Raw genomic sequence first — 144179 nt, forward strand, 5'->3', positions numbered from 1 at the left:
GCATCTTCCAGAAGACAAGTGTGGCCTTGCCTCCTACACGCTATGATTTCTACCCTGCCCCCGTTCAGAGGAAAAAGATCACAAGGTCAATGAGAGATTCGTACGGACATGTTCCACTCCATACCGAAACACACACCTCTATATGCTCAACAGTTCTTATGCATAGTTACATAAAAATCAGTAAGTGTGGGAACTCTTTGTATGTTAGGGCGTGGAAATGGATTTGTGGCCTACTCTCAAGCTTTGTTTTCTCCTCAGCTAATCACTTTAAATCACTTATGATGACTTACAGTTGAAGTTAAAACAAAAAAAGGCTAATACAGTATAATGTTTACTAGTAACTGTTCATTCCACTTCTTTGTCATGGGAAGGTAACTCATTGCTGGATGAAAACAGATCCTAAAAGAGCAATTATTCATCTCTACAAGGTGCCACCTTGCCCTCATGTTCTCGACATATCGTAACTAAAGGAGACTGGTGATGATTGCTTTATGGCCAGGCTCCAAAAACTCTGCCCTCATGTGAAACGCTTGTAATGTAGCTCTATCTGTATCACTTCAACAGTGTCTATAGAACAAAGAAGCAGCGATCAAAGCTTGTTATACACTAGACGCTCTTGATATACAGGTAAGTTAAAGGTTGGTTGCTGCCCAATTCTTTTTTTCCTTGCTTTGAGGTTTGCACATATATGTATACATACATACATACATACATACATACATTACTGTGAAAAAGTCTTAGGCACCCTATTTTTTTTTGTACAAACTTTGTTATAGATTTGTATTTTATGACTTCTACATTGTTGATTCAGTACAAAAACATTTTAGATTCCAAACATTAGTTTTCCAGAACAAATTTAAATGTTACAGAAAAATGTTTGTATGTCAGTAAAGAAAGCAGCAGATTACATAAGAGACACTTTTCAGACAAAAAAACATAATGAAGGCTGCTGTGTTTTGCTGCAAAAATAAGAAGCAAGTGTGACAAAGTCTCCAGAAGAACTGTAGCTGGATCTGAAGGATGCTCAGTAAAACTTATAGCTAATTTCCTTACAAAACTGCACTAATTTTACCTGAGACTACTATTTTTTTTCTACTATTATTTTTTTTCAAAAGCGAAGGATCGTCACACCAAATATCAATTTGATTGATGGTTCATTTATTACTGTTTACTGCTCTTTATAGAATTTTTCTTTTTTAATGTAGAAACATTTAATTTCAGTATTTTTGAAGGCATCTTTGCTCTACAGCATTTCTTTGCATGTGCCTAAGACTTTTGCACAGTACTGTATATAAAACAAATTGAGTCTTCTAAATAAATTACTTTTGTGAACAAACACACTGGCTACGTTTACATCAATATTCCCATATTAATCAGAATTTGGCAATATTCTAATTAGTATTGAGTCATGTAAACGGCCCAATTCAGATTAAGACAATATTCTGATTCCGCAAATTCCGATAACCACCCATGGAATATCCCTGTTTTAATTGGAAATTTATTGCATGTAAACACCTTATACAGAAAATCCGCTGAAAGGAGATATATGCACATGCTCAGTCTGCAAGGAATTGTGGGTGCTAACAGATGCTTAGCTGTAGGCTAGGTATTTAGGAATGGCAACTCAGGCATACTTATTACAACCATGTATACAGGAATATTGCCTGTACGCATATAAACATCGTATTGACATATTATTAGTGGGTTATTGACGTATTGACATATTATTAGTGGGTTATTGACGTATTGACATATTATTAGTGGGTTATTGATGTATCGTAACATGAACAGCTGAATAACATCATGCAGTATTCATTGGGTCATGGACATAAATGCTTAAAGCATTAGCATTTCGTTTACAGTACTTATTAGTGCTCTGGGTTATTTACCTACCATTTTTCGGGAAGATGCATAAGCCATGACTCTTAATATTTGTAAAGCACACCACAAAAACCAAAGAAAAACTTGGATCATGATGCCACATTTTTGACTGTTGTCACAAATTTCAAGGTCAATAACCCCCTAATAAATGGTCTCTCTGACCATAAATCGGATGAAATTGCAGAGAAGTTTATCTAAGTAGACGGATAAATGCAGGCCAAGGGTGCAGCTGGCATCTGCACTAAAATAGAAAGCAAGGATTGAGGATCTGGTGGAATTCTTGGAAGGTTAGGTGCAGTCTGGAGGTTGTGCAAGTGCTGGATTATATCTTATTTCTGATGAAACTTGGCATGTGCCATTGCAGTGCAGTTAGTAAAGTACTCTCATTTTGCAGCTGTCTTGTCTAGCAATTACTGATACAAGTGTGTTTGGCTAATTATACCTGTATTATACACGGCTGTGATAATTTATATGGTCAGGGAAAAACTGATATCAAAGCAACTCTGGAATTCTGAGCAGTTTGCCTTAAAACTTTTGTTGAAACTTTGTTGGAAAAGTTGCATATTGTGAGTGACACCACACCTAGATAAAGCCTCAGTGCAATCATAACGCTGATTCTAAGACTTTTAATGTGCATACTAAGCAATTATGTGATTCATTAAAGCTTAAAACATTACTGCAAGCTGTTGTCTACTTCAGATCTGTGTCATGGCATGAATTACAATTAACATAAGCTCATAATTGTGAGATGATTTACAAAAGTAAACGTAATATACGAGGGTGAGATGAATGTAAACCTTAAAACCTTGCAACGTAATTCTAATTGAATAGAATTTCTTTCTAAGGGAATCCAGCTACTCGTTAAGTGCTGGAACACTTGCACTGAAGGAAAGGGAGATTACGTGGAAAAATTATACGTTTGTGACACCTATTTGCAATAACCAATGCAAAATAATGTCAAAAGAAAGAGAGAGAGAGAGAGAGAGAGAGAGAGAGAATACTACCATTACTAAATCTCTCATTCATGCTGCCAGATGAAATGCTTTCCTTCACGAGGCTATATGAAGGATGAAACCTCTACATAGCGTTTAACATTTAACTTTGAAAGGAATAAAGAAAGCAGGCATGTTTGCATGTGTTGTGGCCTGTAAAAAAAAAAAAAAAACTCTGACTGACTCTCATGCATGCCACAAATCCTTCCATGTGGGACACTAATGCGGTATCTGTGTCCACTTTTGAAGCATTGATTGCATTACTTAGAGCTTCTGTCTGAGCACCTATTGAATTACAGCACAGGTCCTATGTGACGTGCCTTTTTCTGAAGACCAGATCTTTTTCCATGCAAGAGAGAAGAGGTAGAGACTTCACATTCGTTTGGGAGTGATTGCATGCATGCTTTTGTCTTTGCTTTCTTTCCTCTGAGAAACTGATGAGCCGGGAGTCCTATATTTTAATAGCACGCATGTGGCTTGAATTGCTAAAGCATAGCATCACGAGTAATTCGATTTCCCAGAATGTTGCCGAGAACAGAGCGCTTTCCATCTGTAGCAGGCAAAATTTTTTTTATAAAGGTAGAGAAGCAGCCATGGACCAGGCTATTCTGTTCCTCGTGCTGAAGTTTGTCACTGGTTCTTATGCTTTTATGACTGCATTGCTTTCCACAGAGGTGGAAAATGCTCTTATTCAGAGGAGTCATATTTAAAGAATAGGTTTCCTCCTTGCATACTACATGTGTACTAGTGGCACACACATTCTTTATCTTTAAAGTGTATTTGAAGGGATAGTCTTTTATCTTCCAAGGGTCATCTCTGTTTAATTATGCACATTCTTTAGGAGAAAAAAAAGTCATGTGAAGTTTTAGGTTTTAATGAATCACATAATTGCTTAGTATGCACATTAAAAGTCTTATAAAGTCTTAAAACCAATTCATTTAACATAGTATGCATATGCTCCATTTCAAAGCCACTGTCCACAAATAATGTTGCACAAATCTGGTTTTGCAAATAAAATCTATCTATCTATCTATCTATCTATCTATCTATCTATTTATCTGAAACATTAAATAGTACATCAAAATAGGACACATATAAAAGCATGATTATAAACAATGTCTATGTTTAAAGCTGTATGCTATCATTAAATAGTGTGTCAAAATATAATTAATGGATTATTTTGTGCTTTTTTATTAGAATATATTAGTATAGTAGTGTTATTATATTCAAGGCTGTAATCATAGTAGCAGTATGTTCAGTTATACCTTATATAGCGCAATGGTATGCTGTTCTGACCTGCAATAATATAGCCATAAATTCTTAAACTTTGTCTTGTCTTGGCCTCACATGGACAGCCTAAGGATCAGTGAGATTACTGAGGATGGTACTACTTAATACCATGAAGATAGCTTTGGACTGCAGTTACAAACATTTTTTGGACTGCAGTTACAAACATTTTTGCTACGACGGAGTAGGACTACAATTGCTATGATAGCTTTAGGACTGCAATTTGCCACGAACACAATTCTGCACTCCAGTCTCCATCAGTGAACAGTTGATCACTTCAACAAAATAGACTTCATGCAAAAAATATAATGAATCTCCTGGTTACACAATTGCACTTTTTGATCATGTAGTACACAGTAATAGAAGGGGTCCCTGGAGGACTAGCGGTTAGGCCACAGCATTCTCACTGCTATGGCCCGGGTTCGATTCCTGGCCAGGGAACTGACCTCAGTCACTGGGGTTGCATACAGCAGTGTGCTCTCAGTACCGGTCCCAAGCCCTGATAAAATTGGGGAGGGTTGTGTCAGGAAGGGCATCCAGTGTTTAAAAAAACAAAAACTGTTCCAAAATCAAATACACAGCCCAATGATCTGCTGTAGCAACCCCTAACAGGAGCAACTGAAAGAGAAACAACAACAAGTACACAGTAATAGAAGGGAAATTATTTTTTATATTTATAATCACACTATCTGTTACACCCAGATAAGGATGGGTTTCCTTTTGAGTCTGGTTCCTCTCAAGGTTTCTTCCTCATATCATCTCAGGGAGTTTTTTCCTTGCCACCATCACCTCCGGCTTGCTCATTACGGATTTATAAATGTACAAGTTTAAAATGTATATGCTGAATTTATATATTTCTGTAAAGCTCCTTTGTTAAAAGTGTTATACAGATTGAATTGATTCTACACATTACTACACAGTACATAAAACTTTTTTTTTTTTTTTTTACTAAAAGTGTACTACTATTTGCTGTAGTTTGTTGTTTTAGGTGTAGCCACTGATTAGTGCGGTAATATTTGCATATTACTTTGCCACATTTTGGACACAGCCAGTGATAGAGTGAGAGTGGATGCGCCGCTCTTAGACTCGTTACGGTAGCGCATTTTCCCCCGCTGCCCCCTCCTCACAAAGTTTGAGGCTTTAGTTTGTTCTGGGAGCAGCAGCTCGCAGTCAGGCGGTGCGACTCCTTTCAATGCGCGAGTCCGCAGCTAAGCGCTGATTCCGTGGCGCTTTTTCTTCTTAACTTTTTTTTTTTTTACATTTGAAACCAAACCATGGGCTTCGAGTTGGAGCGGTTCAGCGGCACCGTGGACCCGGACCTGAAGTGCAACCTCTGCCACAAAGTGCTGGAGGAGCCTCTTACGACGCCGTGTGGCCACGTCTTCTGCGCGGCGTGCGTGTTGCCGTGGGTGGCGCAGCAGCGCAGCTGTCCGGCGCAGTGCCGGCGGCGCGTGTCGGCCCAGGAGCTGCACCACGTGCCGCCGCTCAAGAGCCTCGTGCTCAAGCTGGACATCCGCTGCGAGCATCACGCGCGGGGCTGCCGCCAAGTCGTCAAGCTCCAGCAGCTCGCCGAGCACGCAGAGACGTGTGACTTCGCCCCTGCGCGCTGCCGCAACGAGGGCTGCAGCCAGGTGCTCAACCTCAAGGACGTGCACTTGCACATGCGCGACGCCTGCGAGTACCGGCCGGCTGGCGTGTGCGAGCAGGGCTGCGGGCTCGGCCTCACGCACCGAGAGCGCTTTCTGGACGGCCACTGCTGCGTGCGCTCGCTCAAGGCGCACAACAGCGCGCTGCACGCCAAAGTCACCACCCTGGAGAAGGAGTGTAAAAAGCAGGCGATGCGCGCGAGCAAGCGCGAGAAGTCACTGCTGGCGCAGCTCTCAGCCGTGCACAACGAGCTGCAGATGACTGCGCTCCGCTACCAGAAAAAGTTCACCGAGTACAGCGCGCGCATCGACTCCCTCACCAAGAGCTTTGCGCCTCCAGCTAAGGTTGCAACACCATTTCTTTATTATTAGTATTAGTATTAGTAGTACTATTTTGACAGTTTGAAGCCTCACAGGTTCATTTCTGATCCTTTTGGCAGTAGGTAAAGTTCATGAACTGCTTCCACTTGGTGTTTAGGACTGGGTTTGAGCTTGGCTTGGCTTACAGTACAGTAAAGTCACTGCGCATGGTAACGCATGCAGCTGCGCAGCTGTAGGGAAGCTCAGTTTCTGGGTTGGATGGACTGTAATCCGTGTAAAACAGTTTGGTGACGAATGAGTGACCTGTTATAGCACTCTGAGCTAATATTTATATAATACAGCTTTCTCACATAGTTTTTCTTTTCACTCAGTAACAATTAAAAAGCCAAAATGGTAGTCAGGATGATATTCCAGAAAGTGACTTTAGATATTTAACTTGATTTGTTGATATCCCAGAATGCTCCATCCGAACCCGAGATCACAGTGGTCAGTTAGCAGGCTGTAGCAGTTTACCTGCTGAAGCTCACCTGCTCAGTGGCAGTTGTACCTGAACTAAACCAGGGCATTCTTTAGATTCGGGTGTGTATTTAATCCCAGCTCTGACCATGCGTACGCGCTCTCCAAGTGTATCCATCTGTGTCCTGCGGAATTACAGACCACACCCCTTACAAGGCACGCCTGCTATTACAAGTTACGCCCACAACAAATATGGTAAACATCCGTCAGGATTACAGACCACGCCCCTTACAAAGTAAACCCGCTACTACAAGTTACGCCCACAACAAATATATTAAATATCAGTCAGGATTGCAAACCTCGCCCCTTACAAAACGCCCACTATTACAAGTTACGCCCACAACAAATACATTAAACGTCCGTCCGGATTACAGACCACGCCCCTTACAAGCATGCCCACTATTACAAGTAACACCTACAATAGATACGTTAAACATCTTTCAGGACTGCAAACCACGCCCCTTACAAGGCACGCCCACTATTACAAGTTACGCCCACAACAAATATATTAAATATCAGTCAGGATTGCAAACCACGCCCCTTACAAGGCACGTTCACTATTGCAAGTTACGCCCACAACAAATACATTAAACGTCCGTCAGGATTACAGACCACGCCCCTTACAAGGCACGCTCACTATTACAAGTTACGCCTACAACAGATACGTTAAACATCTTTCAGGATTGCAAACCACACCCCTTAAAAACACTCCCCACTATTACACCCACAACAAATAAGGTAATAATAAAACCGATAAGGATAAAACAAAACCAGGGGTTAGGCATGGGAATGTTGTGTAGTGTGATTTCCTTGTAATAGGCGTGGATTGTAGTCTTACAGGACGCAGACAGACCCTTCTCATTCTCTCAGGAGTGCTTTATACAGGGCGTGGTTAAATCATAGCACTGGACTGCTTAGACATTGTATTACCGCTGAAAGTTGTTAGGGTTAAACACAGAGGAGTTTGTGGTTATGTTCAAATTCCATAAAATGCTGACCGAGTCGGCATGTTGATGAATGCAGTATGGTGTAAAACTCCTAGTAAAACACTAAACCTGTACTGATATTTTGTGCCATCAGCTGGGATATAAGTCAGAGAAGGAAACCAGGAATACAGGCGCTACTTGTGCATGTCGTTTCAACCATTTCGGTGGATATTTCGCTGCCATCATTGTGTAGGATTGGGCAGTGTTGGATGTCATAATTTCTCAACGCCACACCTTTATCCAGTACACCACTGCCTGATATCAGTAGCTTAACTGCTTCACTGTTGCACTTACAGCACCATCAGCAAATTAATTGTTATATAAATCCCAACGGTTTCAATTCTGTGAATGTCTGCCTGAGTTACAAAGTGTATTTTATGTCCATTAAATTTATAAAAATGACAAACACAAAAAAAGAAACTAATCAGCACAGTTTAGCGATGACTACATACCATATATGGTTAATTGTGGGCGTGTCTGTTTTTCAATCATCAATAACAAGCATGTACCTGGCAGCTACGGACAATTATGTACTCTCAGCTTACACTTGTGTGTATGTTATGCATAGGCACTATTGTTGAATCCCTATTTTATTGTACTTTTTTTGTACAAACCAATTTAGAACCATTTCTATGCAATGAAGATAAACAAGGGCCCCGATTTTAAGCCTCAGATGTCTAACTAATCCAGAGTCTATCCTGGGAACATTGGGTACAAGGCAAGGATACACCCTTAATGGGATGCCAGTTCATTCCACCATCTAAACTGTTTTTCTTTAGTTGTATGTTAATTGCATGCATTTAGAATCTCTGGCACTGAAAGAGTTTTTTTTTTTTTTCCCCATCCTAAACTGAGCTTACTGTCTGTGTTAAGTTTCTGTGCATGTTCTCCCCATGTCTGTGTGGGTTTCCTCCGGGTTCTCTGGTTTCCTCCTACCTCCCAAAAACATGCCAGTAGGTGGAATGGCTAAAATAAACTCCCGGGATGGGCCCCGGATCCACCGCGATCGCATAAAGGATAAAGTGGTTAATGAAAGTGAGTGAGAATTTCAGGTTTGCCAGTTAAATAAAAACATGAAGTGGGTTCGGAAAATAATCAGCCAATTTAAAATATTCTATTTAAATTGGATTAAATTGACTTTTTTGCCATTGATCGACACACAATAACCCATAATGACAAAATGAAAATAAGTTTTTTTTAGGAATTTATGCAAATTAATTAAACATCAAACATTTAGGCACCTTCAGTTTTTGTGCACTATATTGTGTTACAGATTTATGTTACAATCGATTAAATTGACTTTTTTTCCCCCAACAATCTACACACAATAATCCATAAAGAGAAAGTGACATTTTTTTAGGAATTTGTGCAAATTTATTAAAAATCAAAAAGTCAAACCTTTTGTATAAGTAAGTATTCAGACCTTTGACTAAGCTCTGAGCTCAGTTGCATCCTGTTTGCTTGGATTGCTTGTAGAACTTGATCGGAGTTCACCTGAAGGCAAAACCCAAGACATGAAGTCTAAGGAGCTCTCTGTAGACCTCCATGACTTTCTAAACATTCTAAAACGTTGAGTGTTTCTAGGACCTCAGTTGGCTCCATTGTGAAATAGAAGAAGTTTGGAACCACCAGGACTTTCCCTAGAGCTGGCCGTCCAGCCAAACTCAGTAACTAGAAGGGCCATGGTCAGGGAGGTGACCAAGAACCCAATAGCCACTCTAACAGAGCTTCAGAGGTCCTCCACAGAGATGAGAGAACCTGCAAGAAGGAGAACCATCTTAGAAATACTCTATTATGGCCTTTATGATTGTGTGACTAGACAGAATCTACTTCTGAATAAAAGGTATATGACACTTATAGGACTTCAGGTACTCCTTGGGAAAACCAGGTACTGCTCAACCCTATGGTGAAGCATGGTGGTGGCAGCATAACGCTGTGGTACTTCTCAGAGTCTTCAGGCACTGAGTAATTTAACACCATTTATAATCGTGTTATATTTCAGGAATTTCAAATGTAAAGGAAGTATATTGCAAATGAAAACGTTTCCCCAGCATTAATATGTAGGTACAATTTGATATTGGCCTCTAATTCAAAGCATAATGTTACAATATAGTAAAATTCAATAAGCTACTCTTCTCCACTTAATTAATAAAGAAGGATGACAGAGGATATCCGAGCTCACTCATGACATTGCAGACACTGAAGACAAATGGCCAAGCTCAATCCATGATCACAGATTTGACTCAAAGTTTTATAATATAGATTGTGAAATAAATGTTCAATTCCAAGTCTAGTTTAATTTAAGCAAATAGTACAATTTGGAGGACTCATTGGAAAGAAAGTACTTCTGTGACTTCTGTGATGACCACAGCTTGCTTGAGCTTGAGCCTGAACCTGCCCCACTGCAGGACTAGAGTCAGGGCTGAAATGCTTAGACACATCCACATGACCAGGCTCTAGTGTTTGTGTAGGGCCCGGGGCCACCCTAAAGAGAATTTGATATTAATGTACCATGTATAGTCCTACACAACATATACCCAACGTCCTGGCCATAGAAACGGCAGAGTAATAGATGCAGTCTACAGTAAAAAAAAAAAAATCAAGACAAAAATACTACAAATGTGGAAGGGTCTGCTGTAGCAGGCAGTTTGGTAGTCACTGTGGAAGGATGGTGGTTAGATTTTATCCAGGTAGAAGATGGTGTGTCAGTTGTTTTACAAGCAGCCCACTGGGAGTCCCATCTCAGACCCCTTCAGTTCAACATCTGGCAAAAAGATTAACATTGATTATTATGCCGATGTACCTAAGCTTTATATAAGATAATTATGTATGATAATGGCGTAAGTTAAAGGACACTCACTGGTCTATGACAGTGCCAGCTCCTCTGCTTGTGCCCATTTTAGGAGCCTTAGCCTTCTTGCTGTTGACTACAGAGTGAAACTAAAATAAACCTACCCCTGAAATTAAGCTCCAATTTAAAGAAATGGCATAGCTATAAGCAAAAATATCTGTAGCGTGTTTTTGTCTACTGATACATCTTTTTACTATCACTAAATTAATCTATAGTCTGTTTTGGAAACCATGAAAGATCAAACTATTAAGAATTCAGGCCAAATATTACTATCAAACTACTAAAAAATCTAGTAAACTAGATTCTATCCAACTTTACAACTCGCACATGCACTTACTCGGCATTTCTTTACCACGGCAACTCGAGTAGTTTTTTCCTTGACGTTATATATATATATGAGAAACATCTCCAAAATATAATATATTCATAGTCGTCATATTGAGCACTCCAGTTGTGATGAATACTTTTCTTTTTTATCCAGTGCTCATCATAAATCTGTTTATTAATGCTGCATTTATGAGTGCTTCATTTAGGGTCAGTATACCCTGAACAGATGAAGCCCAGTCATATAAATTCTAATTTTGTCGGTCATGGTTATTGGTTCAAGTTAAACCACGGACATTGGTTGGTTATTAGTCATGTGACCAGTAACTAGATTTGTCATGCTGTGTTCACTCGACAAAGAGGTCAGTTTAAAGTGTAAGGTTTGTTAAACCTTCCTTCTAAAATAACCCGCAGCCTGTTATTTTAAAATGAACCAAATTTTGACACAGCTCTCGATAATAATTGGTGCTCATTTTTTTTTCATTAGATCTATGGATAATTATCCTTTTTTTTTGACAGATGTTGTTTTAGATTTAGCTCCCTATGTGGTGCTCACTTGTCTCTCTTACCTCCTTTACCACATACCTCTTCGCTTACCGTTTTTAGGCAGTATTTCAAAATCAAATGCACTGAGGGGTTGTGGTTTTTTTTTTTTTTTTTAAGTTGACACACTTTGGTGTTCAGTCTCCTGCCTGCTTTGATACAAATTTTTTCTTTATTAACTCTGACAAAGTAGTGTCAGCGGGTGGAGGGGGGATTTCTTCCCCTTGTCTAGCCCTGAGTCATGCCTGTCAGCTACAGTTCGTAGCCTGCTGAGAGGGGGAAGGGTTAGGGGTAGGATTAGGTTTATGAATCTGCAGTCTTCACAAGCACACAAGTTAGTTTCTCTGCTAACCTTCAGTGTATGGAAGTGTATGGGAAGAGACTACATGGTGTCTGTTTTTAAGAGACAGTAAAGTTCTTATGACTTGAAATGGTTTTAGACATGACGAAAGAGCCCTGTGTTTGGGATGTGAATATTCGTTGAAGAGATTTGCTATATCTTGGGCCCAGGTGAATGGAGTAGAGCTATGGTGTGAAAGATTGCTGAATATGGGAAAACCTATGGACTATGGAGTCCTAACTTTCTCACTAGGCTGCGTAGACAAAGCCAGGATTTTCCTTTCCTTACTGTGCTTCAGAAGCGGTAGACTGGAAGTCGAACCTGGATCAATAATGAGCCTCGAACCAGATAAACAGATCAAAGCAGGGTCAATAGAGCATTGTTCTTCGAGTTTGATTAATGAAGTTCCATACACAGTGAAATCCTCTAGAGCTGCGTCCACCAGTTTACTGACAAAACAAGCACCACGTTAGCAGGCAATGATATTTAAGGGGGAAAAAATGACCACTTGAAATAGTAAATGCCTCACTTCCAGTGAATGGACATACAGCATTACGTGATATGAGCAAAGAGGAAGAAACGATTAGTCAGGTGTAGTGGGGTAATGTACTGTCTCGTTGTTGTTCCCACTGAATGCTTCAATCATGACAGCGTGCATAGCTGGAGAAAGCTGTGTGATGATTGGCTGTCATCTCTGATTAAATCCTCCAGGACTATGTAAGATTGGCCACGGAGCGCCATACATTGTTGGTATATGACTATTATTGTTTTTTAATAGACAGTGGAAGCCAGTGATTTTATATGTATTCCATATCAAATCATTGGGTCTGAAACCACCACATACCTTTCATCATGGTAGTCCAATTACTATGTTCTTGTCGTTAAAGAAAATACCATACGCTCTGTACTCATTTTAGCACACTCATGGTTTCCCATGGAATTCTGGGATTTAGGCATCTGTTTTGGCTTGTTGCATTCCAAACAGAGACCCCTGCACTGCCTGCAGACAGCTATAAATGGCTGACACTGTACATACCATTAAAATATGTGCTCTATTTAGACCCAGTAGTCTATGGTGTATAGAACGGACAGCTGACCGCCCACTACCGCCACCTTAACAGACAGAGGGATTAGACACACGTCTGGTTTCCAAATCCCTCTTGTCATCCCTCTTTTGGAAGTGGCTATAGGTTTATTAATAAGCTTAACATATCAGGAAATACCAAAGCTTTTAACCCTGAAAGCTAATGGTCACTTGAGAGGCCTCTTTTTCTAAGACTTTCTTAAGCTCTAAACAATTGTCAGTGTACGGTCCATTGTTTGAGGTTATGCACATATATTGAATTTGTATCATTTGCCTTATTTTCAGGGTGGCGAGAGCAAAAGTGTCACAGTTGTGCTCCACAGAGAGTCTGGATCTTTGGGCTTTAATATCGTTGGAGGACGACCATGTGTGGTACGTATCAAAACACGTTAACATATTGCCAGTACTTCATATTCAAATAGTCATATTTTCATACCCTGTCTTAGGGAATGTCACACAATACCCGTAATTACTTAATTAAACCAGTGACCAATCAAAATGACCAGCTGACCAATCTGATTCTTTAAATGCTGATCTCAGGTAGCAAGCACTAGCACAATGTTCTCAGATTTGTCAGGGTACTTGAAAGCTTGCAACTAACCCTATCCAGATCTCTGCAGTGGCATTGTGGTTCTTTACGAACTAGTAGTTGTGGTATCCGTATCAGCAAGAATAGGTGCTGAAGTTTTTATGAGTTTGTGTGAGGCATGTCCAGAATAGAAGTTTGACGCACTTTGCTGTTCTTAACTGGACCATTACAGCAAATGTTTTTTTTTTCTTCTTTCTACAGGAAACTGTAAACCATATTCAGAACTCAAACAAAATACTGTATATTTGAACTAGATTGTGTGGTGTTGGGGTGTAGTGTTAGAAAAGGTGCCTTGCTTAAGTTATTTTTAAGCCTGGACTTATCTCAGTCTGTGTCTGACGGATCAGTTTTGTGCTCTTGTAGCTTCTTCATCGTTCTAGTTATTGGTTGTCAGGTTCCACTCCATTTGTGTTGAATCGGGAATGAGGAAGAACGTTAAACTCTGCAATGCTATGGTGCTCCAGGGCACCCTTGTTTTTGATGAACCACAGCACTGTTGCGTGCTTGATTTGCTGTAACAGCACTGCTTGGGTGCTGTAGTTCTAGCTGCGAGGATTATATTATTATATAATTATTTAGCATTTTTAGAAGGACGCTCTAGTGTCAGTCAGAGGTAGTTACAGTAAACGTAACTATAAATGGGTAAAAATATGCCATTTGATTATTTAATCGATTAAAAAATTGTAATCTTTGGCATTGTCGTAGTATAAGAGGAACACAGAACACTTCAGTACATGCTTTTATGTCATCACGCCACCCGGTCATTGATTATTTTCCTATACACACACTGTAACTACCTGTGCTTCTACATGCTGCTCACTAAAGCAAAGGCTTTTAAATTAAACATACGTCTTTCTAATATCCGTCTTTAGCCAGCATGAGAAAGAGTATTCTCAAGTAAACAAGTGTCTTGTTGTTGTTGTAACAATGAGAAGGAAAAAGAGAGGAAGTAATCCTTGCAGTAATTAGCTGCAGCATTCACAGCTTGATTTCCTGTGGTTTCTTAAGTATTCCATTAAAAATTACTCAGCAGTGTTGTACGACTTGGCATGCAGCGGGCATGGGTTTGATGTGGTTGTATAAAACTTTTAAAGCCCCAAGCCCATGCTATCAGTTTATAGCTCTGTGCTGGACACTTGAATGGCTGCCTTTATCCTTTTTCATCCATACTGCGTTACTTAGCATGATCTCTGAGGATCACGATACGACTCCAGGCTTGGGAAGTATTTCAAATGTCACTTATTTTCAGTAAGGTAGCTTAGCAAGGCACAACTTTGCAATTTGCTGTAAGCACCTGCAACCAATTGCATGTCATTTTAGTAGCTCGGGAGCCTAGCAGTGAGTGAGTAGAGTAAGTAGTGCTTGTGTGTGTGTGTGTGTGTGTGTGGATTGCTGCCATGATGGTTATCTCTGTTGGACTACATCTTGGCAACATCTGACCTTTATGTCATGTCATGTGAGTTTAAGTTACTGAGCATGGAAACAGTGTTCAGTAGTGCACTGAAGATACACAACCCATCAAACGTTTAAGCAACTTTTTAAGAAATTGTAATCCGTGAGCAGTTTTTGCTGTGGTATGTCAAAGACTTCTCAGTACTGCTCTGCAGAGCCTCTGGTTGGACAGCTTTCTCTCTCAAACCTCTCAGTCCAACACCTTCTGGAGCCAATCAAATGGGTTAAGGCTGGGAGATTGGACAGCTTGTTCCGTTGCAGATAATGTGCCTGCTTCCTCTATAAAATATCTCTACTGCAGCTTTGAGATGTGTTTGGAGTCACATCGAAAGTCAGACCAGATTTTTAAAAAAGGCAAGGGCAAGGTGTCCCCGGATTTTGGATTGACAGTGTATGTATTGTTAAAGATTTTATTTTAACATGCTTAATTTAAATATGCACCAAAAATTGTCACAAACGCTTTTTTTTTCTGTGTATTAGTCTTAATTCCCAACAGTTTTGTAACAGTTTTGTCATTATTGATCCTAGAGTTGAGGAATGTCCCTTAATTACAAATTTTAATGGCCTGATTAAAAGACTGCATCTCAAGAAAGCCAAGTTGCACTCAGTTACAGAATTATTGGCACCCTTTTTATAAATGGCCACTCCTCCAAGCAGAACATGGACCCATTTCTGTTCTTCTTAGGAAGAGCTTCTTTTCAATCCTTCCAAAATGCTTGTTCATTTTGAAGCTTGACAGCTCAAAAAAATCGACTAATCTTCTTTTCTTCTCTCATCGTCCTCCTCACTGTGCAGATGGCAATACATTCATCTGTCTTTCAGAAAAATGATTAATTATAGTTAATTATTGTAGTTAATCAAATCTGTGAGTTTGTATTCATTGATTTATATCCATATATTAGTTGACTTGTTAAGGTCAACAACCATCAGTCTTTTTGTGTTGAAAACTGTAGCTGTAATATGGATGACAGAGATTTTACACATGTCTTACCTCCTGTTTATACCCCAGGAAGCTGTCAATAGGTCACAGCCATTTCTGTTTACTGAGAGCCATTAAAAATCTTCAAATTTCAAGAGATTGTCAGAATGTTGTTACTGGAGTGTAAGTAAGACATGCTCTTGTATAGCACTGATCAAGAACTTCTAATGTGTCTGAGATAGTTACATCGTATTGTTGGATTTTCAGGATAATGAAGACGGGACTTCAAATGAAGGTATCTTTGTATCAAAAATTGTGGAGCATGGACCAGTGGATAAAGAAGGGGGGCTTCAGATTCATGACCGAATCATGGAGGTATGTGTGGTGGCATTACTCAACTATTTGTTTTTTCACTCTTAATATGACAAAATGTGCAATATTGTCAATAATAAACCAGTGCAAAGAGTATGTACAGATTATTTAGCCATTAACAGTTATAGAAAGGAGGTGTATTGTGTTGTTCTATTGCTAATTTCCTAGTAATAGCATAGCTTAAAAATAGATAGTGCATTATTTTCAATTCACATTCAGATCCTCAAGCATAAATTAAGCTGCACTGTGAACATTACACTTTTCCGCATCTTTTGGTTGTGCTGTGTAACTGAGCAGACGTCGTTTACTCACTTGAATGAACCTGAATGCACGCAGCTGTCCGGAAAGCTCCGTCTTACCTTGGAACATAATCTAGGCTGTTTGAACTGGAGGTCATTTTTTACGATGCACAGAAATTGAAGTGTCCAAAAACTTCAAAACGCTGCATGGTTTAAGTGTGTTATTCTGCAGCGAGGGTTGGTGGCCCAGGCCGCTATGATTGTTTAACTAGGTCAATGTAAATATTTTTGCTATACGCAGACACAGCATTGGCTCGAGTGTAAGTTATCTGTAACATCAACGTTTTAGCTGTAGCGTTTACGCTTTCTGACCCCATGCTATGGCGGTACAAGAGACACTTGAAAACTACACACAGAATTGACGTGGCAGGAAAAGCTAATTCGCTGAAGCGGAAAGGGCGTGTGACGTGGAAAGCACGTTTTTGTGGTAGCGGTTACTTTTTTCGTGACATTTTATCTTAATTTTGAGCTGTTCATTTGTGAACCTCGGGTGTGTGAGCCAGTAGAAAACAGAGTAGGTGGGGTAGGTGAGAAAACAATGAAAACAATAAGGCGGAACTGTGGTGTGTTTGTCCAGTAAAATAACAGAGGTGAAATTAGTTTTTAAGTAGCGGTCACGCAGGACTTCTTACTCTTGTTTGGCACACATCTAGGGGAAAAAAGGCCAAACACATTAGCTAGCTAACATCAATTCCAAAATCACATCTGCTAGAGCTTACATCCTATTGATTTGTGCAAATTGACGATATCACGTGAACATTTAGTCTACATGATACATCTGGCTGGATCTCTGTGGGAGAAAGTGAATTGAGCTTTTTTTCTTTTTAAGATGAAATTTTGGATGTATGCTTATGTTCATTTTGTATAAAGCACTTATTCTGTTAGCATGGAGTTAACCCCGTCCACTGACACATGCTAGGGGTTTGAGGTAAATTCTGTTCTTTTTTTTTTTTTTTCCTCTCTATGCCTGCTAGGATTTTTATTAGCAATGTTGGTACATCTGGGTATATTCCACTGCAGCTTTCAGTAGTAGGGCAGTGGTGGTTCAACGGTCAAGGCTCTGGGTTACTGATCAGAAGCTTGGGGATTCAAGCCCCAGCACTTGAAAGCCCAAGCTGCAACTGTTGGGCCCTTGAGCAAGGCTCTTAACCCTCTCTGCTCCAGGGGGCCGTATCATGGCTGACCCTGCACTCTGACCCCAGCTTCTTAACAAGCTGGGATATGCGAAGACAAGAATTTCACTGTGCTGCAATGTATATGTGACAAATAAAGACTTATAATACAGAAGAAAGGATAAAGAGAACTATTTAATTCACATTCAATTTTTTTAATAGATTTCAAAACTGGCGATTGAAAATAATCAAAGCAGGAGTCATAAATTGATTAATTATTATTATTATAGGTTATAAATAGATAGGTGGTATGGATAAATAATAAATATTTTTAAACTAACGCAGAAATAGGCTAGCAAGGTGACTTACATATAACTCTGACAATAGTCCGTTCTTCGTCCTCATCATTCATGAATTAATGGTAAACTTACCTCAGATTCTGAAGAGTTGGTCACGTATCAGTCGAATTGAATCACGTCATAGCAGATTCAGTGCTATCATCAAATATCGAATCGTTGTCTTATGACTCGAAATCGTATCGTAGCAGAGTCAGTGGTATCATCACATATATCATGTAATATGTATTAACGTTGATTTCGAGAGGCCACGCAGAGGAATTAAGTATACACTACTATACATCATATTAAGTAGCATCAGCTGATGCATGTTTATGATCTTGTTGTTTTAAGAGCTTTGTATGATTGTTGGAATGGGTGCCGCAGATGAGTTTAGATCTTCTCAAGTGCGATTAATAATGGACGATAGTCATATGGTTTACTCATTTAAGAATGTCACTAGGTCTAAGGACACATCTAGGTCTTTATTACTTTTCACTTTTAAATTGATCAAGCTTTGATCACACGGAGAAGAGATCAGATCAGGACATCATCTTCAGGTCTCCTGCTTAAATAGGAGTCAAGCATAGTGTTATAAGGTGATGATGTAAAATTGCTGCAGGCATTTGGTTTGTGAGCTTCAGAAAATCGACACGGGTCCAACGCTGTTGCTGTGCTTTGCAGGACTTTTATAGAAGAGATTATAAAACACCCAAATGAGCCCTATAATAGCTAAATAATAATAAACCCTCTATAATAGCTCCTCTCGCTCTCTTTTTTTTTTTTTTTTTTTTTTTTTTTGAAAAGGCACAGTTATACCTTTTGTACGCTGAGGTGTGTCTATGCACTGAATTTGTGAATTATATGGCTTGTGGTCATATGTTAGCCCTCTGTGCGGTACTATACACAATCTCAAATTACTATGCTTTGAGTAATGAATCTTGCTGGAAATGTAATCAAGAGGGAACTAAATCCCTTCTTTATTGTATGTAGTTAAACCAAGAGTCAATGGTCCCATTCTGATCCTCTCCCTTTATAGGAATTAGCTTTTTGAAAACCAGTGCCACCATGATCGTCCAGGTCATACCACTTTTCCTCCTCACTCCATCCATCAAAACTTTTGTTGTCAATTCCTCCAACAGGGCCAGGAGGCTCATTAATTCAGCTCAGACTTTTTTTGGGCTATGTCATACATTGTGTCAGGATTTTGATGGCCTGCATGCTCGAGTTGTGAGTATAAACAAATTGAAGCTTGAGTTGTATTCTCTAGCTTACAGTATTTTCAGTACTTTTTTTTTTAGTCATTATTTTCTCCAGTCTTCAGCGATGACAGGGTGACAAATTAACAAATAATGATGCAATTAGTAGAGATCTCTTTGAATGCCCAGTACCATAAATGAGTCGACTAAATATATTCTTTTTGACTTTGACCATAGATGTAAATTGCTTATTTATTTATCTGGCTGTCTTTTGTGACCTCAAGAATCTGAATCCAGTCATAACAACAGTCTAGTTTTAGAAGTAGGCCGTGAATTACCTTCAAAGCAATGCCTTGTTGTTCTGGCACACTGCATTTCTTGCCTGGATTCAATTTGATTGCCATCACACTTTGATAGACCTCTGATGGTCACACTGATGAAATTGGCTTAATGCCGGTGGTTGATGGAGCGTCACTGCAGGTGTGCCACACCTACAGCAACATATAGTAACGTTACAAATGCCTTTAATTGTCTAAAATGTAGCTGTAGACTGTTAACATTTCCTTAGAACCCAGACACTAAGAAGAAGAAGCCTTTATTTGTTATATACATATATATTACAACACAGCGAAATTCTTTTCTTTGCATATCCCAGCCATGATACAGCGCTCCTGGAGCGGAGAGGGTTAAGGGCCTTGCTCAAGGGCCCAACAGTGGCAATTTGGGCTTTCAAGTGCTAGGGCTCGAACCCCCGAAGTTCTGATCAGTAACCCAGATCGTTATCCATTGAGCCAATAAAATTCGCTATAACGCTCTATGGTTTCCTTCACTTCTACATTTGGTGTATTTCAGTTAGGTATATTTTTGACAAAAAACAAGTATGCCTAAAGTTGCTTCATGAGCAAAAGCAGATCCATGCATCATCGCTAAACAGCTTGCCGCAGGGATCACCTGGTCCTTACAACTGAGCTCAAATGAAACACAGCTGCCTTGCTTTGTACCAAACCAAAACAGCCTCATACTTGCTAACACGTATCTGTGAGAAATCAAGACTATCTCCAGGAAAGGTCTAGAATCAAACATTCATAGTGGTGTTGTGGAGCTAAAGTAAAGCAGACTCAAATGATTTGTTGGATGAATGGGGCCTTGTTTGGTTTAGACATTTTCTCATAAAAATGGTGCTGTCGTTGCTTTTGCCTGCTCTCAAAGCTGAAAATCTTTGTTTAGTCTTATTTATTTGCAGAGTTTCATTGGCGCTATAACCTAATCTAAGCGTTCACGCTTAAAAAGACCATCTGACCTTATGATAAAAGGGATTGTTAATCCTGCATAACAAGACAGAATTGTTGAAACCATTAATTATTGTTTTGGAATTTTCATTGATTGGGCATTAAATAAAAAGAAATGCATCTGAAAAGTTCTGGTGTATTTAGCTTAGCTGTCTGATAAAGCGTTTACTGCAAGACGTCACAGTTTTAGTGTATATCTTGTTTATCTAATGGGGCAAATGTTTCATCTAACCTGCTTATCATTATGCAGCTTCTTAATTAATATTTTGAATATAGTTTAAATATAACTAGCTGTGTTTATGGTAATCTATTACAGTACACCATTGTAGTATCCCCTAATCTTTTAACACAAGTGAAAATTTTATTTGTCTTGTAGCAGAGGCACTGGAGGGGTTATAAATGTCAACTTGTTAAAGCCTGCAAACACCCACGGGTCAGAGGTTAAACTACAACCGTCTTTTAAAAGAACAACCACTGAGACCATTTTCAGCTATTTGTCTGAGAATCCAGGCAAAACACTGGTTGGAAACTATTGCTTTTCTTCTATTAAAATATTTTCACATGCATGTCAGTTAAACACTGTCTTGAGGTTCTTAAAATATCCAATGAATATTGTGTTGACAAAGTAAATTCTGCTGAACGCTCTGACCTCAGTGGCTAAGCTTGCTAGCAGGACCCTTAGCTGCTTATCTCCCTTTGGGGTCGGCGAACAGTGAGATTAACCATAGAGTGGCACTTAACACCCCACACCTACTGGAGTTTTTTTCAGGCTGAGTGGGTGCTAAATGGCGTTAGAGTAGCCTTTTACTGAATAGACTGTATCAGAAATGGGAAGTGAGTGTTGAGAGGCAGGGACCTATTGCTAGCATGTCAATGAGCCTTCTTTTGATGAGAGGGTGTTGGAATACTGTTTGCTTACTGGATTAATGTGAGCTAGTCGTTTGGTAGATGTAGTGAAAGAGCAGAGAGGAAGACATTCTTTCAATACTCACTATGGTATTGAACAACAGAATTATTGGCGACCTCCATATATATATATATATATATACAAATTGGATTAATCATATGCCTAGTGTTTTTCCGAACGTTTTTTAGGCCTTCTGCTTAATTTTAATATTCACATGTTTGTAAAAGTTAATATTCCTTTATGTTCATACATTTCTGCATATATTTGCCTTCTTTGATTCAGAGCAAATGTTTTCAGTAAAATCCAGCGACTGAGATGGCCGTTGATTTTGTTCCTACAACCATTTGTGCTGATGTGTTTATGTCCTTATTAAAAAAAAAAAAATTAAAGGCTTAATGTCCTGGAAGAAGCAATCAGGTACATAGTGAAATTCATCACAGCATCAATGTTCACAAGAGCCTTTGGATCACTTGGTGGCAAAATAGTGCTGAAACCCCAATTTTCTTCACTTTTTAAATATTTTTATCTGCTTATTTAATTTTTTTATATTTTATTTTTCTGTAACCTAACACTTATACCTCAGCGAGACAGTAAACGGTCAAAAGCAACACTAGAGGCTCTGGAGACTGAGGCATTTTGGAGAAAAAAAAAATCCAAGGACTACTGTTATGGGAATAACTTCTGTTAGAGGAAAGACTTGGATGAAGGTGGTTTCTCCAATGTGGTATTTATTTTATGCAATCAGATTTGCCTCTTTTCTTCAGGGTGCTAGTCATTCTGGAATTGGCTTGTATGAATATGCCAATGTTTTGATTTGTTCTATAAGGAGCTTTAAATCATGCTTCATCCACCCAAAGTTGAATGTTCTAATGTTTTTTTAGTTCATATTTCGAAAAGCTGGTATGGTTTAGAACTAACCCAAGTTAACTATTTAGAAAGGGGCCTCATGAAATGTTTTTGAAGTTGTGAAGCCGTTTTGTCCTTTCTGGGAAAAGCATAAAGGTGCATTGGATCTTGTGTAACTCTTCAGCTGCAGGTCAGTGGGGTTAAAGGGTTTTGTTAAACTTCAGTGCACCATTTTCTACTTGTTTTCATTCAACCCTAATCTGTTCTTACGAACATTTATGAGCAGCATTGACATAATTGACATATTTAGATCCGGGGCACCATTTTTAGTTTCCACAGGGACAATAAGTCAGGTCAAACCAGCATGGGGTTGAAACCCTTAACCTTTTTCATTCTCTTTGCAATGCCATTAATACATTGTTAGAGCACATGATGTTTTTAGCTGGACATGTCACAAGGTCCTCTGTGTTCATTTCTGTCCAGAGATGAGGACTAAATCACGAGGGAAAGATCATGTTATCTGTCGGTGTCTCATGGCAAGAAGTGGGCCTTTGTGAATAACTTTATTGGATTTGGCACTGGCAGAATGTGCCCTACTGAGGCAAGGCATGCAGGCAGTTTAATCTAGGAGGAACTAGCATGCCTTGCAAGAGTACCCTATAGGAGTCTCATTCCCAGCTGAGAGGGGCATTCTAGTCCTGCCTGGCTCACCTAACTCAAGATATTAGATCCAGTAGAAATAAAGGGGCCATATTCGGTGTCTGTTGCTGATTATGAGGAAGTAGTGGCATACTGAAACTGAATAGGACAGCTTTGTGTTATTAGGTAGAATGTAGCTGGGAAAAGTGAAGTTCTTCCAAGAAAAATATGAACGAGGAAAATAATGCAGCAAGAAGTTACACTGACACTGATAGTAAGCACGATCGGTTCATTAACACTGAGAGATCATTAGGGCCATGCTTGTTTTGTGAAATATTGTGCCAACTCCATCTAGCCCACCCAGCCCTGCTGACACTGCTAGTATGTAGCCACTCAATCAGGCCTAAACCGACCCTAAATGTGCTCTGAATAGCACTCATTAAGGAAAGACGTCTTTAGCTTTGCTGTATTTATGGGTATCACAGTGCTAATTTACGGCCCTTAAAGGTCTAGGGAGTTATAATAGGCATATGCAATTAAAGCTAATTGTCTTTCCAATCAATCAACCAGGCCTGCCTAAACATAACCGTTACAATAGTCTTGGGTTGCCTGGCCAGCTGCTCTCTCAGTCAGAACCTCTTAACCCCCCACCCTTTCTAACCTACCCTTTCCACCCCACCTTCCATGTAGGGCTGTGCGATATGGCCATACATATCATAGGATGATAGACAACTGTCTATTGATAGATATTTTCGTATATAAATTTCGTAGATCACCAATGTCGCAAAACGGTAGCCAATTAAGTCATTACGGTTGGAGCTAGGAGCTACTAGTGGTGCGCTGTAATAACAACACGCATGCAGGAGTGTGACACAGAGCTAAACTCCCCACAGCACAACAGGCGTCCGCTAAAAGATGAGGAACTTGTACCTGAAAAGGGAGGCACTTCTTTTTGGATTTGTTTGGATTCCTAAAACTTGAAATTGAATAGAGTGTTTTAATATTTACTTTCTATATTCTGTATTCATAGAGTTCCCAATATGACAGTGATGTTTTTCTTGTTCTCATTTGTAATAGTTCTGTTCAGTGTCACTTCCAGATAAAGGAGAAAAGAAAAAGTGCCTTTCACTGGTGTTTAGTTTACAGAATTATCAGAAAGCAGTCATGAGTACATGCAGTTATTTTGTGTAGACAATTTTTTCATCAATTTTAGAGACAACAGAATACATTGTGATGTATATTGTTTAAAATTATGAAATTTCCCATACCCTGCCATAAGATTTTGTCCATATGACTAAGCCCTACTTCCAAGCCCTACTAGGCTCTCTAACCCTACCATCTCCCTAATTAACCAACCTCAATTAAATTCTAATATACTGACTAACAGGCCTTTGGTCAGGGTCATAATAGCCTGTTGCTTCCTTCTGGTTTCCCTCAGTAATGCAGGCCAGGCTTTATGTGTCCATGTCCATGGCCTGGCAGAGTGATATAAAATATGCAATGCAAAACAGAATCAAGGGAAAAATATTGCCCATTGGGTAAAATGGGTATTTTCATTGAATGAGATTCATTGAATGAGATACATTTACACAATACATACAATACAAATACAAAGTCAACATACAGCACTATACGGGAAAAGGGGAAAGTTCTGCTTATTGTTATAGACGGCTTGTTGGGAAGAGGGACTGCAGTTGGGGGGAAAAATACTCGGATGTTTTGTGGTCCTGGTTCTGATGGAGCAGTACTATTTGCCTGAGCGGAGTTTCTGAAATAGATAGTAGATGAATTTTTTCAGCTCACTTCACTGTTACTGATGTCATGTAGCTCCTGAACTGAGAACTGCTGCATTCTTTCATATGCACAAATCACTGTTTTACATTTTTTTACAGTTCCAGTCAATTGTTCTCATGTTCAAACAGCACAGCCTTACACGTATTATGTCTATTAAAATGCATATGTTTATCGCGGTCATCTAGTGCTGGAATGATGGTGGCACTATTACAGTTATTCATGACTGGGTCTTCTGCATCATTTCCAAGTATGGCATGAAAATAGACATGTCATTTACAACCCTGTTCATTTTATCCTGAGGCATGAAGATAGCATTCCTATTTTAAACTTGGATCCCAGTGTTACTTTTTTTTTTTTTTTTCCTTTTCCCAGTCAAGCCAAAGTTACTGCTGTAAACCCTTGTAAATGTTTGTATTGAAATGGCCATACTGTAATTTGAGTAATGTTTGGGCTGTATTTCAATGGTTCTTTCACGATCCAACGTTAAAGTCACTCTGCATGCGAGCGACAGCCCTTGGAGTAACATTTCCTCTCATAAATCACTGACATACGAATCTAAGCATTTCTTTTTCTTCCTCCTAACAAATGGAAAACTGTACTATGTAAAGCTCTGTGTCTACAATCACAGACCTGCTCTGCTGAAAGCAATTTTTTTTTTTTTTTTTTTTTTACATTCACGTTTATGGTTATCTTTGACGAAAACAGCTCTCAGGTTATTAAGTACTTTATCTAATGGGGCTTATGTTTTTTTTATCCAATGTCAGAGCTTGGAGTTGCGTAGGGAAGACTTTATTTATTCAGTCAGTGACCATTGAAAACGATATTTGAGTTTGATCATTACAGTCTTTTTGGATTTATGCCTCATTGATCATACTCTGACACCTCTTAATACCAACAGTCTGCTTTACAAATGCCTTCATCTCGCTTCCGTAGCGTTTCTTTCAACAGCCGGTTAAATAAGCAGTCCTTTACAGTCCAAACAAAGTGGAACCTGCAACTGCTGTGCGCCGTTCTCATGCAGATGTGTGAAAATAGAAAACAATGTTCCTAAGCTAGCTCTGTTTGTCACACAGACTCCCTCTGTGTCCTGCCCCTGACCTCCAGAGAGAGATGTAGTGCCTTTCACATTCACCTTCTCTGTTTGATTCAGGACTTCCTGCATAAACAGGGGAATTTGGTTGCCTGATATAGGCTATAACATCAGTGAGCCTGGAGGCATCTTTGGTTTGGATCAGGATTCAGAAGATTCATTGGAATCGACCATTAATAGAACAGTAGGTAGCATTACAGAAACGTTAACCAAAAAAATCAACCCTGGGCTCTGAAAATGTACTCTGCCTCCAAAACCAGCGACTCTAAAGCACAAACTGTGGTAGAAGAAACTGGCATTTAATGATGCATAAGTCAAGGAAAGTATCTCCCAGGCCTTCTAGAGAGCAACCACTCAACCTCTCGATGCTCTGATCCACAGTCAATGGCATGGTGTCAAACAAATATAGATGTTTTTGCCTGCAGTTAGCTGTTCACGTTCAGTGGCTGCATTTTTTAGGAAAGAGAGTCCCCATGAGCTCTTTGGATGGTTATTCTAAGGGATTTGACTTGAAACCTGTGTCTGAAAGGAACAGAATTGAACACTACATTGAATTCTGAAGTTTTAGGGTTTTAAATGAAGTCTTTTGAAGAAATAATGCTACATGCTGCTTATAGATACTTTCTGGTAACGTGAGAATAGTTTTTGTAAAGATTTGTAAGAGAAGAGAGTTCCCTTTTGAGTCTGGTTCTCTTAAGTGTTTTTTCCTGTCACCTCTAGCTTCCTTATTAGGAAGCTATATACATGCTAATTTCTGTAAATTTGCTTTGTGACTGCGTCTATTGTTAAAAGTGCTATACAAATCAAATTGAATTGAAATTAAAACATGACGTAGCATGCATTGCTTACTTGGATTATATTCTGTATAATTGTATATTGCATATTATGTGCAATTGTAGAAGAAAGTTAAAAGTGGAAACTCTGATCTGAATCTTTTATGAGTGCTGGAATGAGTGCTGTTTAAATCACATGTGCCTGAGATTTTCACTTTTCCATTTCTGTTCTTTTTTTTTATAGTTAATTTATTACAAAGTGTTAAAACCATAACTGCTTTGTTTGACTGTTTGTTCTCTGACTTGGCATCGCTTGTAAGGGATTCCAGATGTAACCACTAACATACAAAATAACAAGAAAATGCCAGCTTAGTATTGTAGCTGCACTTAAGGAGGAGATGTGCGTTTGTTTTCATGCTCAAGTCTTCATGCTCTGAGAGCATACCTGTCTGACTTCACACTGGGACAGAAGACAACCGCCCATTGTGGAGCTCGACTCGTTCAAAGATGGTCGACTTAATCTGTAGAGAGGTGGCGGAAATACAAGGCTGGAGATGAAACAGATCAGTCCAGAGGAGATGGTCGTTTATCTCAGTGGGGTGTGTGTGGAAGGGGTCGGGTACAGCAGGGGTGGCTTTAGTGCAAGTTCTGTCAGACAAGGTAGGTGATGTTAAATAAACCACAGCACATCTGCAGCCAGGCATCAAGTTTCGGACTGTCCTGGCAGCCTGACAAGCGTTCCTTTGTGGACTAGAGGAGACTCTGCTCTCTCTGCACAGCTATCCTCCTCTCTTTGATTTGCAACGGGTAACATTCAATGCATCATTTAGATTTATGTGAGAGATCACGGTTGCTTCTCTGTGATGTGCCTTCATCTAGCCTCATTCTGTCTAGGCAAGTCATCATGGGAGAAGTGAAAGTAATGTGTGAGTGAAAGAATTTCGCTTAACAGATGCCTAAATGATGGTTAGCCTAACATGAAGTCTGTCAAAGCTGTGAGGAGAACACATGTCGAATATCTCAGATAGCAGTGAAATCCTTTTTTATGAAATGAAGGGAGGACAGCGGGACGTGTTCTGGTCCGTAGTTTCTTGTGATTTGCTCAGTAACAGAAACTTGTATCACAATTTGTTATGCTAATATCAAACTATTTTCATATTCAGCAGGAAATTTGATATAAACACTGAGTTTTCTCTCTGGTTTGGCTTGCGTGAGAAGAGAGCTAGAGAGAGAGTGTGCGAAAAGAAATGCTGAACTCAACTGTCCCCTCAACTCCACTGCTATATCAGGGTAACAGCTGCTGTTTTCTGTGTTAAGACATGCTAGCTGCCTAAACGTTTCCCAGGCAGAGTTGCTCTTGCATAAGGTTTCGGGGTTTTTTTGTTTTTTTTTGGTGGTTTCTTGCAGTCCTCTTACAATATCACCACATTCATGGTTGCATCTACTTGGGGAATCTCGCTGATTATGAAAATAAAACAGCTGTTGGGTTCACCGTCACCTTAATTGTGTGTATTTAGCCTCACATTAGGCAGGCTGAAGGATGTACAGTACAGTGTTGAATTTCTTCAGTGGTTGTATAAGTGAGTATAGGCATGCATGGTTGTAAAGCGGAGAGTGTTTACATTGTCCATAAATGCTTAATATATTTAAAAACACTAGTAATGAATTTAATTAAGGATACTGTAAATACCTCAATACCACGTACTGACAGATTATTAGTGTGAAATAACCAGTGTAATAATTTAGCATGTTCTGTCAATCCAGACTCAGTCCAACTTTGTCAAAATTTATTCAAGCAAGTGCATTTTCATTATATTGAAATAAAGATTTTGAAATACTCTAAAATATGGAATATTATAATTGTTCATTTCAAAGTCTTACACTGAACTGTTTGCAATTTTTCATAGAAATTGCTGTGTGTGCGTGTATATATATATATATATATATATATATATATATATATATATATATATATATATATATATATAATGTATGTATGCAGTCTTATTTGTGGGACCATTCTGGTTTTGATTAGTATCTGAAGAATTTGAGGTCTTCTACAGGTTCAACATTGCTAATGTGTGAACATTTGTCAATATCATAACTAAGAACCCAGTCTAGCAAACACGTGTGGATGAACATGCTTTGAGGCCTGTGAAAAATAGACTTTATTTGGCCCCAAGGGATCAATAAGGTCATGTGCATGTTTCAGATCAGTACGATGATCCTGTTTGATGTAGATATGTGGAAGTACATATGTGCCCTCGTTCTGTCTGCCCTTATTCGATTTCACTTCAGTTTCCTGTTTGATTCTCAGAGCGGTTGAAAGCCATGCATGCAATAATATTTTCAAGCATTATCACTTGTGTTAAGCTCAGAAAATGAGAACCACATGTTTGGCTACATTCTGAAGGTATGCATAAGGGGGAAAAAAAAAAAGAGGGCGATGGAGAAATACTAGGTGAAACTCTATTTCTTTCCAAGCTTTTATATTTCCTTTAGCTCCAGGTGGCAGATACGCTGAACAACTAAGGAAGTGTATTTAGCCTTTCAGTCAGGATAGTTTTAATGCAGACATTCTAGGAGAAATCTCTCGTATTGTCTGTTCTTTGTCTTAGAAATCAAAAGAGCTTTCGCAGCTGCATACTTTTGCACAGTCCAAACAATTCGAAATTGTTGTGGTGTGAAGACACAAAAAAAAGCTTCTTTAGACTGTGATCTTGCTGATCAAACAAAAATGTGTTTTGCTGAAGTGCTTGAAAATGGAATTCCCTGTTTCTTGATGTAAGATTAACATTGCCATGTAAGGTCTTGTTGCTTCAGATTTAGTTTGCCCATAACTACTGTGTTGTGGTAGGTCTGTAGCTGGTGTTTGGTTTATTTACATAGCGTAATTTTGCAGACATTTCTGCAGACAACTTCCTTGTCACATGGGTTTATGAGCATAGACATCAAGCCTCTGTTTTAATTTAGCATATCTTAGAATAGCATGTGTACTTTATATTATTTATCCAGTTATTTTATTGCACACTTACGAAAGTCAGTGCTAGAGGCTCATTCATACTTTTACTGACAGCTCTTTCTATCTTTAAGCCCTATTTGGACTGGATTTGTTTTACATGGGGAGGTGGGGTATGCGTTTTTACTGGCGTTTTTGTCCCATCAGTTGACATGCTGGGAAAGATTGCGTCATATCTTGTAGATAGAGCTATGGAGAGACTCCAGGAAGTGTTATTTTCTCTCGTCTGCCCCTGAAATCAAGTGTTGACTGAGTTTATAAAACATGGAATTTTTTTTTTTAAAAAAAGCGTGACGTCGGAAATAAATGCGTTCCAAGGACAGGTATAGTCAGTATATGTTACGGGCATGTAATCTATTAATATTCAAGTACAGCCATGATGCATACAACAAACAGTTGTAATAAAGGGCAAAACGATCAGGTTGTATTAAATATAGTATGCTCTATGTGGCAGACATGATGTGAAGACATTTTCTTCTCTCCCATATCCACTGTGAATTATGCCCCTGCATTATTATTAACGTTATTTTTGAAAAACATGTCCCTTCTGAATAGTACGTAAGTATTTGTGCAGGCATCTGGCAGTAACTCCTCCTCATGGAGTGTGAAAAGCAGTGTTGCATGTTCCAACTGTTACTGTTTTTTTTTTTTTCGTGTGTATGGATGGCCAGGAGCTCAATTTGATCCAGTCAGACAGCTCTTATAAGCATTGTGATTACTCGTCTCTCCAGAAGACCGTAATGAAGCTGAGGGTCATTAAGGGAGCAAGGTTCACCAGTCTATCACGTGAAGTACACTGAGCCTGAGTGCGAAATGGCAGTTTAATTTCACATAGCTTGTAAAAGCTCTCTGATCTTCATGTAATGTAATGGAGAAGGAGCCATTTCCAAATGGAAATCCTATGGCTGATGACATCTTTATGATTTATAGAAATAGTGAAAAATTAGTGTGTATGTACTGTATAGTAATATATTTGGAAATATCGGTATTACGCTTTTGTTTAATTTCATACTGGGATTAATGGGATTAAAGTTTGCATTTTTGGGGAATTTATTTAACAGACCTTTGCAACAGATTGCAAATAGGTACACATTGCATTTCTCTCTCTCTTACACACACACACACACACACATTCATATGGACACCAGTGGGTCTTTCTGAGGCATAAACTTATGGCTAATGAGGCTAAATACTCCCTATCTCTGTCAAGCTGTCTAGGGCTTGAGGGCTGTGGATTTGGGTTTGGTCCTGACTGAGGTTTTAATTTGGGCTAAGTGAAGCCGGAAAAAGGCTTTCCAGTATTTGACTCTGAAATCTGTCATCCTTCACACAGGGGTGAAGCAAAATGCCTCTCACTGACCCACAAATTCACATCTGGATCAAACTTGGCGCTTGATATTTTCCTCACAATTCCTCAAATCCATAACTTAGTCTCACTTCTGTCACTCTGTGGCTACCTCCACTTCTTACATCCCCGAGAGTAGTTTCTGTCAAACATGTAATCCACATGCCCATATATTTTCACAGAATTAGATCACCAAAGCCCAGAAATACCTCTTGTGACTGCAAGTAAGTCCAAACTGTACAACTGCAATTACTGGAAACTTTTCTGCTTTGTGGTCAAACTAGCTCATTCATCAGAGAACAAATTAGATAGAAAGCCACAGACTGGCATGGGGAGTAGCTCTGCTTGTTAAGGAGCAAGGGTGGCGAGGTTTCATTCAGGGCTCACGCTGGACCTAATCTGGCTCTAGCTGTCAGACGGCAAACTAGCGGAGACGTGCACTCTGTGATTTAGATGACATGATTTATGACCTTCAGGGATCCAGACTTCTGACTCCAGCCTTGACCCAGACTTATGCGCAACCAGCGAGGGGCTGAGCATCTTCATTACAGCTTCTTTTTTAAAAAGACATGTCTTTTTTTTTTAACCCCTCTGTTTCAGAGTTTTTCTTGAGTTTTTAGCTTTTGACGTTTCTCTCTCAGGTCCATCTCTCTCCTTTACTCACTCAACCTCCGAATGGTGTTTCTAAGATTAATGAGCTATGACTCCCAAAGGAAAAAAATGCATTCTGTTCTGGTATATACTTCATCTTAGCCTGAAGTCTAAAGGAAAAGGAGCCTGTACTAAATATTAAGTCTGAAGAAATAATTAAAAATTAACTGCAGATCCCTTGATTCTAAGGAATCCTGGTTGTTTAAAGCACATGTCTGTCTAACATAACCTTTCGATTAATTTAAAATGGAATTTAAAATGGCATTATATACGGTAGATTCATGTAACATCATAAGCCAATGTAACTCACCTTAGTTTTTGTTCAACTAGCAAGAATGTGTATATAGTGTATACCTATATATCTCCAATTGGCAATCCACCACCTATAACAGGTGACACTTAAATGTCAATAACTTTTGCATTACTTACTTTTAAGATAGAGCTAGATCACACGTACATTATATTTTACTTACTGATTGGAGCACATGTAAATTATGGAATTATGGTATCATGTTGAGATACGCTGATGCATCATGTAGTCTTCACTTCACTAAATCTAAAAATAGGCCATTGGATTTCATGAGATGAAGTGTTTTAGGTTTACTATGACTCACCCAAAAAATCATAATAGTGTCATGATCTCGATTTGCTTCTCAATGCAATTCGATTCCAGATTAATGTCTATTCTGCAGCAGTTTGCTGTGGCCACTGACCACATAACCTAATAACCTCATGCACGCACCTGAAGTGCGGCGAGTCTACAGAAGTAAAAGGGGAGAAACAACCCTGCAAAGTTGCGAGTGAATTTTAAAATGACCCAAACACCCCTGTGTGGTGAAAAGGAATACATTTATCCTAAACAAGCTTTTCATATTATGTACTGAATATTACATTTTCGGTTACTTCTCCCAATTATGCTTAGAGCATTTTATACTCGTGTAGCTTATGAGTTGCTCTCAGCAGACGAACCGAAACATGGCCAATTTATTTAACCAGTCTTTAATATTGCTGGTTTTCTTTTAACTCTGGGAGGACACACTGCACTCTTGGCACCTTATATAATTAGTTTTATCTTAAATAGAAGTTATTTTTGCTCAGGATTTAGGCTGTTATGGTACAGATATGCCAGTAATTCAGGAAATTCACCATGTAGATGAAATGTTATTCACAAACTTCTACTAGGAAAATGTAGACACCATTCTCTGCTACATTATTGTATCAATTTAAGTAATATATATATATATATATATATATATATATATATATATATATATATATATGCTGTTCCATGCAATATTGGTCAGAGAATCATTACTGAGAATTGTGATCTCATTTCTAAGGCAAAAAAAACACAAAAAAAACATTGCGATTCCTATTTCATCAAGAATTGTGCAGTCTTAAGATGTAATGCATAAAAAGACAAACACAAAACTCATAAGAGGACAGATTGTGTATGGTCTCTGCATAAATTTGAGTTTATTTTATGTAGTTGACGTAAATGTAGCTCACAAACGTTAGGTGACATTGGCCCTGTCTTTCCTCCAACACCACCCCCCCCCCCCCCCAAACCCCCCTCCACCCTCCGACCTCTCCTCTGTGATCAACTGTTTTTGCTGTTTCTCTGAAAGCAAGGTTACATTTGACATTCACGGCTGACTGGTTATCCTCTGACAAAGCTACACAGACCTACGTATAGGAACAGACATGCACAGGTCACCTTGTCGTTTTTATTCTTATTGTGATGAATCAAATCAGCATACAGTAATGCTTTATAAATACTGTATACATTTTACACAGACACAGTTTCTTATATAAGCTTTCACGTTATTATTCTAATTCTTTCGCACTTTCTCGTCACACATACACAAACGCATGCATAGTCACTCGCACACACTCTCTTATAGCTGGCTTGTTAAGAGCTGTAAGTGAAGGGAAAGTGGAAAAGGAGAGAGTAGGGGAGTGAGTTAGAGGGACCCTGGCAAGCCTTAGGCACAATGGCTGCAATGAAGCAGCTAAGAAATGACAACAGCGTGCATCTTTGGGGAGTTTATTAATGAAAGATGGTTGTAACACATTGCACATACACACACACACACACACACACACACTTACTCATATGCTTATCAGTGGGTTTTTCTGAGGCTAGACTTGTGACTAATGAGACAGAATACTCCCCGGCTCTGACAGTGCAAATTAGCCAAGCTGCTTAAAGTCTGTAAGAAATGTAGCTTATGATTTGCCGAGTATATTAAATCTGATTAAGACTATGCCTCTGACTATGAATCATTTGTAGATATAAAGATATAATGATAGTTCGTTGTAGTGAATTCATCAAAAGTAGGACTTATAATGGAAGAATTAATATTGAAAGACTTTTCTCTATAACCCTATACTGCCTGTGATGAAATTGTGTTTTGGTATAGGACTGGGAAATATGATTATAATATTGACCTTGGGATAAATTATGTCACACTACACCTTTCTGAGCTATTGGGTATATTGGAGATAGCTAATTCAATGTTAACATTTTGTACTGAATGTTCAAAATTGTAAAATGTTAAACATTTTACCGAATTTCAGATTCTTTTTTCTCCTTTTCAGTGTTGTAGACATTAGATCAAGTTATATAACTGCAAGTTATATACTGTATGTAACTGTGTATATGACAAATTCAAAATCGTGAATCTTAAAAAAAAATCATTATGCTTTTTAAATGCAACTCTGTGGTTTTGCTGGGAGTTTCTTAGCGAGCTTGTACATCGTAATACATGTCGTGTAACATAGTAATGACTTTGAGTTATGATATGACATTTTTGTCGTATCGCCAACTGCAGTATGGTGTATAAGTGAAGTGAGGGTGTTGTGAGGATCTCGTGTCTCCTTTTTATTTCCCGATGTACAGATTTGCTCAAAGTATACATACCGTATACTCCGTGCTACAAGGGTAACTCGACCTCAGGAGTCTAAAATGAGCGACTTTTAAACATAACTGGCTTCCAGTGTTTTAATGGTGCTTGGGGACTTGGCTACTCTTCTAATGGGTGTGGAAACATGAGTAAATGTGAAGAGGCCATAGAAAGTGTGACGGTTATTGGGAAAGGAAGAGAGACAGAGCTGTGTATATAGAAAAGGTGATGATCACATGGATTTTTTTTTACACATGAATCTCAGAGAAGCAAAACGCATAAGCATATGGCAAGTTGTTAAGTATTGAAGGTGTGGTAATGTATAAAACAAAGGGAGAAATTCATTCATCTTCAGTTAACTGCTTTATCATTGTGAGGGTCATAATGGAACCAGAGTCTATGCTAGAAACACTGGATCCATCACAGGGCACCATACACACGCATTCACACACTCATTCAGGCAACTTAGCATATCCAGTAAACCTACTGACATGATTTTGTGAGGTGAATCTGAACTCCTAATCGAACAGCGAACCCTGGAACCGCAAATCAAAGCTATGCAACGCGCCACCATGCTGCCCGTGAAAGCGAGAAATAGGCAGGCAAATTGCAAATGACTGTTTCTGACGTTTAATCACCGACTGTAAATGCACCGTCAGAGCCTAAACACCCATGACAAAATAAGAGCTAGTTAAGGAGTATTTAATTAACAAATGTAGACCTACAGCCAAAGCCAGTCATTTTAATGCAGATGTCCCTATATATAAAGTCTGAATTGTATTCTGTTCTCTAGACTCAGTTACTTCCGTACTTACTTTTCTACATTTTTCCCCAAGTGGTTATGGGTTTTCCTGTTACTGGCCAGCCTCCTTCTACTGAGCTAATCTAAGCATATCAGGTTCAGTTCTGAACCGCCTGCTCAACGCCACGCTCAGCTGCATGCAGCAGGTTGTGTGGTCCCGTGTTACCTCAATGACAGACGCTAGTCAGCAGCACAATGGACCACCTACAGCCAGGAGAGATGCCTGCTCAGTGCCAGCTAACTCCAGCCAACCTGCTCTATGGTGGAGTGAAAGCCACCATTTTGCAGAGCCTCAGTTCAAGGTTATAAGTCTGAAAAGACTTACAGTTTAAATATTTTTATTAGGCCAAAACAGTTTTTGCTTCCCATATAATTTATTCAGAGGCTTACCCAGGTTTAAATGTTCTAGAAACCTTTTTGTTAAATGTATGTTTTTTTGAATAGCAAAATTAAAAATAGGCAAAGTTTAAAATAAGTTCTTTGGATAAATGCGCTTTTTTTTATTATAACAAAATCTTATGAAATGGAGTTGGTGCTGTGTTTGTAGCTGCTTTTTGGGCAGTGGTGGCTCAACGGTCAAGGCTCTGAGTTACTGATCAGGAGGTAGGAGGTCGGGGGTTTGAGCCCACTGTTGGGCCCTTGAGCAAGGCCCTTAACCCTCTCTGCTCTAGGGGCACTGTATCATGGCTGTCCCTGTGCTCTGATCCCAGCTTCCTAACAAGCTGGGATATGTGAAGAAAAAGAATTTCTCTGTGCTATAATGTATATGTGACAAATAAAGACTTCTTCTTCTTACCATCTTGACACTTAAACAATTTCTGTACTGATCATACTATAAACAGAAGTACTTCTCATGTGAGGTGCGTCACTGCACCTCAGAAATGTTATTGCAAAGTTACCAGCTTAGTAACAGTTTTTGCGTTAAAACTAATTGATTTGAGGAATAAAATGATGTGACTGCCCTACTCTGTCTGATTTTGATATTAAAAGCTGCATGAGATGTTGGAAAGTAGGCATCTGATGGATATAAATCTCACATTGCGGTGTTGAAAAATGCACCATGATGTGAGACCTCTTGGTCAGCATGTTGGTGGTGCCTGTGTTGGATCTGAAATGGGTCCTGTTTTAGTTCTTGAAGTTTTACTTCTTACAAAATCCTACTTATGTAAATAACTAGGACAAACCACAATTGCTAAGGCACACAATCTGTAATGAACTATGGCGTTAAATGGACAGAAATCAAGTTTTGTTGAAAGTGATCTTCATAGTTCCATCTCCAGAAAGTCGACCAGTTATCTGCAGTGACAGGTCGAACGTGTAGACCCTTGTGCCAGACTTGTTGTAATTCACAGATAGCTTCTCCGTCCAAAGCTTTGGTTAGGGTCATTCTTCACATTCTTCTATGTAGACTCTATTCTTTGAGTTTGACCTTTATGCTATCTGTCCATCAGTGGAGATTTAAGAACCATAAAAAGAACAGGGCTTGGTCGGAGGGAAAGGGGCACTTAACCCAAGTGACTTGCGTGATAGCATGAGAGATTGGAACTAGATCGTAAAAGGTAATATATTTCCACAGGAAAAAGGCAAATTGTTTTCTTCTGTTTTCTTTTGAATTCTGATTTTTTTTTTCTGAAAGCATAAAGTGTGTTAAAATGGAGTCTGGGGTAGCAGGGTGCCATTTTTGGAACATTTCACGGTATGTAACTTTGTTTAGTCTGATCCCAATGGACTGGGATGGTGTTCTCCAACTGTTATCCAAAGAGGAAATGATTTAAAAGGAAGAGTAGGCCAACTGGGACTGAGTCTACTTCAGAGCCAAGTGGAGCCCCAGTGGGAGATAGCGGTGCCGTTTGATGTGCAACACTTAAGAAGCATCGCATGATCATAGCTACTAGTGCACAAGCTCACGCAAACAGCTGGATAGAAAACAGAGTGCTCAGTAATGCAGTCATTTTGTCAAAAGTCAGGCTTCAGTCTAAATGTCACATGTAGTTTATTAAATCATTATAAGCACTTTACCATCCAAATTCAGCAATAAAACTTAGAGGACTGTATGTCAGGCAAAAAAAAAAAAAAAAAGGCCAGTGGGAGGAAAACTCAGAGTTGCAAATGACTTAATGTGACGTTATCATGATGGGAGTTGGGGTGCACTTCAGTATGACTGCTTATCTCCTATTCAGTATATTTTACACAATAAACTCAAATCCCAATCCATTTTCCAGGTTTTTTTTTTTTTTTTTTATAACCGAGGCTTTAGAACAGGGTGGGACCTCATCCTCTCATTTTGCCTGTGATTTGTGACTTTGTTTGTTACACAGTAAATTAACTGATAGTTGGGGTTGTGGATAGAGCCAATATAGTATAACACATTATTAAAATTTAGGGTGGTAGCAGGATATATCAAACAAGGCACTGGAATCTTTTTGTTTAAGATTTGTGACTTTGTTAATTTTGTATTTAAATAGGAATATAAATTCTAAATAAAACAAACTAGAGGAAAAAAATGTTCTTAATATCTTCTTTAAAGATCCATATAAATTACTCTAAACCATTTATTCCCTAACGAGCTCTTCTTATCACCACCACTAAGTCACACAAACATCATAAGTAGTTACAACTTGTCTACTTCAACGACAATGTTCATTAAATTCGAGCGTCTTCTCGGCATTACAACCTGGCTTTGCTTTTTAAAGCGTAAGAAATATAATGTAATCTCCGAATTCTTGGGCTAGAACAGTCCTGTAACTTAGAAAAGGTTATTCATTCTTTTTATTTTTTGCATGTAACATGATAATACAATTGCAAATTAAGGGAATGTTTCCTTTTTCTTTCCCCCAACCCTCCCCAGTCCTAGTGCTAGGTGTTTCTGGAGGTCTTGTAAATTGTGATCTGGTAACACGCCACAGCTAATTGGGGGGGACATGTCCCCTTGTACACAGCCACATCTGAGGTCCAGAGATGTCATGCCAACACTAATCAACATCAACTGCCTGCAAATTGCCAACACATGCTGCCTGCTTACTGCAGAAGGTGGGACTTTGTGAATTGGCCGTAAATCTTAGGGTATTGTGACTTTCCACTATCCTGGAACTGGAAACAGTGTCCCATATAAGACGCTGTTGGTTAGAAATGAAGAGTTTTAGTGTACCTAGTGTGCTTCTTTAAGACCAATTCATTAGAAAGATTGTTGCCTTTATGAAGCACATACCTGCAGAATTATCATATTGTGACCACACTCCTTTAATTTCTTTCCATTTCCTCCAATCCCACAGTCACCTTGTATGGTGAACCTCCTTACAGACGGCATTAATCCAAGACTGAGATTAGTTTTATGTAAGCTCGTGAATCGCTGCTCAAGGTTCAAGGTTCTTTATTTGTCACATACGTATTACATACATGTGATGTAGTGAAATGTTCTTCCTTAGTGCCTCGTCCCGCAGTGCAACAATGAAACATAATAAAAACAGACAATAATAAAATAAATAAATGTCTAATGCTCATGTCTAAGCTTGTGACTGCCTCATTACCAAAATGGATGGGGCAATAACCCATTACCAGTGCTCACAGATGATCCTTTCTAATTTCATTAGCAGACAATGTTCATGTTTCCTAGCTTATTAGGGAAATATGAGTGCATTTCTTAAAGGAAATACACTCATTGCACTTTGCTGGCTGTTTTTTTTTTTTTTCTTCCCCACTGTTGATTTATGTATTCTCCAAGCTGAATTCTCCTGCACTGCACTTTCAAACTTCTTTTAACCGTAATAGAGGAAGCAGATGTTGTCTTTGGCATCGGTGATGTTACATCAACATTATTTCGTTTTTAGTGAGTCGCCACCTTCATCAAAGCAGAGACACTGAGGAGATTGATCAGGTTTCTCGTGGACTCGTGCTGTGGATGGGAAGCGGTAACCCATCATAAGTCATCAATTTTATATGTGCTTCATGCAAATAGAAAAAAAAATGATCCTAGGGCAAAGGATGCAGAATTTATTATACATAAGCTTGAAGAATTTGTAGATGTTATCTACTCCTCCGCTGCGTGATCTAGATTCATGTTCGTTATCGGCATAGATTACTGCAGACTTATGAAGCTCAGTTCGAGGAAAGTTACATAATGGCCAACATCTTGTTATCTTTGGGTCTGTCTAGCATTTCTGTTTCTATGTGAATTCAGAATCTGTCTTTTACTGAAGCGGTTCTCGAAGTGTGGTCCGTGAAGCACAACTACGGGTTCCTTAGTTAGTTATTTTTCGTTTGGTGAAGTAAATCACGATCCTCCACAATCAAAGTTTTTTTTTTATTTTTGAGTCTGTAAGATCATTAGCCTGTGTTGAACTGGTCACTTGAATTGAGTGAGTTTAATGCAAAATTCAATGTCCAAAAAAACCCCAAGTTAACCTTTAAATAATGACAATTTATGCATCTAGTGTTTTCTGCAATAAAAGATTTATAGCTTCGATGAATTGCCAGAATATTACTCCACGCATTTAAATTATGAGCCTAATATTTAAATAGTTGGATAATGTTCATAAAATAAATCTGTGCTAAGGGAGGGGGGGGGTCTGTGAAATTTATTTTACAGTTAAAGGGGCCCCTAACTCCATGACATTCGAGTCTAAGTGCATGTTGAAAAGTATTGTTAAGGGAAGGGAGATTACCTCTCGTGACTCCTTCAGTAGAAAGCTTGTGCTTTGTTATAGCTGCACTCTTGTAATGTTTACCGTTATCGTGTTCTTGAGATGTTTAAATAGTTCTGCAGGGTCTTCTGCTGATACTTGAACTAGGGTTACAAGGTTGAATCACAGGTCACTGCTTTTCAGATTCCGTCTTTTGCCAGTGAAAGGCATTGTCTTAACCCCCTCCTCTTTTTCTTCTTCTTGTCTCCTATTTCCTTTTTTTTCTTCATATCTGTTTTTGTTTTTCTGTGGTTGCCATGTTTCTACACACTAACTGTTATAGTGTCTGCTGTAATTAAAAGACTGAGCATGTCTGTTGTTAAACTGCACAACCCCCTATTTGCCAAAACAGAAAAAAAAGCAAGTTTTCTCACCACATGAGTGCATTTTTCAAGTTCAAATCAAGTTATTGGATTTTCAAAGAACTAAATATAAGGTGTTCACGAGTAGATCTCTGCGATTATGTCTTCACTTACTACGTTTACGTGATTTGCTCCTTCACCCTCAACACCGTATCAAGCTTCTGAGGTGTGTAATATATCAAGAGAGTATTTTGAATGAAAAAAAAAGTCTACCAAGTCTGCTGAGCTGGAAGCCCAAGCTGCAATCATGAACACTCTGAAACCAATAGCTATCAAGAAGCAACTATGGCATGTTAGCATGCAATGTAATTTCATCCACGTGCATGTCTTTCCCAGACGATTTACGCTGATAACCACTAACGATACACCAATGTCTTGGTATACGTGTAGCTCATGTACATATGAGAAGCGTGCTGACTGATCATTAACAAATTTTATTATTATTATTATTATTCAGTCGCTGTTATTGACGTGCCGTGTGCATTTCTGCACTTATAAGTTTTCTTTTACTGTGCTATTAGGGTAACAACCCAATCAGAGACTGAATGGCAGTCTTGTTTAGCCTTTTCAAGGCCCCTTCCTGTCCTAAATCCATTAATACTGTATCAGAATGCAGCTTAGGAGGCACACACACACGCACACACACACACACACACACACACACATAGAGCTGCAGCTGTTTTCTGTGAGTTTAGGAAAGTGGAATCTTCTAGAAGTCTAATGGGAAGAGCAGAAACGAGATTTGTGTTTGTGAGCATGTTTCTATCCCTCGTTATGTGATTAGCTTTAATACCTTTAGCTTAGAGAGAGAAGTTTTTTTGTTTTTTTTTACTTGGATTTGTTTGTTTATAGCATGTGATCTTCACCAGTGGCATGCTGCTGCTGCAACCCCCCCCTGTGCGCTGAAACATGGGGTTTTAATTAAGGCCCGGTCCATACACAGGAGGTTTTTTAAATGCCCACATTCATGCTTGCCTGGAGCCTAGCGAAGCCTAACTTCTCTCAGAGACCCTGAACAGAGACGCTCTTGTGAGGCGCTGGTGGAACTGCGTCAGCTCTCACGGGAAAAAAAAATGCGAGAAATGCCTCACACAAGCTGTTAAGTATGTTTTGTGTGCGAATACTTTCTGCCAACAGGAGAGTCTTTCTGGCAACGTAAAATCGTAAATGACCTTCAGTATGTAACTCCAACTGGATCATACCTTTAAAAATGTGGATGAGCACCATGAGGTGGGTCATTTTCCACACCAACAGAGTTGGGTGCTTTTCCATGCAAGATACCGTTTAGCTAATAGTACTGCTTTTTGTAACTTTCCGAAGTAAATAACATGGATGCGCCAAAGTGGCACATATGAGTTGTCAATAATAGCAACAGAAACAGAAAATGCTTGTTCTGCACGTGTTTAATCTGATACCTTTTCACCTCATCGCCATCATCCAGAGCCTCTACGTAGACATCCTGCCTTTGAGTCACACCATGTATCATTGCCAGGGAGTGGGAGTTAATCCTCCGTCTCTCTAGTTTCCTGATGTTATTTCCATTGGCTCTGGAAATGCTATCTGCAATTTAGCACTAAATCCTCAAGTCGATTGAATGCATAAGTCACTCTAATAGCTGTATTTTGCTTAGATCCACTTTTAAAATGTAACATTTCACCAGCGGAGCATTCAAGCAGGCCTGCGGTGTCTAAAAGCAAGAACTCTAGGTGAAGGGAAGAAAGAGGCACGGTCCAGCTGTATTTGCAGCTGCAACTTGGGCTCACAGCAGACCTGGCTCTTTATAGACTTGATTGGTCACATCTGGCATCATTAATCCCATATGTAGGCCACAAAATGGAGGGCCAGGACCTCTTTTACTGCAAATACTCCTCCATCATGCAACCTCCAGCCAGGATACAAGCTGTAACGTGCGAGAATCTACCTCTGGTAGAGCAGATATCCATCAGTGTGCGGTGGTATATCTTAACCCTTGGGCTCCTATTCAAAAGTGGTAGTCATCTGATCTAGATGGAGATAGTGGCCCTTTTTTTTTTTTTCTCCCTTTTGCTATTGCCATTACTCTGAACCAGTGTGACCTTCTGATGACACAAAGGTCCTACCTCAGATTGGCCTTCATTCACTGGCAGGGTGACACCAGCCCAAGTGCGAAACGCGATACGCCCCGGTCAGAGCTCTTGGCCAGAATCCTGGTTCCACAGAAGAGCAAACAGGTCAGAGAATGGACTGAGTCGTGCTAGTGGACCGTAGTGCTGACCCAGGTTTTGTAACCGAGAAGGGGAGAGAAAAAAAAAGAAAGGTGGGCTTTGAAAATGTTTTCAAGAGAGCTTTTGGAGAGCGGACGTTTGGGTGAATTCCATGGCTATGAATCCCCCACCCCTCCCCCTAGAGGACCAGTGTTTCCTGCCTTGCTTCTCTGCTGAAATCAGATTCCAGACCTTGCTTAAGACTTGTTTTTTTGGCATAAGCCATGCACAGACACTTACAGAGAATTTCAGCTCCCACAGACTTCTTTCCCTTTTGCCCTCTTCTTTTCCAATCCTCTCTGGCTTCTTGATCATCTACTCTCATCAACTTATCAGTTTAAGAGAAAGTTATGTTCACAGCTTGATCCTCTGTCTGGGGTCCAAACCGACAGTGTAAAATGATAAAGTGTTGAGGTATGAGCTCTTAAACTGAGTTTAAGAAACACAAGGCAGACAGTTTCCAGGCCATGTTTGGCATTAGTTTGAGCTCCATTCTCATAAATCAGTAATATTTTAAAGAAACACTTCAACCATAAGTAGTGATAGTGATAATGACTGAATTTATTTTTTCAGATGTTTTAGCCCATCTAGCATTTCTGTGTGAAACCTTTTCCTCGTTTTATTTCAGTCTCAATCTGGAATGGAAGAAAAAAAAGTTTAAAAAGTGTAAGAAAAAGTGTTTATTAAAGTTTTAGGAGATAGATGTGTGAAATATAATACCAACCCTATAATACCATCTCATTGTCTGACCACTACAATTATTTATAAAACCCTCTCTTGCAGTTTGCATTTATTATTTTGACGAAATAAGAATACAAAATAACACTGTTTCTTCAACTTTGGTTTTTCTATTTAATTTTAGCACATTTTGTAAAATCTGATATTAACAGTAATTTAATTGTAGTTGCATCTCTCTCTCTCTCTCTCTCTCTCTCTCTCTCTCTCTCTCTCTCTCTCTCTCTCACTCTCTCTGGCATGGAGCAAAATTGTTATTGGTTGTGTGGCTACCAGATTAGTGGTAGTCATCTAGTGTAGTATGCAGTTTGTATGCGTATTTACATTTTGCTATCAACCAGTGTCTTGCTTTCGCATTCTGCATTAAATATATAAGGAAAAACATGACAGGGGTGTAGTGTTACAGGAAAATAATCAACAACAGGGTGGTGTAATGTGACCCAAGGTGAAACAGAAGTTGATTCTTTTACTCTCTTTTAATAGCAGCACGATCCCAGAGTGTTTTATTCCTCTTATACCACAACAATTACGATTTTTAATTTATGAATAAACGACACTTCATACTTTTTATCAGTTATATTTTATAGTAATTATATTTATTGAAATGCCCAGGAGACAAGTTAATTCCTGTTGTCACTTACATTATAGCAGCTGTAAACACTTCCGCTCACCAGTCTCTCTTTTTTTTTCTCCTCGCTCTTGAGGACAAAAAAAAAACAGCTTTTCATGTTACCGAGAAACCATAAAGCGCAAGATCTTCTGTCTTTAAGACTCTCCCATGGTGGAAAACTTATTGACGGTTACAAAGCCCTGACACTAGAAACTTCTTCCATGAATGTTAAATAAACATCAGAAAACATAAATCTTTACCATATCAATGATTATACGTCATCTTTGTTAAATAACATTTTTTAAATCCATTTATTATTAGGCTTGTGTGAATTAGCTGTTACTATGGAAACGATAATGTATTAAAATGTGCACATTACTGTTAACCTAGTAGATGGCATTACTGTCAAGAGTCGTGCTGTTGTAGAAATTTAATCAATGCCAATCAGGTTTTAGCATTCCATAGACTGAACATATGCCTTTGTAATAAGTCTTTTTAGGCAGTATGATGATATCAGGAACCCGTGATGATCAGTTTTGACCTGTCTGAACTGTCTGGAAGTGACTGAAAGGCAGTTAAGATGTTTAATTTGTATTGTTACTTAATGATGGATAATTACAAATGTTCTGTTTCTGCTTGAATATCTAAAGTACATATGTTAAACTTGAAGTGTAGCTGTGAAAGAAGTCAGTGCTATACCTTGAAACCAGTGCCAGCTATGCATAAGTCCTGGTTGGTCTGTTTGTCGTTAGTGTTGACATACCAGAAGACTTTTTCTCCCTCCACTTGCCCGAGTGGCAACATGGCCATGTTTACATTTGACGAGCTGTAAAAGGTGCACTGTGTCATTTGGCCAGTTAGTGAATTGGACACTGAGTGCGTCTTATTTACACTGACTGAAATTATGTGTGCGTGGGAGGGAGGATCGAACCTGACAGACTTGGCTCATCAGGAAAGTTAAACAATGCCATATTTTAGGGAGGACGGAGGTGGAAAAACTCGACTCCTGGGCTGCATTTAGTTGTCAATGCACTGTTTAAGCATTTATACAACCAACTGTTGCTAGCACAACAGAAAGCATTGAATCAGACTTAGAAATTTGGTAATCTGTGGATCTTTGGCCGAGTCTTTGCACTTCCTCCCCCCACTATTTCTCTCGTACCTACAGCAGCGCTTAAATGAACTCCATATGACTATCTGTCACGGCTGCACGTTAGCAAATCGAAAAAAAAAAATCACCCTAGAGTTTGGCATGCTCTTTCATACTACTCATGCGATGTTTTCCATTGTTTTTAAAGCCCTCGCTTTAGTCGAGGGAGCGGGAGGGGATTGGCGGTTGGTCTAGGGGTCAAACGTTGCGTCACATTGTCTGTTCTGCCCTGCGGTTGAGTTATCGCACAATTACAGCTGTTTATAAATAGACAGGGCTTGTAAACCGGCTCGATTGTCCCACCAGTTTCCCCAAACACAGAGAGCAGTCAGACGACCTAATGCCTTGAGGGGGGGAAAAGAGAGGGAGACAGAGAGACGGAGATGTCTTCAGACGAGTGGAAAAACAGAAATAAATCTTACCGCGCAGTACGCCCCTTTTTACACCCCTAATGTCTGGGATGCCATCATTAATAACAGTGGTTGTTGGCACTTGTGCTTCATTCTGTACAATTCTGTCATAACTACTTAAAGTATTTGGGCGGGGTGGACGAGAAGCATCAGTACACGATGAACGTACACACATACGAACACTTAGGCAGAGCAGTGCTTGTCTCCACAGCGCTGACCAAATTGAAAGGCTTGGTCCTTGCATTCACTAGCAATTAAAAGCTCCCCTTTGTGGCTGTGCAGAAACAGCTGCATCGACTCCACGGAGTCTGTTAAGACGAGACTAGAGCCAAGGCTTCCTTTACACTCCAAAACACACATGTAGAGAGCCACAAAGACAGACACACTCACACTTGCTACATCACTCATACTACATACTTTTCTGGCCTGTATAATAAAGGACAATTATAGAAGAGACAAAAGTGCGCTGACAACAGACCAGGAAACAGATAATGGCTACTAACCAATCACTTTGATCTTTGATATAAAAAAAAAATAAAAAGACAGAGAGAGAGAGAGAGAGAGAGAGAGAGAGAGAGAGACACGATTCAGCCAAAGGCAGTGCGAGTGCAGTTTTTTTTTCCTGTTGTTTGTGTATTTTTCTCCAGACTTATCTGAGACTAATCTGCATGTAACAGAGAATTTTTTATCACACTGAGGAAAAGATTATTTTTTCAGACAGAAGTTTGATTGCAAATATACCGACAAAAAAACAAACTGTATCCATCAAGGTCACCAGAGTACCATTTGGTTTTCCTTGGCTTCTGTAACTCAAAAGCTGCTTTGGAGTCCAGGCCACTTTGTTTTAATGTCGGGTTCAGCGCGTGATGTTTTCCGGTTGCTGGTTCGACTCTGTCGTGCTCTTGGCCTGGTAGCGTCTCTTGCGGCAGACCGGGTAAGCGATGATAATGCTCCTCTCGATGGTCGGGCACATCGCTTGCACTGATTGGGGCTAAATTTAAACCTGTGGACAGACAAGGCGTGCCAGAGAGCCATGTCCTCAGTCCACTTACTGTTCCTTCATGCAACACAGCAGTATAAGCTGAACTCTCGCAAGAACTCTGGAATTTTAAAGGATCCAGTACGAGTATATGAGCAGGATTAACTTTATTAACAAAATAATGAAAGGTAGTAGCTGCTATGCCTGAACTTGTGTCGTCTACATTGTGGCTCAACGTGGATCAGATATGGAGCTGCGGAGAATAGGAAAGGAAGGTGAACGGGGACGTTTAACGATTAAGTTGACCAACAGTACTAATGATAAGAAGTAATTAGCATGTTCACAGGTGTCGAATACTAAACAGTGGGTACTAGCTTTGATTTTTTTTGTCAAGTCAAGGTCTTTCTTTGACAGAATCTGAGAGAACTTAGAGCGTTAAGCTACGTGGACAATGAGCCCCAGAAATTTTCTGCTAGCTTGACTTTAAGACAGATTGATTATCTTCTCAGACGTAGGGAGAAACTTTCTAGGTCACACAATGGACCCATACTGGAAGATCTATATATTTTCCAGTCAAGTCAGTGGAAACAAGGTTCCACTGATCCCGCAGGAAGTAGTAAAAGTTCTGAACAACGCTGCTATGTTTAAGTCTATGGAATGTTTGATAGGATAAAAACTGCAGCCCATAATTTTTAGGAATATGCAAGCAAACATATGTGCACACACACACACACACACGTCTCTTAAGAGTGGCGAAACCAGCTCTGTGAAAGCCTCTTTCATTAAACACAACCAGCCAGCTCACCAAATAAGGCCAGCGCTGCACCCTTACCACTCAATACAGACTGACAGACTGTTAAAGTACCGGCATGTCAGCAATATCAGCCTGAGAAACCTGTCCTCAACGTTGTAAAAACCCTCCATGGCCAGTTAGTAATTTCTCCCGCCCCCCAAAAAAGATTCTGATGATCCATCTATTAGGAAGACAATAGACTCGACGTTAGAAGTCGTCGTAAAGCAATAAATATGTATCAATTTAAAAAAAGATATATTTGCTATATCTTGCTTTATGTATTTATTTTCTTAAATCACTTATTATTTCTGTTTTTTAATATTCAAATTCAGTATGCATGTTAGGGCTGGATGGTTAGAAAATCAATAAAATTCAAATGTTTTGTCTTTTTTTTTTAAATACGTAAATAGATGCTCTGTTCTAAATACTGGTCAAAAGTAACAGTTTGAATTTTTTTTCCCTAAGCATCTATGATTAATGTGTGTCCTGGTTTATCAGCAGTATAAAGTGTGTTTATATTGCGTGTTACTGTACAAACATGTGAAGGCGTTATTCTTTCTCTCTTTCTATTTACAGGTAAGACTTGAAACTCCTCATCCGTACAGTGCATGATCTTCTGTGTAAGTAGCTTTAAGATTCGTGTTGACTGCAACAATAATATTGTTTTGACAAAGGCTTGAGCAACCTGCCTCCACAAAAAGGTGTGTCTACATGTGCGGATAGAACAGAACACACACTCTGCACCCTACTGTAATCCTACTGTCAGTCAAACAAAGCTGATGATTGCAAGCATGAGTCGAATTTATCTCCTCTTTCTCGATCCACCTAACTTCACAAACAGCTGTGATTTTTTTTTCCCCAAGCCGCTATTGGCTCAGCTGTAATAGACACTTAACCTTTATTGACTGTGCTGTTTGCGTAATTCCCAGCTAGAATGCAGCTTCCCTAGAGTGTCTGTAATTACTTTCGCAGTGAGAGCGTCAAGATGAGAGCATCTGCCCAACACTTAACCCCCATGATGATTATATATTTTAGATTTCAGAAGTGGAATTTTATTTTCGGACGTGTCACTTTATATATGTGGATCGATTTCTGTAATGAACATTTAGAGATTTTTTTTTTTTAACATTACATATTGACTTGGATTTAATTTTTGAATACAATGCAAGGGTAAGGGTCTTGCACAGGGGCTCAACCATTGTTTCCTGGCTGTCCTGAAATTTAAACTCGACACCTTCCCATTACTTATACAGAGGCTTAGCTATCTCGAGTAAGTCTATAGATGTGGCTTTTACTAGGTGGCATGGTGGTGCAGTGGGTAGTAGCATTGCTGCCTCACAGCTCCAAGGTCCTCGGGTTGATTCTGAGCTCGGGTTACTCTCTGTGTATAGTTTCACATGTTCTCCCCATGCCTGTGTAGGTTTCTTCCGGTTCTTTGGTTTCTCCCAGCCACCTGCCAAAAACTTGTAAGTGTATTGGCTGCTCCAGATTGCCCCTAGGTGTGAATGAGTGTGTGAATTCTAGTGCGAGTGCATGGTGCAGATGGATTGGCGTCCCATCCGGAGTGTATTCCTGCATAAAGCCCAGTGTTCCTAGTATAGGTTCCAGATCCACCAAGACTGTGACTAAGATAAAGTGGTTACTAAAGATGAATGAATTTTACTTTTTGCATCTCCTCTGCCTCTTATTTGCATTTCCAATTATAGTCCCACATCCGCACGCACACACACACACACCCCTTATATCAGGAGGAACCCCAAGCACTTGAAGGTATTGTGTGTGTCTTGTTGTAAAAATGACAAAAAATTTGGCATGAAGAAGTGATAGGACTTGAAGTTGTATTGCAGTATAAATGAAACAAAATGGCCTACAATAACAGTGCACCCATTAAACAGTGAATAGAACATGAGTGTTAAGGCCTATTGAGAGTGACATGTAAGGTTTGGCACGATAAAGCAGTAAGACAGCTTCATTGTATTCTACACTGAGGAGGCTGAAAGATCAAGGTAGTGAAAATGTGAATGTGTCAGCTGTGGCTGTTTGGTCACTCTGGGTTTTTGTGAAAAGCACTTAACTTTAGGACCATCCTCTGCCCTCCATTTGCTCAAACACACACACATGCTCACAATGCCAGGTTTACATAATCTTTCCCAGACAGAACCTGGGAGGACATGCTTGACTAGAAATAACAGACAGAGAAAAGGTTCACAGAAGACGGACGGAAAAGAAAAACCCAAACCCACACTCTGGAGAATAGCAGGGAGAGAGGTGGAGTGCATGGGAATGAGTAATATCAACTCTCCAATGCTTATTGCAATGCTTTGTAAAGACGCTTAAAAGACATATGCATCTCTAGTGTCATCTTCTGTACATAAAAATTAAACGGTACTAAAGAAATCTTTAGTATTCTGGGTTTTCTACATGTAGTGTATTGCTGTCTTCCTAGGTTGGTTGTATATCATGTACTGAGAAAAGACACTAGCCTTTAGCTGCACCAGTGAGACCATAGCCTATTATATTTAGACTCTGGATTTAGAAGTGCCATTGGCATGTTTATTGGAGCCATAACGCCACAGCCCATGTGTCCAGGAACACTGCGTAAAACCTCCCATTCCACTTTGTTTCATTTCCAAACCTCGGTGCACCTCGCCCAGACCACACAAACGGTCCTGTGACCGCTATTGCTGATTCTTTCTTTCCACTCTCCGTTCACTTCATATAGCGAGTTGTTTCTTACATCAATGAAGCCAATTAGAACTATCAACCCAGATCATTTTCAAAACTATATTTTGCACTATTTATAAATGTTTGCAATTATGAACGCTCAACTAAACATTCTGAGATTAGCCAGCGTTCTGCAGGTCAGCACTGTGATCCACACCAAGCGCAAAAACGGCATTTATGGGGTTTCGCCTGATCTAATTGTGTTTATGGGAGTTGGGCCGGCCTGTGGTGAAGAGAATTCTGGGTAAAATGGAGAGAAGAAAGAGCAAAGTGCTAGAGAACCAGTGGGCTCTGGATTCAATTTTACAAAATGCAAGCACATCTGGGCGTGCTTGTTTTCCGGCCAGTGGATGATGGGTAAAGCCATGGTTAGTGCTCACGTCGGGATCTAGCTCATTCTTCATGCCTGTTCAGTTGTCTTTATATGGTATCTGAACTTGGACAAGCAGAGGTAGGTCTGGCGAGCTCTATTTGGCAATAAAATGAGTTTAGAAGGAAGGGCTCATCCACAGCTGTGGCAAATAAGACAATGAAATCAGAACAGAGGAGCTTGAACTAAATGGCCTAAATACATGGGGACTTAGAAAGTGGTGTGTGTGTGTGTGTGTGTGTGTGTGTGTGTGTGTGTGTCAGCAGTCAGGAAGCGTTGCTTAATAAGACAAGCAGTCAGATAGGGGATAAATAACTCCCTCTGGCCTCTGCTGTGCTGATGGTTTAGCCTGAACTATTCTCTCTCTCTCTCTCCCCATATCTCCTTCTTGTTCTCTTTCTCTGAGACACACTCATACTTTCCCTTTTTTCACCACTCTGATTTTGGAAAGTTTGGAAAGATCAGTGTGGTCAAAGGGTCAAGCCAAGTGTATTTCTCTAAGACCAGCAATATTTTTAACCACTTTTACTCATATCTGGCCTTTGCTTGCATCCTCATTCGGTTTCAGCCCTGACTGACAGCACGCAGAGGTTTGCTGGTTTGTTGGTCTTGTTTTTTTTTTTTTTGTTTTTTTTAAACTGGCTCTCTGGAAAGACTAGCACTTTTGATTTCCACGAAACAGACATCCAAAACCTCCATCAAGTTCTATTTCTAGTTCAAAGACGGTAATTTAACATGGAGCAAGGGAATATATGAACTGGAGGCTGACGGAGACTACATGAAAAATATGCGAAGCCAAAAAAAAAAAAAAAAAGGGCAGTGAAATGGAACAAGAAGACTGCTTTTGTTGAGGTATTTGGTTGTATTGTCTCTCTCTCTCTCTCTCTCTCTCTCTTCTGTCTGGTGTTTGCTGTCAGGAGATAAAGCTTCGGGACAAGTTGAGAGTGAGGGATTGTGATATTGAGATACCAGCAGGGATTTGGTGTAGAAGAAAATGGGTTAAATTTACCACAGTGGTGGTGATTTTTGCCTTGAATTTGTTCTTTCAAATAATAATAAACCTAACATGCATTAGGAGTATCGATGTCCAAAAACCAGAGAGACAGCTTGGTTTTGGAGGCTGAAGTGTAGCCTTAAAAAAGACAGGCCATGTCAGCAGCATACTCAATGGCCTGTTGTTAGCTCAGTGTTGGACGAATTGGTCAGAGTCTTTCCTCACGGTTGCCAAGACAAGCAGCAGAGAGCTGAAATTGCTGAGCACACTATGAGTCTCTTCAGTTCAGCAGCGCTGGTAGGGTGCTTGAGGCCATTTAGCTTGGCTGGGCAGTACTGCATTTACATTTCTAATCAAGTGGGCTCTGGTTATGGACTCGGGCTGCTTTGTTGAAGTGGACTCAATGAGCCTCTGAGGCTTTCGCTGCTTCTTTGATGTTACGACCTTTAGCCTGTGCCAAGTCTGAGAAGTAGAGCCTCCGTCTCCCGGCTGCCTGTGGTCATGTATATATACAAGCTACTCCGCTGACATACTGTCTTTCATTCAGTGTCTTTATCTCTCTCTTTTTTTTTTGCCCTTAATAAACACACATTCTCTGTGAAATGAGCTGGATCTTGCCCAAGAGGCTTCCATTAGGTAAAGAAGACCTACCTCACTGGACCCCAGTTGCTGTAACTATGCCAGGAGACAACTACGACTTTTATTCAATTTCAAGAGTGAGAGCGACAGCAGAATTAGGCGTAAGGACCTGCTAAAGCCCGACTTGACCTCTGATACTCAGGCTGTAGCTCTGCCCCTGGGGACCTGGTGCTCTGGGGGATTTCTTTTTATTCCACCCAGCTGAGCCGTCTTCAAAGGCCCTACAGGCTCCATTGCACACACCCCTGTTTTCATTAGCCAAGAGATTAGCGTTAATCTGTACCAGTGCACCTCACGTTCAACTGAGCCTCTCCAGCCTGGAGTTGAGGGAGGCTGCAGTCCAGGAGTAAACCTGATCTGTTAATTTGTTAATTAGGTGCAGACAGACAGAGGGGGTGTAGTCAGGTTTAGTGGAATTATGATGCGTTAATAGGTACAGTTAACTGCGGTATTATGGGCAACCTCCACAAAAGTAAGGAAAAAACACAGGAGCTGCAGGCAGTCAGACAAAAGAGGGCACATTTGAGAGTGAAAATAAACCAAACAGAAGTCTGATGTTATAAGTGTAGATTGGATTCAAGCCATTAAGGCATTTATTTGCTCTGTAATTTGGTTGGAAGTTGATGAATGACCATCAGCTGATTTATTCTCCTTTTGGGGACATTTATGCCATTAGCCAGTTGTTTTAACTAGCTGGCTGGGGCTAGCGGGCACGCTTGATGTGTTATGAGTATTTTTGCTTTGCAGACAAATTGGGCAAGAGCAACTAGTCAGTCGATATTTCTGTTCGCTCTTGGTGTTTGTAATTTTGACAGATCTGTGTGTGTTTTTCCTGAACTGTTTTAGCTAGCGTAATAATATAGGCCATCTAATGGCTGACATTTTTTGGTGTATTTCTTTTTGGTAAAGTGGTATGCATTAATTTTTTTTTTTAAATTTTTTTTTTTTTTAACTGATCTTTGTTTTAGCTATCATGCTAACGTTTGTTGGCGAGTGGCTAATGCTTTTGCAGACTTGACCAGACAACAGTAACAGCAGATAAAAACCAGTAGGGTGTTACTACCAGAGAGAGCAAAAAATCTTGCATCTTTCCACTTTAGTGTGTTTAGTGTATAGTTCATAGAACATGTATGGCCTCAGCCCTTTTTCACTCCAAAGAAAAGTTCAAACTGTGAACATAATGATGTTATAAACACGGACCTTAACTTGGGTCTAAATGAAATTCTCACATTGCTAATAACGAGTAAAACAACAGGTGCCTTTTTTTCTAAACAGCTAGTGTAACTAATCTCATTAGCCTTTAATCAGTTTGGCACATTTGGGGGAAATGTTCCTTTAAGCCATGACCATTTGAGCCATTTTGCTTCATCTCTTCGCTCTTTGCATTCTAGCCACTGACCCCTGACCAGCACTGACAAGCTCTCTTGGGTCCTTGACTAACATTAGTCTGTGGACTTTTACATTTGATGGATTCTTAAATGAATGAACTCAATGGCAAGTACATATATACAAGTATGTTTGCCCCTTTTCCTGTAATGTTTGCTTACACATTTTCAAGCCTATGTTTACCCAAAGTAAATCTTTACACAGAGAACATGTTCACTGTCAATTGTCTACTGGTGATTATAGATTACTTTTTTCCCTCGAGCATTTTCTTATAGAAAACTGTCAATTATAGTAGTAACCTTTCATTCTGCTGCTAGAGTGGTTGCTTTTAAGGATGTGGAAGTTGAGTGAGAAGCATGCCATTTTAACCTGCGGCCTGTTTCACAAGTGTCGTGTATCATTAACTGCCACGACTGTGTGAAATGGTTAACATCAGAGGCTTCGCTGCTGCAGAGGACTGTTATATGGTGTTAAATAATAACCTCAAGTCCAAAGCCAAGTTGAATCGTAGACTGCATCAGACACAGTGTCTTAAATGACATTGATTTTGGAAGTAAGGTATGTGCTCTAGAGATTTTGCCAGAGTATACTGGTTTCAGAGCACATTAAACTGTCTGGAAGGAGCATGATGTAACTGACAATGTATGAGAACTCAAAGAGTTGGTCTAACTAAAGGAAACAGCAGTACATTAGCAAACATTACTCTATCGTATGCTGGCGTCATTTAGCTGGGCTTAATCCAAACGTGTAGCATCTGAAGACAATTTTTGCCCGAACTTGTGGTTCGGAATGCACGTTCGTAAAAGATGGGTTTGGAAAAGCCAAATCAAGAGACCTCCATTGCCAACACACACACACACACATTTACACAAACATGCACACAGGGCTTTGGGGGTGGAAGATTTCTTAGAGGCTGTCATTTGTGGCAGAAGGCCCCTTTGTGCAAGTGGATAAGAAGCTTGTTTACTTTGGGTCACCAGCCTCTGTCTGCTGCAGCCACGAGCGAATCCCAGCATGAGCTTAGCCACATGCCACACACACACCATTGTGCCAGCAGTGCTGCGACAAACATTATGAAACCTCAACAACAGCTAGCAAAGGCCTGGACAATCTTCTGGTGCCACATGCCAACTAAGCTGACTGTGCTTTGTTGAGTGTGTGCAGGCACACAGACACACTCAGTGGTCACTTTGGTTGGTACACCTACAGTGTAAATGCTATATGCCCTGGTCTACCCTGTTCAAAGAACAACACTGACCAGCTATGATTTGGATCATCATTTGCAGTATAGCAGTGACACTAACATGATAGTTTTTATGTGCCACTGGCATGAGTGTATGACATACAGCATGAGTGCTTGTCCATGGTTATGTCCTCTGGCATGAGTGTATGTCCATGGTGCTTGCTGTATCTCATACTGGCATGAGTGAGATTACAGCAAGCACCATGGACATACGGCAAGCCCAGGTGCCCGGGCCAGGCATATTTCATGTCTGGGCTATTAGGTTTTTATTCGTAGCCCAGTGGACAAGTAGATTCAATATATATATATATATATATATATATATATAAAGCTCACTGTCACCCTTTTCAGGCAGAAGCTAATACATACAGTTTTTAAGGGAAAAAAATTAAGGTTGTAAGTGAACTAGCAGATACATGTTTTGTTTGTATACTAACACTTATACATACATATACATACATATGGACTATGTATGTCAGCACCACGTCAGCTGTGCCTTCGTCAGCGGATGTTCGTGGACGTCCGCTTCTCAGTTGGCCCACAACACTTCCAGTCTTTTTGAATTTGTTAACAAGTTTGGCAACAGTGTGAGTGTGTGATGTGCTTGCCATGTTTCCTGTTGAGGTCCATCGCAACCTTGCAACAGCTGATCCAACCATGAGAATGATTTCAGTATGTTCTGAAATCTGAAAAAATATGCAATATAAACAATGTATGAAAAATTTTGGAATTGACTTTTTTGGCCGAAAAGTGCTAATTTTCCCCCATATATGGAGATCTTTGGGACACCCTGTACCCATGTATATGTATATATATATACAGAGTGTGTATTAAAAAGTGTGTGTTAAAAGTGTTTCACTTTCTTTCTTTTTTTTTTTTTTTTGCTCCCCTGCACAATTTGCTTATCGTTGTATAGCCTCATCACCAGTGTACATTTCTGACAACAGCACCACTGTTGGCTGGATATTTTTGGTTCGTCAACTATTTCTCAACCCAGAAGTGAAATTCAGGTGTCATAATGTCAGCAAAACACACCCCCATACCCCCAAACACACACACACACACTCCATTAGGCCAGTATCAGTGTCACTACTGTGCTGAGATCCACCAGCCAAACATCAGGTCAGCAGTGCTCCCTTTCTACTGATGGATTGGGTAAGACAAATCGTACATAGCCACAGATGGAGATACCTACAGTAGGGATAACGTGCACCTATATGGTAGTTTTACCTGACGAAATGGTCGATCTTTGTAGCTAGAAGGTAGGTGTGTTTAAAATAGTGACCACAGAACGTATAAACACACTCGCATACTCAGAATTCAGAGCTCGAGACAAAGCCGAGTGGTTGTTGTACTGCTGGAAGGGCAGAGTGTTTATGTAAACTGGGTGGCCGGGTGTTGAGCAACCGGCTCATGAAAGTGCACAAGCAAACACACACACACACACACAGAGAAAGAGTTTTAATTCCATTCAGATTGCTGCTCATATGTTGAGTGCAGCAGACGCCAAGTGTTTCCGTTCTGCTTAGTAGACGCAAGTGATTTATTTTTTTTTTTTTATCTTTAGTGCTTCTTTTCCCATGTCTCTCCTCCTTAAAGCCCCCTTTCTCTGCCCTTCTGTTACATTTAAACAGTGAACTCACTGGCCACATTTAGGTTAGTGGGTTGAAAGCTAAGCATTATTTGTTTATGGTTTGTCAGCGGTGAACCATATAATCTGTGACTGCACAGTGTATAAACCCAAACTCACTGTCATTTGACTCCCTGGACTTTTTACGGTACAATCCATTCATGCCTTTGCAATGCTTCCTACATATACTTATATGTGCGTGTATATATGTGTGTGTGTGTGTATATGTATATATATATATATATATATATATATATATATATATATATATACACACCACACAAACACATACATACATATACATACATATATATATATGTGTGTGTGTGTGGTTTACATCAGTATTGCAGTGCTCTATGTAGTGATACTACACTGAGTTGAAAGATGTTTTTTTTAAGAGAGAGTAATGAGTTACGCGCCCCTGTGTAGTGTCATCATAAAATATTTACATGCTCACTGAAACATGCAGGTTTTTTATGTCATAAGAGAAGTATTTCAGCAGGCCTCCGTTAACTCTCGAGTGGATCTTGTTTTCAGAGAGGCCCAGAGAATTTCACCTCCTTCCTCAACGTATTGCCAAGAGGCCAGCTGAACTCAACTGATGAAGGATGGAAAAAGCGCAAGAACAGAGGAGAGCAGTGTCCCCTAGTGGACCTGCTGTAAAGAAATCGTCTCAATCACTCACACACTCAGGAGTGTGTGAAACCAGCCTTTCTTCCCCACGCGGTTTTAAATGCTTGTGTTTTTCCCCTCCTGAGATAGCGTTCGCTCTGGCTACAGCTTGGAGGATGTTTTGAGAAAGTAAAGTCTGTCGTTAAGTCTGTCTTGAGCTGAGTGTTGCGAGTTGCAACATGTTGGGTAAACACCAGGTGTAGCGTCTGACAAAACAGGCTGTTATGTTCTGTTTAGGAAGCCTTGGCTTGTTTGGTTGTAAATGGCTTACTATAGTATATTCCAGGCAAGCATTATAATGGTGTAGTCCAAAAAAAAAGAAGAAGAACAACAGATGTGCTCATCAGCAGCATAGAGCCACTTATCATTTTTCATCACCTCAATGTCACTTCAGCTGCTGCGTGTGTGTTCAGCAAGACTACACTACATCTATATGAATCATTACGTTGTTCATTTCTAGGCACCTGCTGCTTTTGAGAGTCTTTCAGTTGAATGCAAATCCTTTCACAAGCAGATCTAATACATTCTGGTTTTGACTAGTAAAACTATACAGGCTTGTTTACCTGCTGATTTAGAGTATCATGCCTGGTTCAACACCACACCCACTTTTCAGTACTTCAGGTGTTAATTTGGACTCAAATATCGCCATTTCACCTTAAATACTTCTCTCAGTTTTCCATTAGAGACACTTACACACTCGCTTTTCAGCTTGTACTTGTACTTGTCTTATTTCTGCGTATATATATATTCTGCAGTTTCTCTATCAGACATTGTTAAGGAATACTAAAATAAAATCATTTGTGATCTGTAAAATTATATTGATAAGTGTGACACACTCGTGCATTCTGGGTATGCCAGTGGAGATTCCATGAATTTGTTATTGAGTCATTTAAGGCACATCATCGTCCATCATCGTGGCATATTAATAACATTGCTATAATATTATAATACTTTAATGCCTTTATGACGGTTCCACAAAAAATACTTAAAATAACATGGTAGTAATAAGAAAAAATGGTATTTAATTAGGGCTGCACGATATATATCGAAATTATCGAAATATCGGAAATGTAAATGTCATGATACGTATATCGCAAGGGCTTGCGATAACGGAATGATTTTAATACTTCAAAACGTTACGAAAAGTCAGTTGACGCACATAGCAGAGAATGCTTTCTTTTCCTCAAAAGAACATGAAACGTATGTTGAATATATATAAATATAAGTTGATTTGATTTTACACACTTATAGCATTATCGTACCACGTATCGCATATCACGTTATTTAATAAGTCATCGCATATCGCATTTTTCTTCAATATCGTGCAGCCCTACATTTAATCTAAAAAAAAAATAAATACAGATATGGATTTATTTTCTCCTAGCACAGTAAACCTCCTGCACTTCATCGGCTGTTTACTCAAAATCCCTAAAGAAACTACCAGCATAGCTAGCTGGTAGTTCCTTCTTCTGTCTGAAAAAAAGAACTATACACAATGGCCCAAGCAGAAGAAGTGGGATTGTTCAACTCTACATTTTAGAATTATCACAAGAGACTACACTCAATAGGTGCCATCACTTACGTTGCTCAGAGATGAATGGGCCACTGCATACACTTTGTCAGAGAGACGTGACATCAGCCTTATGATTGTTGAGAGTTTATGTAAGCTTTACTCATAATTAGTCCCACCATATTTACATTAAATTGGCATAAATTCTGGTAAATGGCACATACTGACATTAGAACATCAGTTATTCTTATGCTGTATATGCATATTGTGTGTACAGAAGACCAACCTACTTGGAAAGCAATCACAGATTTGACTGTAAGGATTTAAGACTAATATGTTTAGCTGTAATTTTAGCAGTTTGAAAGCTGTACAAACTAATACAGCCTAATATATTATTCACAAAGCTGCTGCTTGTTGTTGTGGTTGTGGTGTCATTTAATTTATCTGGTCATACATGTGTTAAGTGGGCAGCACAGGTAGCCTTGCCACCTCACAGCTCCAGGGTCTCCAGTTCGATCCTGACCTCCACGCTGTATGTGTGGAGGTTTGCATGTTCTCTGTGTGTTTGTTTCTTTGGTTCCTCCCACTTTCCAAAATTATGCTGGGAAGTGGATTGAAGTTCAAGTGGATTAGAAGTTCATCACTACTGCTTTCCTTAAATGCTACAGTTTGATCTTGAATAATGATGGATTTGTTATTTTTGTTGGTTTTCCCGAACTGACTGAATCGAAGCAGATCTTGGTGGAAGATGCTACTTTTGGACAACCTGTGTGACACACCAAGATCAGAACCAGGGTATTGTGGCTGAAGGACAGACTGAAGGGTTGAGGTGGAGATTTAAATTTTCTCTCACTTGGACATGCCATGGTCCAAATGGCATCTATAGTATAGATATATATAGTATCTCTACATGTGTATCATACATACTGAACATTTAGTGAAATATATTAAGCACTGGTTAAGCAGATGAGCATGGAAAATAAAACATGCTGAAATTTTAATTTTCCTGTTTGGCTTCAAAACCTTTCTGAAGGTCACTCTTCTATGGTTTATTGATAAGTAGAATGTGTTATGAGCTTTCTTTGTTTTAAGCAGAGCAAGACACACACCGCACATTAGCATAGGGTAAGAAATTCTTTTTTCGTTGCTGGTTTTTTTTTGTTTGTTTTGTTTAAATATTTGAGAGAGTTGAGTAAAGAGAGACAGCAGCCGCAGGTTTTTAGTGATAAGTATAAAGGAGGAGGAGATGGTGAGGTGTTTTGGGAGCCTGATTCTCCCCGGAGACATCCTTATTCACAGCACTGACGGTGTGGAATGTTAAGTGTGAACACACACATTCATGCAGGATAATTCAGTATATATAGGATTTTTTTTTTTTATTTATTTCTTAGCAGCTGTAACTGCTGCAAATACTTTTCATATAAACAGTTTTTTTTTTTTTTTTGGTGTTTCTTCAAGCTCCACTGCAGTGAACCTGTGTGGAGCTGATTGAACGCCTCCCTCTCTTGAACCCTTCGATCTAACTTTTCCCAGAGCACTTTGGGTGCTTTAAGGTCATTTCATTACACACAGCACAATATCTCTAGCACAGCCATCAAACATTACATATGATCCCCAAACATTTGACACACAGTCTACAGATAGCACAGAATGATGTGAGCAGTCGGTAGAGGAGGAGCAGGAGCTGAAGTGGGTAAAGTGTATTTGGGTACACAGTGGTTAGTTCAGGGAAGATTTATAGAGTGTTGTAGAATGTAGTGAGTAGACAGTAGACCTCCTTTCTCCTTCGCTCTCTTTCTCTCTCAGACACTGTTTGCACAGATATTCAGTTTGCGTGAAAATAACTGTCATCTCTCTTCCTCTGTACACACATACACGTCTGTAAAGTTTCATAATCGTTTAGAAAATTAAAAAATTGTAGAATATGAATAATTTTAGCACAGTACTATCTATCTATCTATCTATCTATGTGTGTGTGTGTGTGCATGTGTGTGTGTGTGTATATATATATATATATATATATATATATATATATATATATATATATATATATATGAGAGAGAGAGTATGTTTAAATGAATTGTGACTTAGTTGGCACTATAGGAAGTACACAAGCTTTTCCAGGATAACACATCATCTGATTTGATGCCCCTTTTTTTTTTGTCCTAGTTTTAATGTAGTACCACTTTCTGCCTATGGGGGGAAATATAACCTCACCAATAACATGATTATAATGGCTCCTCTTCAAATGAGCTAATGTGTTCCATCTGTTTTTCCATTTGCTCACTGCTGAACTCTCTCTCTCTCTCACACACACACACACACACACACACACGTATATGTTTGGACCATGTGCTGCCAGAGCTTCAATACACCTCTGCAAGTCTCTGGTAATGTACTGGAGGGATGAAACACCATTCCTCCAAAATATATATATATATATATATATATATATATATATATATATATATATATATGTGTGTGTGTGTGTGTGTGTGTATGTGTGTGTATGTATGTATATATCCACTTGCACTGCTTTTCTGCTTTACTCCATTACTCCATTCTCCAGTGCAAGATTCACCCACTGAACATTATCAGACTACTAACATCCATCAAAAGTACCTCTTCACCTGAGAGAACTCTCTATCCAACTCTATCTCTCTTTAAATCTCACTCTAACAGAGAGATTTAGGGCTGTGGAGAGTGAAAGGCCGTCTGTAGTGCACCTCTGGTAGTATTGTGCCTATGACTGAATAGTCATTATCGTTATCACCTATACTGTTTTTTAATTACCAATTATGAAAGACATACAATTGGCCTAAAGACAAAATTTTTACAGCATACATCTGAAATGTTCACTGTTCAAATAAACACATTTAATATTCTAAATGGTTCCACATTAGTAGAGCATGGTTCACTACACTCTTAGAAATATTCATTAGGGGTTCTTTGGATGGTTAATCGTTCTTTTCAGAGAAACCATCTGTTATAGGAATATACATAGAAACATAAAGGTTCCTCAAAAGGCAAATAAGGTCTTAAATAGGTGTATATTATTAGTAGAGTAATAATCATTATGGTACTTCTTTTTTTTTTTAAAAATCAGAGGCCTTCTGTGGTCTCCTAGTGGTGTGAAAAGACAGAGTGCTATAAAGTAAAATGAGGCGGAATGAGTCACGTCTCTTATTGAAATATTTTTCACCAAGCACCAGGGTTGCCAAGATCATGTTATTTACACCAAATTGGGCTGGTTTTGGAACAAGGTTGTGGGTGGGTGGGTGTTGGTGGGGACCAAGTCCACAGATGGTGTTTTTTGGGGGGCTGGTTTAAAAACAGTCCACGGCTACTAAGATCTTGTTTTAAAGCAAATATATGGAATTAAGTCTAATAAACTTCCTGAAAACCAAGGGAACCAGTAAGTGCTGACAGTGCGTGTATGCTGTACAGAAGCTTTTCTGTTGTAAGGTATATTGCTAAGCTTGGGAAAGGGATAGTGAGATTATGGAGTGGATAATATCCATGACAGGCGATGATTAAAAAAAAAAAAAAGGCATATTGGAGATATTGCAAATCAAAAATTCTAATAGAAAAATTCACCACAGTGAACATGTTTCCCATGCAAAGACTTGGGGGAGCTTTTCCAGAACCCAAACATTCTGGGCTAGTTTCAGGTCTTTTGTGTGGTTTTCGAGATGTAGCTGGGCTCAAAATTTTGCTGAGACCTTGCAACGCTGCCAAGCACTGTCTCTCTTCATATCTGGCATTGAGGCCGCAATGTCAGCATGTTTTACTAACCCTTTCGGTTTTTGTTTGAACTCGCATTCTTCATAGCTGATTAGTTTGATGTGGTGTGTGTTTTCAGGCAATAGCAGCCATCCGACAAGAGCGCTTCTAAAGAAGAGAATGCTATAGCAACACACAATAACAACCAGCTGCCCTGGCTGCTACTTAAAGAAGATGCGAACTCTGGCTGTTTTCGTTTCGTACCCTTTCTGCGTAGTGTCTGTTAGTGTGTTTTGGACAGCAGAGATTAGTTTTGTGTGTGTTATGTTTCTTACAAGTCTGTGGCTCTCCTCTGCAGGGAAGATGTCAGCTTTTCCCTTTTTCAACGTGTTTTTTTTTCCCTCATGCAGTTTTCAAAGAGCTTTTATCTGGTTCAGATGTTATGGTTCTCATGTTCACTCTTCCTTGTGTGTGTGTGTGGATGTGTGTGTGTGTGTGGATGTTGTAATCCCTCTCACCTGTTTGCCTCATTATCGGCTGGTGTGTGGTGAAGTGTGACGGAGCATGAAAGCAAAGGGAGTTTGGAGTAATGAGCATCCATCACTCCCTGTCCCACTACCACTGAGCACTACAAATCCCCACTGAGAGACAGACAGACTGAAAGAGAGAGGGAACGCAAACATACACACAGCTGCTGTTACGTTACAATGCTAATAATTATAACTGAAGTTTGAACAGCCAATTAGAATCACAATGTAAGGCAAATCACCACCTGAGCTGCAGTCGCGAATAAAATCTTAATTTAATGAATTATCCATGTGGAAAAAATGCATCAAAGATGGCTCAAGACATTAAAAACAAGACATGAGCCTGGGACGCAACTGTCGCTTTTGAAGAGGTGGACTGCTGCAATTCCTACTCAGACACAGATTCAAAGAGAGAGGTTAGAAAAAGTTGGAAAGGGGGTAGAGAAAATTGGACCCAAATAATGAGCATGGCTTGCCGACATGCTGTGTGCTGTGTAAATATATGACAGTGACAACTTTCGCTCTTTTAACTCCTTTGGATTCAGAATAAAAATGCAGAATTTTAGCTTTCCCTGTCCTATCAGGTGAACCATCAAGGAACAGCTATTTGTATGTACATAGAACAACGTTGTTTTCCATCTGACCATAAATGCCGTCCAAGATATAGGCATCAAGTTTAAAAGGCTGCCACAGAGCAGAATGCCAGATTCGTTTGATAAAACATACTTAAAAAATGCATAGCATCCTGGGACACAATCTTATGGACTGATTGTCTTGAAGATTAATAAATTATGGATAAAATTATGAATTAGCTTAACGAGCTGTAAGTGTAGCAGATGAGCGCTTAATCAGCTTAACCTTGGCATGTTTTCTATACAGGAGAGTGCATTGAATTTCTAAATCATTATTTAATTAATACACAACTCAAAATATCAAATTAAAAGCATTATAAAATAGCTTATTCCTCACACACACAATACGATTTTATGACCTCAGTTTAGCGTCTCATGGCTCCATTAAGTTGTGTGCACTGTGAGTTACTGTCAGAGCAACATAATGGGAGGTGCTGGATCAAGTGCTATTTTATAAACTGCCCAATAATGACTGGAAGCCATGTTGTTTAAGTTAATCTAGGACTATTCATGCAGCAATATTTTGGTGATATACTAGACTCCTATTAGATGTTTATTTCAGTGCTTACCATCTTATCAAATTAGTCTTTTAAATTGTCTCTTGCTTTGATATTACATTTGGTAGCAAATGGGGAAAAAGCGTGATCATCATCTTCAGTCCTCATTTTCTATCCCTAATTTTTTGGGGGTTTAAAGACAAGGGCTTGTGCTTAATTGTGATGGTCTAGACGCTATTGAGAAATCCTTTCTCTGAAACTTCCGTTTAAGAAAAATCTGCCAACCTCAGACGCGCAAACAACAAGCAGGTAATTTGCATAATCTGAATGGAGCACCTAGAAAATCGACTTGTGTGTGCGTAACCCAACTCTGAATATGAGAAACTATGAATAAATATTGCTGTAACTTTTGGACTCAAGTCACCAACTCTGAATACGTCCCTTAGTGACAGTATAACGTGGACGTAAGTATGCGTTGATTAAATCTAAAATGCTGCACAGTAACCCGATGTTACCAAAGTTACCAACCAAAGTTCTGGTTTTGTCAGAACAAGACTGCATCACTGTCCAAACTGCACTGCGCACAAACAAAAGAATAACGATCACGCATATCACAAATGACATAATAATAATAGATCTGCGATCCGAATTATGTCTCACTGTAATGACTGTTCTAGCTGACAGCAAATCCCGATCGACCCATGTTCAAGTGTTTGGCATGAACTCAAAGCTCAATATTGTGCACAGTCTCTCTGGGTTTGCTGTATTGATTGTTGAATATTGAGAAGATTCAAAACATTTGCTCGTATTACCAGCAGTCATGGTCTGTTAATTCCCTGTGGCCTGTAATTATTTTTCCAACAATGCTTAACTCACTCTGTGTAGTAGTAGATCAGGTCACTCGAGCTGTGTGTGTTGATAAACTGATCTTCAGTATATTATAAAGTCTTCAGATACTGAAGTTCAGTATATTATAAAGTCTTCAGATACTGAACTTCAGTATATTATAAAGTCTAATACATTTAGGACAGGATTGGAAAGTCTTAAATAAACAAGCATAGTGTGGAGTGTGTGCTGTGAGGAAAATAGTCTGTTGGCAGTTAATTACTGTATATTTTCATTCATTCAGTGTATGTTTATTTTGGTTTTAATAGGCATTTAAATATGCTGCCATTTTAGTTGCATTGTGTATAGTGTGGTCTTGGTTATGAAGAATTTGTTAACAAAGAAAAGGGAACGCCATCTGGCAAATGTCTTTTCTGAGGGTCTGTTTTAAGGGTGTGTCCTGCTGGGAAGGGGCCATGGTCAACAGCCCTTTCACCCTACCTCATCTCTCATATACACACACTCACACACACACACTCACACACACACACACACACACACACACACAGAAGGCTGTGCAAGGTCCTGGTGTCAACATTTGAGTGACGGGTACAAAGTAAGCATTTGCCACTCAGGGAACCAAGAGAGAGAAGCAGAACAAGCACTGTCAGTCAACCGTTACCATGACAATGGGAGGGCTTGCCCCGTCCCCTGGCCCCTTTGTGTCTTTATTGAATTAGCACACAGGTTGCCTTTGTGGGTCCGGGCAATGGTAATTGAAAACACATCACGAGAAGAGGGCTCAAAAAAGGAAGGATGCGCTTCAGTGCACTCCATTAGATCAGCCGATGTTGAAGAGAAAAGGAATGATTAATATATCAGAGTGACAGGAGAAGTAAAATGAAAAAGGAAAAAGAAAAGGAAAAATGTTGCATCTAGGGATTTGAGAATAGGTTTGAGAATGTCACTGATGCTTTGACATAAGCAACTGTATGAAAAATTCACTCATGGAGGGCAATATAAAATGACCTTTAATACTGCAGAGGCAGTTTGTGTATAAAAAAATTTTATTATGGGGATTATTTTATTATGGGGATTAATTATTGGGAAGAAGCTACTTTTGATTTGTGCTTGTTTTTTTTTTTTAATAAAGTAGGATACCCTGTTTTAAAACTTTTTAAGTTCTGATGTATAGTACCATAACATAACAGTATTTCCTCAGCATCGTATTTTCTCACAGTGCTATACTGTCACACAGAAGCCATGCAAGAAAAAAATAAATCCCCATCAGCAGGGATTTACACTCGGCGTCCACCTGTACTGCTGATCTCCTGGGAATTTCACTCACAACAGTCTCTAGAGTTTATACAGAAGAGTGTGATAAACAGACGAAGAGCACATTGGGTTCCACTCTGTCAGCCAAGAACAGGAATCTGAAGTTATCATGGGCCCTGGCTCAACGAAACTGGACAGTTGAAGATTAGAAAAAAAAATCACTTGGTCTTTTTCCAGTCTTCAGCTCCAGTTTGGGTGAGTCTTTGCCCATGATAGCATCAGATTCTTGTTCTTGGCTGGCAGGAGTGGAACCTGGTGTGGTATTCTGCTGTCGTACCCCATTCACCTCAAGGTTTGATGTATTGTGCATTCTGAGATGCTTTTCTGCTCACCACGGTTGTAAAGAGTGATTATTTGAGTTACTATAGGCTTGCTGTCAGCTCAAACCAGTCTGGTCATTCTCCTCTGATCTCTCTCATCAACAAGCTGTTTCATCCTGCAGACCCTCTGCACACAGGATGCTTTTTTTTTTTGCACCATTCTTTGTAAACTCTAGAGACTGTTGTGTATTAAAAACCCGGGAGAACAGCAGTTTATGAGCTACTCAAACCAGTCCATCTGGTACCTACAACCATGCTACAGTTAAGTCACAGAGATCACATTTTTTCTTCATTCTAATGTTTGATGTGAACATTACCTGAAGCTCTTGACCTGATTTTATGCATTGTGCTGCTGCCAATGGCTGATTGGATAACTGCATGAATGTACAGGTTTTCCTAATAAAGTGGACAGTGGGTGTAGATTACAAGATCTGTTTCTTGTCATTACGAGAAAACAGTTTAAGAGAAAAAGCATCTCCTAATGGTGAGGAAATTTCACGTAACTTTGAGAAACCGTCTTGTTACTACTAAGTATGTTTTTTTTTTTTTTTCACTCGTCTGATGATTGACAGTTACGCTATGTAAACTACCTTAAATAGCTACAAATATGTACAAAAAAACACATTGCTGCCAAGAAAAAAGAAATCCCTATCCATATTAAGATGATGATTTCTAATAATAACATGCTTATACTGTAATAACAATATGTTTTCTAATAATAATGAGATATATATCACATGTCTATGCTGGTGGGGACTGTTTTTTTCTTGCTTGGCAGCAGTGTGCTTCCATACAGTCATGTCATCCTGTCTCGTCCGCCACCTCTATCCCATTACTTCAAATACACAGACTCCATGACATGACAGACAAGAGCTCATTTTAAAAGCAACGACGTAGAAATAGCAGTGAAGGCCAAGTCCTGTGTTATGGACAGCAGGGAGACAGAACCAGTCAAAGAGTTTGATTTCTCATTTCCGTATTACGGCACCTACATCAGTTCCACAGATGCAACCCAGTTTCTGAGTACTAGTGGCCCTGCTGATGTGGTTTCTCTTAATCGTGGGCAGCATAGAAGGAGCACATAGGAGTTTATTCGTTGAAAATGTGCTCTCCGAGCAGGACCTATTATGATCGGTTTAGTTAGGAGACCAGTCCATTTCAGCTACATATGCCAAAAGGGTTGACCTATCAAGCAGCATTTATAAACACAGCGTAGAGTGTTTTGGTCTGCATTAGTGTATGTCTGCCTTTTTTAGTCAGGTTTTGATCATATTTATACACTAATATAAGATATATACCCTAAAGTTTTTTTATATTGGTATATGTGATGACTAAAGAGCACACCCTGCTCTTTCCCCCTGGTCTACCTTGTCTCATTGTCTGGCCAGGAAAGAATGGTGCAGGCTTTCCTGGCCAAGCTTAATGGATTCATGATGTCTCTCCTAATTGAGCTGAGCCATTGTACTCCAAAAAAAAATGATAGCAGGAGTGTTCCAGTGCAAATGCAGTTTGAATTGGAGCAAAATTACAGGGCCTGTGGTCTTTTTATAGAAAAGAGAAAGCCCTGATGTCCATTTTCCTCCCATTCACCATCTTGTAACAGGGGGTGGACAGGGTAGGAGGACGGAATTATCTACAAACAAACAGAAGGCTTTCGATAGCTGTGTTGAGGGAAACAGCTAGCAGGGAATAATGGTCAGGATAATAAGACAGGCTGTAAGAGAAATGGTGACACTGGCTAAGTGCACCCTGTGTCTGTTTTCGCTCTTTAAAGGAGGTCTGAGTGGTTCTTTGAGGCTCCCAAATGATGCGGTATTGACAAGCTTTTGTGGCGGTTTAAGAAGCCTCTTAAAATGGCTCTCGGAGGAAATTTACTAGTCTTGTTTTCCCATTTGAATAGTTAACACATGTTAATTTTCTAGTCTGAGATACGACTTTAAAAAAAAAAAAAAAGTCATACAGCTATCAATTAAACAGGCTTAAGTCCAAGTGGATAATCCAATATAGTATTTAATTCTTTCTCCAATACTCTTTCTCCTTACACATCCTGAATTACGCTAGCACTTTTCATGCTCGTCATGCACGGCCTTTCATTAGCCCATCGATTAAGTGCAGGAAATTGAAGAGTTCAATAGGTAGCTGGTACAAATTTATTTTTCATATCTTCTACTAAAAAGATTAGGGACTGGCACTTAAAAAGCACCCTTTTGTGCATAAGCAGGCAGGGTGACACATGGGAACTGGAGATGTGAAAAACTGGACTTTGTCATGCTAGTTGACTGGATAATCCCATTGATTTAATGTGCTAATTGGATTTGTATTGATAAGGGTTGAACATTGTAGATAATCAACAGTGAAACAGTGTCAGAATTTCAAAAGGGCTGCACAATCTTTTGTATATTGTTATTGCATGGTGTCTGACACTGATCATAATAATCGACTCTGAACTTTCAGTATCAGAGGCTCATCAGTTTTTTTAATGTACTGCAAAGCATTTCATAATCATAGTATATAGCAATATCATTACCATATCATATTTTGCCCATGTGCGGTGTCATATAATGAATAAATAAATCAGTGATTGTAACGTAGATGTTATCTTTTTAGTCCACAGCAGCAATCTATGGTAAGGGTAAAAATGGAAACTAAACCTCTGCAAAGAAGCTCCACCAGGAACTGATGTATTTAATACTCACCTTTAAAAAAGAAGAAAGAAAAAAAAACAATATCTAAACAGCTTATTGTTATCCCTTGTGCTGTATATACTTTATTATATTAACAGAAATCCAGAACACTAGGAATAACATGCACATTACAGACTACCCAATATGCCTTTTTGTTTATCTGTATGCCGTCATTTTTATCTTAACCAGCATATATCCAAACAAAATATTTCCTCATCTATAGCTTTTTTGCTCGAAAAACCATGCTGTCGCCACCAAAAACCTGGCTTCTTTCCAGGTCTGACAGAAAGCAAAGGTGTCCAGCACTCTTCTCCCCACAATATGAGACCCCATTTCCATCTCATTAAAGCTGACAGATGAAATATGAACACGTTTAATATCCAGCCTAATAGCTAGCGTTGACAAGCCACATAAGTTAGCTGGCTAGAGGACTGTCATGGCATTTGGATAATGAACTGTAAATAGGATTTTATTAGGCTTCACTATAGCCGTCTAGAGTGGGGTGAAAGGATGGCTTATTGTGGCAAAGGTCAGGACCCGATTTTAATGCCCTTATTATAGACGTTCATGCTGCTTTAACCAGCAGGGGCGATTCGGTGTTCATTGGAAACGTGCCAAGACTGAAGACATATTAGTAATGCCAGTCAGACAGAGAATACACTAACCTGGGCCAAGTCCCACCTCGCTCATCACCTCAGCCAATTTATTTACGTTTAAATCCATTCTTATCCTCCTCACTAAGAACCCTGTGCCTGACAGCTTTTCATTGGCGCTTCTTCATTTTCTGTGATTTTAGACCGTTTCGTGCAATTTTTTTTGGCTTTGTCACATTGAAAACATCTCTCGTGTAGTCAGGGATTAGTGGTGAATATGGTGGGAAATATTCTGAATGTAACTCAGAGCTACTCGGGCTACAAAAGTCGATCACAAGCTGGTTATGCATTTCCCACTGGATCATCATCCAGCACAGCACCATCAGATTGTTTCCCCACTTATTTCCGTTTACTAGAGCCCCCTCCTTCAAAATCTTTTGCAGACAAAGATCCCTATTCTAATCAGTTCTAATATTCTATTCAAATGTGTATAGTGGCTATTTACTAGATTTTTTTTCTCTGAACTTTCCACCAACAGAACAAATCCAAGCCTAGTTGTAACGCAGGTTTGAGCCCGTGTAATTCAAGTTACCGGTGAAATAGGCTTTAAAAAAATACTATAAGAATTCAATAATAAATACAGCTTTCATTAGGGGTGGTTGTGATTTCCACTACTGTAACCTCTAAACAAGCTGCATTATAGCTTTTAAATATCAGTTCACTGAGAAATCTTCTGTTTACATTCACTTTGCTAGCATTTCTCCCTTTTTATGTGTTTCATTATCATACCTGAGCTATTGTCAGTTCACGGTCTCTTTCATTTGGTCAGTAACTCTCGTGTCTCTTAAGCAGCACGGCTACTTCCAGAGATTTGTACATGTTGGTGAGTATTTGTGGTGTGTACATTCTCCCCCTCACCCCGGAGCCAGTATTGATCTGTTATGTAGTACTGATACATCATGTCTAGCCAAGATCTATTTTTTTTTGTGCTGATATTTAAAAAGCGGCACATGAAATATAACCATAATGCTCTAGTGTCAGCTAACTAACTATTCTTGGTTGCTTTGTAGACTACAATTCTTGGTCTTAGTAATAAAGATTAGCTAAAATTTGTTTCAACTCTGCTAACTGCCACATTGTCTACCAGTGAATCACCCAGAAATAACCAAGATGTTAGCTTACAGCATTGGAATATTGGCAATGAAATGTTCTCGAGTCAGCATTTTGGAAATCTCCTCATATCCTCTCTCTAACAAGACAATTTGTCCTAAATGTTTTGTTTTTCCTGCTTGCCCCCCAAATTGCGATTGGACTGGTTGGGAGATTTTTTTTTTTTTTTAAATGCTTGACGTCACTATGTATTAAACTTCTTGAAGTTTTGGAAGCACTACTTTTCATCTTGTGGGCACTTCAAAAATCAGAGGATACTAGCAGCACTTGGTGCAGGAAGAATCGCCATCCTGGATCACACTGTTGATTACACCAGGCATCCATGTGACATTGTAATTCAGAAAGAGCAAGTGTGGTCAGATGTGTCAGGGGGCAATTCTAGTCTAGCCAGTGCATTACAGTAAAAAGTCCTCTCTCTCTCTCTCTCTCTCTCTCTCTCTCCCCCATATGCTGGGTTTGTCTGATTCATATCCACTCTGACCGTGTTGTTACCTGGACCAGTGTCTGTTAATTATCTGTTTGTCTCCTCTCTTTGTCTCTTGATCTTGCTGTAGCTCAGAGAGATGGATAGCATGGCATTTCCTCTAGTGTTTGGCTGAAATGTTGAGGGCATGGCTCTATTAACTGGAGTCTGAACTCTGATCTCCACAGAGTGTATTAAAGGGAGGAAGATAAATTCCCTTGCACAGCTGGAGCCACGTTATAGAGCACTTTTATCCTCATGCACTTAGAGTTTATAGAGGTAGCCAAGGTTATACTGACAAAGATGTAGAATTTCTAAAACCATTAATGGACATTTAACAGTTGAGATTTAAGAAACATAGCATATTGCCTTATTGATATTGGCCAGACTGATCTTAATGATGCAATGATGCATTTTTGTGGCATTAAATTATCTGTGTTGACTCAGTTAATACAACCTGAGAGTGAGATTCAGACAGTGTGTATTTTCAGGAGCATGCATCTGGCTCCTGACCCCTCTGTAGTGGCAGTTAAAGTAACAGCATAGCCAACTGTTAAGGCTGCTCCCGTGGCGCAACAGTGTGCAGTTTAAGTAAGACCGGGCCATGAATATGGATGGCGTATCAGAACAAATGTCCAGACAGGAGGGGTCACTGCCTGTGCTGCTTTAATTAAAGTGGGGATAAAGCAGCGGCTGTCCTCCCCTAGATAAACCCTCCCACCACCAGCAGCTAGAATGCCTTCCCATGTTTTCCTTTGTCGCATCCTAATCCTGCATTATTTCCATTGGGAGATCTTTTCTCTGTTTCTGTGTGTTCAGTGTGCAGAGATCATACTGCTAATTAATGGTATGTTATCTCTGAATAAGACTACTGTGGTCCTTAAGGTTGGGGTGGTTACACTCCTTTCGTTTACGTACTTTAGTGTGAAGCTTCATCTGCTGTGGTTTTGGTATGATGGTATAGAAAGATGCAGAGCTGATATAAGATGAGTAAGGGATCAGACTGTAAGAAGACGCCCTTGCTCCTGAGGAGCACAACAGACAAGCGTTCAGCAGCAATCGCAATTTCGAATCATGGCGATGCAATAGGCGTTCATGTCTGGGGGATCAAGAGAGCTAAATGGCTGTGCTCTCAGGGTGGGCGGGATGGTGTTACTCTCTCCCCTGTCAATTACAGTGGCACTAGCCAATCGTGGGCAGCAGTGAGCTCATGTATGTGGAAGAGGGCAGATAGCGCTTTCCTCCGAGTATGTTCAGATGCCTTGTGATGTAGCGTGAGCAGCAGGTCAAAAAAGATGTGATGGCTGGCAAGTCTTGAAAGGAGGCACATGCTAGCCTTTCATCCTACCTGGTTTGTAGCTGTCATGTGAAAGGGAAGAGTTAGCTAGTGTAGTAGGAAATGACTCTAGTGGGAGAAAATTTTGGGGAAAAAAATTAAGAAGACACCCTTTGTATGTTTGCATGTGTTTATAAGTGATTTAAATTAGTGAGAATATAACAACAATGCTCATTTGCATCATCAGTTTCTTTAGTTTCACACAAACACAAAGCATTCCGCTAGACCAAACAACTACCCATGTATCCATTTACCCAAGGAAACTAGGACATTACCCGGAAAATCCTCCATTTTTTCCCACATACTGTATTTCAACAATGGTAGTTGTATTCATTGGTTTCGGCAAGCTGTGATAACATCATCTGATCTCAGTGGTGAAAAGAACACTCAGTGTTGACAGATAGATGATAAAAGGAAGAGTCTCAAAACAACAGGATCACTGGGATTGATTGGATTTTGGGAGTTCATGACTCTACCACACACAGGAAACACTGAAGACCTGGGACCCTAAACCTGGTACAGATCATATGGAAACATCTGGCCTGAGCCTCAGGAAATCCCACCTCTGGCACCAACACCCAAACAGAGTGTCACATTGGCCATCATCCTAGCCCATGTAAGAGAGACAGGTATGAGAACTGTACACTGACAAGCCAACTTCCTGTCTACTGAGGTGTTAGGCCATCCAGGGTGGAGGCCATATTAGCCTCCCTGTCTGAAATAATATTTCCTCAAGTGATAACCTCATACATCCAGCAGAGGAAAGAATTCACACCCCACTGATATCTTTGGCACACTCTGTGCAACGTGTGAAAATACAATGGCATGTGTGGAATGCTAAGTGGTGGGATATTTAGCTCAATGAAATTTGTTGAACTTGTTGACTGAACAGTGCCTTTTTATTAACTTGTATTCATGTTCTTAATAAATAAAATTATTTGATATGTAATTTTTTTTACTGTTTCTTGTAGTGGTTAGATATTTTGCACCCTTCTGTTGCTTTAGGCATTTGTGCAGATAAGGCATTACTGGGAACATTACTGTTCCACCATTAAGTGTCCATCCACATGGCTAATGTTCAGTGTAAGAGGTTTACCTGGCAGTCCTTGTGTTCCAATCCACCTTGATATCCTGCCTTTTTTACTAAATATTTCCTTAAATATTTCCATATTTTTAAGAACCATTCATTTACACTTCATCTATACAAGTCATTTTCCATTTAACTCATACAGGGACCGAAGGGAAATGGTTAACTTCGAACTGAGGTTGAATTCCAGATAAGAGTTTTCCTCTATTGCTTTTATACCACTGTAATGCAATCAACGCAATGAGCCTCATTTATGATTTTTTTTTAACGATTAAGCTTAAGTTCCCGGTGGTGCAGCGTTGCCACCTCACAGCTCCGGGTTCCTCACTTTGATCCTGAGCTCGGGTCACTGTCTCTTCTCCTTGTGTGTGCATGGGTTTCTTCTGGGTTCTCCGGTTTCCTCCCACTGTTTGAAAACATGCAGGTTGGTGGATTGGTTATGCTAAATTGCCCCTAGGTGTAAATGAGTGTGTGAATGTGTGTGCGCATGGTGCCCTGCAATAGACTGGCATCCCATCCAGGGTGAATTCTCCCACCTTGCGCTTTGATGTTCTGTTTGAACTGATGTGCACAGTAAGATTTAGGAAACCAGAAATGTGAAAACGTTGGCAAATGACAAATGTTGTCATCAAACTTGTATGATATGACCCTTTCGTTTTTGCCCGTTGAATGGTGAAGTAACGTGTGCTCACCCTTAACTGATGGTACACCTAGTCACGTGACTGATTCATTTATTTAATGAATGAATAGACTACAGACATTAGTCTAATGTTAGGTCTAATGTTATCAGTCCTTATTTAAAGAAATAGTGAAGTGCCACGGCAATACTCACTCCCTTGGAGGACTTTGGCAGTGGTGCATTATGCAGAGTAGACTTTTTCGCCCATTATGAGTGGATCCCAGCTACTAAATTATTTTAATAATTTTAACAGAACAATTAACCAGCCATTAGTATGAATTGTGGCTTCCCAAAAAAAGATATTTGGCAATATTTGGTTTCCTAGGTGGAGGTGAGGCACCTGTTCGCATGTGTAATTTTAAGATAATTTGCAATTAATAAACAGGCAACAGATGGCATGGACTTAGTATTGATCAAACATAATAATCGCACATTGACATTTAACACACAGACCTGTAATTGCCAGTTCCAAAGGGGGAGGTGCTGATGGTGATTGTGTGACATTGCAGAAAAGAACCTGTAGTCCAAATGTGTGTGTGTGTGTGTGTGTGTGTGTGTGTGTGCAAGTAAAACTGTCGGTCTTGATGCCGCTGCTCTCTAATTGGAGTTTAAGTATGGTTGGCTGAGTGGCACCAGAGTGATGTGTCAGGAGGGTGCCAGGTCTACGTTGTCCTTTTGTTAAACACGGCGTCGGAAAGCGCGGGCAATGAACAAGCGAACGCTATTCAGAAGGCTACGTTGTTTTACATCAATCAGCCTCGTTTGGCAGTGTACTACATGCCTTGTTGATGAGGCAGAGAGTAGTTCAGTCTGTCTGTTTGTTTGGTTATGGGCCAAGCCATTAGTGGGAGCAAGTGGTGGGGCAGTCGGCTGCTGGATTGTCTTTGTTTCTGGTTTGTGTGAAAATGCATTAAAGGTCACTGAAAACATGACTAACTCAATGGCTCACTGCGTTTCGTCCATTTCTGCCATATTTGTTTCACTTGTACGACATTTAGCCTATATTGTGTTTCTGATGTAGCCTTGTTTTTAAGAATAACTGTAAATATGTTCATCTAAAATGGGAAGTGGGAAAACCCTTCACATGGTCAAATTTTGAAATTATCTCAAATATGTTTCTTTCTCGTGTATCTCTACCAATGCAATGTTGGAAAGGAGCCTAAATAAAACATTTCCACGTTGTTTCGGTGACATATTTCTTAAAGTAGAGATGTCAGAGTATGATATTTGCATAAATAATAAATAGAAATAGGGATTTATATCAGAATTTAGCCGTAGCAACATCTAACAGGTTTTCCCAATCTGCCTCACATATTGTTTCATCTTTTTTAGTGATATAATAATATAAATGATCTGTTTCATTAATTATGCAGAGGAAAGAAAATGCGAGGGTTTTGTGGTTGTGTTGAAGAGAGATTACTAATTAGTGTTTTTTGTTAGTTATAAGAGCATTCCCAATTTCCTTCGCATTCGTTGTGGCTCATCCCTCTTATGAATATTCAATGAACCTGGTGCTTAATATGCATGAGTGGGTGTGTATAAGCAGAAGTGTGTTAGTGGTATAAAAGCATAAAAGGCAGAGAGAGTGAGAGAGAGAGAGAGGGCAGGAAATGACTGCACTTGCACACTTGGATGTGTTCACACACAGAGAACACTGCATCGTGGAGTGTGTATAAATCTTCACTAGTGAGGGAGAGTGAGAGAGAGAGGCTTCCAGGAAGGAGGGAGAGAGCATACAGAGTTACTGCTCTCCTCCAGAAGGAAGGCTGGATGGTGTGAACTCTTCATCATGGGATGCAGCCTCTGTACTTTACAGAAGCCAGCAGAGCGATACAAACTACTGTATGAAGTGTGCCGGGTAACTGACTTTCATTCACTTGTGCATTTGTTGAAAACATTTTGAATCAGTTCTAGATTATTCAGAGAATGTAAATGTTGAAATAATTAAAATAGAGCCTTGTTTGTTGTTCCATGCACTGACTAATATCCAATTTTTATGATATTTTATCACGTAAAATATTTTCCAATCGCTTATTTCATGGTCTGGTGATGTCCTCTGGTGACACGGTACACTTGCTATTTCATGTTATTTTAAGATTCTGATATTCCCTTGTTGTAGTTATATGGGTGTTAAAGGCAGAAGTTCGTGAACCCAGTTTTAGCTGCTGCTGGTGTTGTAATGTGTACAGGTCGATGAGAATAATCTGAGCCATTCACCATGTAATGTCTATTTCAACTTAGTCTATGTTTATAGATAACATCGAAACACTTTAGAACTTAAGCTTTTTTCTGCTTACTTTGGTAGCTGTCCAATTTTTATGTGTGTTTTTTTTCTAACTATTTTCAGTGCTGGTCTATTTGTGAGTGTTCCCATTCATTCCCATTCAATTTAAGATCTCAAATTGTTCTTGGGTTTCCGTCCTCATTCGTATAGATTCGAACGTTTGCTCTTAAGATTGAAGATTTTAATGAAGGTACAACACAACAAATGTAATTAAAGAAGACTAGATTTGTCCATGCGGTTTTATTTTGTTTTCAGGCAACACATTTACACATACAAGAAGTATGGAAATGTTAGTACTGTGTGGTTTTTTTTAATATTGTCTCATGGTCTGTTATATTGGTTTTTCTTCTGTTGTGTCTTGGGATGCTGAGATCTACTGTTGCAAATGGTCGATAAGGCTGTAATTGAGCCAGCAGGGGGCTATGTAGAGCCTGTTCACTTGTTTAATTACTGACACACACACACACACACACACACACACACACACACATACACACACACAGGCACACTCATTGTGACCTACCATTAACATAATTATTAATGCAGTTAATTAATGCTATGCCTATGCCTTAACCCCAGTAACAAAAAATAAATATTTGGCACTTTTTTTTTTTTTTTTCTTTTTTTTTTTTAAATAAAAGCTGCAGTTGTTAAAAAAAAAAAAAAAAAAAAAAAAAAAAGCAGTTTCCTTGTGGGGACCAGCCAGATGTCCCAAAAAGTTCAAAACTGTCAAATATTCCTGTACTTGTGGGGAGCATAGAGTCCGAATCTGAAAGCATGTTTGTTTCATACAACAAACATCAAGGAACTCCAGAAAGAGCATTGTATTAGCTGCTTTGTGTGTGTGTGTGTGTGGGTGTGTGTGCACGCAAAGGGAAAGCTAATAGGTACCCACTATGTGTATTTCTCATTTGTAATAGCTTCTGTAGGTGTTCCTCTGATGACAACGTTCTTTCACTAGTGTGTCTGCAGACGAACTCTGCTTTGATCAAAACCATGTGAGAGTGGAACTAAAAGCCTTATCTCATATTGAGGGAAGTGTGTGTATGTGTGTGTGTGTGTGCTCTAACAGTAAATTATGTTTTCAGTCCAGCTTTTTCTTTACGGAGAAAAAAGAAATATAGGGCCACCAGAATAGATCACAATCCTTTGTCCTACTCTTCCCATTCTCTATAGAGACTCTCTCATGAGACCTGTCAATTAGGTTTGATTGGCAGACTGTTAGCTAAGGGCACCATGCTGTTAGTCATATGGCCCCTTGCCTTGCCAATTACTCCTAGCAGGGCTACCACCTGAGTGGACTGAGCTTCAGCACACAAAGGCAGTCACCCATGTTTACCATCAAACTCTATTTATCACTACTCAAATAAGGCATCCGGTATGCCTTGAATTCTCCCCTCCAGCTTTCTCGTCAAATGATAAGTAAAGAGAGACGTTTTATCTCTAAAGACATGTAAGGGATAAGCAGTTAACTCAGTGTGACATTGCCAAAGCAAGTGACAAGCAACTTGATTAAATTTCACCAATAAATGTTACCCATTGATGCATCAAGACAAGAGCTGGTTCTGGGAGTCTGCTTGCATTTTTTTGTGTGTCAGTCTGCTTCTGTAAGGGGTGATTTATGGTTATTGTCCATGTGATACAGTATGAAATTTTCTTTCTCATACATGAGAAAGATCATGATGTAAATTTTCTTTCTCATGCATGTAGTGAGCTGTCTTCTGAGGACATGGTCACTGAGAGATTCTGTTTTTGGTCGGTGTTTTTTCAGACCCGAGTAAACCCAGGAAAGAGTAGCAAGGTGGCATTGGTGGGTTATTCTTTTAACCAAAATTTGATTTGCCAGTCCCCACCACTTTCCTATCACACACCAGCTAGGTGAAGGCTAGCATATGCTTCCTCCAAGACACAGGAAGCAAGCCAATGCATCTTTTCAAACTGCTGAGCATACTCTGCGAAAAGCACTTGCTGCCTTCCTCAGCATACATGAGCTCATAGACGCCTACAACTGGATAGTGTTGCTCATGATTGACAGAGAAGAGTAACACCATATCTTCCACCCAGAAAGTACAGCTATGGATGGCTATGGCATCATCAGGATTCAAACTCATGATCTCCCACCAATAGAAGGAACGTTTTCTGTTTCACCGGATGGTAGCCCGGCACCGGTGATTTAATGAACAGAGCCCAAAGTTTGATTGAAATGTGAAAGTCTCACCCTATCGTCAGGCATATTTCCCACAATATATTCCATGTGTGCTTGTGGTATTCATAGACCTGTGTGGGAATACGTGGACTTGACTGTCTTTTGGTGGATATTTCAAAGGCAGAAGACAGAGAGAGAGTGAGCCAGGACGTGTCTGGTGTGGAAGGAGTGGGTGTGTTTGTGGGAGAATGGATGGGTTACACAGAGGTTCAGGCTCCAGGCTGGCCTCATCCTCAGATAATACACACAGATCCTATTCATTAGGGTGTCTGGCATATTGCCCACCCCCTAGCTTTTCCCTCTATCACTTTCTTTCTCCATCTACTCTGGTCCAGAATTATGTCTCAGTGCCTCCGTCGACCACAGAGAGGAGGAAAACGTACTCCCAGATCTCAATTCTTCTTCAGGGTCCACACAGGACACATAAGGTCTCCCTTAACACTTTCATAAGCCTAGAAACCTACAGTATGAGAGTTGTCATGATGCCATGGCATCACTCAGCTAGAAGGGCATATTTCCATCCTCCAGTCCACTTCCCTAAGCTCAGACATTCATCATTAAAGGACAGCTTAACCTCCTCAGTGCCTTTGTAATATGCTTAGGCAAAGCTTAAACAATGCTTACTCTAGTGTTTTGAAAATAGCACTTTATTGTACCCACCGATTCCTGAGAAAGGAGCCTATTCGGAAAAAAAACACTATTAGGAAAAGCGTATTAGCACTGGAGTCCCTGAAAGCGTACAAGGGGAGAGAAAAGCCATTTCTCCTCCAGTTAAGATAATTAAAGCCCAGACTAGGCACAGTGTGATTTTGTCTTGCTGTCCTTGCAAAAGGTTGACCTCACTAAGTGCACCACAACCACCTGCTGACAGCTTCAAAGCTGGAAAGGTATGCACCATGTGGAGATCCAAGTTCCTCCATTGCTGTTCGCCCTTAATCTGGCTGCATGGCTAAAACTATGTGACGGTATGGCGCCTGTATTTTATTTTCCTTATAGCTTCCACACTGACTAGCTGCTAAGGTTCTGCAAAGATCTTGGCTTCATGATGTGTGCTCTGTCCAAGAGTGCTTTTGATGCGATTAGAACAAATTGTCTTACGGAAGAATAGGAAAAGGTCATTTTGGTCGGAAATGAACGTAAATCTAATTAAATTTCATGTAGAGATAAGGAGCATATCTTGTGCAAGATAGAGGAGAGTGGGAAATAGATTTAGGATGCTACTTGTTTAGACAATCTAATTAACTGTTAAGAATAATATGAGCTTTTCCCTGGAAACCGCAATTTGTTTATCACTCATTAAGGAACACCAAGCTAAGATTTTATTAATGCCCCTAATAAGACAGGGATCTGACAGTGAAGAACATCCTCACTCTGGAATCCCTGTGCTAATGTGGCTTGACAGAGCCATGGTGAAGCAATGGTAAGCTTATGTTGAATGAGTTGAAGCAAATCGGGAGAGAGAAGGACACTAAGCTTAATCAGAGACAGATTGAGGCCGCAGCGCCTCCACAGCTGTTTCACACTGGAGCAGGTGGCCAGCAGTCACTGGGGACAGATCAGTACACTCTGGACCAGCCGAGACATAACAATCTCTCTCGCATGACAAGATACACAAGTGACACGGACAAGGCACAGATGTAATGTGATGGCTACGGACATGATGTCTAGACAAAACAAGGGTACAGCATAATAAACAGGCAAACAAAACACTTTGTACTTAAGAGAGAAACTAAGATTATTCAGAACAGGATTATGCAAGACGTAACATGACATTTTTCAAGCAGGTCACAGACATAATATGACAGCAGTTGATGAGAGGCTAATGTAACAAATCCAAAAAAAAAAAGTAACCCAAACAGTACATGCAGGCTTCACATATATCATAGAACATAAAGTGCAGCTCAAAAAAAAAAAAAACAGTCTGTAAGTTATGTTTAAACCAGATATTACATTGTCTTTTCAAGTTATTACAAGCAAATTATCTTATCTATTGTAGATAAATTAAACTTTTATGAATACCTCATGGAGAAATGAAAGTATTATAGCACCATAACAGGTAAGAATAATAAAATAGAAAAATAAATGGAAATAGGACAATAGAAGTGTGTTAATTAAGTGTAAGTATATAGATATTATTAGATGAGATATATGTATATATATACATATCATCTATAAGATATTATAGATGATAAGTATATAGATTTACCAGTAGCAGCATGGTATGTATATACATAATATGAATGTAGAATACAAAATGAAAATATGCAAAACAGGAGTACTAGTGCAGTATATGAGATGAATAATAATATAACAACAATATAATACTATAAGCCGTTATATTTTAGACTGAAATGTAGTACAGATGTGGTGTTGTGTGAGGACATACAGGAGCAGGTGTGATTGGGTCTTTTTTTTTTTTTTATGAGTGATGTATTTGAACAGATGCTCACAAGTGCTTTGTGTCGATCCTCAAAAATAACAAAGACATCAGGGCAGATTAAGTGTGCCGTCTGCTTTTCCCAGTGTATGATGTTAAGTCTTTTGTTGGCATGTCTTTGTTCTTCCAGTTGTATGATCAGAAGTACCATGATTGCAGTATGTCGTGCTTTGGATGTTCCTTTTTTATTAACGGTTAACAGTCAATATTCTGACAACAGTCTATGAATTGATGATTTCATTTGTAGACTCCTTTGTATTAACACCTTCAGTGCTTTGCTCCAGAGGCTTGTTACTCACTGGTAAATGATGGGACATGATTAACGATATAAATCACATGTGTGAACACATGTATCAGAGGTGAAAAGCGGGATGTGTCCGTGGTGTACATGCCGAGTGATGAATAAAACATGCTGACAGAGAGGTCTAATCTCTTGTTAGAGCTGTGGGCCCCTTTTAAATGCAGATGATGGAGAGCCATTACGTCTCATTATTCCTCGTCAGCCTGAGTACTCCCTCAGAGCCTAATCATCGCTATCCCTCTGGGCCGGACAGCTGATATTTAGGACACGCAGTGGAGGCAGTGAAGAACCCAACTAAAATAATATTTTAACATCTTTTAAAATGACGCTTTTTTAGTAAGACTTTAATATTGTCATCATTTAATAATGGTTATAGTCCTGTGGTTGTTTGAGCGGATGAAATCCAGTACAGTAATTATTCTTCCTCTTTTTTTTTTAATAACACCTACATGTTGCTGCATTATTTCTGACCTATATACATAGTACAGTAAGTAAAACAATATTCAGAAAGTACATATTTCTTACAAACTAATGCTTGCACCTACTTCAAATTACTACGCATTTAAAAATTTTAGTCATCGCAAAATATTAGTGCCTTTATACTGTCTGGATTGTGAATGAGCTCAATGCATACTTGGTGCTTGAAAATGGCAAACTTGCTTGTTTACACTAAAAAAAAAATCATTACCCATAAACCACAGTAGCCAAATTAAGTTCATTCTACTCTATACTTCATGCATACTGTGTTACTTTTGTTTAAAATGCATTTTAATAGAGTGATATAACCCAGGAAATCACGTAACTGTTGTTCTAAGACTTTCTTCTTTTTTGTGCGGCAGATATTTTTGATTCAGAGCAACAGTCAGGTAGGAACTGAGGCTGTGAGAGCAGAGAGTTGGGGAGTCAGCAGACAACCTGCAAGATGTGATTGGCTCCCAGAAAAAACTCAGAACAATCATTTGGATTTGTCACTTTATAATGACTTGTACCACAGTGCTGTTGAATTCTCAATTCACCTGGTCAGGTGTTGATTAATTTTAGATAACAGCATCTCTGACAGTACTGCAGCTGTTAATTCAAATCACAGGTTTATATTAATGCACTGATTATAATATGTAATTTTTTTTTTAGTAGTAATAGCTTCACATGGACTGGTATGGAAGTCATGTTGCATGTTAACCTAAGACTAATAATGAGCCTGACTAAAAAGTGCTGTCTGTGCCCCAAGTCTGTGCTCTCACATCCTCAGTTCCTAGCTGACTGTAGTTCCAAATCAAAAATATCTGCCGCACAAAAAAGAAGAAAGTCTTGGAACAACAGTTACGTGATTTCCTGGGTTATATCACTCTATTAAAGCGCATTTTAAACAAAAGTAACACGGTACACATGAAGTATAGAGTAGTATGAACTTGTAGGAAAATGTGTCCTTGATACAGTGAAACCTTTAGTCCCTCCTTTGCTGTTATAATAACCTCCATTCTTCCAGGAAGACTTTCTACTAGTTTTTGGAGCATGGCTCTGGGGATTTGCTCCTTCAGCCACAAGAGCATTAGTGAGGTTGGGCATTGATGTGGGCGAGAAGTCCTGGGGTGCAGTCTGCATTCCAGTTCATCCAACACTAAGGTGTTCAGTGGGGTTGAGGTCAGGGCTCTGTGCAGGCCACTCCAGTTCTTCCACTCCAACCTTGGCAAACGATTTCTTCATGGAGCTCGCTCTATGCACAGGGTCATTGTCATGCTAGAACATGTTTAGGCCTCTTAGTTCCAGTGAAGGGACATTGTAATGGTACAGCATACGGTTGTGTGCTGAATGTCTCATGCCAACTTTGTGGCAACAGTTTGGGGAAGGTCCACATATGGGTGTGTAAGGTGTCCACAAACCTTTGACCATATGATGTATGACAAATTTGTCACAGAATTGTAATTCTGTTACAGACATATTTTGCACATGATTGCTTGCTTGTCTATTTGGTGCTTGCTATTGTGAATGCAGATTTAGGCAACAGCAAGTCCTCCTCTCTGTTGTGTTGAGATTTCGTCTACCCTTCTATGGTTAAGGGCCATTCATCAAGCTAGCAGAATGAGAAACCACCTCTAATTAAGGGTGATGTAGGTGTAAGCTTCTGGCCTTTTCACATCATTATTGGCAAAATGAGTCAATCCTGCCTTTCCCCTGAATTTAAATCCCACTGAATTTTTTCTTACAAGACTCTGAGAATGACCAACATGGCTTTACTCTTTCCTTCAGGCTGAATTGAGAGGCTGAATTGCTACTGTTTAACTAAATTTAATACAATATTGTTCAGTTCAACACTTTATGATTTCTCATTACCTTCCGGCAGCTTGAACAAAATATCCGCTCACAAGAAACCTCTGGTCTCTATGGCACCTCAGACTCTGTGAATGGGAGATAAAATAAATGATGTGTATTAAACCACTTTCAGCCAATCAGCACAATGAGTCATCTTTAGTTTCCTGTTGGTCATGTTGCCAGCCGATGTCTTCATCTTCAGCGAAGATTTTTTATAATTAGTGACCTTCTTGCATACCTTTCATCACAGTAACACATTTTCCATAAAAATGTTCAAGATGTTAAAAGATACGAATCAGAGATCACTGAGGACGCTCAGTGCTTCTTGGTTGATTTGCATTAATAAATGTTGCAACAGTTTCATGGGGAGACTGGTATCTTGATGCAGCAATTCAACTCTATATTTTACATCACGTACTAATTTTGTCTCGCCTGACCGTGAGAAAGTTTGTTCTCAACAAACACCTGAAGCAATGCTTGTTAAGCCATGCATAAAGGCCAAGGAGAGCTTGGAGGAAGTGACCATTTTCCTTTTAGCATTCTCCTGTGGAAAATGCAGTGTCTCATGCTTTAACAAGATTAAGTGGAAATAAATAATGCTGTATTTTTCCAAGCTGCTTATGCCTATCACAAGCGGCCTGTCTTTGCTGCCTAATCCACATCAAGAATGCATGCCACTGGAGAAGAAAAGTTGCTTGGTCTCACGCTGTCCAAAGAAGCTCCCCTTGCCACCATTAGGCATTGCCTGACAACTCTAAAAGGAGAAAAACACCAGCACCAGTTCTGCTGGGTTTGTTCTTGTGACCAGACTGCTAAACATGTAAGAAAAAGAGGATTAAAGGCAACTGTAGACAGACCTCCCCTGTAACGAGAATCTTTGCCAAGCCATTTCTCCAGGATCTTCCTGAGTCGTCCAGCTCCGACTTCTGTCCATACCTCAAACATCTTTGCCTTCTGTTCTTCTCTTATGGATCAACAATCTTGAAGAATTTGATCAGGAAACAGAGCCTTAAAACCTCTGTTTAGAAGAGCTGACGTACTGCCACATTTTCCCAAGGACTAGCTTGAATCAAAGCGTGTGCAGAATGAATTAGATCAATACTTACACTGCAAAAAATAACCGGCTAAATATAAGAAACAAATGCATGATTTAAGAAGAAACAGACGTCAAATTATCTGCCAGTGCAGTAAGATAATTACACATGGTAAGATTTCTTGAAATAAGAAAACATATCTAGGCTTTAGAAAAGAACAAAATGTCTTAAAAATAAGAATTAAAACACTTATTCCAAGCAGTGTATTTAGTCTAATTAACTTAAAACTAGATTTTTAATTTTTTTTAAACAGTTTGCTTATCTTAATTTGTGTGAAAATATCTTAAAACCAGAGCTACTAAACAAGATAATTCCTCTTAATTTAAGAATTGTCATCTGACTTAAAATGAGACAAAGCATTTAAACTTAAAACAAGACTATTAAAATCAAGATCACGCGTTCATATTGTCAACAATTATTTATTCAAATGAAGACTCTTGTAACACACAGTAGTTACCATGCAAAAACAAAGCAAAATCATTACTTGCTGCTTCTCAAAATACCAGGCAACAGAGTTTATAGATGCTGAAAAACCAGTTATTACAGCTACAACAAAGTCTTAAAAGACACAAGACTGGCCTCAAATGATGCCTGTGATGGTAAATAAGCTTCATTTGCAGGTAAAATAACTAACTTTAAGCTTTGCAAACTAAGTAAGAAAATCATAATAATCTTACACAATCTGCTCTTGCATAGTATTTTATTCTTTAAATAAGATCAATAAGATTTTATGGCTAGAAATAAGATTGTAAGTCTTGACTAGATGAGGAGTTTTTGCAGTGTACAAGCTATTGCTCATACTAGTTACTCAAAACACATCAGTTTGACTGTTCATCCAAAGTCAGGCCCTTGCTACCTGCAGCACTGGAAATGCAGAGCAGTGTTTTATTGCTCATTATTATTGTTCATCATTATTGCTCATTATCATTCCAGCCAAAGAGTGTGCGCTGTGGCCTTCTGCCATTACCAAGGACTCAGCTGAATATTAACATTTACCCAGCTGCCTGATTTAACATAAAAATCCTCTGAGGCATTAATAGCCTAAGACATGTAAGATTGAACAGAACGTCAAGAAATAAAGGTCATTCCATAACCAATTTTGAGCAGTTTGTCAGTGTAACATTCCTGTTCACTGGCTTTGAGTTAATGAAAAGCTGTTTGAGCAGCGATGTCATTGCTAGTGTTCTCAAGGGGTTGACCATCTCTGTAGTTCAGCAGGGTGAAGAGTATTGGTTCACAGAGTTACAAGTGACTAGAGGCTACAGCTCCCAGCCATTGTAGGCTGTGTCAAAGGTGAGATTGTTGAATGGGGGTTCTGGTAGAGTGTATTCCCTGGTGGGGAGCTGGATAAGGGAGGATGCTGGGTGTAGAGCTATGGCTGCATGGCCAGTGCTTTGTCTCAGGGGTCATGGGTTCTAGAGAGGAAAGAGATTCCTAGGGAGGTCTTGCAGGGAACTGAGCACAGCGAGAGGAGTGATTGTTTTTTTTTAACTCAGAAAAAAGGGGAGTCTCAGATGGAATAAAAGCACAAAGGAAGACACTGAAAAGTGGATAGAAAGAGAAAGGGAATGTACAGAGTAATTCTCAAAGAATGAATGAGAGAGTCGGTCTTCATGAGTAGAATTTGTCCTGTGGCAGTATGTTTTAGAATTTAGCAAAGTATTGAGTAACATTAAATGCCTGTATCATTTATTATTGTTTTAACGTAACTTTACCATAGTCCTAACTTTTCTAATGGTTTTTTAAGGACTTTAAAAACTAATTATGTTAGCGAATTGCTCTGACGGTTGTTACTTATTATAAAATGGTCTTTTCTGACTTCTGACATTTCATAATTTGACGTCGAGCTCATTTCAATTGATCCAGTTTGCCTTCAAGATAGGATTAGAGTTAATCCTTTCTGGTTATAAATGATCACATAAAGGCTTCAAAGTTAAAAGTGCATGACTCCTCAGTGAGCTTCCTCTTTTCTGTCTCTTTGACAGTCAGATATCCTTATGACTGTAATAATGTCTTTAGACATCTCCTTACTGAGAGTTTTAAGTAGGCAAGGTCAAGGATACAACTCCTTTTTAATGATTACAGTGGACAGTGCTTGGATACCTTGAGAGAGGGTTTGTTTATATGGCTTTCATGCAGCAATCTTTGTTATGACAGGTATCAGATGAAATGTGTGTTTATGCTCATCAGAAAACTAATTTTGTGCACTCAAGAAACACTGGATACCACCATATTGTATTAATGTCAAGGTAAATTATAGAAATGGCTTGTTGCACGTCAGTTTCTTATGAATTCACATCAGTTTCATCATCCTCGGAATGTGCATTTGTGCTTTGCTCAGCTGTAAAACTGCGAGTTGTGTGTGGATGTATAAATTCCCCAGGCGGAGATCCTATCAAAGCTGTCTCTCATCCAGAAATCACAAATGAACTTATTGGGATTGCTGTGGATGGTGAAGCGCCGAGGGAAAAGCTCTGTTAGTGCTGTGATAAGAGAGGCAGCTGACCCTGGGTTTAATATCCAGTTAGCAGGAGCACTAAAATAGCCTCGGGCTCCTTAGTACATTAATTAAGCTAGCTAAGGTACTCTTTCAGCTTGTAGAAAACCACAACCCAGAAATGTGTATTTTTCCCGGGAATGGGCCGACACGTAGCCTGAAATACGTTCCAATATATCACTGTATATTTCCATTATATCAGTTCACTGTACACTGTGGACTATATTCTGAAATGTATATTCAGCATATTTATCAAAATTTAACAAAATTAGCCTGGTAGATATTGCTTCCATGAAATACCAGTTTAACATAGCGCTACTTAGCTTAACATAGCGCTACTAAGCTGTGACCTGTCTACTACCAGCTGTTGTAGTCTACTAATTCATAGCTGTTCATTAACTTAGCTATATATGATATGTCTCTAAATAATATTCATTACAATTATAGCCTTACTGGCATTGCCTTTGAAGCATCACCTTGGTAAGAACAACTTTTCAAGGTTTTTTTCTATAAGACTTGTGCTGTTAAAAACACTTCAGCTTTCTTTCTTTATTTCTTTCTTTATTTTTTTTTTTACAATGGTTTTGTTTCTGATCCAATTTATAGTTATAGTAATTCATTGACAAATAGGGCTACCTGTTTTTGTTCAGATATCCCTAAGAAATACATCAGACCCTGGTGGTTTCCGATTAGTTAATTAGTCATTTAGGCAGCCCGCTGACAGCAAGTCAAATTTAAAGAGATGTCTTTTTGCACGTCCTACTTTTTGTAATTAACTGTCTCCGGCCCGCTATTGGCGTGTTGCGCATATTAATCTCCGCAGGTTAACATATTGCGCTCACTTAATCTCCCAGGGTGGCGCCATATTTCACTGGCCCTAAAATTGCTCAGCTAAAGAAATCTGTTTCTCGACACACCCCCACTCCATTCCGCACAATCTGGTTTCCCTAAGAGCCCTGATTAATTAAGAAAGGGCTCGTTCTAATTAACTTTTCCATTCTGCGTCATTTGTCTCTGACCCTGAAAAGAAGCAACGTGAAATTATTACAATTCATCCTTGGTTAGGGGCAAACTGATCAAAACGGTCAATCTGTGCAGCCATATTGTATGCAAATACTCTACAGACCTAGTGTTTATGTTGCCCTGTGCTGTTCTATGGATTATCCAGAGATTTTTTTTTTTTTTTTTTGCGCATCCCTGTGATTGAAGCATGACTGATGAAGAGAGAAAAGCCTGCTGAGGTAGAAAAAAAGGCTCCTGGGAGCTCAGGGATGGGTGACTGCACCAGCTGTGTTTCAGAAGGAATTCTAGAAAAGGGATAGACCTTTAGACTGAGCAGTCTCTACTACTACCAAGTCTGCTCTCCCTGTGTGAATGTTAACATTTTTCAGCCTGAGAGAAAACGCACACTTTATAATATTGTAATAATGATCATGAATTGGGGCAGCATTTGAATGTACACTGTTTTTTATATATAATATATATATATATATATAAACCATAATGACTATTACGGTTTGTTGTATGTGTCTGTCATACAACTAGATTCCTCGCTCTCAATCCTTCAATACTCATCAAAGCAACAGATTAGCACTAACAGATTTTTCCATTCTCTCAATGTCCAGGTAAATGGCAAAGACCTGTCCAACGCTACTCATGAGCAGGCAGTAGAGGCCTTCCGCACAGCCAAAGAGCCTATCATGGTGCAGGTGTTGCGCAGGACACCGAGGCCCAAACCGGCAGGACCTGAAGGGGACGCACAGCTGACGGACATCAGTACGCAGACAGACATCACCTTCCAGCATATTATGGCCCTCAGTAAGCTGCCTGCCTCCACGCCTCCTGTACTTGATCAGTACATTCTACCTGAAGGGTGAGTGGCACGTCTTCTGGCCAATCTGAATGCACAGAGTGGAGTAACTATATTTTTGAGGACCAGTCACATAGAATAGGGCTGATCCCAAATGACACACATTGCACACATGAGTAACTAAATAGCTAAAATAATTTGTCCATTGTGCTTTGAAGCTCTGTAGCAGGGGTATTCAAATAAAACGGTCCAATGGGACTGGTCCAGTTACATAAAATTATTTGCTTACAAAGGTCTGGATAAGCAACTAAAAAGACTGGTGACAAGTTACCTTTTAATGCTTAACCATTAACAATTAGATCATGGCTATAAATAAGACGATTTGAAGTGGTTATGTTTGGCACTATAAGTGGCGCTTCAGTGGCACAGACTCAGAGAAAGCACATCTGTTTTGAATTTGATACAGGGAGAAGAAATACAGTGTTTAAATCGTTTACAAATCACACCAGAGAGTGTCAGTAAAATTAAAAACGTATGAAAATTCTCCCTTTTCTGATTTAATGGTTTAGCTGGTCTCTGGTCCAATGAGCTGCCTTCATTCAGCTAAGTAACTTACATACATGCTTGTGATTAAATAATCCGCAGACATGGATCTGCTACAGAAGCCGAGCTGGTATATGTTTAGAAAACTGGATTCCCGAAACTACGACCAGTTTTTTATTTTGTTTTGTTTTTCATATGCGTGTCGACTCTGCTACAGTATTTTCTCTAGTACTTAGTTTGATACGCTGAAATACTTCACTGGATTCTCAGTCCACTGGTTGACAACCCATTCCCTATAAGATAAATTACTGTTTAAAGGTAATTAAGCCTAAAAATAGTGAGCTCCTCATGCCACTAGACACAAGACATGCCACGAGACATGAGCATTTTCATACTTTACAAGGGTAAAGGTTTATTCTAGGCAATTTTACTTTTTTTTGGGACTAAAACATATTAATTAATCTATTAATCAAAATAGATTATTTTTAATGGTATAAAATTACACATTGCGGTTTACTTTAGGCGGCAGGAACACAGTTTCTGTCCATCAGTAATGAGAGAACCCGAAATGTCAAGCAAAGAAGCACTCAGGTTCCAGTCTTTCACTTATGCCTTGATTAGCACCAGAAGCTCTACAGAACTTTTGCGCAGCTGCGTCTTACTGTAGGAATTAAGCAGCACTTGTTCATTTTACTTTGCATTTTCTCCAGAAGCATGTGTCCCTTCTCTCCTCTCTCCATATGACCTAAAGCTCCATTTCTCTCTCACATTCACGGCACCGTTACTTCTCCTTCACTGATAAGGACTGATCAGTTTGTAATGGTTTTGCAGCTCAGTGAAATTAAACAGCTCTCACATTTCCAGTGCATGATTAAGGCTGATATTTTTATGTTTTCACTTAATTAACCACCCTTCTTTCTTTTTACCCCGGAACATTAATGTATCGGATCATGTGGGATTCTGAAGGTTAATTACGACAGCTTTCACTGAAGCATATGTTGGTTGGTAATACGTTATTTTGAAATGAAGAATGTGTTTGTCTTTTGAGGAATGAGTCTATGTCTTTTTTTTTTTTTTTTTTTTTTTTTTTTTTTAATCATGGACTGGAAGTAATTTTAGGGCCTACAATAAAAGAGGCACCTTGGCCAAAAGCATTTGTAATGAGATGTCGTAGAGGAAATATGTTTAGCATAACAAGAAACCTCTAAAACTTTGAAAAAAAATATTTTATAAGCTGTTTTATGATGGTGGAATTATTTTCACAGACACTCTCCCGGGCATGAGTATTTTGACCCGAATGATTACCTTGAGACCATGCAACAAGATATGGAAAGAGAGGAACTTGAGTATGAGGTAACGCGCACACACACACACACACACACACACCTGACTTAGTCCTTTATTTACTCTATTTCTTACTTGTACTTCTTCTCCACTCTCACTTTATCTCTGTTTTGCCCTCTGTCTTTCATTTTCCCTCTCTAGCTCTTCCCCTAAACGTAAATGAAGATATATGTCTAGTGTGCTGTCACTGTAGCCTTCTAACAGCGCAGCATAAAGCCTGTCTGTCTCCAGCGCAATAACATTAAGAAGGTTTACTCGGTGTGCACTCCTGCAGAAGATCCATTCTATTGACAAAGCCAGTCCATTTGAACACTCACCAAGCCAGTCCCATTGAACACACAACACAGCGAGATTGCTCATTTACAAATATCACTGATTTCTAAGTCTCTGAACTGAAGTGATTCATGGAACGATTAGAATTAGATGAGTGGGAGACAGAAACTGTGATGCAGTTGCAGTCAAAATGCAGAGGCAGTAGAAAAATAAAGTGTCAGTAGGGTCATCAGTGTATTAATAATGCGGTGAAGTTCAGTTTTTTTTGGACAGATGTTCAGCACACAGTTCTGCTTTGACCTTTCATTGGCCCTGAAGAGTGTTCATAAGTCCCCATGGGGCCACAGAAACACATGAATGATTAATAGAATGCCAAAGCAATACTGCCTGTTTCTCACAACCAAATAAAAAGCTTTCCCTAATGACTGTTGATCCAAGTCATGCCTTCAGGTGCAAGTTTATACTGGAGAAATCCATATTCCTCTATGTTTATTTTTTAGATTTGTGTTTCCACACATTGGGCCTCATGTATCAAGCTGGTTATGAAAGAATTTATTCGTTTGCAAGAACATTTACACAATAAATGTGGTATTCATGTTAGTAAAATCCAGTTAGTTCGTAAAATTTCCACCAGAAGTCCTTGGTTTGTGAACATTTATGAATAAGGTGACTCACCAGTGTGAACCTCATTTGATAGGCTTCAAGTCATATAGTTGCTGCAATGATATGTACAGATTATGTTGTCGAGTTTAAATTGCTTATCAATTTTAAACGCACAAACAAATTTAATGACAATTTGAGCAAAACTCTTTTGGTTCATATTAATGACTTGAAAGAAAACAATTCAGCAAATCCACAAATTAATCCACAAATAGCTGTTCATTTAGGATAAAAGAAATGCCACTATGTAAAAGGAGGATTAGTTGCTGTATGTCTGTTGCAGTCAATGCACTGCAGTGGCTGAGCTGCATTAGTGGAGGATTTAGCGCATGCTTTAGTTGTCATTTTGTTGTTTTCAGCTGTCTGTAAGCTTTATCTTTTATGGATTTTTTTGGGCATCACTAAATGCAAATCTGTGCACTTGGTAATTTATAGATGACTGGCATTTATCAGCATACACACTTGAGTATGAAGAAAATCAGTGTTAACTTTTGTCAAACTTTAGTAAATCTGGCCTGAATTTTTAGTTCAGTTTGGCCTACGAAAACATTTGCACACACCTTGACTCAAAGACTGATAAATGATTCCCATTGCTGGCAGGCGTTAGATATCTTAATCATGTTGTACTATTAGATTATGCCAAAAAAAAAAAAAAAAAAAAAAAAAGGATGATGAAACACTGACTGTAAAATATGGATAAGAAAGATTTATTTAAGGATAAGGCACTTCATAAGCACAAGTGTGTTTAGTGGAAATTGAGGCTGAACTAGTGCGCTGAAGTGCAGGCAGAGAAGATTGAAGGAGATTTGGGTAGTCAGCCGTTCGATCTGCCTCCATTCTTGGAAATAGCAATCTGTATTTTACAGATTACAGGTGTTGACAAGTGATAAACGAGGCTCGACTCTAGTGCCGTCCCGAGCTCTTCATTCATCCTGTCAGCCCTGACACTGAAAAATAAATGGCTCCAATCCAGTTAAAAGCCTGTGAGACTGATAAGAGGGGCCTTGTCTGTGTTGTTCTGCTGATGTCTATCTGCCTGTTAATGCTGGTAATGTACTATATATGCTAATATGCTATATATAGACACAGTTAAAAACAAGTTGTTATGTTCTCTGTAGGAAGTGGATTTGTACAGGACGAATATCCAGGACAAGCTGGGCTTGACTGTGTGCTATAGGACGGATGACGAGGATGAAACTGGGATATACGTCAGTGAGGTGCGCACTCAAAACTCTCTTTTTCCATCTCCCTCTGTGATCGTCTTCATTTTGTATTCAGAGACAGACAATCTACTCATTTAGTTATGAATGGATGATTAACTGATGAGACATTTTTCTGTGCTGTTTCAGTGTCATCTTGAAATTGTGCCCTATAACAATGATTATAATGATCATCATTGCACTTATTATTTTTGGAAATGTATTCAGAATGTCTGAAAAGTTATTATCTTGTTATATCTTATATTATCTATAAAATTAGAACTATTATAAAGTTGCTGAGGAGTGGCTTGTTTTTACTTCCTTGAACAGATTGATCCAAACAGCATTGCTGCAAGAGATGGTCGAATCAGGGAAGGGGACAGAATCATCCAGGTTTGTACTGGGTTATATATATATTAGAACCCATATTAGAATACATATTAGAACTCCAGTGTATGTTGACATTGAGGCTAAAGCACAAGTTGTACATTTGTTCATTATTCAGATCAATGGTATAGAGGTGCAGAATCGGGAGGAGGCGGTGGCTCTGCTCACGAGTGAAGAGAACCAGAACGTGTGCCTTCTGGTGGCTCGGCCAGAGATACAGGTACGTAAACACTTTCAAACCCGTTCACGCCATGACGGGACAGGATATGAAAATGAACAGGGATTTAGCATAGACTTCATCTGTAGGTCTGAGGGCATCGGTAGAGGTCATTGGAATTTTAGCTTTGTTTTTTTTTTAAGCAATTTGGGGGAAAAAACTTGATGGAACCTGGGCTTTTATACTAGGTTGAGGCTTACCATGTTAATTAGTTAATACATTTAAGTTATGCACTTCATAGCAGGACACTATGACCTACATTTTTGAAATACCAAATACCAAAGCTGCCCACTGTGTTGGCTCAGGGTTTGGTGTTTCATGACTCATGACTCAAAAAAATGTAAGAGGTTAGGATAGTTTAGTTTTTTTTTTCTTTTTACAGCATGCCTGAAAATTTATTTGGATTGCTGCAATGTAATGGAATACTCAAAATGAGAGCAATGGGGAAGGAAAGTGCAGTAAATCAGGACTGAACAAATGATTTGTGACTGGCAGTGAAACATTCAGGGCTTGAGTTCTGAAATTCCACCCCTAAAAATCCCCCATTAACACTATGACTGTCTTGCTCTAAAAAGACAGCTGTAATTCTCAAATACTGTTAAAATCTCTGAAATGTGTCTAAGTTTAGGACAAATGTAACCACTCTTATTAGGCTTGGACTGACAGCTCTTCCCATTTGTTTTCTGACGCAGCTCGACGACGGATGGATGGAGGATGATAGAAATGATTTCCTGGATGATCTGCATATGGACATGCTCGAGCAGCAGCATCATCAAGCCATGCAGTTCACTGCCAGCATGCTCCAACAGGTAAAGTAGTCCATCAGCGACACATCCGTCAGATATCAAAAATTCATATCTCCAACTCGGTCATCAGTCGGTTATGTTGTCGAACAACTCTGTCACAGCAGATAAATGACCATGAATTGTATGAATTTTGGGTGTCTTTGTGAATTATTCCTTTAATTGCCTACATGTCCCTTTTTATCTATTAATTTTTAATGAATTCCTATACAATTTAAGACTGACTATAGAAGAATGAGGATACTTGACTGGCACAGTTCTGTAAGGAGTATGGGAGAAAGACCACACCTGAAGCTCCACCTTCTTTCTATAAATTTCCATCTGTCTCTTTTTCCACTACAGACATAGTCTCTGTACCCTCCATCTCCCTGTCTCCTCCACTATTCAACAACTCCTTCCCAAGAGTCTTTAGTGGGGGGGCATGGCTATCTAGTGCAAAGCAGAATCTGCTCAGAACTCCAGCCCAAGTTTTCAAGCCAAAGAGTTCTGTCCACTTTTTTATACAGTTCCCCAATCACTCTTAACGCCATTTAGTTAAGGGTGTGTTCTGTACTCTCAGACTGACAATTCTGTGACCACATTCTGTGACCACATTTTTTGTCTTGTCAGCAGTATCCTGGCGTAAAACTCCAAAACTTTTATTTAGTGGTATGTAAATAATATATGAAGATAGCATAGCTAAATTTTGGCAAATCTGTCAAGTAGAACCTAACAATTCTTAGGTCTTATTTCTTGGACATTTTTTCTCTCAGAAAAAGCCCGTGGAGGATGGCAGCATGATGGACACAGGAACGCTGCTCTCACAGCAGCATGAGAAGGACAGTGGCGTGGGCCGCACGGATGAAAGCACCCGCAATGATGAGAGCTCAGAGCAGGAGAACCTCTGCGATGACCAGACCAGTGCCTCTACCACGCTGGGCAGTCACAGGCGCCTGGCATACAGTCAGGACACACTGGGAAGCAGTGACCTTCCCTTCAGCAACGAATCCTTCATCTCAGCCGACTACACCGATGCAGACTTCCTGGGAGACTTCCCAGCTGATGAGTGTGAGCGCTTCAGGGAGCTGTTGGAGCTCAAATGCCAGGTGAGGAGTGGGGGTGGCTTGGGCATAAGCTGGCCCAGCTTCGGCGTTGATGCAGGTGCAGGGGATGATGTTGTTGACAAGGAGCTGGAGCTTCTTAATGCAGAGCTGCGTAATATCGAACTAGAATGCCTGAGCATTGTGCGGGCACACCGTACACAGCAGTTACGTGAACAGCCATGGATGTTGCATAACAGCGGTTTCCGCAACTACAACACAAGTGTGGATGCACGGCGCCACGAGCTGGCCGATATCAGCGAGCTGCCCGAGAAGTCAGACAAGGACAGCTCAAGTGCCTACAATACAGGAGAGAGCTGCCGCAGCACACCACTTACCCTCGAGCTCTCACCGGACAACTCTTTACGCCGAGCCAATGAAGGGCTTGCAGAAGCCAGTGCAGGAAGTACTGTAACAGGTCCCAACACCAGAGCCTTAAGGCCCCTGCTATCACCTGTCCAAGAGGCTTCTGGCTCAGGCAGGAGCCACACTGGTCCTCCCAAAGAGCCTGATGCGGGCCACCATTCTGAGGCCAAAGAACGCAAGCCGAGTCGCCTCAGCCATCCGCACTCACCCTACAAACATGCCCACATCCCAGCACATGCTCAGCATTATCAAAGCTACATGCACTTGATTCAGCAAAAGTCAGCTGTAGAGTACGCACAGAGCCAGATGAGTCTTGCCAGCATGTGCCGGGATCCGGTGTCTGCCGAGCCCAAAGCAGAATGGAAGGTGAAGATCCGCAGCGATGGTACTCGGTACATCACCAAGAGACCAGCACGTGACCGCCTGTTGAAGGAGCGTGCTCTGCGCATCCGAGAGGAACGCAGTGGAGGCATGACCACGGACGATGACGCAGCCAGTGAGCTGAAGATGGGCCGTTACTGGAGCAAGGAGGAGCGTAAGCAACACGTCGTACGTGCCAAGGAACAGCGTCAACGGCGCGAGTTCATGAAGCAGAGTCGCACAGACTGGCTGAAGGAGCAGAGTGGGAGTGGCGCTGATGACAAAAAGGAGGTCAACATCATTGAACTTAGTCACAAAAAAATGATGAAGAAGCGCAACAAGAAGATCTTCGATAACTGGATGACCATCCAGGAACTGCTCACGCATGGTGCAAGGTCTCCAGACGGGACACGAGTGTACAACTCGCTGCTGTCGGTGACCACAGTGTGAACTGGTGGCTCTGGCTGCTGTACATAGGACACTACCGATTGGGGTAGAGTATCCTGCCTCGTTCAATGTGGCAATGTTTGTAAATAAGGAAGTAGTATCTTTGTTTGAAGGGGTTTTGTGATCAGCAGTTAAGAGAAGGTACGATGAGAGTTTCAGAGAATGGACTAGGAGGAGAGAAAAGAGACACAAATGGGTTTGCATAATACTTTCTACGTCATGCTTGCTTTTTGAGTAATTATAAAGGAACTGTTTCTTAACATTTGGGCCTTTCTGAAAGATTTCTGAAAACAGTTTAAAGACCACTTGTCATAAAACAACCACCGGCAACATTTTTACAAGTCACTTTTATCAGTATTCTACTTATCGTACATACATTTTGCTTATTTAAAGTAATACATTGTATTTAGCTTCATGGCCAACACAATACCTTGGGAGGACATTGTTACATTTTTCCAACGACACTACAAACAACTATGTTTTTAATATTTTTAAGGTGCTGTTTAAAACAATTGCATTATAAACAGTTTGTACCATTGTGTTACAGCTGTTAAATAGGTCAAGATAACTTAAGGTGCGTACCTCTGAGAGCAAGTTCTCCTTTTGGTAATTTGATCAACTGTAAATCAATTTGCATTGTAAAGGTACATTCTGTGTTTTTTTTTTTTTTCTTGAACAACATAATGAAGACCTAGTCGCTAATCTGCTGAAATAATCAGTTTTAAGTACAGTTCTCAAAATCTTAGAAATCTTGAGACACAGGAAGCAGTATTGCAAAAACACCTTTCAAAGTGTTACTCGCTTTGTGTGCGTTATCATTGTGCAAAAGACATTTAATATGATTTATATTGTATGTATATAGCATACCATAAAAGATGTAAACAAACTGGTCTTAAACAAATTCAGTGTCAAGCTTTGCCCTTTACAGAATTCTTTATGGTCAAAAAAAGAAAAAAAAAGTCTTTTGTATTGGACTCCATGTATCAAATCAAAATAACACAACCTAACAAATCCTTAGTTACCAACACAATTTGATGTCTTGTAAAATGGGAGAAATAATAAATTATTGTTTTATATTTGATAAGCTTTGTTACATGTTGTCTTATTTGTGTCAGAAATGTTTTATGATGAACGTGGGTTAAACCTGAAAATTAATGCAGAAAGAAATTTTTTCAAGAATTTTGGACCTAGAGATTAATATATTTCTATAATTCTAACCACCAACAACTAACTTGTGTTTCAGACACATTTGACATCACCTTATCCTCAAGCCACTGACCATATTAATTAAGTGGTTAGGTGTCAAATCAACTAATTAGCAAATGAAAGTTTTTTTTTTTTTTTTGGTTTTTTTTCTTTTTTAAATACAAGGTTTGCGAACATATGTCTGTATGTAGTAAAGTTCCCAGAAAGCACCTGTAATGAAAATGTTCAATTTGCACAGGATAAGTGATCACTATATAAAACATGGGATTACGTGTAAACATCTGTACATCTGTTTTCACACCAAAAAAATAAGGAAATATAACACATTCTCCATCTAGAGTTATAAAGAACTGGAAGAAGGTTACTTATTTTTCTAGCCAAGTACCACATTTACAAGCTAGACAGTACTCCTAAAAGTGTACACTATATGGCCAAAAGTTTGTGGACACTTGACCATCACATCTGTATGTGGTTCTTCCCCAAACTGTTGACACAAAGTTCGAAGCACACAATTGTCTTTGTATGCTGTAGCAGTAAGATTTCCCTTCACTGGAACTAACGGGTGAAAAACCTCTTTCAGCAATGACAGTGCCCCTGTGTACAAAGTGAGCTCCGTGAAGACATGATTTGCCAATTTGGTGTGAAACTCAAGTGGCCTTCACAGGGCCCTGACCTCAAGTCCACTGAATACTTTTAGGAAGAACTGCAACCCTGACTGTGCCTCAGACCTTCTTGCCCAGGATCAGTAATGCTCGTGTGGCTGAAGCAGAAAAAATTCCCAGAGCCACATTCCAAAATCTAATGGGAAGCCTTCCCAAAAGAGTGGAGCAAAGTGGGGACCAAATCCATATTAATTGCCATAGATTTGGAATGAGATTTTCAACAAGCACACAGGGCTGTGATGGTCGGGTGTCTACATACTGTTAGCTGCATAAAGTAGCTTTAATGCAACTAACTTCTTTCACTATTATAAGCACTGTTTTAGGGTGTATTTTAGCGCTAGTTGAGCTTGATCAATAGCAAACGACTTGGGCATAACGTATGTAGGATATACCTATGCTATTATAACAATAACTTACCTAACGAAGTGTCACTCCTCTGGCAAGTCCTTTTAAACATTGTGTATATTTTGTTGTTTGGCATTTGAAACTTGGCCAGTCCCTGGTTTTGGTTTGGTTTCAGTGGAAGACAAGAGAAAAGAGCACTTCCTGGAGTGTGTCCATACTGTATTTAAGAAATGCGCAAAAACTTTTACCACAGACTGTGATTGATTCTTTATGAACATAGAATCTATATGAACATACATTCACCATTCACTTTATTAGAAACACCTGTACATCTGCACATTCATGCAGTTATCAAATCAGCCAATCAGGAGACAGCATTGCAATGCAAAAAATCATGCAGATACAGGTCAAGAGATTGAGGTAATGTTCACATCATACATCAGAATGAAGAAAATGTGTGATTGCTATGATTTTAACCGTGGCATGGTTGTTGGTACCGGATGGTTTGAGTATTTCATAAACTGCTGATCTCCTGCGAATTTCACACACAACAGTCTGTAGAGTTTACACAGAATGGTGCAGGCTGAAACACCTTGTTGATGAGAGACATTAGAGGAGAATGACTAGACTGGTCTGAGCTGACAGGAAGTCTATAGTAACTCAAATAAGGACTCGTTGCAATAGTGGTGAGCAGAAAAGTATTTCAGAATGCACAGCACATCAAACCTTGAGGTGGATGGGACCATGATAGCCTCAGGTCCCAGGAGTGGAACCTGATGTGGTCTTCTGCTGTTGTAACTTATCCACTTCAAGGTTCAATGTTTTGTGCATGCCGAGATGCTCTTCTGCTCACCCCAGTTGTAAAGAGTAATTATATGAGTTACTATATCCTTCTGGGCAGCTCGAACCAATCTGGCCGTTTTCCCCTGATCTCTCTTATCAACAAGACGTTTCCACCCACAGGACTGTCACTCATACGATGTATTTTGTTTTTCACACCATTCTGTGTAAACTCGAGAATGTTGTGTGTGAAAATTCCAGGAGATTTCAGTTCCCGAAATACTCAAACCAGCCCATCTGGTACCAACATCCATGCTATGATCAAAGTCACAGATATCAAATGTTTTCTTCATTCTGATGTTTGATGTGAACATTCACTGAAGCTCGACCTTATCTGCATGATTTTATGCATTGTGCTGCTGCATGATTGGCTGATTAGATAACTGCATGAATGTGCAGGTGTACAGGTGTTCCTATTAAAGTGGATGATGAGTGTATATTACATGGGATTATTTCTACTGGTTATTTTATAGAAGCTAAAATACACTGTAAGATGCAGACAGACACAGTCTGTTAAAACTGTCTGCTAATAATTATTCAAGGAATATTTACATTGATAATTAATTGCAATAATTACCCCATGCAAAACTAGTCGAATCCAAATATGGCTACAGACATGGAAAGGACTGAGTACGCCTCCTAATAGTATTACAAGGTTTTTTTGTTTTTTTTTTGTTAGTGAAGCTATATTAAATACCCAAGGAGGTCTTTGCTATATTAGAATCAACTTTCTCCTAATGTTAGTTTTGGTGCTATCAAAATGTTGACAGGAACTATGCACCATGTATGCAAACTGGTAGGCTGTGTTCAGTGTTTAAAGATCATATATCAGTTAATGATTCAATAAGACTGAATTATGGCAAATCCGCCTAAGAACAATTTTGAAGGTGCACATACAATCTTGCATGTGAACAACACAAATCCATGTGCAAGCAGGATAAATTGCAATGTGGTTGTTTACTTGAAAGCATTAAACAGTCGTGCTGTTGACTTGTAGCAGTAAAATAACACCATAGTTTTTTTTTGTTTTTTTTTAAAAAGGCACTAATGGAGCTGCATTGTTTAAGTGTTCCTCCAGCTGTGAGCAGAAACATCCTCAGTGAATGAGCTCAACAAATCCTTGCTGCTTGTTTTAAACCTTTCCCTTTGCATGGCAATTCAAAATGGCATATCCACACAAAAAAGCAAGTCCTCAAACATGTAATTCGTTGTACTTTAGTAATATTGCACACGTTTAAAGTTGTGAGAGCCCTGTTTTAGAGCTTTTCAGAGCTCTACTTGAGTGCAAAAGAGTAATTATGCTAATAGTAGTGGTAAGGTAGATTCAGTCTCACCCTCGTCTGTGTCTTTTGGAACGTAATTGATGGCTCTTCCCCAGGGTTGATGCAGACCACTGCGTGTGATTTATTTCCCCAGAGAATGATTCACACACACACAAAGAAGCACACGCATTGTTTAATAGGAGATAACAATATGCCATGCAAGCCAAACAAAGAGCTGCTTGCATTCAATTTCAAAATGGTTTGTTCTCTTGATGCAGACTGAGATTACTTTGATCGCTCTCTGCAGTTTGTCGCCCCTGGCGTGTTTTCATATCGGTATCGAATTAAACCAGGCAGTCCGGGAAGGCCATCCTCATCTCGTTTGTTTAAATGCCACACCAGAAGAATGCAAGAGTGAAGCAGCTGTTGACTGATAAGGCCAGTGCTTGGGTTTCTTGGCTCATTCTCAGCCTTTCCTGAGGAGACAAGGTCAAGGGCCTGTTTTTACTGAGAAAATGCAGGAGGTGTTAGTATTGAGAGAACCTGTATTTCGTTTGTAAATATGCCGTACATTCTTTGTAGTATCCACGCCTCCAATGGCAACAACATTAAGCGTGAAAAACATTACGTTAAAAAGTTCATAGGCCTAAATGATTAAACACTGAGGCAAATTCATTCAGTTGTAATGTATGACAAGTATTTTAGCAGACACACTATTGGACCTGATTTCTTATTTTCGAAGAATTCTTGATTTTTTTTCTGCACATAAATGATCATCACTGTAATTATAATTACATGTAATTTATTATATTTACATATATTTTTATGTTTATCCATTAATCCATCAAGCAGCCCCATATGGGTTGTGACCCCTAGTTTGGGAACCCCTGGGTTTATATTAACATATTAAACGAGGGGTTCCCAAACTAGGGGTCATGACCCCATATGAGGTTGCTTGATTTACAGTACAAATGGAGTAAAACTCAAAGGAGAGAAACTTATGATCTCTCCTTTTGCTTTGTTCAATTATTTTAGTTAACATTAGAAATGTTAAAGGCAGATTTTGTGTGCAAATATTATGAAATGTGACTGGGAGTCACATTCAGACAAGCCGCATTTAAATTAATACATTCTATTTTAGTCTTTTTCACTGTCCTGACACACTGCATTAGCCATAAAAAATTACCTCAGCTAAACAAACGAGCATTTTGTATCAAATTGTGTACGTATGTACTATTCTAGGCTGTTACTAACTACCGAGTACTAACATTAACCAGTTTTCTTATTACAGTTATTACGGTTCCTATTACCAGTTTCTGGAATACTCAAACACACCAATCTGGTACCAACATCCATGCCTCGATTAAAGTCACAGACATCACACTTTTTCTTCATTCTGATGTTTGATGTGAACATTAACTGAAGCTCTTAACTGACCTATATCTGCATGATTTTATGCATTGTTCTGCTGCCACACATATATATACACAGACACACGCACACACATTGGGTTTTCTTATTTAACTGCTCACAAGCAGCTTCTTGTACAGTATAAATTATAATACCCTGCAGCTTTTAATTGTTTAACCGGTTCCCACACGTTTGTTTTCTATCAAAACAATGTGGCCCAGACTGAATTAATTACTGTGGACATATTAATATTATGCTCAGGGTGAACACAGGAAGTCTGTGGGGCATGTAGAAACTGATATCATTGGGAAAATGAAGTGTGAAAGTAATTAATGGTTTCTGATGAAGCATCACTGCAGCTGATAATTCATCTCTTAATACTCTTGTCTCTTGACCGTAGAGGACCTACTTTTGATTTTTATGCCCCACATTTAGTGCCTGAATAGATACTATCACAGCTATTTTGTCAAACATAAATGAAGTCAGTATGTTGCTACATGATAATATCTATATAATATTTGCCATTCTGCAAGTCTAATTCTTTTCTCAACAGGCACAACAGTGCTGGCTCAGATTGCGTTGTGTTGTGTTCAAATCCCAGAGAGCCACTATTGCGCCCTTGACTAAGACACTTAACCCTCACCTGCTCAGCTAAAGCATCAAGCTAATGAGCAAATATAACTGAAAGATGCGCAACAGAAAAATAAGTCTTTTTAGTTCTTTGGATAATTGTACCTCAGTGGGAGTATGAATATCTAAAGCATTTGGGTGGTATAATGACTGTTATGTTTAATCAGATTAAAAAGTAAACACAAGTCCAGTAGCAAAAATTGTTGAAACACTTCTGATGTATGATGTCATGCATTAAGGTGTTGCTGTCCATCATCACCTATGAATTGATACCACAGCATTGTTGATTTCTTGAATGTGATTGGTCAGAAGGTGTTGATTAATTTTCAATAACCACATAGCTCTGTAGTCTCTGTTGTACTCATGCAGTACTCAGGTAGTACCACCTGTAATTCAAATCACACGTTTATGTTAACGTACTTGTTCTAATATGTTACCGTTTCTATAGTAACAGGTAATTGGCAGGTACTTGTATGGTGGATGCTTAGTCTAATACTAACAGATTTTTAAAAAATGCTGGACAACAAATATTTTGCTATCTGAAAAGCTTTGGGTGTATTTTATGGATTTTGGGCCTGAAACTCACCCTGAAATTTTCCTGTCACATACCTTTTTTTTTTTTCTTAAAATTACCTATTTTGTGTTTTCAATCATTCATTTCAACGATGCCCACAATGCAAGTAAAGAAATGTTTTCACACAATGTAAATCACGTCACACGCTAGGACTGCAGCTTAGATACACCAAGTTCCATTGTTTCATTTGTGAGTAGGACAGCCTTGCTAAAGGGTCTCATTACATCTATAAAAACAACTGGCCATGCTGTAAGCAGATGGTTCCAGGGCAGAAAAGTGTGGCGCATAAAGCACTTGTCAACCCAACAAAGATATTTATGCCTTCTTTTCATATAAACCTTGGGCTGATGAAAAAATTTTATGAAAGCAATGTACAAGGAAATTGAAGGATTTCAATACTTGAGACAGATGTTTTCCAAAATAACTGATGCCAAGATAAAGGAAGGATTTATTGGTCCAGAAATCAAACAGGTCTTCAATGACAGGCAGTTTGAAGTAGGGAACTTCTAGTGGGGCTGGAGAGAATTACATGGAAGACATTCAAGAATGTTTCTGAAAATTCTCTTGGGAACTATAGAGCACCAAAATACATGCAGCTGGTTGACAAAATGCAACCAAGCATATGCTTTAAGCATACAAAACCACTAAAGATTAATTTTCTATACTCGCATTTACTGACTTCTGTGGAGATCTCAGTGTAGTGAATGATAAACTTAGTCTCAAGACATTGCAATGATTGAAAAATGGCAGCAGAGCAACTGGAATCCAAAAATGTTGGTAGATTATTGTTGTACACCTCAATGAGAAGCATCAGACACTAGTGATAATCAGCAACGAACATTTTTTTTAGGTCAGTGGAATTATTTTAATGTGCTAACACTATCAAATGATTTCAATAAAAGTGTTAAATTTGTGTTTCTCCAAATTCCTATATGATACAATGTAAAATTATATTTGTGTTTGAAGAGTTTGAAGAGCTCGGTCATTATCAGCAAATATTTCTGACACTTTTGTAAAACAAAAAAATGTCAAGTGTAATCATTGTTATGGTGAAGTGTTCTGTGACGTGATTATTTAACATTTATGGAAGGAGTCTCCACTTTCAGGGCTTTCTAATAATCAGAGGTAAACCTGTTACTTCAAATTTTCTCCTCTGGAAAGTCTAAGCTCAGAGATAGTGAGCTTACGACTGTTTATAGCTGCTGTAATGTGATAAAGGGCACTAACTTGTTTGTTGATGTTCCACAACATTCAGTGTAACTATAAATGGATAAAAAGTATGATGTGTCATTTTTAATAAATAAAAGCAGAATTTTACAAATTGGCAAACTGTAGTTGTATAATAGGAATAAAACACTTTGGGACATGCTGTTATTGAAAAATATAATAATAATCCATAATCAAAGCACTAACAGTAAATCTAGTAGCTTTGTGTTGGGTTACATCACACCACCCCATCACTGATTTTTTTCCTACAACAGCACACCCTGTTGTGTTATTATGCAGAATATAGATATGATACTGGACTTTTTTCGGTCAAAGACATCAGTACTGGTGGTGTTCTGTAGCGCACTGAATGTGCTTTAATTTGTCGGCCAACACAAAAAAAAAGCTAGTCAAAAATTACATCACATTTGCATGTTGAAATCAATTTTTTTTTCTATGAAGAGAAGAAAGGTCTTTAATCATGGGAAATGTGGTTGGTATCATATCATCAACCTGTGCCAGAGGATAAAATTCAATTGTTTGAAATCGACATGCCTTTAAAAAGCATGCTGTTATACTGAGGTAGCAAATCTTTAAAAGACGTGTGTAATTCCCATCAGTCCGAGACATGATTTGGTTGATGGCATACATATTCATGAGTATTCATTATTCCTTTGGCTCAAGCTTTGAGTTATTCAGTAAACTAGAATGTTTCTTGCCTGCATGTTAGAGAATATTGCTGTAATGCTTCTAGACCATGAGCCCATCGAAAATCACTGTTTAATCAGAGCAACAGCTGTACAGTTAAATGCTGTGATATCACATTAATCACATGCATGTTCTTAGGTAATATATTGAATGAGTAACTTGCATTACAAAATGTGTTTTCAAAAAAAATGCAAGAAACAACAATATACTAAGATATGTGACTTGTTTTCATTAGATGTCATAAAATTGTAGAACCTCGTACCTGTTAGTGTGAGTTAGTGTCTTTACTCAATTTAAAACCCGGCTTCTCAGCTGTCCATCACTTTGTATCAATGAATTCTGAATGTTGACACTTCAATATACTTACAAGAGTGTACTTTATGAGTTTTTTTTTGTGTATGTATGTGTGTGTATGTGTGTGTAGGCCTGTAGTGAAACACAAATCATCTTAAAAGTAGGACAGCAATAACTGCAGGCTCATTTTACTGAGCACTTTTAACTATTTGAGTAAGTGAATGGCCATGTCCTTGAATATTAAGTGCTCCTTTAATTTGAAGGGAAGAAGAGTAGAGAATCACGAACTGCATTGGCATTTCTGCTTTCAGAAGCATTTTGAATTAGAGTCTTCTGTAAAAGGATAATGTTGGTTTCCTTCTTTTCTACTGCTTTCAAAATTCATTTGCTCTTTTTTTTTCATTTTTTAGGAACAATTCTAATTTATTCATCTTGGCTGTAAGATGGGAAGCTTAAGAAATATTAAGCTTTGTTCTCTTTCTAAAGGACATCTCTGATACTGTGTTTTAGTAGACCTTGGAGAAAAACTCTATAAACCATTTTGCAGCAGCATGTACCACTTAGTTATTATGGTGTCTTCCAAGGAGCGAATTCAAGCATTTATGAGAACACTCAGGAAAATATCATTTTAGCAAGGCTTTTTAAAATGTACAACTTGTAAAACGGTTTATTTCAGATGGTGATCTGTTGTCCTTTAAAGGTCAGAGGAATACAGGATATTGGAAAAAACACAGCTGCAGCTTCAAACAAAGCCCATCCATAATATAGGTTAATATAATAGCAGATGGGTACATCAGTGTAACCCTACAATCTGAGATGCTTAGTCAAATAATGTAAATGAGTTATGCCTTTACCTATCCTATCATATTAGCAATGAGCTATTCAGAGCTTTCCTAAAGCAAAAAAAAAAATTAAACCTCTGTGTTGGATGTTGCATTTTTAACCATAAACTTTGTATTTGACCAAATAATAAGAGAAATCAGTGGAACTGCTTACCTGATGTTGAAGCAGTAGATTTGTTACTGGTGGGCGTAATCATTTGGGCTCGGTGGGTGGATAAAGAGTACACAATAAAGAGGTGGAAAGGACAGAAAGAAAATGTGCTCATACAGTGAATGATGATATAGGCGAATGGTCAGCCATGATACGGCCCCTGGAGCAATTAGATTTAAGGGTTTTGCTCTAGGTCCCAACTGTGGTAGCTCGGCAGTGCTTGGGCTCAAATACCCAACTTCTGATCAGTAACCCAGTGTCTTAATCACCAAGCCACCAATTTACCAAAATAAGTACATTTTTTGCTTTGGGTTCTCTGGTTTCCTTCTGTGATCAAGATAAGGGTTACTGAAGAGGAACGACCGAATGAAAGTACATCTCTGAAAATTTGGGAACCAGTTCATCTCTGGTCTACTATTATCCGGAGACACAACTGGAACATGGGCCTGATCTCTTCAACTAAATCACTGCACATTTTTCATTGCCGTATTCCTCATGCAGATTCTGGGGTTTGAGTGAGGTTTGAACTGCTATATATGATTCTTAATCAAAGTAGAGAACAGCGCTGGGGCCAGGTTCTATTAAAATGTGAATATTTTTTCTAATATTAACAAGCATGATTCCCAGGTAGAGGTTCTCAGGTAGGTCAGTATCAATAATTATTTGACAAAATGTGATAAAAGTCATGCCAGTGTAGTAAAATCTGTGATAATATGAGGTTGTCCATTCCTAATTCCTAATAAATCTTCATATTGATGCTGATCTTTAGTGTGTGAAGGAAATGATGGTGTGATTGGTGAATGCTTATAATGACAGTGAATTGCAGTGAATTAAAAACCAATAAGAGCATTATTTAGCACTTATTAGCACTTAACATTATAATAAGTTTGGATTGAGAGGTCAAGCTTGGTACTAAATGTAAATCCTCATGCAGCACAGCCTTAGTGCATTTTAAGTTGTATGAAAATTGAGCTAAGCACTTCAAAGATTGAAGAGCCCAAGAAAGTGCTGCTAAACAACACGTACCATATTTGTCTCAGTTGTGCTATAACAAGGATAATTTCGATATGGACAATATGCACAATAACACATTCCCTTGTTGTATTATTAATTCTGCAATATATAGGATTGGATTTCATACTGACTTTCAGACAGACATACATGTATCTCTCCATTGTTAAGCATGATAGAAAAGAAATAACACTATCTTCATGCAAGTCAAGCCACTGTTGTGAAAGCACAGGGATAAACAGAAAACACAGAATGCTTTTCACTGCAGAATGGTCCACTAACATAAATTGTCTTCACTAGCTGTTTGACCCTTGACCAGTGCGTGGACTTGTTCGCAAAGATCTGTAGTCTCTTGTTGTTTTATGACTTTGCAGGGAAAGTAACAAACAACAGAATGCCATCAAATCAAGCACAGTTTTTCATATGTGCTGAAAATATGTATATATATATATATATATATATATATATATATATATATAAGGTGCGAGGTGGGCCCTCCATGGATCGGACTTGTTTGTCCAGCACATCCCTCAGTGGAACATTGCCCAGAGCATCACACTGCCTCCGCCGGCTTGCCTTCTTCCCATAGTGCATCCTGTTGCCATCTCTTCCCTGGGTAAGGGATGCACCCAGCTGTCCACAGGATGTAAAAGAAAATATGATTCATCAGACCAGGCCACCTTCTTCCATTTCTCCATGGCCCGGTTCTGATGCCCATTGTAGGATCTTTCGGTGGTGGACAGGGGTCAGCATGGGCACTGTGACCGGTCCGAAGCTATGCAGCCCTACACGCAGCAAGCTGCGATGCAAGTGCAAGCTGTGGACACCTTTCTGTCATAGCCAGCATTAACTTTTTCAGCAATTTGTGCTGCATTAGCTCTTCTGTGGGATCGGAGCAGACGGGCTAGCCTTCGCTCCCCACGGGCATCAGTGAGCCTTGGGCGCCCTTGACCCTGTTGCTGCTTCACCGGTTTTCTTTCCTTGGACCACTTTTGGTAGGTACTAACCACTGCATACCAGGAACATCCCACAAGACCTGCCATTTTGGAGATGCCCTGACCCAGTCATCTAGCCATCACAATTTTGCCCTTGTCAAAGTCGCTCAGATCCTTACACTTGCCCATTTTTCCGGCTTCCAATACATCACCTTCGAGAACTGACTGTTTACTTGCTGCCAAATATATCCCACCCCACGAAGGGGGCCATTGTAACAAGATATATGCATACATTGTACACGCCATGTATATATGTTTTATTTACCAGCATTCCTATGGTCCATTTTATTGGTTGTTCATGTGGGTTGGTCTTGAAAGTGCTCTGCATACACTGTCTGTTTTTAAGATCAGTGAGTCTGCTCAGTACATTACTGCCCCAAGCATGTGAAGTTTCCTAGGCTGAAAGCAAAGTGTCATTTCAGTCACAGTCTATATTACAATATTGGTGCTGCTGTAGAGATGAAAGGCCTCGAGTTTCCTCTGATATTTATTACATTATTATTGTACTGTACATTCCATTGATGTATCTTTGGACAATCAAATCTGGACCAAAGTATTTGCTCTTGCAACCAAGGTATTGGTGTTTGGCGGGGATAATGGCTTAGTTGCCTGTAGAAGTGACTATGATGAGTCTATTTTACAGAATTGAATATGTTTGAACCTGTCAGTTACTTGGGCTCAATGTCTAGTTTTTTGGAACATCCTAAGGATTGGCTGATTGTTCATCTTTCAGGTAGCTGTCAAGCACCCTTAAGGGTTCTTTAGGTGTCTCTCTGGGGAAACTCTTAAAAGTACTATGTGGTATTTCCCTGCTGGAAAGGGTTCCAACTAGTACCCATTTTGGAAGTTAAGAACCCTTATCCAAGGGTTCAATTAGCCAATGAACCCTTAAAGAAATCTTGAAGAACCAGTAGGGTAGTCTTTAAATACCCCTAATGGAATACACTCTTACACGGGATCTCCTGGCTATCACTGTAGTGCCAAGGGCAACCAGCCAGTGTCAAATGCCAAGGTTGTCATTCAAGGCTTGTAAACACACCATACTATTACACTGGGCAACGTAAATCCCAAACAAACACTCATGGAATTTGAGTTTAAAAGGAACAAAAAGGTGTCCATGCCCAGACAAAGCAAGTTATATTGCTTTGTCATGAACATTGAATGGTCTTTCAGCAATGCAACAATGCTTTGTCTAACATTTTTGTTAAATTTATTGCCGTCCTTGTCTTTGGTTAGTGTCAAAGTGTAGGAGATGTACAGCTTTTCTTTGAGTACACCAGTAAAGGCAGGATTCAAATGGTAATCTCAGAGTTCACGCATGGGCTATAATGCATTGCAGTGGAAACCTTCTTCTAAATTCCTTCTCTTTTGTCATTTCACACTACTTGTTACTGCTTTCAAATTGTATATTGTCCATGTATCATTTTTAAAGCCATTTGTTTAAACCAAAAGTGTAAGGCAGTTTAGAAATTAGATGAAACCCTGCTTCAAGCCTGGGCATAATATATTTATTCACCATTATGTAAATCCAATTGATAAGGATTTTAATAATGGCAAATTGTTCTTGTCTTAACTAAACTCTGTTGGAAAAGCCAGGCCAGACCATATTTTTAAAAAAACTGACTTAAATGCTCTCTATAATGATTTATCATTCTCTCAGTTGAGGAATTTGGACATATTCCTAAAGGAATAAATAGTTCAACAGTTTAATGTGTATAATTTATATTAATCAGAATTATTTGATCTTTATGGTTCCTGTGAGTGCAGCAAGTCAGCCAGGTCTCAGTGCAAAATCACCTTGCACAACATGTTTACAAAAACATGAATATATAATATATATATATATATATATATATATATATATATATATATATATATATATAATATGTGAGTCATATATTGTCTCAGAACACCTGAGAAGTATTTGAGTACTTTAGAACAACTTGGTATGAAATTTACTGTTTCTTGTTGCCATTATCTCACAGCTTTGGCATGAATTCACTGTCTGGAAGTTCCTGGAAGTCGTTATAGAGTTTCATGCTGTTTATAGACTTATGTCTTGAATGGCTTTATTGGAGAGTTTGTGACAAAACTAACAGGCAAATGCTAGTCTGGCAGCTATCAACAGTATTCTGGGGGACGTCTTTACAAATTTCTTTGGTATTAAAACATCCTGTTCCTTTAGGAGTCACAGCCCAGCAATTTCAACCTTGTAAGATCAGACCAATGTATTATCCTTAAATTTTAGTTGCAATCATTAGAAGGGGAATTTACCCACTGACTTTATTGTTGCATGTATAATTAACTTAAACAAACAAATGCCACAAATCGGGTTTATATGAATTTATATGATTCACTTTCAAAAATGTGCAGAATTTGAAAAAAACTCTGCAGCAAATCCTGTAAACGTTTTCCTGACGCATGTTTTTTCAGAAATCGACCCATGTGCAGCAGTGGCACATTTATTGAGCATTAAATATCCTAATGCCTCTCTTGGGAAATGATGCAATGCTGAAAGGTAAGACCAAGAGCTTGACACAAGGTTTTAAGGACAAGCTCAGAAGCCAACTCTAGTCCTACATCTAGCCAGAATCAATCCACAGACTGTATTAAGAGGTCATGAATTCACTTCTACCTGTCAAAACCATTACTGCATTACATTCACTATTATGATATAGATGCCATTTCATATAGCAGTAATGGTGGAATTTGTATCATGGCCAGTGTGTAATGTAATAATGTCATATTAAGAGAGTTTGTCATTGGACACACAGAGCTAAAGGGTTCTGCAACACAGCAATAATCAAGGCTGAACTATTACCAAAGCTGTAATTCAAGTCAAGTTCACTTGTGTTGTTACATACTGAATTATTCAGCTCAATCATTCACTTTGTTAAGCACCAGTTCAGTGTGGGGAAGCGTTTAAGCTTTCACTGTGCATTAGGTCACACCTTCTATACAACTGGTCAATTTGAGAGGTATGTCTAATGCTGGTTTTCAGCATAAAAATATGCAGGTGCACAGAGAAATCTCTCATTTTAAAAAATAAAAGTTTGTTGTGATGAATTGTGTGCACACCTTAAGCTACTGATGACAGAGAAAATTGCCCATGTTGGCCCTTTATTAGTCTTCCATTCACACTTTTTACTGCCAGTGGCAAAGAGCATCAAGCCTTCGATAAAATGGCCGCTAAAAGCTTCGTCACTAAAGCAGGTCCCTCACTGCTATTAACTTGAGAGGCTGGGGGACATCTATAAAGACAGTAGCCTTCAAAAGAGTCAATTAAAGCACTTCATTAGACTGTAATATTTCAGTGGAAGCCACAGTCTCCCAACCTCAATAATGGTGTCATTTATTTTACAAAGGAGCCACTCACTTTCCACACCACAGACTGTATGTGAATTTGGACTGGAAATCTTCTAGGCATAGGGTTCTATATAACTATATTTTACCACTATATTTGAAACTTCCCCTTAGCATTTTTGGAAACTATTGCACTTGCAATTCATGGACAGTCTTTCTTTCTTTTTTTTGTTTTGGAAAATTATATAGTTGGCACATTATTTTATAAATGGTATATACTGATAAATGCCATATGAGGCTAATATGACTAATGTACACCCGCTTTTATATTTCTAACTACCCTCTATATTCCCTGACCCCACTGACGACAACAACGAAACGTGCATTTCTTCAGTTTGTTGTTAGCTCCCGTTAGCTAATGATAGTGAATTCTTAATGCTAGTTTACTATATACACAGGCCATAGACAGATAGGGATAGTCACATTATGGTATTTTTGGTAGATGCGGATTATGAATTTGCCACACCCTAGATATACCCCTGCAGATAATTCCAGTTGAGATTATTGAGGAGTGAATAAAAAAAGAAAAAAGAAAAAGTCAGCGATGACTTTGATATGAGTTTATTTGCATTTCAGAGATCATTACACAGAAACTTTGCATTTATTCATCTGGAGTAAATTCAAGAGCAACTACAAGCACATATTAAGGATGTCCTTGCAGGTTAATCAATCTTACTCACTCTCTCTCTCTCTCTCTCTCTCTCACTCTCTCTCTCTTGCTCTCTCTTTCTCTCTCTGTTTCTCTAGGAATTACCTATTAATTGGACTGCTCAGTGTCTTTAGGAGTGGTGGCTATGTTTCTTTGGATGTGATGATTTGCTGGGGAATAAGTTGGGAAATAAAGCTGGAGATTAACTAGTATGTGCTTGTATTGCAGTTCTGGGCCTGTGTTAATACATTTATGTATTTATACATTTCAATTGCTTTAATAAGGAATAAGTATTCTTTTATAAGGGTTGGAGTGTAAATTCCCATTATTCCCATTATTCCCATTATCATTCCATTAACAAAGAATATGTTTGGTAGATTTGCAGTTGACTAGGCTTGGTGTCTTTTGCTGCAGGAAAGTTGTAAAAAGTGCTGAAAAGGACACAGTGCAAAAGACAGGAAAAGGTGACTCTACAAACCAGCAAGCAGTTTGCTGCAAATTCCCATTTCCTAACTACTGTGTGCACGACCGGAGTCAAGGAAAACGGACTTGGCAGACTGCATTCAATATGTTCCATCACCTGTTTCTGCAGAAAAAACAGATGGTGAAACACAGGTGTCGGCTAAATATGCAATATGAAGGCTATAATTTCCACATCAACATCTCTGATCAGGTTTCTCCTTGTCACCTTAGAACAGCACAAAATGATTTAAGTAGCATTTCCATTCATAATGATATATTATTAGGCCAGGGAGACTTGTGAACTAAAAGGCAGAATCTACAGTCTGTGGTTTTGGATTTTTTTTTTTTTTTTGGTCAAGTCTTGGTCAAGGTCCGTCTGGCAGGTTGGTGAGAGCTCGAACAACATGTACCCGAGAAAGGCATTTATAAATCTCACCCCCGCAATAGCCTGGCATCTCAGTACCTGAGGATATCAGCCTGACTGGGGGAATCGAGATGTTTCCACACAGGATCTCACGTTTGTTATAGTCATCTGGAGCTGTGAGGATTTTTAATGAACTCAAGTGCAACAGCAGTCACTTATGTTCTACTGTTATATTGTACAATACGCTTTATTTGTACATTTCCACTATTCTCATTTATAGAACTACTTAGCACATGAGTCTATATATACATACATAGATTAACACTGATTTATTCATTTGCTTATTTAGAATGGATGAAGGATTATCCTGGCTGTACAAAAACAAGGTTTCAGTAACACTTGCTGTTTGCCAGCTACTCTATGTGTAGAACATCTGACAACTTCTCCTGCCAGAGACTGCAACTTGACATAAACACTTCATAAACACTTCATCCTGAGTTCTCACATAAAGCGGGAGGCTGACCAAAAATGCTAATGGAGTTAGCAGTGAATAACAATGAGTTGTGTCAGATAGCATGTGATCGTGTTACATAGCACTAGCTGCTTAGATTTTGGATTTTAGACTTTAAGCCCGTCAACTCATTTAAGCTGTATAATTAGCTTATTATTGTTATCTATAACTTCTGTTGTGAATTTGCCACCAACAGCAAAAGTATTTTTTTTTTTTCATTTAAGAGATTTCTGAATTTCCTTTTTCTGATATTTTCTTTTAGCTGATTCAAGTTGGGCAGGAATATTTCTGGTACAGAGTCATGTAAAACCTACCAAAGTAATCAGAATTAGCTGCCTCCTTTCATCAGCTACTGCTTTTTCCTCAAGCACAGAAACTAAAGTGACTTTTTTTTTCCTGTTTAGTCCACCTTGCTGTGTCTGAGTGTGAGCAAAAACTGCATATAATTAGAATTTAATAATTTTATACACTGGTGTATTGTAGTAGTTTGTGTATGTGGCAGTGGTGATTAGTTTTATGTGTGAAAAGATCGAGAATTAGCAGACTGGCTGCACTACGATCGAGATAGTAGGGTTTTTTTTTTTTGCACATTACATTATGCAGCTGCTACAAATATTTATTATACTGTACATAGGCTGCTACTTCTATGTTTACACCTATTTCGGCAACTTATATTGTACTCTTTTTGCACTATTGTCACTGGATTCACTTTCTAATAGAACTGTGTACTGTGTAAGGCGCTGCACTGGGACTTACTGTGCCCATTGTCTATCCCAGTAGTCATTGTATTGTCTTGTGCTGTCTGCACATGTTTGCACTTGTGCACTTTATGCATAAATTTATGTAGTCCCTTGTAGCTCTGTGTTGTTCGGTGTTGTTCTGTGTTTGTCTTATGTAGCACCTTGGTCCTGGAGAAACGTTGTTTCGTTTCACTATGTACTAACTGGCTGTATATGGTTGAAATGACAATAAACTCCACTTGACTTGACTTGACTTGACTTGAGATAATCCTGGTTACTGTGCTGTAAAAGGGTAGGCAAGCTGTATTCTTGTCTAATTAACTCAATTTTATAATACGTATACTTACACATGGGCACATAGTAAAGTCAAGACTACAGTTTCTGACAATGTTTTTCATGTTTGTGTAATAAAGTCTCATGGCATGAACTCATGAACCTAAAATTATGATAAAGTTAATCTGATCTTGCTAAGCTTCAATCGGCAAAACCCCTAAACAGTTAATAATCCACTCGCCACTGTGTGATAGTAGGCAGTTAGATGAAGAGACAGTAAAACTCATTTTAATCTATTTTTATTAAACCAGCCATAGGATATGCCTGCTGCTTCTGCATGTTGCTCTGCTGATCAGAGGGGTTTTTTAACTAGCTAAAAGGGGGGTAGTAGCTGTGGAGTGCACCATGCTGCTAGCAATATGTACAAAATACAACACAAGACCACCGTCAGGACTCGTGTGAAAACAAAAAGCTCTGTAGCAGTGCTCTATCATTCCTGATGCTTTTTTAGTGCTAGGACTTTCTAACACTAGCACTTCACGTGCTTTTTACATTGCTGGGAGAAGCTGCTCTCGATCAGTAGGCAAAGGCATGCTCACACAGTTCTAATTGAGCTTTTATAGGCTTTCTGTAGCTTTTAGTTATAATTAAATTGCAATTAATGATATACTATATTTTCGAAACTAACATTTAGCAAATGCTTTTTTAATGACAAATCTTTAGTATCTATTTAGTAATGTCTTTTTTTTTTCTTAAGATTTACAATCTTGTTGCCAGGAGCTTTAAGCAATTGATACTAAACTGTGACTTTTCATCAAACTCAATTTAAAGTTCATCAAAGTATTCTAATGAAATGCAGACTTTGACTTTGCCAGCCAGCTTTTATGTACATTCAGAGCTGCGAGAGTCGAGTCTGAAGGCTGCATTGGACACACAGCCTCTGGGAGAAGAGTCCTCATCCTGTCTTCATGCTGGGTTGAGGGATAATGGAAAGAGGGATAAAGGAGGGGAAGAGGAGGAGCACAATCGTATCTCCAGCCCAGGGCACTCAGACAGACTTCTATGTCCTGGTTGAAGAGTAATCCACTTAGGAGCGGCTGGGAGACTAAACACTCCCCTCTATTGGATGATACAGAGATTTCGTATGGTTGGAGAATGACCCCCTTCTTCATATATTGAAGTGTGGACTTGCAGAAAAAAGTAGAGCACTTGCATAAAACTTTAAATCCTTTTGAACTGCATAAAATGATTGAAAGTGCAAAGACAATAATGTGAAGGGCATGAAGTGGCTTGTAATTTTTAGAGTCTATTAGATATCACTTGAGCGTTGAGAATTCTGAATACTGGACTGAGTAGATTGACTTGTGAAATGTTAAAAAAATACCTTTGTGGTACTAAAGATCTGTCATTAAATAAGCACGTACTATAGATATATACATCCGATATATACATCCCTAACTACAAATTAATTATAAATAAAAACTGCAAGAACTCTTCTCTGCCTGATGAAAATGGTGTCAGATTGCCCATTGATTGATCGCATACTATCACACAGCAGCAAGTGACTTATCAGCCATTTAGGCTTGTGAGGTTTGCCAATAAAGCCCGGCAAGATCTGATTAACTTTGTTGCATTTTTCAATTAATAATTATCTTGCATTTCAATAAGTTTGGCTTAGCTCACCTACCTTTTTCCAGAAATAGGCTTTAGGTCATGATTATTTAAATTGTAGTGCAGTCCACTCTGCTAACTTTCATTCCTTTAAAAAAAAAAAAAAAGAAAAAAGAAACCTCAGTATTACTACACATAAATTATTAGACCAAAACATGAATAGATAAGAAGTTTTCTGTGGTTGAGGTAAAATGGAGTTGATGTAATCAAATTCTGATTGGTGCTATAGTGGTCTTGATTTCACCTCTACCAAATGTAATCAGTTTAAATTGGCCAGAAGCCAATTGCAGCAGGAAAAAAAAGAAAGAAAAAGAAATTCAGTGTGGTAAATTCACCAGCAAAGCTTTAAATAACAGTAAGAAGCAAACAATTAAAATGACAAGGTCTCTAACCAAATCAATCAAACCAAGTCGAATACCAAGTCACGAAATGAAAGATCTTGTAACCGGCAAGAGCACGGTTAGTTGCTATAATGTACCGATACTTCCTCTTCTACTGCAAAGCATTTGTAATTTAAAAAGAACCTTTAAACTCATTCACCAAGACACTTTCTGAACTTCATCCTCTTATCCATACATGTGCAGTAAGTGAAAAGTAATATCAACCATTAGACATGGCCCATATTCAGAGGCCTTGTAGTAATTAAAACTAAAGTAAAGTCATAGTGCAATTAGGTAAGATTAGTTATGCACTTGGAGAGGAAAGGAGAAACCATATAGGTCCTTTTTTTTTTTTTTTTAACAAAGGACAGCTACAGGACAGTTAAAAATCAAATGTAGTATAAGGAATCAAATCAGTGGTTGTCAATCCCAGTCCCTGCTGTAACAGACATCACTGACCTCATCAGTTGATTTTCAAGCCTTTATCCAAAATGAATGTTTCAAAACAAGGATAACACAAAAAGTTAAGCGCCTCATGAGCGTCTCGTTAGCACCCAGATGAGGACGGGTTCCCTTTTGAGTCTGGATCCTGTCAAGGTTTCTTCCTCATGTCGTCTCAGGGAGTTTTTCCTTGCCACTGTCTTGCTCATTAGGGATAAATTCGTACATTTACAATTTATATCCCAAATGTATTTATTTCTGTAAAACTGCTTTGCGACAATGCATTGTTAAAAGCTCTATACAAATAAAATTGAATTGAATATGGTCTGTAGCTCTGGTGAAAGGGGGAATGATTGGTTTACAACCTGCGGGCTGCCCCTGAGACAGCATACCATTCCACCATCTATAGCTCACAGATTTTTACATTCACATTTCTCCAACCGAATATTCAGACTACCGACAATCTAGACACCCAAAAGGTCGTTGGCTAACAGCTACCTAGATAATAATTGAACACAATTATAGCAAATAAATTAGTTTATGGTTTATATACCATACAGAGCTAGCTAGCTTTCTGGGCAACTTTCTAGTTTAGCATGATAGCCAAAAATGAACAAATAGAACAAATTTATCAAGAATGTTTCTAACTACGACTAACTAGCCACCTAGTTAGTTAGCTACATTACAAACTTATGTTAAGCACTTAAAGGAGTTTATGGTTTGATAGAGTTTCCTGGGTTCACTTAGAATCAGGAAGAAGTCTGTGTGCGCGCCACTGGACCGGCCGGGGAAGAGAGTGCCAAAGAAAGACATAAAGTCAGTGTTTGAGTAGCAAAGCTCTCTGAGGCAGACAGGGAGTATTTATACAAGAAAAGTGCAGTATTCTGCGTTATCTATATGCAATATCTGCAGAGACAAAGGCGTCAGACAAAGGCGTCAGCAGAGAACAGAAGTGGCGGTTGATGTGTTTCACAAAGTGAGATTATGTCACGGAGTGTCCGCACTCAGAACATGTTTATCAGAACAGAACAGAAGAAGAACAAAAGATATCACGAGGTCAGCACAGAGCGTGCTGACATATATGCATAATACACTGCCCGGCCAAAAAAAAGTCACTGTTTAGATTTTAATAGGCGAATACATAAGAGTCTATGAATGGATCATTATTAGAGTGATTATAATGTTTCTAGCATGTTATATGTTTGGCAACAGTTCTTTTAATCTTAAAAGATGAAGTGTGTAGCTTTTTAGTTCTTTAATAACCACGTAGAAAGACGTATCATGGCCATATTCCAGGATGACACTGCCAAGATTCATCAGGGTTAAAATTGTGAAAGAATGGTTCAGAGAGCATAAAGAATCATTTTCACACATGAATTGGCACCTCTGAGTCCTGACCTTAACCTCAGTGAAAGTCTTTGGGATGTGCTGGAATGCTCATCTCTTGCATTGTCAGTACAAGATCTGGACCAAAAATTGATGCACCTCTTGATGAAAATAACATCACAACATTTATTTCCATCAAGCAGTGCATCAGTTTTTGGTCAAGATCTTGCATAGTATATGTATTTGCCTATTAAAATCTAAACAGTGACTTTTTTTTTGGCCGGGCAGTGTATATCATGGTGTATACATTTTATGGCACCAGCTAGATTTCTTGCCAACTTTCTAGTTTAACACCACTACTAAAAATGGACAAACACTAGTTTGCTAGTTATCAAGAATGTTCCTAACTAACCTACCTACCCAGCTACCAACTTAGCTATATTACAACACTAGTTTTCTAGTTGAAAGGGTTTATTAGGAAATTAACAAATGTTAACTTTTTGCTTACAGAGCATCAAAATTAAATCAAAATCAAATCACACCTCTGGGGTTGGGGTTTCAAATCCCGCCCCCCGCCCCTGCGTGCACGGAGCCTGCATTCTCTCCCTGTGCCTTGGGGGTTTCCTCCCCCAGTCCAAAGACATGGGTTGTAGGCTGATTGGCATTTCCAAACTGTCTGTAGTGTGTGAATGGGTGTGTGTGCGATTGTGGGCTGGGACCCCTTCCAAGGTGTCCCCCACTTTGTGCCCCAAGTCCCCTGGGATAGGCTCCACGCTCAGCAACAACCCCATGTAGGATAAGCGTTAAAGAGGACGAATGGACGGAATTTCCTCATGCCTCCAAGGTAGAACAATTTGCCAAGACTGGGACTGTATGAGTCCTCAATAACACTTAAACTGTCCAGTGTATCGTATTTATGATTTGTAATTAGGAGAATGCTTTGTTTGCATTTAATCCTATTAGGTAATAGTACATGAAACGGGGACAGCCATAAAATTAGATTACCGAGACTTATAAAAGGATATCTGTTTTTGAAACAAGCAAAAGCAACAAATTTTTTTACACTGATTTACAGTGTAAGATCAGAATTTCAGCTTTCATTTCCTGATATTTATATCTAGATGTGTTAAACAACTTAGAACATGGCACCTTTTGTTTGAACCCACTCATTTTTCAAGTGATCAAAAATATTGGAACATGTGACTGACAGGTGTTTCTTGCACTGTCTTTAAAAAAATGGACAAATCACACACCACTTCATCATAGGATGTGATGGATTTACACACATGGTTTCCCTTTGATTATGTGGAAACTGCCTTCTTTTATGTTCAGAATTTCTTAATTTTCTGTCAATTAAAACAAAGTGAGTTTCCGACAACCATTAACCTGATTTTGAAAGAATACTCTATTTTCAATCATTTTTAGGTTTGCTATATATTCAATCAAATGATGTTTATTACTGCACCTGCAGGTTGTAGCCACTTCAGGAGCAACACAGCATGTTCTGTTTCACCCCTCCTAATTGCCAGAGACAGTATCTATCTCCTAGAATTCTTTCTTGTGCATGTTTGTCACAAAGTGAGAAATGGCATAGTATTTGCAGTACATGCTGTTGTTGTACAGCAATCTTTCACATTCATCTCGTCACTCCATGCGATGTCTGACCTCATATATTACAATTTGAGCTACAGAACCGCCAATATAACCGCTGTTATATCCTATCATCTCCTTGGCTGCATACCTTTTCAGATTTTTGGAGACCATTCAGCACTTCATGCCTGCTAGCTTGAGTTAAGTTAAATCTAGAACTGTGCAAATCAACCCTGCAAAATCTACCCTGTGTGACAGTGTTGCACATTAGGCCTGCTGCCAAAGAAGCCCTCGAGGGCACAGATTTCAGAATTTTAAAAGCAGCACAACCAAATGGACCAGCCTGGCTCTACCCTTAGTTCACTGCAGACTGGGTATCTTTCAATGCTCACAAAAAATCCAGAAACGCAAAGATTTTCTCTTGAAAGGGGTCTCCTGAGGGGCAATGTGGTGGTGTGAGATCAGAACATATCAATCAGCTGGAACTGATGGTAGTCTATCTGGCCCTCAAGTTCACCAGGGCAGTACTAGGTCAAGACAGCACATACACTTTATCTCACTTCATGTATCAATAGCTTGGTGTGGTATCCCTCCCTTCTTCCTGGTGCTGGAGTCGCTTAAGGCCTCTCCTTATGTGCCCATGCAGGATGTCTCTAAAACTGCCTTTTTACTAGCGATCACCTCAGCAATAAGAGTGAATGCCATAGCAACGCATTGGTGCAATTCAGACGTGACTTACTGGCCAAACCTGGGGTTTCTGTCCAAGGTCATATCACCCAAGTTTGTAGCCAATTGACTGATATCACAGCGTTCCATGAAAGTGAACCTGCAGAATATTGCTTGGAATGTCCAGTATGAGATTAGGTTAGATTAGATTAGATTCAACTTTGTCAGTGTTCAAAGTACATATACAAAGCCAATGACATGCAGTTAGCATCTAACCAGAAGTGCATAAGTGGCATATTTACAATAAATTACAAATAAAAGATATACAGCTATGAGGGTGATATGTACAGGGGAATGGATGTTGAGGAGTACAGGAGGTGCAGTAGCTATTATATATAGGGATAAATGTGATCTATATATGTATGTACAATCATTGTACAGTGTACAGTGGTGAAGACATGTTAAGAATATAACAGGAATATGAACAGGATATACAAATGAATATATACATACATACATATATATATATATATATATATATATATATATATATATATATATATGTAAGGTAGGTGTGAATGCATTGTGTGATATGCATACACTCTTCTGCAGTCTACCAGCTGCAACCCACCATATGTTATTGAAGACTTTTATTAAATGTATCTATATTATCTTTAAAGTGAAAGAAAACATAAATATATACACATAAGAATATATATACACACACACATATATATATGCATGTATGTAAGTATAGTAGTGCAAAAAAACACATTATGTATGTAGTGCAAAGAAGTGAATAAGGTGAATAAACAGTGAAGTAAGTAACTGAAAACAGATATTACAGTATGTGCCCTATGGTACTATTTGGACCAAACGGTGGCTATTTAATCCTCACATTAATAGTTCATCAGTCACAGAGATAAAAAAAAACCCAGGATTCTGCCCTGTCTAAATGGCCTATAGGTTGGCTGGCCACCCAGTTTCTACTTTGACATGCCTACTCTACACTACTGTATGAGTAGTGTCTCCTCATGGGCATCGCTGAAAGGCATGCTGCTCCAGGAAGCCTGCACTGCTGCTGTCTGGATGTCATTATGCACTTTCCCCAGAATTTCGACACTCATACTTCCATACTTGAGAATAGCACTCAGAATCCATGAAAAGGTTTTTAAGGACATTTACCTAATGAAGAGATTGCATAATCATGGCTTTACTCTTATTTTGTTGTCATGTTATATTTTGAGACGTTCCTCTGCACATATCACTATTTTTAATCAGCCATGAGTAGAGCCATGACTTCACTTTGCTGGTAAACTAGTAGGTTGATTAGCTACTATTAAAATGCCAATAACACTGATTTTCATAATGTGTCTAAAAGAGAATTCATAAATGAGAAATAATTAAATACAATGCAAAGGTTTCCAAAGTTTTGTTCAGTTTATTGAGTCAGGGTTTCAGAGCCATTTGCCTGAATTAGACATTTTGATACACAGAGGTATTCTCTGGACAAAGATAGGGATTCATTTCATTTTTATGTTTTCTTTCACTTTAAAGATAATATAGATACATTTAATAAAAGTCTTCAATAACATATGGTGGGTTGCAGCTGGTAGACTGCAGAAGAGTGTGTGCATATCACACAATGCATTCATACCTACCTTACAATTCCTACAATGTTGACACTGCTGTGCTTGGCAAAATCTTCCAAGTCACAAAAGGCTCAATGTTTTTAATGAGGACAGCCTTTGGAAGATCTGTGAATTAAATGACACCTCTTTTGATTTAAGAGCTGTGTCTATTGCCCAAGTGACATTGCTTATTTCCCCAGAGACTGGCGTTCAGAGTCTACAGTTAAACACAGCAGGCTGCTAAGCACCATGGCTGGATTTGGGCAATCCACTTTTTATTTCCTCTGAGAGGAAGGGTAAATTTCAGTCAGTGTGAGGCACAGAGGTTACAGACATTCTCATGACACTGAAACCGTGCTGCAAGCTATGAAACACAGCTGTTCATTAAAATGGATAAAGCCTAATGGAGCTGTAACATGAATGCAGGCTCGGTTTAGGCAAAATTACTTTTAGGCCCAGATTACTAACCAAAACTCAGAATTATTTGGAAATAATTAAATCAAAGTTTAATTGTAGAGCTTTTATATGAAGTTACAAACATGTCATTAGAAATTTGAATTTAAATGCAAAAATCGGAATTTGAACTTTGGCACTTTTGTTTTTCAGTTTGGGAACGCACCTGTCTATGCCTCAAGTGGAAGCCCAGATACCGTGTCTCTGCCTGTCCAAATGCACACTTTTCCAGGCTTGACATAAGGCCAACCCATCTCAAAGGACTAATAATGTCATCTTGGTAGGCTGTGGCATATGCCCTTGTCAAAAAGTCACTCAGACCCTTACGCTTGCCCATTTTTCCGGCTTCCAACACATCAACTTCGAAATCTGACTGTTCACTTGCTGCCTAATATATCCCACCCCTTGACAGGTGCCACTGTAACAAGATAATCAATGTTATTCAGTGGTTTGATCTGTCAGTGGTTTCCATGTTATGGCTGATTGGGGTATATATATGTGATTATATATTACACACACATATATACATACATATATACACAAACAGAGACAGACAGAGAGAGAGAGAGAGAGACAGACAGACAGACAGACAGACAGAGAGAGAGAGAGAGAGAGAGAGAGAGAGACTCACACACTTAGCTCATTTTCAGTCAGTAAGGGATCGAATCATGACCGAAAAGGACAAACATCATCTTAAAAGGCTGTGTTTTTAATGTACAATGTAAATTTATACAAAATGAACTTGAACGCAATATTAATAATAGTTTATGAACAAGTTCATGCTATTTGTACAGAAGAGCAATTACGTAGGAGCATTTTGACCAGTTTGCATGAGACATCATTACTACTTTACTCCATGTGTGTGTACTGCAGCAGATAGAGTTCCTATGCACTGCTTACAAAGCTAACAGAAGTGACATGTACATTAAAAGGTAGAAAATCTTAGATAATCAAAAACAACAAAAATAAGAAAAACACATTTGCACATTTAAAATCAGAACATTTATTGCTTCACCTGAATACTGCATTGAAAGCACACGCATTCAGTATACACAGAAAGATCTTACAATAATATGGATCCACAAACAGCAGTGAACACAATGCTCTACAAAACTACAGAAATTTAAAAATTCTAAATATCAAAACAGTACAGGTGCAGTAGAGGCAGTCAGTTGTAACTGGTGAGACAGCGTGGTATAGACATGAGCGCCTCTCACACTCACTCTCACTTTCACAAACACACAGTTTTAGCACATCTGACTAGTGCTCAGACTGGCTTCCAAAACAAAAAAAAGTTGTAAATTTCTCAAAAATAGAGTGATTCATTGAAATGTTCATATAAATTATTATCGTGAACCAAACATGGTCATTCATTTGAAATCTTTTCCCTTAAGTGTATGTACCTTTTACATGAAACTCTTTCCTTCATTACAGTGTAGGGTGTAACAGCAAGAGTTTAAAAAGGGAAAGGAAAGATAACGTTGGGGGGAGGGGGAGGGGGGTGTATACTAGATGAAACAATACATATCTTTTCTACATGGGTCCATATGCAGACATGTAACACAACCCTTAACTGACAACCCAAACTGTGTGGGAGAAAAAAACGAAGAAAAAAAAAAAAAACCCTGAATATGAACCAATATTTATGGCCCTTGCTTCTAACTCTAATATGTGATGGGTCTTTGGAGAAACTGCATAAGCAAGGAAAAATTCTACTGTTCTTGAGATAAGGTCTGTAACTGAACTACAAAAAACTGAGGGAAACGAAACACTCCAGGACCCTCACACATCTACAGTCTGTACAGCAGATGTCAACCAAAGTGAGGGACCATCATCCTTCTGCTGTACTAAAACAGAAGGAGAAATGCCTTTGAAGACCAACTGCATTCAGTGGTACTAAGGTAAGGGGTGTAATTGAAAGAATGAAAATAACCTTCCAGTTTAAAACCTGCAATACAAAACTAAAAAGGAAAGAAACAAAAAAAAAAAAACATCACATATGTACACCAGCATAGTGTGTCCACCCATAACAGGTAAGAAAGCTGGAAAAAGTAGGTGACGCTGGACCAGAAGGCTGTTGGTGGCCCCAGTTAAAGAGCCCGTCCGGTTACTGTTAGTGTGTTCTCAAATCTCCACACGCTGGTTGTTGTTGTTGTTTATGCTACAAAGTCTGTGTTTGGGAGGCTCCTTAGTCCTGCTCCATAGGCTCTTCTGTGTTTTCTAAGTCTAGCTCCCCCAACTCCACGCTGCCCTCTGTGGGTGAGTCTGCACCACTGGGGGTGGAGTCAGAAGAGGCGGAAGGGCCGGCGGCAAGCTCATTACTGCTGCTGCTGCTACTGTCCGGCTCACTAGACTCCTCCTCCACCTCCTGCCTCTCAGGGCTGGAAGCGGGAGCTGTCTGCTCTGACTGGTCCATGTCACTGGGTTCCTGGGCGGAGCCGGAAGGAACTTCCCTCTCTGCACAGTCGGATTGCGTACTGGATGGCTCTGCAGAGACAGAAACGAAAGAGTTTGGATTCGGGCTCTACACATAGACTTGTACTTTGTTTTGAGGCACAACAGATAGCAAGAAAAACGATTTGATAAGAGGAAAAAAAAATTGTTTCACTGTATAAACAAACATTCAGAAATTCATCATTTCTTCAATTTATCATTTACCAAAAACTAACATTTTAATTCATAATTATTTAAGAAAACATTAATTAGAACAACTCAGTATGTTTAGATAACAAATCTGCATATGAAATATTATTTCAAAATTGCCTCCACTCATGATTAGTGCTTGAGCAACTTAACTTTTTATACTTATACTATGTAAGAATAACCTTGTTTGAGCTACCTGTCAAATGTATTAGCTTTTAATGACAGATTAATTGACTATTAGGATAAAACAGGATAGAAATTTATATAATAAACACACGTGATCTACCTGCATATAATTTGGTATACAAGTGTCTATTTTGACGAACACATTCAGCCTGGAAGTTAAATTAAAACTAAACGTTTTCAGGGGATACCTTGGTCCTCACAAGCTGTCGCTGAACTGGCATCCTCCTGCTCTTCCTCGTGCCCTTCATGTTTCTCCTCTGTCATGGATGTTGGCGACTCTGCATTTCCCGACACATCAGACACCCCCTCAGATTGAACGGTCTTGTCATCCGATTCGCCTTCAGTGTCTTCCTCCTCCTCATCCTCACCTCCTTCCTCACTGAACTTGAGTCTCTTCACCTCCTGCTGTTCTTCCTCTGGGTTTTCTTCCTCTTCTGCATGCTTGTTCTTTATGCAGCTATTCAAAGGAGACCCAAGGCCTGACGCAGGCACATCGCTGAAAAACATACACACACACACACACAAAGTGCTCTATAGTTAAAAAATGTAAGCGTGACAAAAAAAAAAAAAAATTCCAGAACTGCAATACTTTTCGTCTAGCATGTAGCTATAATCTCAATATACAAAAGAATATAAAGGTCAGCGTGTGTAATATTATACATCTTATGTATCTTGGAACTTTTAGTCTGTAGCTAAAACAAGCTGAATTAACACTAACTTTAAAGAACTATTTAACTATTTAAAGACAAATATGACCAATAAAGAGGCCAGAGTAAGTGAAGTATACCCAACAGGTTTGCTGTGGCCTGGTGTGTTTGAGTCTTTGTTTTCTGTGCTGTCCAGCAGTCCATTTGTGGCCAGTGAACTAGAAGGGGAAATTTTCAGTCTGTTCATCGGCCGGGGTGTTCCAGGACCATTCACTTTCCTGAGGAACAGGTTGTGAGGGAAAGTGAAATTCAGCAAAAGGGTGTAATAGCAGTAACAGTTTTTACTTCTATGGATAGAATCTTAATATATTTATTAATAAGCATAGGCTAATTTACCTTTCTGTGAATATGGATGTGCTACCTGGCAACATGACTCCATTCATTCTGTTAACGCCACTACATCCATTTTTCCTGAGAATGTAGCCAAAATTGGCAACAATTAGCATCAATCACTACTGTATATGAGCAGAACTAAGGAAATAATTTGGCATAAATTGATACTACTTACTCAGAGGTAGGATACACACAACTGACCACCATCACATTCTGGGAAAAGACAAAGCGTAAATATAGCAGAGGACAATGCCAAGTCATGTTCAAGCCCTTTTCCAGCACTTTGTAACATAGATAACATATAATATTTACACTTCAAAGAGTTTTGGCAAAAATTAATTATAACTAGTGTTAAACAAACTTCAGGAATGACAGACCTTTCTCCTTAATGCCTTAATACCCAGCGCCTGGGTATTAGTGTCTACGTTTTCTAGGCTCTGTAACCTTTCTGATAAAAAAAAAATGCTCTAAATATCAGGAGTTGTGTGTGCTTTATAATTAGAAATGACAAGTTTTATATGTTAATGGTTTGGGGCGCAGTGGAATTTAGGTCAGGTGGTGACTAGACTACATAATGAAACAAGGATTCACAAGAACAATGTGGGCTAAAGATAAAGCAGTGGACAGATACAATCACTATCGAGCTGGTATAACAGTTTATACAACAGCGCCGTCGAATTCTCAAGTCTGATTGGTTAAAAGGTGTTCAGCAATTTTCTATAACAGCAGCTATGACAGTAGTGCCACCTGTAACTCATATTAATGTGTCTGTTCTAATACATCATAGCTTCTATAGCAACTATACATGACACTCCACATAAACAGATGCGTGTAATTGTTGATACGGTTACGATGTGTGTGTGTGAGAAAACATTTATTTAGTATTTTTGGAAAGAGTCACCAGTGTCCACTTTTTAACAGTTTGAAGGAAAGCTGTTCCTTTAAGTATCGCTACATGGGAGAATTTTCAGAATGGAGTACTTTGCGTTTTTCTGTCTTATTAACTTCAAGAGAGAAACAGAAGTAAAAGAGATTCTAATAAGGGGTGTTTATAGCTGCTATAACGTAAGTGATAACTTGCGAATGTTCCACAACATTAAATTTAATATAAATGAATAAAGAGGAAAACATGCAGTTCTTTCACTAACAACAACAACAACAACAACAAATGCTAGCATTGGCAAATAGATGTGGTACAAGAGGAATAACACTCTGGGATGCGCGTTTATAGGAAAACAATCAACTCTGGAGTAGTAACAGATCGCACCACTCTGTTGTGTTTTATCCCTTATGTAAGAAAGTGTGCCGCGCTAAATAGTAGGCTGAGAGCACAACACAGACAAACTAATATATAATCATGTAGCACATCATTATTACAGAACAAGCGGAGGCTAAATGTCAGACTGGGATAATATTAGTTCCTGAATGTGTCTTGAACTAGATTTACAAGCATCTGCTTAAACACTGAAATGTTTCTAGACAATAAACCCATCACACTATTTCTGTATTAAAATGGAGAAGTTATTTACTTTTGTTTGATGTAATTGCCCTGATGTGCGATGCTGAGCTACTCATTTGTCAATCTGTTCTTACCTTCTCAACCCCTCTGAGAAATTTCTCTGTTCCTGTGTAGTTCCTCTTGGGATCTGTGAGGAGCTCGCACAAGCGCTGGATAGTGAATGGAATCCTGGGAAAGAAATGTAGAGCATATATCTAATAATTGGGCATGTGCCAATGTTAAATTTTCATATCACGCTAACTGGCTGACTTTCTCACTTTACAATATTATCCTAATATTGTATTTAAAAACATTATTTATATACTAAAAGATATATATATGTGTGTGTGTGTGTGTGTGTGTGTGTGTGTATCTCTCGCCCATCAATTATGGACAAAAACAGTTTGACTGTTCACCAACTGGGGGCGCTGCCTGTAAGAAAAAGGCCGTAAAAAAAAGAAACAGCCATACCAAATACACAAACCACAAATTTTTACAGTAAACTCATCACTTAATAGCTGTCTCCTTCCACACATATGATTATCTTAAGTCTGTACATAGTGCACTTTCACAGGGGTAAGATAGTTCAAACTGCCCTTCACCATAACCCCTTTCACACCTGCACTTTAATTCAACAATTTAATGATTCTTAATGGGAAGCGGTTGAGTGTGAACACAAGGCACAGTTGAAATACTAGGAATACTGAAGCAGCCAGGACAAGACCTAGAACAATTCCTGGAAAATCATCATGAAGGCTCATGCATGAACAGAAGCAAATACAGTATCAGCAAAAAGGATGACATCTTTATGACTATTTATCTACCTCTTGACATGGCTGATATAAAACTTTATGTGGGGGGAAAAAAAGGAGAGAAGCCTAAAGTCAATTTAGGAAAACAAGAGAAAATGGGAGTGATTCAGGAATGAAGCTGAAACATAAATTCTATTGAATCTAATGTATGTGGAATTTGGGACAAGTCTTGTGTGATGGGTTTCTTCTGGCTAATCTGAAAGCAGGCACCCCAATAAAACACTATTAAAAGGCTGCTTGATGCCAAGCCCAAATAGTACTCCTTGGTGGTGAAAGTGGAAAAAAATTTTTTAACATAAATCCTTCTAGATCTTCCACATTGAAAACATTTCTCAAAATTAATTTTACATTATAACTCAGTACGATAAGCAAGGGTGGTCATCAGGAGCACGAGCATGGGGCCAAGTAGATTTCGTGTTGTGAGCTATTGGTTTTTGAGTCCCAGTCACCTCACGCATAAACATAGTAAGAGAAAAGAGAGATGCTGTCCAGAATCAAATAATATCTTTGACATGCGATGTGAGGACAAAAACACCAAACCTCGTAGCCGAAACACTGGCCTACGACATAAGAAACTTTGGTAGATGAGGATAGTGGTCATACACTCACAATCAACTTTAATAGGAACACCTGTACAGCCGCTCATTAATGCAGTTATCAGTTATCAATCAGCCAATCACAAGGCAGCAGCACAATGCATAAAATCATGCAGATATACAGGTCAAGAGCTTCAGTTAATGTTCAAATCAAACATCAGAATGGGGAAAAGGTGTGATCTCTGTGACTTTATCCATGGCATGGTTGTTGGTACCAGAAGGGATGGTTTGAGTATTTCAGAAACTTCTGATCTCCTGGGAGTTTCCCACACATCAGTCTCTGGAGTTTACACAGAATGGTGCAAAAAATGAAGACACACACAAAAAAAAAAAACATTGAGCGAGTGACAGTTCTGCGAGTGGGAACGCCTTGTTGATAAGAGAACAGATAAAGGATTGGGCGAGTCTGTTCTCATGACAGGCTCAGATTTCTGTGGAATCTTCTGTAGTCTTCTGCTGTTGTAGCCCATCCACCTCAAGGTTTGATGTGTTGTGCGTTCTGAACTGCTTTTCTGCTCACCACGGTTGTAAAGACTGATTATTTGAGTTACTATGTCCTTCCTGTCAGCTCAGACCAGTCTGGTCATTCTCCTCTGATCTCTCTCATCGACAAAATGTTGACGTCAGACTGCAGACCCTCTGCACACAGGATGTTTTTTTGTTTTTCGCACCATTCTCTGTAAACTCTAGAGACTGTTGTGTGTGAAACCCGAGGAGATCAGCTGATTCTGAAACACTCACACCAGCCCATCTGACAGCAACAACCATGCCACAGTTGAAGTCACAGAGATCACACTTCTTCTTCATTCTGACGTTTGATGTGAACTTTAACTGAAGCTCTTGACCTGTATCTGCATGATTTTCTGCAGTGTGCTGCTGCCACATGAAAAGTGGCATGACTACAGTGGACGGTGAGTGCATACTCGTTTGTTTTGCGTTCGTCTGAATTAATGCATTTAACTTGGTTAAACTACAGTAGCTCAGTAATTACTAGCCGAGTTAATTAAGTTTCCAAAAAAACAAACCTGGATGCCGCATTGGAGCTTTAAATGAATTTGTGATTTGTCCACGCCTTGATACGGCTACTCACCCGTTGTATCCGTTAACGATCTTCAGTATTCTCTCTTTCATCTCCTCAAATGGGACGGACTCCACGTTAGGGTTGGCAGGTCCTCTCTGCTCTGGCGCTGAAGCTCGAAAGTCCTCCATCACCTTCTCCAGTTTGAACAGAAAGTAGCTTTTAAACTGCGACCACGAGACCCTATAGACAAACACACACACACACACACACACACACCATACATACAATTTAAGTCAGGAAGGCAGGTTTCTGAAAGACATTCACATGACAAACTTCTCTATGTGATGCTACTTTTCTACTTCAAAACAACCTGAAATATAAGCAGCACTTATAGAAAGTTAAGTGGAGCTTGTCCGTGTCACTTACATGGTCTCTCCGGTCTTGGCGACATGGCACAGAAACTGGTCCAACACCGGAGACACCTCCTTTTTCCCTTTCTTCTCAAAATCTGTGGATAACATACAAACACAAGACAGCAGTTGACTTACACATTCTTCTGCCAGGGACGGCATCACGGCTTGACCTACAGCTTATAGTGAAAAAATATTAATATTAATAATAATAATAATGACAGCTTTAAACAGTACAACCCTTCCCAAGATTACATTCATTTTGGTTATCCTTCCAGCCAAGAACAAAAGCTCTAAACCTACTGACTAAATATTAAACACTGCCAGATTACCAGCTTTACTGCTCTCAGTTTATTAATAAGCAAAGTTTAGTCACTATAATTACTGGCTTCAGTGATTTGAAATATTGTTGTCTTAAAGACTAAAAACACCTCAGCTACGGTATGTATAACTTGGACAAGACAACACGTGAGAATATGAAATAAATTAAAAAATCCCGCCTGTTATCAAGACGTTTCAGTAAACATTACTCTGAAGTGTCTAATGCGCAGCTAGCTAGCTCGCGTCTCAGAACTTGCTTTACACCGGAATGGCTACCAGTTAGCAGCTAACCGCTAAGCTCGCTAGCTGTGTGAACCCACAAGGCGAAAACTCAACAGGACTAAACTACTTCATACCACAAAAGGCAGTTTAATTCATGACAAAGCGACGAGTCAAATCTCAACCCCGAAGAAGTTAGCGGCGAACGCTAACGACTGAGCTAAGCTGTCGTGCTAACGTGAAGGTTTGGTAGCTAACGCCGGCCCGCCTCGATAACGTTCAGTCTAACTAGTAAATAAAGTAAACAACAACAGAAACAACAACAACAACCTTTCAGAGCCTCAAGAAGGGTGTCAATTTCCATGTTTCCAAGCGTCTAACTCCACCACGAAGCGACGTGCTAATGGCTGCTGTTGAGAAGGAAAGCGGAAAAAAAAATTCAATATGGCGTGCGTGACGTCACCGGTGGAAAGCGGCCGGTGTTGTAGCACGCATACTCTCCAAAAAAAAAAAAAAAAAAAAACCCTCCGCTAGCCTGACTTCTTCACTAATTACTACTCCACTGATTAGCACTGCAGTGTGTATTTTTTTTTTTTAATATATTCACTGACTGCTCTGTTTACAATCAAACACTCGCTAGGTTTCTATGATTAACACGCAGCCTGCTGTGTCCCGTTAGTAATTAACCATTATACCGCAGCGCTGTTGAATCCTCGAATCTGATTGGTCAGAATCTGTTGCATGCTCGAATCTGATTGGTCAGAAGGTGTTGCTTCTATAACAGAGGCTCTGAAAGTAGTTCCGGCTGTAATTCAAATCACAGGTTTATATTAATGCGCCTGCTTTAGTATGTTATCGTTTCTATAACATTAGTGAACAGCTAGTTCACAGGGACTTGGATAGCGGATGATCTACATAAGCTTAGCGTAATGATAAACGGATTTGAAAAAAGTGCTGTTATTTAACAAAGAAAAGAGTAAAGCATTTGTTAGATTTTTTTTTTTTTTTTTTTTTTACATTTACGGAAGAAGTCTCGAGCACTTTGTAATGGTGTGTTTTACGCCACGTTGAAGTCTTGAACTCCACCCACACTGATTTTCTCCCCAGTTCAGCTTTTGCAAATTCCCACCCACCGGGGAAAGTGAAACCAACCGCATGTATTCAAACTCCTGCTCATGCTGCATCACAGGGCGGCGTAACACACTAGGAGGAAAGCACCATATCCGCCGTGTTCCTCATGCATGAGATCACACACGCCCATGATTGGCTAGTATTGCTGTGATTGATAGGGCAGAGTGTGTGCAATCCCGCCCACCCAGAGAGCAAGGGCAGTTTTGCCGTCTTGGACTCCCGGCCTTCTCGCAATCTCCGTATGATAAGGTGAACGCTTTTCTGTTGCACCACTCAGGATCCCTGAATCTTAACTCTGAGAGAGAAAAAGAGTGTCTGGTGAGGGCATGACTTTACAGCTGCTATAACATAAGCGATAACAGGAAATAACAACATTAGCTGTAATTATAAAAAGTTATATGTATAGTGCAGGATGTCTTTTTGACTGAAACTGCAAAGCACTTCTGTAAGTTGCTCTGAATAAGGTTTTCTGCTAAATGCTCTAAATGTAAACAACATATTCAGGAATAAATTCCAACATTGTTATCGATGAAAAACGTCTGTTGTGTAAGAAGAAGAAGAAGAGTTCAAGATATGCTGTTATTGGAAAATAATCATTCACTGCTGAAAAATCCAGCACTGGCTCACCAGCTACCAGATGCCAAATCGCTGACTGGTGGACCATCTTTACCATCTTCAAATATTTTGCTAATTGTCTTGCTGTTGTGTTATTTTCTTAAAAATAATTTAGCTATGATCTATGAGCATTAGTAGCATTAGTAGCAGTAGCAGTCTGGTCTACCAGTTTGATCAGCTCAACATGTGTTTTGGCAGCTGGACAGACCAAGCTGGATGTTCCAGCAGGACTGTATCACGATCATAACCAGACATGGATGAATGTCCCATGCATAACTGTCATCAAGATGAAACGATTGAACATCTTTTAATACACTGTGAAAGATCTGTAGATATCTGGACTAAGGTTAAATCTATAGGATTAAACATAGATATTACAGTAAGGGACAGTTATAGATGGGATATTCGATAGTGTACCACAAAATTTACATGACTTATACTGGTTAGTTGGTTGTACTGTGAACTGCAAAATATGGAACGCAAGATGCAAAATGGTTATCAATTAGTGTAATATACCTGCTGATGCTGTATTTAAACAAATTATAAATCATCTAAAAAAGACTTAAATCTGAAGATTGTAAGAAAAGGAGATGTTTTACATGGACATACTTAAAACTCTAAACTAATTTTGTAATTGTTTTTTCTCTTCTACCTACGATTGTGAAATGTTCAAATACTCGAATGTAAAATTTGTTGATATTTGTAATGTGATATTTGTTCTAATGTATATACTGTCTATACATTCATTGTGAATGTACAAAGTGAACTTTCTGGATTGATATGTATATATGATAGTTGTAATATTTAGAAAATCTTCAATAAAGTCTGATTTAAAAAGCGAAAAGCCATGGCTTTTTATACAATAACCTGAATAGTAAAATAGAAAAAGCTTGTGCGTCTTCATTTATTTCATTTCTGACATGCATTGACACTTCTGATAAAAAACAAAACAAAAAAAACAGAAATATATGATTGTATGTTTCAGAATGTTCCACTTCATCAGCGGTGAGATGATGCTGGAAACCAGTCCCAGATTATAAAAAGCAACGCTGTGCTGATGGTCACATTTATGTCATATTATTTACAACACTTCCTCTGCTTTGTTTTTCCAGGCTTTAAAATAAAAAATATGTATAAGCATGATCAATATAAAGATTGAAATATAATAGCAAGCGAATATCACAAGATATTTAGCAGAGAGGAGTTTATGATTACTTGTCGTTTCTGTAATTCTGGAGTTTATGAACAGGGTTATTTGGTGATCTGACACGGGACAGGTCAGTGCTTATCCTGGGAAAATGCACAGTTTACAAAAATTCAGTAAAAAAATGTGTGTGTGTTTTTATTTTTAATGTATGTGAAATATATGCTTCCAAACTAAGTATAACTACATAAAGGAAAATTCTTCCCTGAAATACATAAAATTTTAAAATATTTGACGAGATTAGTAATTCGGTAATAATTCTGCAGTAATTTTGGTTATTCCTGTGAGAAGTTTCCTAGCACAGTTACAACTGGGTTTAACAGGACAAAAGATTTTGACGATCTCCAGTGTAAGTGAAAATGATCGGGTTTTCCTGTTAGCTCCTAAAAACGAATGCACAAGACCTTCTTTTCTCATTCGCCATTTTCCAGCATTCGTCTCTCTTTAGGTAGAGATTAAGCGAGGGCTAATGCTGCATTTGACTCGAGGTTCCAACTTGTAATTCCCACCCTTCAACCAGGAAAAGCTAAATAAAACACCCCCTCAACTTGAAATTCCTAATCTTTTCAACTACGAGCGCCTTCCCAGTCTGTGGAGCGATATCAACTCAACATGGCTGCACATAGTATCAGAAGCAAGCAAACTAGCACTTCTTACTTTTAACTGAGTTACACTGTATACGTTTGCTTTAGATCGATCAACATACAGACACATTTGCATGTTAGATCTATAACACTGACTATACAGTTTGCTGTTCTGAGGAGGAAGATCACACATCACTCATCACAGTTAGCTGGCTAGTTTGGTGCTAACAAAAGACGAACATGGAGGTGTCCATGTTTTGTTTCTGACTTTGTGTGCGTTAAATGTGTGGAGGTTGAAAATGACGTCATTACGTGGTAAGTCAAATGCAGCACAAATCCCACTGCACCACTATCGATGGGTAGTCAAAATGGCATTGTGGGTAATGTAGGAAACCTTCAACTGAACCAAAGTCCACTCAGACTCTCACTACAAAAAAAAAAAAAAAAAAACCTTGGATGACATTGAAGATACCATGTTAATTATAAAGATTAATATGGAAATTGTTCAGGGAGGATTTTTCCTTTGAAATTTCCTCCAATAGGCAACTACGAGGTTCACAATCATTAAAACAACTCAGCATCATAACCTCAAGTTATTGTTTGAATTATGAATGAGTAATGTAATCTACTCCCTGAAATAGTTGTAATATGAAATAATTCTTTACCCATTAGCTTGATCACACTAGTTTCTGTTCCCCAGCTGATAAGGAGGTGACGTGATTTTGGAATTGTTCAACGGGATCTTGACTTGCAGACGCGCGCCACATACACAATGATCGACGTATTATACATGCAGCACACTTCAGGAGAATGATGATTAATGGTTAGTGAGTCTGTGCAGAACATCGCACAACCTTCAAAGGGGCATGGAGCAGAAAAACGGTCCTGAGCGAGTTAGAAGACGATTTCTGTTCTTTATGGGTTCTTGCCACAACATGGAAATAATAGCACAAATGTCTCGGAATATTGCTGCTGCATTAGCAGTATATTAGTTTCCAAAAGCAATTTCGCTGCCATATTTTATGCCTCGTAGAAGCCTAGGAGAGGTCAAATCTGTGTCATATCCAATTTTAGAAGCATGCAAATCACACATACACACACAAATCCTCTAAAAACACGCAATCGTGCAGGTTTTTTTTTTTTTTAAAACCAGACAATATTGTGTTTTTAGCGGTTTATATCATAATATAATACTGTAATTATGAAAAAAAAGGAAAGCTGTTATGCTATGTCTGTACCTTATTATGATCATAGGAATGTCCACAGATTTCACATTATTTATGGCTTATGACATGGGCTCTGTTGTAGACTGAGCGTATATGTAAACCAGGATTTTAGTTCAGAAGAGCCAAAGCGGTAAACAGACACAATCTGACTGCTGAAATGAATAAAAGCAGCCCATTATCAGGCAATAAAGTCACTCGGTTCTACAACGCTGCCCTCAGGCAACAGTGACTGGCATTTGCTTTCTTCTAAAACATTACCTCTGAAGAAGAACATTGCACATTCAAGTGCTACACCACCCTGTTCTTGCCTCTGTCTGACCCACAGTCTGGTCCCCAGTTGCATTTTCAACATGTCTTTGCATTTGTCTTCATATTCTTTGCAACAAGAGTCAAACTAATAAGATAGTGTGTGCAATCTGTTGCTCTGTTACTGTGTAAGAGAAAAATGTTGCTATTTTAACATCACTTATACCAACTTCTCTGAAAAAAAAAATCCTGCTAAATTCATTCAACATATACCCAATACCTTTCTAGGTTTTAACCTTATGGACTTTTTTTTTTTTTTCCACTGCTCTTATATGTAAGTGGTTTAGTTCTTTGGAGAGCAACCCCTTTATCAAGCTGCCATTTATTCCATAATGACCACTGCGTAAAACCCAGTCTATCCAAGAAGCTCTGCATCATCCTTTCCAGAGAGAGAACACTGGTCAGGAAACCACACCGAGTTCTCGGTATTGCACATGTTCCATTAAAAACACCACTGGTTTTTCGAGAATCAGCTCTTCTCCATGTCATTTATAAACTGCATCTGTTGCAGTTCAGCGACGCTGTCTGTGTGGCGGCCGAGCGTGACGGACCACTTTTTGCTCAAACGCGGCCTTCATGGTCTTCTCGATCTGCTTCAGAAACACCTGAGGAACTCTGCCACATAGTGTGTTGACCGTGTCCAAGAATTTGGTCTGGAGAGGATAAAACAAGGACTGGAACATGTTTTCTCCAACAGGATACTGAAAAAAAAACAAGAAAATGAATATATGATCACCTCAGGGCATAATAACAGAGGTTAAATCACAATGCATTGCATATCTGAAAAACAGAAAAGCCACATACCCTTACTGGCCACTTTATTAGGAACAGTTTATTATGCCCATTCATCAAATTAACCAATCATGTGGCGGCAGTACAATGCATAAATTCATGCAGACACAGGTCAAGCGCTTCAGTTAACGTTCACATCAAACTTCAGAATAGGAGTCGGTGACTCTGACTGTGGAATGGTTGTTGATGCCAGGTAGGTTGGTTTAAGTATTGCAGAAATAGTTGATCTCCAGGGATATTCACGCACAACAGTCTCGAGAGTTACACAGAATGGTACGAAAAACAAAAAAACTCCAGTCTGTGGGTGGAAGTGCATTGCTGATGAGAGAGGTCAGAGGAGAATAGCCAGACTGGTTCAAGCTGACAGTCATTCTTTACGACCGTGGTGAAAAGAAAAGCATCTCAGAATGTCCAACAAGCCAAACCTTGAGGTGGATGGGCTACAACAGCAGAAGACCCCATCAGGTTCCCCTCTTGTCAGGAATCTGAGGCTACAGTGGGCACAGGCTCACCCAAACTGGACAGCTTAAGATTGGAAAAAAAAGACCAGGTCATACATGATCAAGGTCAAGAATGTGATCTCACATTCTGATGTTTGGTGTGAACATTAGCTGAAGCTTTTGGACGTGAATCTGCATGATTTTATGCATCGTGCTGCTACCACATGATTAGCTGACATTTTTCTCACTTCACACCTGACTGAGCTGATCAAGTAATAATCAAGCTCATAACGAGCTCATTTAGTTGCACTGGCACACGAGAAAAACTATAAGGTGAAACTACTGATCAGGAAACAGACCATTAGGGCTATGAACCACACTAGATGACACCCATGTACTTCTTTTTATATGAGCACATGTAAAGAGATGACTCACATCACGTATAGAATCATACACCACTTTAAAAGCTGGCTGCTTGTCGTCATGGTAAACACCACGGTTGCCATGGAGAATAGACACACCCTCCTCCTCTGCCCCTTTGCAGTTGCTGCCGTACATGCAGTGATCAGGCCTGTAGTTCCACTGGCACGGAAACGTATACAGACATTCTGTAGAGGAACACATACAGTATATTTTATATACACAAAAAAAAGATATGTATGCACACAAACCCTGGAAAGAAAGCGGTCATGATATTTAGGATTACCAAGACAGTATGAGTAAAAACCTTACTGATAAAATCTTATGAAAAACAATGGCTTCAATGGTACTTATACATCAATATTAATATTATTAATGATATTACAAGAAAAAAGGAAACACTTAGTATCCAAGCAAATACTTGTCATTGTAAGAAAGAATGCATTCAGTCAGTGCTCTAAAAATAGACAAACAGTATCTGTAACAGTCTCAGAAAAAGTGTGTTATGTATGGTGTACTATGTAAGGAATAACACACGACAGACTGTGCTGTTCTGCAAAAAGAATGCACCCTGGAGGGGTGTGCAGCCTGCCAGTCATCTTACTGAGGAAATGGAAAGCGGTACCGAGACGAGAGTGCTTACAACCAAGACTTCTTTCATAAATGTTAAATAAATGTCTCCTCGCAAGAAAAAAAAATTCACCCATCAACGATCATAAAAATGCTTTTTCTTAAACAACCTGTTTTTAAATCCATTTATTAGTCTTCGATTGTGTGGAGCATCTGTCGTACAAGTCCCTGCGTATGAGCTGTTACTATGGAAACAATAACATTAGAACGAGCACATAATATTAACCTGTCATTCATTACAGCTGGAACTACCTGTAATGTTATGCGAAAATAACGCACACCTTCTGACCAATCAGATTTGAGCACTTGTGGTACAAGTGCAGTTCTAGGAAAATAATCAACAGTGGGGTGGTATGACATGACCATTGCGATAAGGACTGTTTTATTCTTCGCAATTTACGAACCATTTTCATTTATTAAAGAATGACACCAAACTTTTTATCCATTTAGTTAGTTTTACTGTTGTGGAAGGTCCAGAGTAAGGCTACGTTTACACGACAACGATGTAGTCAAAAACGGAAAAGTTTTTCTCTTGCGTTTTCAAAAAAGTTTCACGTATACACGACAACGTTTTCAAAACGATTCGCGTTTACACATATCCACGATAACGGCCAAAAACGCTGTATTACGTATGCCAGGCCAGTAGTTGGCGCTGTTGGTTGTAATATTGGTGAAGTAAATCCACACTTTCCTGAAGAAGCGTTAGCAAACTCTTAAGCAGCAACAACACTACCATGTACTCCGCCATTGTTGTGTATGTTTGTTTGCGCTTGCCTTTACAATAGACACGTACTGCGCATGTCTACATAACTAACACGTACTACGCACACGCATGATGTCACCATTTTCAAAGATTCCCGTATCGGGTGTTTACATGGAGACGATAACGGGGGCGTTTTCAAAAACTTGCACTTTGAAACCCGTTTTCAAAAATATGCGTTTTCAGTCCCCAAAATGCCGTTGTCGTGTAAACGAACACGCAAAACGCATAAAAAGTTTCCAGTTTTTGGCTGAAAACGTTGTCGTGTAAACGGCCCCTAAGTGCCACAAAGTTAGTTCCTGTTATCACTTGCATTATAGCAGCTACAAGCTGTAGTTCCCTCACTTTTTCTTGAAGAAAGACAAAAAAATGCTTGTTACTGCTGAAGACTCCTTCCATAAACGTCTGCTTACAGAAAACTTCACTTCATCAACAATTATATGGTTTTAGTTTGTTAAATAACAAACAATAATTTTTAAACCTGAATTAACTGTTACTATAGATAAAACCTAAAACAAAAATGTATTAGAATGAGTGCATTATAAACATGTCATTTGTCTTGCAGTTGAAACTGCTATCAGAGCTGCTGCACTATAGAAAACTAACCAAAACTTTCTGACCAATCAGATTTGAGAATCTAACAGCGCTTTGAAATAAGACAAAATTTATCTCATTGTTGATGTGTCATCATATTTCCCAGTCCTACCTATGCTTTATTCGTAAATGCATACACACAAAGAACCCATTTAGGCCTGATCGTTTCATGCATTTGGCAGCTGGATTGTCTCTGGTTAGCCAAATTGAAATCAGAATATACAAATCAGCTCATACTTCTTCACCAGCAACGGCATCCTGTGTTCCTTTACTCCAGCTGTTTCATGTAAAAGATGCCACAATTCAAAAAGTCACAATTCTGTAGAACATTTTGAAATCCCTTATAGGGGCAAAATTGTTGCAGTCACAGTACATGTACATTATAAAGAACTATTTAAAGTGGCGTCTTCAATCTTATCCGCAATGAGCCGGTGTGGCTGCAGGTTACATTCCACCTGCTTAACTCGTTGTTCTTGGTCTTCAAATAAGCTGTTGCTCTTATATGGTTGGAATTAAAGCCTGCAGCCACACTGGCTCTTTGCAGATAAGATTAAGAACCCCTAATTTATACTTGTATAACATGTTACTAAAATGCACCTTAATCCTCTGGATGTAATTTGAACAACTGGTTTTTAATTATGCCCTTAGGTGCATTTCAAACTGGATTTTATGTACATAATCAGTATACAGCTATACAGAAATCCTGATACTTAAATGCATGAAACAACCAAGTGAAAACAACGGCAGAGTTTCTTGTGAAACGCGATGTTTCACACAAACATCCTTCTTCAGCTGTGCAAGCAAAGTGCACATGAAGCTGCACATGGTGAACTAAATGATACTGCATAAAATTCATTGCTGCTATTGTTCAGACCACGGATGCACCGATGCAGCCTCCACAGTACTGTCACAGGAAAAAGAAAGTACACCCCTCTTCAATTTTAGGATTTTATTTATCAGGGCCTAAATAATAATTGCATGCTCCTCACAAACTTCTATAAACAAACCTATAACCTCAGGTTATACCCATAACAGATTTCAATATGTAGTATTTCTTCCCAAAAAGTAAACCAGCATTCAGAAACCATGGGGGAAAGTAAGTACACCCTACTTCCTACTTCCACAGATGGGGGGTTCAAGCCTCTGCACCGCCAAGCTGCAACTGTTGGGCCCTGGAGCAAGGCCCTTAACCCTCTTTGCTCCAGGGGCACCATATCATGGCTGACCCTGCCCTCTGACCCCAGCTTCCTAAAAGCTAGGATATGCGAAGAAGTGAATTCATTGTCCTGTAGTGTATATGTGACAAATAAAGGCTGTTTGTGTATAAAAGTTGGTGACGACCACACAATTGTTATGTAGACCCTGATAAATAAAAACCTAGAACTAAAAAAGGGCGTACTTTCTTTTCGCCATGACTGTATGTGATCCACAAAAGGGTTACAACACTGAGCTTTTCAAAGTAAAACTTTTATCCCGCCATTAGCACACTCCTATATGTGCTCAGACACTCGACAGTACAGCTGAGGGAGAGCCACTGCAATAAGTTTAATTTAATTTCTAAGAATAATAATAATTTCTAAAATGTTCTATCAGGGCAGATCATTCATTGAGATGAATTCAATCCATTTCTCCGTTATTGCTTTCACTTTGGAACAGATCATGTATATGAAATCTTCTAATGATTGTTGCAGCCCTTTGCTGTTTTGCACTCTCCTGATGAAATGCATCTTTAATTGCTTAATTAAATTGACTGTATTAAAGTCCCTGCTACTCGTGACCTCTTGAACCATTTTCCTTAGAAATATTTCAACAGCTCCTTTTATGACTGCTTATCTCATGCATGAATTAATTCTATATCACCAGTATGATGCTAGCTTTAATTAAATGTGTTATCTAGTGGTGAGCATGCAAGCCAGGAATTACAACATGCAATTCAAAGCCAAACATTGTACTCGAGTATTGGGCCGATACTGATCAGGTATCGGTTACTGGTTCAATACTAGTTCATACTTTAATATTTTGGAACAAAGGTGGAGGTTTAAAACTGTCTGAATTGTCTTTATACAGGAAAAGACATGTCGTGATGTCTTAAACAATAACACAATACAAAAAGATACATGCATAAGCAAATGAAAAGTTTGATTTATCAGCCAGAAAGACAAACGGCAAAATGTCAATACCGTTTTTTTTTTTTTTTTTTTTTTTTTTTTTGCCAGCATTGAAGTCTAGCCTCCCTGAGTTTAACAAGCTTGTTTCACACGTTCTTTTCACACATCTAAATGGCTGTTTTCCGCACTGCTATTTTTGGCTATGCTCCATCTCACTGACAGACAAACACAATCTGTGCCAAGTTTCCCTCACCGCCGTGAGTGCTTAATCCCCACACCTTGCTTGGAGTTTGTCACAGTCACTCCAGAGTAGTCAAGTGTTTACCTACTCACACACAGAGTCCTGAACAAACTGCTGAGGAGCTTTTTAAAAGGTTCAATCAAGAAAAAAAGAGAAACACCTGTCTCTGTTGTTATACTCGGGCAACTGTATTGATTTTCTGACAAGGGATGAAGAGGATGAGGCAACCATCTGTCAATGTTTTGGTTTATATTGCTTGTCTATAAAAGATAGCCTATGGGTGTTTCATATAATAACAATAACAAATATAGCTGCAAGCAGCGATTAGGGGGCCAAGCCCAACAGAAGCAAAGTAGGTGCTAAGCAAGCATCAGAGCATGACCAACAGTCCCGTTTGGTCTAGCAACACAAAATCCATAACTTACTGCTGGCATGGACGGAAGATGATCCGAGTCGAATTTGATGAAAATCGGACGAACGGTCCGAAAGGCAAAAATATACTTTTTTTCATATCTCATGAACACTATGTGGCACTGTTCCGAAACTGTGCAACTACCCTCAAGTCATGATGGCTATGACATGCAACTACTGTGCAACTACCCTCAAGTCATGATGGCTATGACATGCAACTACTGTGCAACTACCCTCAAGTCATGATGGCTACGGCTATGTACTAAATTTGGTCTGAACATGCTAAAGTGTTACAGAGATATAGCTGCTCGTCCATTTCGGCGTGCTCATCATCAAATTCATTTATGAGTTCCTTGAACGGTTTGACTAATCAGCTGGAATTTGAGAATTTTTTGTCGGCATGGTCTAAAGATGATCTAATTCGATTTCCGTGAAAATTGGATGAACGGGCTAGGAGGAGTTCGAAAAATTTGATTTTTCAGGAAATTAAAAATGGCAGACAGGAAGTTCTGCCGACCATGCCTGGCATAATTGGTATCATTATTCTCGGCATGACCCTAGGAATCTGTCAAGACCAGTCTCATGACAA

The 144179-nt window shown here is 39.1% G+C and overlaps 3 protein-coding genes across 4 annotated transcripts in view; 1 reads left to right on the forward strand and 2 right to left on the reverse strand.

The window, feature by feature from the left end:
- Positions 1-5297: 5297 nt before the first annotated feature.
- pdzrn3b (PDZ domain containing RING finger 3b) lies at positions 5298-97810 on the forward strand. Of its 2 annotated transcripts, XM_026923163.3 has the most exons (10): positions 5298-6151; positions 13057-13143; positions 15999-16106; positions 88864-89111; positions 90857-90944; positions 92987-93085; positions 93398-93460; positions 93573-93674; positions 94364-94480; positions 95227-97810. In XM_026923163.3, exons 1-10 carry the CDS (start codon positions 5435-5437, stop codon positions 96727-96729), a joined length of 3132 nt encoding a protein of 1043 aa, XP_026778964.3. In that variant the 5' UTR covers positions 5298-5434; the 3' UTR covers positions 96730-97810. The 2 variants fall into 2 exon arrangements, with proteins under 2 accessions (XP_026778964.3, XP_026778973.1); XM_026923172.3 differs by lacking the exons at positions 5298-6151; positions 13057-13143; positions 15999-16106 and adding an exon at positions 61523-75967.
- A 26559-nt stretch (positions 97811-124369) lies between these two features.
- Positions 124370-132621, reverse strand: ppp4r2b (protein phosphatase 4, regulatory subunit 2b). The gene is made up of 9 exons (XM_026925761.3): positions 132459-132621; positions 131605-131686; positions 131248-131418; positions 128845-128938; positions 127427-127464; positions 127255-127329; positions 126999-127136; positions 126400-126707; positions 124370-125869 (listed from the first exon to the last, which is right to left on the reverse strand). Exons 1-9 carry the CDS (start codon positions 132490-132492, stop codon positions 125571-125573), a joined length of 1239 nt encoding a protein of 412 aa, XP_026781562.3. The 5' UTR covers positions 132493-132621; the 3' UTR covers positions 124370-125570.
- Positions 132622-134754: 2133 nt separating this feature from the next.
- The window catches only part of gxylt2 (glucoside xylosyltransferase 2), a 33453-nt gene continuing 24028 nt past the window's right edge, over positions 134755-144179 (reverse strand). The window contains exons 6-7 of the mRNA XM_026929753.3: positions 138862-139034; positions 134755-137895 (exon numbers count right to left, since the gene is read on the reverse strand). Coding sequence (XP_026785554.1) covers positions 137707-137895; positions 138862-139034 — 362 coding nt within the window. The 3' untranslated portion in view covers positions 134755-137706. The remainder of the gene's footprint in view (positions 137896-138861; positions 139035-144179) is intronic.

The sequence above is a fragment of the Pangasianodon hypophthalmus genome, chromosome 2 (genome assembly GCF_027358585.1).
Source record: "Pangasianodon hypophthalmus isolate fPanHyp1 chromosome 2, fPanHyp1.pri, whole genome shotgun sequence".
NCBI classification, from domain to species: Eukaryota; Metazoa; Chordata; class Actinopteri; order Siluriformes; family Pangasiidae; genus Pangasianodon; species Pangasianodon hypophthalmus.

Excerpts from the sequence above, each read along its gene's own strand:
- pdzrn3b (XM_026923163.3), top strand. The coding sequence starts at position 5,435 with ATGGGCTTCGAGTTGGAGCGGTTCAGCGGCACCGTGGACCCGGACCTG. Across the intron at positions 6,152-13,056 it reads GCTTTGCGCCTCCAGCTAAG|GGTGGCGAGAGCAAAAGTGT; the intron begins GTTGCAACACCA and ends CCTTATTTTCAG. Across the intron at positions 13,144-15,998 it reads TTGGAGGACGACCATGTGTG|GATAATGAAGACGGGACTTC; the intron begins GTACGTATCAAA and ends TTGGATTTTCAG.
- ppp4r2b (XM_026925761.3), bottom strand. The coding sequence starts at position 132,492 with ATGGAAATTGACACCCTTCTTGAGGCTCTGAAAG. Across the intron at positions 131,687-132,458 it reads CCTTCTTGAGGCTCTGAAAG|ATTTTGAGAAGAAAGGGAAA; the intron begins GTTGTTGTTGTT and ends TGTTATCCACAG. Across the intron at positions 131,419-131,604 it reads GCCAAGACCGGAGAGACCAT|GGTCTCGTGGTCGCAGTTTA; the intron begins GTAAGTGACACG and ends GTTTGTCTATAG.